Source organism: Scleropages formosus, chromosome 3 (genome assembly GCF_900964775.1).
Source record: "Scleropages formosus chromosome 3, fSclFor1.1, whole genome shotgun sequence".
NCBI classification, from domain to species: Eukaryota; Metazoa; Chordata; class Actinopteri; order Osteoglossiformes; family Osteoglossidae; genus Scleropages; species Scleropages formosus.
The window spans coordinates 15,048,929-15,193,107 of NC_041808.1; the positions used below are offsets into that span (position 1 = coordinate 15,048,929).

The 144,179-nt window shown below is 43.4% G+C and overlaps 6 protein-coding genes across 10 annotated transcripts in view; 1 reads left to right on the forward strand and 5 right to left on the reverse strand.

Moving 5' to 3' along the window:
- Positions 1-3,865: 3,865 nt before the first annotated feature.
- On the reverse strand, positions 3,866-23,262 carry syde2 (synapse defective 1, Rho GTPase, homolog 2 (C. elegans)). The gene is made up of 7 exons (XM_018753171.2): positions 23,040-23,262; positions 17,828-18,418; positions 12,303-13,384; positions 10,785-10,911; positions 7,341-7,522; positions 6,533-6,764; positions 3,866-5,522 (listed from the first exon to the last, which is right to left on the reverse strand). Exons 1-7 carry the CDS (start codon positions 23,119-23,121, stop codon positions 4,948-4,950), a joined length of 2,871 nt encoding a protein of 956 aa, XP_018608687.2. The 5' UTR covers positions 23,122-23,262; the 3' UTR covers positions 3,866-4,947.
- Positions 20,073-34,415, reverse strand: bcl10 (BCL10 immune signaling adaptor). Of its 2 annotated transcripts, XR_003797534.1 has the most exons (4): positions 34,156-34,224; positions 29,269-29,557; positions 28,524-29,130; positions 20,073-20,100 (listed from the first exon to the last, which is right to left on the reverse strand). XR_003797534.1 is itself a non-coding variant. In XM_029249987.1 (3 exons), the coding sequence occupies exons 1-3, from the start codon at positions 34,204-34,206 to the stop codon at positions 28,718-28,720; spliced, it is 753 nt and encodes a 250-aa protein (XP_029105820.1). In that variant the 5' UTR covers positions 34,207-34,415; the 3' UTR covers positions 28,382-28,717. The 2 variants fall into 2 exon arrangements, 1 of the variants encoding a protein (XP_029105820.1); XM_029249987.1 differs by lacking the exon at positions 20,073-20,100 and having other exon boundaries at positions 28,382-29,130; positions 34,156-34,415.
- Positions 34,416-36,336: 1,921 nt separating this feature from the next.
- LOC108935167 (N(G),N(G)-dimethylarginine dimethylaminohydrolase 1-like) lies at positions 36,337-83,409 on the reverse strand. Of its 3 annotated transcripts, XM_029250195.1 has the most exons (6): positions 82,807-83,409; positions 47,803-47,902; positions 46,299-46,372; positions 45,555-45,674; positions 40,875-41,018; positions 36,337-37,587 (listed from the first exon to the last, which is right to left on the reverse strand). In XM_029250195.1, exons 1-6 carry the CDS (start codon positions 83,098-83,100, stop codon positions 37,471-37,473), a joined length of 849 nt encoding a protein of 282 aa, XP_029106028.1. In that variant the 5' UTR covers positions 83,101-83,409; the 3' UTR covers positions 36,337-37,470. The 3 variants fall into 3 exon arrangements, with proteins under 3 accessions (XP_029106028.1, XP_029106027.1, XP_029106029.1); XM_029250194.1 differs by lacking the exon at positions 36,337-37,587 and having other exon boundaries at positions 40,008-41,018; XM_029250196.1 differs by lacking the exons at positions 36,337-37,587; positions 82,807-83,409 and adding an exon at positions 48,916-49,860 and having other exon boundaries at positions 40,008-41,018.
- Positions 83,410-89,605: 6,196 nt separating this feature from the next.
- Positions 89,606-92,112, forward strand: ccn1 (cellular communication network factor 1). The gene is made up of 5 exons (XM_018753157.2): positions 89,606-89,785; positions 90,003-90,216; positions 90,550-90,882; positions 90,998-91,200; positions 91,327-92,112. Exons 1-5 carry the CDS (start codon positions 89,738-89,740, stop codon positions 91,624-91,626), a joined length of 1,098 nt encoding a protein of 365 aa, XP_018608673.1. The 5' UTR covers positions 89,606-89,737; the 3' UTR covers positions 91,627-92,112.
- Positions 92,113-98,296: 6,184 nt separating this feature from the next.
- On the reverse strand, positions 98,297-114,237 carry znhit6 (zinc finger HIT-type containing 6). The gene is made up of 10 exons (XM_018753139.2): positions 114,035-114,237; positions 113,076-113,141; positions 112,769-112,875; positions 112,607-112,692; positions 110,882-110,985; positions 105,514-105,582; positions 105,168-105,248; positions 103,574-103,654; positions 99,291-99,412; positions 98,297-98,502 (listed from the first exon to the last, which is right to left on the reverse strand). The coding sequence occupies exons 1-10, from the start codon at positions 114,136-114,138 to the stop codon at positions 98,297-98,299; spliced, it is 1,026 nt and encodes a 341-aa protein (XP_018608655.2). The 5' UTR covers positions 114,139-114,237.
- A 24,577-nt stretch (positions 114,238-138,814) lies between these two features.
- LOC108934961 (outer dense fiber protein 2-like) overlaps positions 138,815-144,179 on the reverse strand; it is an 11,247-nt gene continuing 5,882 nt past the window's right edge. For both annotated transcript variants that reach the window (XM_029250019.1, XM_018753200.2), the window contains exons 13-21: positions 143,743-143,878; positions 143,555-143,665; positions 143,289-143,393; positions 142,464-142,622; positions 141,592-141,692; positions 141,344-141,506; positions 141,071-141,196; positions 140,256-140,422; positions 138,815-139,053 (exon numbers count right to left, since the gene is read on the reverse strand). In XM_029250019.1, the coding sequence (XP_029105852.1) occupies positions 138,981-139,053; positions 140,256-140,422; positions 141,071-141,196; positions 141,344-141,506; positions 141,592-141,692; positions 142,464-142,622; positions 143,289-143,393; positions 143,555-143,665; positions 143,743-143,878 (1,141 nt within the window). In that variant the 3' untranslated portion in view covers positions 138,815-138,980. The remainder of the gene's footprint in view (positions 139,054-140,255; positions 140,423-141,070; positions 141,197-141,343; positions 141,507-141,591; positions 141,693-142,463; positions 142,623-143,288; positions 143,394-143,554; positions 143,666-143,742; positions 143,879-144,179) is intronic.

The window sequence follows — 144,179 nt, forward strand, 5'->3', positions numbered from 1 at the left end:
GGCCCCGTGGCCCGGAGAGCGCTGCGATCGGCCGGGCGCGTCACTCCGCCTCGCAACTCGGAGTCCGACACAAGGCGGTCATGGTCAACATCTGCAGTGAACTTATTAGATAAGATACATGGTAAAAACAGTGGGACAATAAGCCTATTAATCTGAACTACTTAGAGTGTGGAAACATATGCTTGTTTTCACTGACTTGTACACGGCTTTGGAGAAAAGCATTTGCTGAATGAATAAATATATACGTATTCTGTTCTGTTAAAAGAAATATTGCACGGATATTTAGCTCAAGCACGTGGTTGAATAGTATAGTGTCAAAAAATCTGCTTTTCGAAGTTTTGTAATGTTAAGTAAAAACCATTGTCAAATATTATTTCCAGTACTTGACAGTTTACAGATTGTGTGCATTAATAATTGTTATGCATCATTTATGTGCTGTAAAAAACATCCACGTAGTTGGCCGGTTTGCCTAAAGTGTTTGGCTAAGCAACGAAATAATGTCGGAAGTCCTGTTGTTCAGCTCATTTAAAAATACTCGTAGCGGTACGGTTTCAACCGGAAGTTTCACTTCCCCCCGCGGTCATGTGCAATGGCATCGCCTGGATGTTCTGTGCCCAAGATGGCTTTGTTAAGTTGCAGGGAGCTGTGTAGGACAGTAACCTCACTTATCGCCCACCTTTTCTTGTCGCAGAGCAAAGACCTGGAGTGTCACGGCCACCCATAGGCAGGTTTCGTTCAACGGATCACGTGCCTTGTGTGCACTCTTACTGGATGCGGTATACAGCCAGAACAGATGAAAAGCTTATCGAATTTTAACCTTTCACTTCCACCACTGGCAGTGCCTGGAGACACTAAATTGCCTGCGGTGTGTGTGTGTGTGTGTGTGGGCCCTGCAATGGACTGGTGTTCTCCATCACTGAGCCTTGCACCCAGTGATTCCAGGATAGGCTCCAGACCACTGTGACTCTGAGCAGGATGGCTAGGGGAAAGGGAATGAAGAAATGTACAGAATAATGCACAAGATGGAAATAAATATAAATACACATGAACCCGTTACTCAATTTTCAGAACAGGTCTGACCAGTCCCACCAATCTAAGCCTATGGCTTTACTTATTTTATTATTAATGTCACTTAGCGATCTTCAAGTCTAGAAAGAAAGTTTTCAAATATGGGAGAAAGCCTAACTTGTGTTAACCCAACCCTGAGGGAAGGTGACGATTATGGGAGAAAAACTGAAGTATGGAGGTGAGCCACTGAGGAAAGAGGTTATAAAGTTAAAGAAAGGATTTGAGACATAAGATATAATGCAGAAACAAAGAATAAAGTAATTAAGAGAAAAAAACCATTATTCAGTCATAATGTAGGCCCAACATAAGGCCCAATTACAGTTAATATTGTGCTTCCAGAAAGTGAAGGTATTCCGTGTGTTCTCGAGAGATGCCGCAGCATTCCCTCCTTGAGAAACCCCCACTTGGGCAGCACAATGCAAGCAGGTGTTGGGCAGCGGGCTGTAAATCAGTCCGCTGAATGGGTCTGGGGGCGGGGGTTGTCCATTGTGCTGCCGTGCGAGTGTTCGGGGGGCCGGGCCGTTTGCGTGCGAATCGGCCCGGAAGATGGGGCTCGCCGAGTTTCACACGTGTTCTTCTCGCCCTCGTCGGCCCCGCAGTTGGCTGTCGCTGAACGGGCAAGCTTTTCCAAAACTGTAAGGCAAGGTGTCAAACTGCGTAACTGCAGACAAAACAGAAGTCGTCATTAGAGGACGAGTTTTTTTTTTATTTGTTTTTTTTTAAAGTCAGGTTAAAAAAAAAAAAAAAAAAAAAGCAGAAGACTATCAGGAATAAGTAATATAAATGCTTCCTTTAATATCATTTTCCGTGTTTGAAAGAAATGCTTCGGAAAAGGTCATTAGAAACGGTTTAGGACTTTGCTTGCCTTTCACAGTCCTGGGAGTTGACTTAATGAACAGGATGGGAAAGTAAAATGGTAATGATACGCTGACGAATAACCTTACTCATTATTTTAAAGATGACAGTTGCTATAGCTACACTGCTCCACTTCAACCACACAACAGCAAATCATTTTCACAATTCGCTGCCTGCTGACGTCCTGGGTAAGTAACAAGTAAACACATTTAGCTTGCATATATATATTCTCTCCAAAACCAATTTTGATTTCTGGAATGGTTTTGTAGCTAAGCAAATTACTGTAATTCATCCATGTAGCCCAGCCCAGAGCTGAGACCACTGGTCGTGGTGTATAAGTTTCAGCCACATCTCTTGTGGGTAACCTGAGAAATCTCACAAAAGGAGCAGCTCCAGGTCAGATTCTGAGTGGATCAATGTAAATCAATAAGTTTTATGACCTCTGAAGTCCTTCAAAATGCATACAAACATATAAAAAAAAAAAATCTAAAACCAAGTAATTTGAACATTTGCATATTTAATACTCAAGTTGAAATAACATCCAATCAAAGATACTTCTTGTTGTCAAAGTACATAAGGGGATGAGCTGTCCATTTAAAGTTAAAAATGGAGGAAAAGGTGTCGGGATACCAATAAAGACCAGATTCTAAAGGGTGAAAGGAACGAGATCACACTGTGCCACAGAGCAGTTTTCCTCTGTCCTGTCAATACATGAAACAATCTGCTTCTAAGTTGGCTGAATTTACAAATGAGGGCAGCTGATACATAGCAGTTAGAGTTGCTGCCTTCGGATTCTAAGCTTGTGGGTTCAAAGCCCATTTCTAGTGGTATTACCCTTGAGCGATGTACTTACCCGCAATTGTGCCACTGACATTACCCAGTTGTATAAATGGGTAAATAATTGCAAGTAGCTTAACATTATAAGTTGCTTTGGAGGAAAGCATCAGCTAAATGAATAAAAGTGAACAGTACAGTTTCAACCATTACAGAAAAAAAAAAAAAAAGAGAACCTATCGACCTTTTATTTTTACATTCTCTTTCCTGACACAGTGGAGTCAGTCAGTCTTGCAGTATTTTTGGGAAAATGCTGGGGTGGAGTAAGTGTGGCATATTCTCCTGGTCTGGGAATAAACACAGCGCAGGCAATCTATCTAAAAAAACTACACCTACAGATCTAAGAGTGTCTCAGATTTTTTTACCTATTTAAATCAGGAGTGCTGTTTTTCTTTCATCATATTTACAAAATCAGACTTGGCCAGTCTCCTCTGAAGCCTCAGCAATATTTAGCACGGTCATCAACATCAGATGACTGAAATTGATGCACTTCTGGGCATTTTCAGACAGACTAAGTTCGTAGTTATAATTAGACATCTTTAAAAAAATGTAGTGTATAAAAAATTCACAAATTTAACAGGAGTTTCAACATACATGGAAAAAACGTAACAGGCAAAATAACAGGTACAGAATCGACGTAGAAAATAATTTTGGACAACATGACAATGCGTTACTCCACACCGGTCTTATAAAATATCAGAATATTCAGAGACAGCTGTGCTACAATTCATTATTGTACAGGAAATAGCTTTATTGCTTATTATATAAAAATATTCAATTACTCTAACACAAGTAACAAAATGCATGACACCGAACAAGAAAAACACCGTTAAAACTGTAAAAACGTAAAAGAGCATAAGGTAACTAAAAGACAACCTTCTAACACTGTTCCAGCGCATGGGCTGAGTTACACCAAATAAACCGCCCAAAAAAGCCTGTAGACAAGCAGGCAAGTAACAAGCGAATCACACTGACACCCATGACAGTCTACATCCTTCTTCACAGGGTGCCATCTATTTCAGTCCTCATGCGACACTGACACACCACAAGGACTCTGGCATCCCTCCACGATGCTGCCCAGTGCCTTGGGAGGAGAACCACAAGCATCTGGCATGTTTAGGACATTTTTTGGATTGGCTTAGAAACAGCACAGCCCTTACAGTAAGGCATGGACTCAGATTTTGAATTTTTGTACTTCAGTTATGTGCTTCTGAAAGGGATAGTAATTCAGCAGCTGACAGAAAAACACACACACAACCTTCAGTATGTGCATAGGGCAGGACGAAAAATGTTTTGGGGTTTTAAACTGTCAACTGTCAGGTTACAAGCCTTTGCCCTTTACACCTATGCTCCCTCCTAAACATGTTGAATTTGTGTCGCCAATGATTTAAGTACTGTATGTGTGCAGAAAATATTCAACAATTCTTGAGTAATGGGATAATATATGAAGTATAAGATCTTTGACGTTAAAGATATACACAGGTAAATAAAAATTAAACCAAATCACTTTTAAGAGATTACTATAATTTAAGCAAGCGACACTGCATGCATATAGGGTACATAAATATATGGGAAGAGATGATTATGTTTTAAATATTTATATATTAAGAAGTAATTATTTTAATTTCAGTGACACTTATCTTACTACTACACAGGGAAGAGGAAAACTGCAATGGAACTCTTCACATCAGGATATTTTTCTACCAAACACAAGTAGTTTTTCCTCATGGCGGCATGTGTCACGATCACATAGTGCTTGTGCCCAAGTTATAGCAAGAATTCCTCTAATTTGAAAACTAGAGCATAACACCTTCACATCTGAATAAAAATACATGTCAAACTAGCTTACAAAAACAAACATGTATCCTCTTTCACATAACATGCACCATTTGGAAGTAGTAACACACAGTATCCCAGCACCTACCGAGTATCAGTTAGACCGCTCTTTGCTGACAATGCATTCAAAATGACATGTGGCTGATAACTTCTGTTGGCCAAAACTATGGAACTCAAATGCACTGTTGGTCCTACCAATCTTTCAAGTGACCCTGGGAGCAGCAAAGCACAGAAAAATGGTCATTGCATCCAAAAATGTAATCTAGAAACCAGTAATGCCAGCGAAGGCATGGCAGCCCCAGGCTTCATGTCTGGTGTTTCATTTCTAAGTGAGTGAATGTTTTGTTGTACTGGTCAGTAACCAACATTAAGTTTGTTTTTGTTCAGCTCTCGTTCTAAGTTGCCAATCAAGTTGTCAATACTCTGCTGTAGTTCATTCAGGTTGAGCCTGTTGCTCAAGACAGGACTAATCTCCTTAATTGTCATGTAGCCTCTGTACGTATTCTCTTTGACTAGACGGTTCTGAGTTAAAACGCGCCCAGGATGGTCATCTGGCAGGTTGGCTTTCTCTTCTACCTCCATTGCATCCCCTTCTTCCTCTTCTCCATACTTGAGCTGAGGCTCCAAGTGACCTTTCATGTTTGGCTCCCGTTGGCATTCTGTGCCGTCCATGTCCTCCCAGGGCACGTCATCGTAGTCAGCCTCCTCTCTGGGACTTTTGTTTGTTGGCTGGAGGTAGTTCTCCCTGCAAAGGCTCCAATCACCAGCATAACGATTGCTGGGGCTATCCAGTCTTCCAGGGCTAGAGCGAAGCACACCGGCAAGTTCCGGATATCTCAGGTTTAGTGCCTGTGGTCTCCCCCTCCTCCTACGCAGTTGGGCGGGTTCAGAATGAAGCTCCTTCACAGCACTTTTATGTCGGTAAACCACTGAGGGGCAGAAAAACAAGATGATTTGTGTTTGCTTCCTCTGTTTCGCACCCTTGCATTTCAGTATTCTAATTATTAATTTATTTAAATGTCACATATAGTCTTCATCTTCCTCAGGCACACAACCAAAGTGAGAGTACTAATTTCTTTTTCATAATTCATTTTATACACACTTGACCCTTCACTGTCCACCATTCAGGAAATTGAAATTTCCATAAAAAGCTTGCCATTATCCTATACACCCAGTAAACCCTAAAAATAGCAATAAAATAAGTGACCATATATTTAACTCAAAGTGGAAGAAAAAAAATTTAAGAATACAGTGAAGTAAAACTAAAACTCGCGCCTTTTGCTGTTCCAAATGTAGACTTGAAAAGAATCTCAGATGTAGAATGGTGAGGAAGCTTTTTAAATACAGGTGCACGCTTACTACTGCAAACACACACAAAATTGGAAAAAGCTTTGTGGACACACGAGCCCCAAAAAAAAAAGATGTATTCGAATAAAAAAGTTTTTATTTTCTGGGAGCAAACTGTAAAAAATATAACCATGTTATTGCTATTTCTCTAATGTGTTACAATACTTTTTCCCCCAATGGTATTAGGCATCATCTAGGATGATTTTAGGATGAACTTGGGACAGGCTTGGAATGAATTGGAATTTTTCCTGAAATAATAGTTTCACTACCCAGTTCTTTCACTTCATTCCCATAAATAAATTAGAACTGGATAACAAGGCTTCTCTGGAAATAGAGGAATATGGTTAGTTTTGGCTTGCATTCATGTCATTCCCCTGATAAATTGCTGATGAAGAAACAAGTTAACCGATATTCATTGCGCAACAGTAAACTGCATGGAAATATTAATAGCATTAAAACAAAATTAAAGACGACAAACCATGGCTTTAAAATGAACACATTCAAAACAATTATAACCTAATACATTCATAGCTAATCCCAAACAAAGCAGCAGAGTGAACAAACAATCAGACCCAATCTTCACATGGGGTACCTGGCCACAGCTGTAGCAAGTAGTGAAGCACTTCAATATGCTTTTTGAAGTGCAGGGCGCTGGCCAACTCTTTGGAGCTGGAGAAGACCCGGTTGGCATGGCGGGACGCTTCCTGACGGCGGCCTAGCAGTACTGGACCAAAGCACACTGCCAGATTCTGGCATGTCATTCTGTTGCTCTCCTGGTGGGATGCAACCAACTTCAGGTGGTCCAGGAGAACTTGCAAGGTTGCCTAAAGGCATTGGAAAACAGAAACAAAATAGATTCAATTAGAAGAAACTCGCCTAGTTAATAATAATACATTGTACTGTTTATTTCATAGCTTAGCTGGCACATTCACGGTCTACAATATTATCAATTTACAATTTTCAGGTTACAAGGTTGAATACTTAACCACACCTGCTACTTGCTGCTAGTTACATTTAAATGCAAGTTCTCTGGGAAATAATTTATAAAAAGAGATGACATATTTGAAAGCCAAAATATAGCAGTTCACCAAATTTATTTTTATTGTTTAAAGCTGGCAACAGAAACAGGGTGGTACCATGTATGTATAAAGGCACTGTTGTAAGACAAGTCCCATTTCAAAGGTCTGTCGGTTCACCTCCACCATCTTTCCAACTCTCTGAAAGCTATTAAACAGAGCCTGGAGGCATCTTCGCTATCAGACAGAGGCAAGTAACGTGTCTGCTAGCAGTGGGAGGGTCTCAATCATCATCACTCGGGAGTTTCCGCAAGAGGAAAGTTGGGAAAGCTGTTTGTGAGCTCAGTGGATGCAGACTAAGAGCTCCCTCCGGACTGCGCTCACCCTCTCCACCTGCGGCAGGATGGTGAGCAGGCTCACAGCATGCTGGGAATCTGCTGGATCATTCTCGCAGCCTTTGGGACTGATTCTCAGAGGCCTCCTGGTCATGGAGTCAAGGACGGCTCCGTAAAGCTGCTCAGATATCAGGGGACTTGGCAACTCTCGCAAGTAGTCTTTGAGGACACCTGGTGAAGAAGGAAGACACAAGAGTATCTCATGTCTACTTGTTACTGAACATATCATAATACAGCTACATTTATTTATTTAGCACATTATTTACCAAATGGTGCTCTGTGCTGTAACTTTCACTTAGTATTTTTTCCCCTCGTATTGGTTATTTACATTCATTTATCAGACACTTTTCTCCAAAGTGACTTCTAATGAACTCTATGTAGCGTTATCAGCTCACACACACCTTATTCACCAAGGTGACTTACAGTGTTAGATACACTACTTACAATGGGTCCCTCATCCATACATCAGTGGAACACACACTCTCCTTCTCTGTCACTCACACACTATGGGTGAACCTGAACAGCATCTCTTTGGATTGTGGGAGGAAACCAGAGCACCCCCACACAGACACGGGGAGAACATACAAAGTCCACACACACAGAGGATCGAACCCATGTCCTCTCACACCACCCAGGCACTGTGAGGCAGCAGCGCTACTCACTGTGCATCATGCCAGCCAATACAAATCATAATAACAGCAGTAATTAAAGAAAAAAGGTCAGATCTGCATCAATACCATCTACAGGTAAAGACAAAGAAGCTATTAAGAATGCACTAAAAATACGTGGTAGTACAAAAAAGATCAAGCAATAAAAATGAATCTTTAAGGCGTTTAATTTTTAAGTGAATTTGTACAAAAAACAAACCCTTTGCATTTACACTGGCATTTTGCACAGATTTTGCAAATGCTACTCTGTGTTTTTCTCCCAAAAGAGTCTGGTTCGCCTTCTGTTGTTGTTCACTGTTACAAAGTGTTTTGTTATCTAGTTTTCGCTTACAGCTTCATGTGGGTTTAGGGAACAAATAAAGACTGGCAGAAGTAGTGGGGAGCACACTCTTACCAGTTATTCTGCAACATACATGCCAAAGAGCAGCAGTATTCCTCTGACAAAAAGGAAGAGGATTTTTTTTTATTAAAAAAAAAAAAAAAAAAAAAAACTTCAGTTAAGTATGTCAAGGAGTGATGCTCTTCAAAGTGCCTAATAAATCAGGAGGAATCTAAAAGAAAGCTAACTAATGGTTTGCCAAATTTATTCAATATTTGAAATCTACTTCAAGTGTTTACAACCCACTCATTTGGATTACACAGTGGGACTGTTTGAGATTATCTCATTGAAAATTATTCCATAATTATTCCAGTTATGGCCACTAAAGTCAGTTGGCAAAGAGAAAATATTATAAAAGCATTTTAAAACATCAACATTACGAAAATCCAAGGCAGATACAGCATACAATGCGCATCCACAGTCCTACGTAGTTTTTATTCAATGTTTTTCAGATGTTAAAAACACAAACTCATTTTTCTGAAATACTGTAACACAAAACTCCCATTATTACTGTTATTTACTCTCACCATAAACATAAATGCAGCACAGATGAGAGCTACTTCTAGATAATTACCCAGTGTTCTGCCAAACATTCTTAAGGAAACTCAACTGCAGTGCAGTTACTGCCAGGTGGACCATAAACAATTTTCAAAAAACTGAAAATATCTTTTCTGGAAGTCAGTAGGGAAAACAAAATCTCACCTCACTTTCAAAACAGAAAAAGAACACAAAAGTACATCTGAAAATCTGACAGACAATATTACCGTATCCATAATTTTCATAATATCAGCAAGGTTTATCCAATGTCAGAAAGTCTAAGGTTTCTACAACTGGTTATTTTTCAGACAACTGTCTCCCCGGGGAAAACGACTCATGCTAAAGCAATCTACGTATACTGTATAGCTATCTTGATCTAGGGTTACAGAAGGTGAATCTAATGGACTTCATCCAATCTAGTAGGAAGCTAGAGGGGAACTTTGAGCTACTGTTAGGAAGGGGCAGCACCCAGCTCTTCAACCTTCCTAAGCAGTCCTCGCCGATGCAAATCGGCACTATATTTAGACTCTTCTTTCAGTTCATTTTCTGTGTGGACTGTAACTAGGAGTCTGATAAGGTTTTCTGCTGTCTGCTTTTTAGTCCTACCCCACGTTCTCCCCTAGGCTCACCTTTCTACAGCCACCTCCAACAGTCAAATTCAGAAACCTGAATGACTAGACTCTTAACTGAGCCTTTTGAGCTGAAATGTATCTGTGTGCATTAGACTGAACAGTTCACAACATAAAGAGTAGATCCAATCATAACATCAAGAATTTGTGAAAATCCATTTAAAAAATTATCTATATACACACACACACACACACACACAATTTGGTTAATTTTACCTACATTTCTTTCATTTAGCAGATGCTTTTCTGCAAAACTACATACAATTAACTAGTATGTACCTACTGTTTTTGTCTAAAGCAACTTACTATGCTAGATATACTGTAATATCCTATATTACCTACAATTATTCACCTCTTTACACAGCAGAGCAATAATACTCATGCATTCACTCACGTACAGACCATAGGCAATTTAAAGTTAAATATTCACATGTCTTGAGACATTCACATGAGATATGTATTTAGACTGTTGCAGAAAACCCACATGACCAGAGGGAAAACATGTAAACTCCCCACAGACAGACAGCTGGATTTTAACTGACATCTAACGAAGCAGCGCAGAAGGTGCGAGACACCGAGCGCTACATGCTGTGCCATGATGGCAGATTTTTGAGCAGGCTGCCTTACTGCATACGTCTGTTAAGTGATATGCCTTCAGAGGGTAAATTCATCATGTGCCTTTGAAGCAGGATGGATTAAATTCCTTCAGTGTACAGTGCACACAGAACTGAAATTACATGACATGAATTTCATTTGCGAGTTTACTCTAATGAAGTCCATTTATAACAATGAACTGAAATGGAACTTTTTTGGATTATATTAATAAAAATCTGAGTGTAATTTTCTTTCTTTTGTTCAGTTATGGAGAAATACGTGATGATACATTATATTTTACACTCCCACTTTGTTGAATTGTTTTCATTTTCTGAGTAGTCAGCATGTCTGGCTCTCAGTCTCTGCAGTGAACAGAAGTTACAGTATATCAGAATACATTTATGGCTGAGACCCTGACTGCTTGTTAGCCGGACACTGATAGCTCTTTTGTTCATTTCACCATAAATCCCCCAATCCAGCATCTGGGTGAGTGGATTCTTTCAATCCTGGTTACACCTTCAAACAGTAAAGAGCAGTGAGACAATACATAGTGTTCACCTTTCATAACACCCTGTAAGGACAGCCATCTTTAGGAGTGCAACTGTCTGGAGGGTCAGGTACATTACCGGTGATGACATTGATGTCAGGGTAATGCTCCTCTGAGAGCACCACTGTGTGGCTGTCCCTTTCAAAGGCCTCCCGCAGGTCCTTCTTGGCTGCCGCTGAGCCACAGAGACGGTACAGGCCCACCACCTACACACAAGTACACCAGCTTCGTCTTTCACGCCCCGTACTCATGGCATTTCACTTATTTCACAACTTCTGCAGCACTTTCATTTTTTCTCAGCATACACAGCATGATTGATTGTTATGTACATTTATTCATTTAGCAGACGCTTTTCTCCAAAGTGACATTCATTGCACTTTTTAGTCATTTTCTAAAGTGAAATAGTTTGCTTCATTTATACAGCTGAATACAGGGGAACTTAAGATTCTGAACATTGCTAAAGAGTACTACAGCAAGGTCTTTAAAGTAACTTGAATCAAAAGCCTCCGAATGACAAGTCTGCTATGCTACACCTACTATCTAACAAATTCATAACCAACCTGTTTTAAAGTTAACTGTAAATGATGGAGAAATGCCTAGAGGATCAGAAAGTCAATGAATCTGCATTTCCACTAATGACACTGACCTTAGTAATGACCACATTAATGCTGTCAATAGTCTAGTTACAGGAAATGAAAGCTAAAGCTTCTCGCCATTGTAGAAAGAAGCAATTTGGCATGTTTACCCTTGGTAACCTGCAATTTGGGCACAAAGTAGTTCTCTTGCAGAAATCTCCTCAAAATTTACTAATGAACCTGTTATGGCAGAATTAACTATACAAGTGGTCCCCAATTTATGATGGGGTTACATCCCATGAAACCCATCGAAAGTCAAAAATATCGTAAGTCGAAAATGCATTTAATACACCTAACACACATCTCTGCGTGACAGACTGGGAGATGCGGATCGCTGCTACTGCCCAACATTGTGAGAAAGTATCGCTCTGCATATCGCTTACCCGGGGGAAGGAGAGGAGGGGGGAAAAAAAAAGAAAAAAAAAAATCAAAATTTGCAGTACAGTTTCTATTGAATGTCTCTTTTCAGCTCACCATCGTAAAGTCGAAAAAATCATAAGTCGAACCATCGTAAATTGGGGACCACCTGCAATTACTAACTTTGTGCTAGAGTGCTGGTCTCCATAAAGCAACAATTCCTATTTTGTTGAAGTTTGTTTTCCCATCATACGACAGACTACATTAATGTTTATGCCTGTATCAAGCCTTGCCAGCTACTTTTTATTATTATTATTAAGTTGAGAATTTCCCTGCATTTTGTTCTCACTAGCAACTGATGCTTTGAAGTAACTAAAGAAAATATGCCAACATTACAACTGGACATTTACTGTAGGAACTGAAGGTAAAGCACCTGGGTCCAGGGTCATGAGTTCATATCACTGACTTGTATGATACCTACAGCATACCACAAAAAAAGTTCATGTCATCATATTTTACTTCTCCCTAATAAAAGTTAAACAGCATGATATATAAATCTTTTTTTTCCCCAAACAGAGGATGTAGCTGCTATACACTCTGGTTACCTGGCATCCCCTTCTTTCAATCTCTGAGATACACTTCTTGATGATTAATGGTACCAGAGATCCAGTGTTTTCTTGCTCCACCACATGGCTAGCATCCACCCCAAACAAGTGCGAATCATACTCCCGTTCAGGTCCATCCAGCAAGCTCTGCTGCTGTTCCATCAGGCTCAGTTTCACATAGATGATGCCACGTGGCTCTAGGTGTACAGCCAGCCGGTGGGGTCCAGTGACCTGAAAGAGCTCTGGCAGAGCCACGGTGCCATGGCAGCAGACACGATGCCGCTGCTGGTCAGACTCCCAGCTAAACACCACCAGAGTGAGCCGCTGGGCTTCCTCCAGCTGGATGTGAAAAGTGTGGTCCATGTCCAAGAAGGTGGTTCTGCAGGTGAGTACTGCTGTGCGTGCCTTGTTGACCAAGTCCACCTGGATGGCACAGTAGATGCTGTGGGAGTCAGCATACGAGGGCTTCAGGTCTTTCGCTCCACAGAGATGGAGGCTCATCAATCCTGAAATGAACTGGTTGCACTTTGATTGTTCAATAAAGTTGTAGTGGTGGAAGGTGTCAAAATCCATCTCAACACCGTGTCGTCTAGGGCTGTTACTTGCTCTGGATTCCTTTCTCCTTCCAGGTTTCCACTGCAACCGTCGCTTTCCAGACTTGGTCACTAATTCCGGGGAGTCACCATCGCTGAGGTAGCCACCTTTGTTGGCTGACTTGGAGCAATTGTCTGTCTCTTGGCTGTAATCATGCTGTGTGGATACACTGCTGTCCAGGTGATACCGGGAGATGACATTTCTACTGGCAGCTATCTGGCCATGCACAGTAAGGGGGCTATGTCCCACCTCTACCTTGGGATTGGCCTTGGGAGAAGATTGCTGAGGCTCTGACTGGCTGTTGTCACTACTATATGTCCCTTTCACACTGAGTTTCCTGCCCAGCTCTGGAAGCCTCCTCATTTTCATAGAGAGTTTCCTCATTGTGCGGGGAGACTTGATTTTATCCGGAAAGGACCAGCTGATTGAACCTGCCTTCTTAGAGGAGCTGGGGCTAGACGGAAGTGAGAAAGCTACCTCAGTAGCATCTGCAGGAGACCAAAGAGTTAGGTTAATAACGGTGAAACAGCATCCCTCATGCTTTAAGACCTGACAAATGTCTAACATCCTTGTGTTCTACTTAATGCAATAATCATAATTGCTATAAACAATCTAAGAATAATAGAAGGAATTTGCTCTCATTACATGTTGTGCATTAAAATTCTAACAGTTCGCTAGCCAAACCAGAAATAATTCAGTTACTGGCCATGTTGCCATTTGTGGCTCTATCAAACCCATACTTATGTATCACCTTATGTTGCATAAAGGTTTCATACAAGTTAGATGATCCCTCTGATCTTCATTCTTTCACTTTTCACCTGAAATGGTACATTTTCACAGATAATTTTAAAAGTACAAATTATTCCTTTTTTGCAATCTGCATTCGTTTGCCCGGACGATAGTGTTTTCTCACAGAATTTTCACTTGATCAGTTTCAAGTTTAATTTCTGAGCTTGTCTCCTTTACAGCAGAGCCCTGGCATGCAGTATCTCTGTTAAAAGAGGGAGAGCTGTGCTTTTCTTGGACTTAGGTGGAAAGGGGAATAACAATGTTCTTTGCTGTTATGTGGTGCTATACTTATGTAGGTAAGTTGAGCCCTTTTCTTTTGTCAATGGCTAAATGGGAGTAGCATCTTTTCATCAATTTAAAACCTCTACAGATACTTTAAAGGGAACCACTTTCCCAGAGTTACTAGTAAATCTTCTCTCTCATGTGTTTTAATGATGAAAATATAGGATGGCTAAAACATAAACATAGAATGGCTGAAATATTTACATTTTATTTTGCAGAAACTTTTTCCTCCAGAGTGATAAGGAGGAGCATAGTTTTATCATTATAAAACCACATCTGAAGTGGTATCTGACACCTCCCCTTTCTGCAAAAAATGATAGGAAGAGAAGCATGTTACAGCCATCCTAGGTCTTTCAAAGCTCAGAAAACAGTGAGCAATGTATTCAGACTTTACTGGCAGTAATCACACCTGGTTTGGACAGTATTCTTATACAATATCTTACTCAAGACAGCGAAAATGGAAGCTGATCCGCTGTCCTCAAGATGCCCTTGATCACAACATACTAAACCAACATATAAGATAAACCAAACATTTACATACAAAGGCAATCAGAAGCTTGAAGTTGAAAGCACTGTGTACTGCCAGCTGGCTATTACAAATGGGTCATCTAGTATTACTCATTCTTTCTAAGACTGAGATCCTCCATCTCACAGAAGGTCCATCCTCCTGTTAGGAACCTTCTTTCAAACAGGACTACTCACTCCTTTCTTCTAATTCATAACTTAACAGTTTGGGAGTAACAGCTGAATCCACTCTCTGCTACTTCCAGTACACTAAATCCATATCCCAATCCTGCAGATACCTCCTGTATACTATTCACAAGATCTAGCCATATCTCACATCACACTCTACGCAGACATTGGTGATATTTGCCTGAATTCTTGCAACGCCCTTCTGCATGGTCTTCTGGCCGTTGCCATTGAGCCTCTTCAACTACCCAGAATGCTGCAGCATGAGTTGCATCTGACTTGCCAGAGTGTTTCCATGTGTCTCCCCTTCTTGATTCTCTACACTGACTTCCTGAAGCTGCCCATTTCATGAATTGTAAAAATGTCGGTGGATGAGATGACAAACCATGTTTCTGTAATCTCATGTCTGTATCTAAAGCTCCTCATCTGTTGTGGAATACATGATATACATATAATTTTTTTTTTACTCACTTTGGGTTCTACAAACACATTTTACAGCCTAAATGTGTTTTTCTACTCACATTTAGGATGTCAATAGATTCTAATTATCCACTTTCTTTGCACTTAAGGTATAGGTTCACTTGCATTTGATTTCTGTATCTCCATCTCATATGCTGCTTATCTATGAAAGAAAGTCACTATTTCTATGCATGGGCCGCAATAGCCAATTTCTTTGTTTCGTTGCTACTTATTTTAAGCATTTAACAACACTTTTTTTTTTTATTGGTACCAACTTTAACAACCATTCAGTCATTCTTCCAGTACATTTTGCATGGGATGCTGTCCAGCCAGTTTAGGGCTTCTTTATCCGTTGTACATTTTCCAATCTCTTAAAATTATTTGCCTCTACCTGTGTAAACCTGTTGCTATATTGATCACTTTTTGGCAGTATTGCTGTTTTAGATCTTACTCATAATTAATTTTCTCAAATAAAGGTATGCTTATACTACTTTATTATTGATATAATAATGGTATACCTTAAATCTGGCTAGAGATTTTGGCATAAAAAAAATTTCCAGCCATCAGTCTAATCTGATCCATCTTTTGATATCAGATATTGCTCCCAGTAATATTCATTCCTCATGGCTTCATGTGAACTACAACAGCACATGGGTACAAAAACCAGGTGTAACACCAAAAAATCATTTAGCTTTGATAATGTCAAGTATGGAACTACTGGAAACTTCATCACTTTTGGTTACTAAAGTTTGCCGTTGGAACTGCTATGTGACTATTCATTAAATGTTTAATTAAATTTCTCACCAGCTGACAAGTAAGATCTCCTAAACAGGAATATTACATAGCAAAGAGAACCTTATTTGTGGACAGGTTACAAAGTCTGAGAAGAAAGAAAGGATTTGGGAACAATGGCTCCTGACAGCTAATATATACTGGGTAAACAGGATTCCTGGCTGACAGCAGATGGCTTTTTGCCAAAGCATTTATTGCATTACAAGTTGCTTACATTTCAGCAAACATCTCACTGCACCTATACCTCCGGGATATGCTCCAGACCACTGCGATCTTACATTAGACAAACAGCTGTTCATAATGGATAGATCGATCTCTCTGCACTTTGAGATAACCTGAATGCTTCTATATTCCTGCAGTCTGCATAAACCAATCCATGTAGAATCCCAAGACATGCTATAAGAGGGAAAAACTAAAAAGGGTTTATTTACCCATCTTTGTACTGTCTGAATTGGTCTTAAAAATATCACTCATGTCTTCAGATAACAGGCTGTCTTCACCTCATTACGACTGATAGCACTGCATCAGTTTAAATACTTCATTTGTAACACTACAGATGGTACAAATCACTACAAATTATCCGTGACCATTTTACGATGTTAATTTTGTTAGGAACCGACAAAATATGTAGGTTTATATTAGCTTCTTGCTAAGCGCTCCCATTTTTTAGTTTGACTGCTCTTCAATGCACTACATGAAATAATGCTGCAAAATTTTGAAGTAATCGGGGGGATTTTCGGCACCAGTTTCCTGTTGCAAAAATGTTTCAGTGTTCATTCAGCCAGTTTGCCAAAAGCTACACACATTGCCTTGCATGACAGTAACATTAAGATCAGATGTCAGTTCAGATTACATGCCAAAAGACCCTGGATTTTTAACGGCTTCTGAGAGCAGAAGAGTGTCATTCAAGACAGCATGTGACAGCAAAACTAATTACTTTAAAACCGCACTGCCTGTGCCTGGCCTTCTTCCTTTGATGTCACAGGACAGGAGGAGCTGGGTAAAATAGTGAATGACAAGACACCGGGGAATATATGGACTAACCACAAAAAGATCATCCAGAGGGCTTCTATTTACTCTTTTCATAATGGTTCTAAAATAACAGCAACACAGTATCTTACTCCTGCAATGTTCATGCCTTATCACTGTAAAAGAGTTATGGATGCAGATAATATCGACATTATTAGTTAGCTCCAAAAAAGACAAAATTATTCTATGAACAGACAATGACAGTGATTTTAAATTGGTTATTCAAAATTAATGAAACCTTATAATCAAATCAAAGCTCTCTCTTTCACCAAGTCCACAACTGCTCCTCATTTTAGTATGTAGTACAAAAAGGAAAGGAATAATGGTATTTCACATTTCTCTGATCTGGGCTAATGAATCAACCTCTGAAAGAAGTTCAAAGTGTTGTAAATATCAGAAGAGACTGAAAGCTCTAATAACTTGTATTTTTAAAAATGGTCATCCATTTGCTCTTATCATCTAGCTTGTTCATGGCTGGAACACCATATTGTATCCTTTCAATATAATAAACTAACTTGGCCAGCAAATAAAGAAGCTAAAAAGTCGCAAGGCAAAATGTCATAGTTGGCAGTACTTGCTGTTTGCTTGTCATTTACAGGTCTGCCTTGGACACATATTTCAAAAGTAACATCTATCCTTTACTAGGTTTATGTGTTTCTGTTTTCCCAATTTAACCGCACAACCAATAGTAGCGACACAAGTCTTACTGCAATCTGTGTCAATCAAGTCGTCAGCAACCTAAAGATGTAACAGCAAATGCAGCAGATTTTCTGCCATTGTTGTGGAAATAAGAGTATAAACAGGGCTGTGGAAAAAACAAAAGGTAAATCAATCAATCAACCAACTTGTAAGCGTGAAGAGGAACGACAGTAAGGTAGAGAATAATGCACCTGGTGTTGTGGTTCTGGGTAGTGGGGTCTGTCGACACTTCTTGACAGGCTCCATGGAATATGTGCTGTTCTCACTGCTCACATCATGACCTCGGCCATCCAGGTAGTCTTGCAGGTTGCTCATACATGGCCTACAGACCTCTCTGGTATCACTACCACTAGGGACCAGTGTCACTGGTGATTCAGGAGCCTGAGCTGGCTCAGGATCGTCATCTTCCGGGATTGGATTGTACCAGATCTCCCCTTCACCGTCCACATCATTGTGCCTGTCTGAAGAGTCGACCCTCAGCTGTTGGAGGTGGGGCTGAAGAGTCAGTGTGTCAAGGTAGGGATGTTGAGCTTCAGGGCTACTAGATATTAGAGGGGATGGGAGCAGCCCATCAGTTTTGGATGTATGGCTTGCATGGCCCTCTTTCAACCTGAAGCAAACTAGGTCTTCCTCCACTGCATGGTCTTTCCTAGGAGTCTGCTGAAGCCAATGGCTTCTTTCTGAAACTGCAGCAGCATTAAGGAGATCACTGGTTTTGGCAAACCCACTGACCCCAGCATCTTCAGTCTCCGTGATAGAGTTGTGGACATTCTTAATCAAGACTGCAAAAAAAGAAAAAGAATACACGCAATAACTATAAATTTGATATCTGAACACGTTTGACTTTTCTACACAACATATGACAACATATAAGCAATGATTAGCACAATTAATGTGTAGACACAAAAGTCAGTGGGGGGGTAACTTTGAAATAAACATAACACATATTTCATTCTCTAGAGTAAAGTTACTTCAGTATAATACTGAACAAATAAATATTAATGATGAATGACCAAAGGCATCAGTTAGGAAAGAAGAAGAAATCTGTTATACCCTGATTAAAAATGAAAAGTGCATATTCTAAATGATGCAATTCTCAGAGGATTCTTTGTAGAGCAAAGAAGCACATTAAAAAATTAGGCAGTTTTGTGAAACAACGTTTATTGAACATATAAAGTATAATTTCTTTTAAAAGATTTAATAGCTGATTTAAAAAAGTTACCTTTATATTTTACAGACCAATTTAAAAACAACTAGAATAAGAACAGGAGATTGACACAAAAAGCACATTTCCAGTGTACGGCTTATATAGACTGCATAGCAGATGTACAGGATACACTGCTGAAAAAGGCATCTTTGGCATGACCCCATGCCCCACAATGACAACCTCAATCCTCTAAAGGCATTTGGAAGTAAATCAGACTGAACCGAAAACCCACAGCCAAAGTGAGGATGGAGGTCCGGGGAAAAAGGTTCCCTAAAAACCCAGGAGTTCAGCCTTACAATGACAGATGGATGGATAGAAGCACAACAGGAGGGCCTCTGAAGTTGTGCTGTACCATCGAGAGACAAAGTGATGGTGTCCATGAATGATTTGCATGGAAATGAACTCAAAGAGTTTATACCAGTCTCATTCATGCAGGCCAAATCATCCTGGTCTTAATACCAAGTGAAGAAAAAACACACTCAATATTTATATTCAGACAAGATAAGAGATTTCCAGACAGATACTAAATATACCAATAAGACAACAACAAAATCTTACCAAAAATGCATTTGAACCCTAGACAGAAAACTAATGAACTTTTTAATATCTTTTCAATGGAAAAAAAGACAGCAGCAAATTTCATATAGTATTGAATCATTAACGAGTTATAAGCACAGAGCCGTTTTCAGTGACATTATTTATTAACTTTTATTTTGCAACTTACAATATTTATTTGGACAACAATCTAAAATTATGTAATCATTTATACAAAACACTATTTTACTTGAGCAATTTAGAGTAAGCACCTTGCTGATATGTAATTCAGCAGGTGCAAGGATTCAAACTGGGGACCTTCAGCTTGTGAGGCAACATGGTACCCATTGGCCTTATTTTACATTATAATACTCACTGCCAGCATGCTACCTTGCATCAGTTTTCCCCTACATGCCTTCACCCACTTTGCTTACAAAAATCAGCCAACATTCCACTGTCAAAAAAATGACACTTCACTCTCACATATTCCACTTGAGCTTGGATTTTTCAATTCAACATTTCAGCAAATTAAGGTCAACTGTAATCTGTACAGGGGGTGCGGTGGCGCAGTGGGTTGGACCACAGTCCTGCTCTCCGGTGGGTCTGGGGTTCGAGTCCCGCTTGGGGTGCCTTGCGATGGACTGGCGTCCCGTCCTGGGTGTGTCCCCTCCCCCTCCGGCCTTACGCCCTGTGTTGCCGGGTAGGCTCCGGTTCCCCGTGACCCTGTATGGGACAAGCGGTTCTGAAAATGTGTGTGTGTGTGTGTGTGTAATCTGTACATGAATGAAAAAAAGCCACTGAACATGGCTTGACTGAACCCTGAAGACAGTGTCTGCAAGGAAAAACTCAGTCACTTACTCAGCACACTGACCTGATAGGTATGGCAAAAAAAAAAAAAAAAAAAACACTCCTTCCACTATCCTGCCAGATGCTGCTTAGCCCAGTGTCCCCACCCACAGCAGCAAACCCGCTGCAAACATCACAGTTTTACTTCACCTTTGTTGCAAGACACTTTGTATCTTCAGTTATGATTTCTGAACACGAAGAACAAACCTTTAAGGGCCATGGGTGGGATATCTGCCTTTGAAAACACAGCAGCAAGAGAAAAAAAACTTAAAGTTTAATCATTTAGCTACAACAATTGATTACCCGTTACTCAAATGAGACAACTAATTAATTACTTTATTCCAATAGGTAATTAGTACAGCTATTACAGGTATATATTAACTTAATCTTCATTATGACAAAGTAAAAGTTTTCATTTTCAACTCTGACATACTAAAACAGTTTTGAATAACTTAAAAAAAACAAGATTTTATCTGTTAAAGAACATGTAATTTACATTAAACTATAGATGGACTGTAAATGTATCTAATGTTTTATCATAAAAAAGGAATATCTTAAGATGAGATGTTCTTATTACCCCCATCAATATAACGTAGTTAAAATATTTTATGAATATATTTGTATGTAGCGTTAATAAACATAACTAATATAAATACACACACGCACATTTTCTGAACCGCTCGCCCCATACAGGGTCGCGGGGAAGCGGAGCCTACCCGGCAACACAGGGCAGAAGGCCGGAGGGGGAGGGGACACACCCAGGACGGGACGCCAGTCCGTCGCAAGGCACCCCAAGCGGGACTCGAATCCCAGACCCACTGGAGAGCAGGACCTGGTGCAAGCCGCTGCACCACCGTGCCCCCCCAATATAAATATATATAACTAAATATAAAAAAATGTCCATATAGCCTCTTAAGCTGTAATACTTAAGAACTTTGGTTTAGACTGACACAGCATAAAAATGTTTAACCTGTAAATTAAAAATGTAAGACATGTTATTGACATTCTCTCCAATTTTCTATGTTCCTCCATTGCAATGTGTTTGCAAGGTATATATACAAAAAGGCAAAGTATGTTATTTAATTTCCAAACATTGTCGGGGGGGGGAACCCTGCTTGTGTGAAAAGGACCACTACTCCTGCTTCAGAGAACCCAGCAGAAGCCCAGAACTGAGGCACTCAATCCCTTTAGCTATATCTTTAATGGAAGAGAAGAGCTTTAGAGTGCCGGCAGACAGGGAGCCTTAGGCCACATGTGGAAATGCGTCTACTTAATTGCTCAAATCCCTGGCCAAGGGCTGTGCTTTCATTTTTCTGAGCTTTGGTGATTGGGGTCACTGCTTTTGTCCCGTACAAGAAGCCCTGGCGAGACTGCAAGGAAGGTGAGCCATGGTGCCGCGAAGAGTAATTTGGTGTTTCATTTCAGAGGACAGCAGGCATCCTTTATGCATCCAAGCTTAGATCTTGTTGACCGTCTGCCCTTTAGTTGTAGATTTGCAATACTGGGCAGCCCCGAAGCATTTCCTCTTGCCCCAGATTTCTGCACCAACCAAAAGACAGGTGAAGTCTAAGACTGGCCCAAAAATTTAACTGAACTGTCAAGTTATGCCCCTTTGATGGAAAAAAGATTGTCATAAATTTTGCACACAGTCTTTATTTGTGAATCTATGCTGTAAAAACAACACTGCTTTCACACAGATAGGTTTGAGGAGGATCTTTATCGAAGAGACTGGGATTCACCATATTTGATCACCCCATCACTTTTAGACATCGACCGCTGCTTCTCAGCAGCTAAGTTTTCAAATATTTCGCTCAGCGTTTGGACCACGAGTTACATTTCGTTCTGCTATCAGATGGTACCGAATCTGTGCAAAACGTGTGCTGAAGCTGGTTGTAACGGGGTTGGACTTTAGTCTCCAGTGTCTTGAGAATGACAGCTGAAAGGGCTCGCTTGCCCTCCAAACCAGCTAACCTCAACTTGACTGAAAAAGCCCAAATCCTGCACTGTACCAATATGGGCTTTTTCACTTCTAATTAGGTCCACAGTCCATGGGTTTCATCTGTCACCTCCTCGGGCAGATACCGCATAAAACTTATTTTGACACCCTCTTTTTTTGCAACTGCTAGCATCATTGACAAGAAAGAGAAGATATCCGTTATCTTAGTATTCTTGTGTTGACCAGATCTCACCGCTGCATCCTCAAGACCCGTCTTCATCACTAACAGCACACAACGCAATAGGTTTACACTATCAAACTTCTTGCTCTGCATTTACACAAACGCAAACATTCCGAAAGAAGCCGAATTATCGTTTGCATGGGATTTGATGTCAAGATTATTGACCCATGGCATGGAGAGCCATAAGAGTTGGAAATGCCATGATGGTGGTGCCCCATTCAATCATGATTTCAGATCATGTCATGATGACGTGAGGAACGGATGATTTCCTCTCCATCGACGAGCATTCCACGTTACCACGACTTGTTGTTGTTTCACACTTCGGGATGAATATCTTACATCGTTTTGCCTATTTTTTCTTGCCTTGTCCTCTCGTCTACACACAGCTGCTGGAGGTAATTCTCCACAGACTGAAACCTGACTTCTGAAATTCTCCCTCCTTCGGCTTCAGCTCAAGTTCCAGAGTGAGTCTCCTGTGTCTAGACTAACCACTCTGTGCTCACAAGACAAACTCAACGCATAACCTGCTTTTATGAATAATGTTTATAAGAAACTCTATAATAATGCTCGTTAATGCAGTTCTCGTCCGTTTGCTCACGAAGCTCTGAGTCTGAGGCACTTGAAGTTGAAGCCTCTTACCTCTGTGATCTCCAAACGCCGTTGCTTTCGGCTTCTTCCCCCGAAGTTTTGCCAATAAAGTCCTCCGCAGGGGATCAGCCATGCTTAAAACTACTTAACATCCAAAGTTTTAGGGACTGTTAGTTAAAAGCAGCTCCGCTGTGGTCCATTTTAACCCCGACCGCCTCTCCATGCCGCTGTCCCGTTCCGCAGCGCTCCGCTCTGCTCTGCTCTGCGCTGCAAAACCGCATCAACTCGAAGCCTCCGCGGAACTGCGCCGGCAGCGCGAGCTCAGCGTGTCACGACTGCGCAGAGCTGCGAGGCGTCTGCGCATGAGGCGCCTGCGCAGCACAGAGATCAACAGGAGGGTGAATCAGCAGCAGCAGCAGCAGCGGTAGCGGCAGCAGCCTGCGCTGTTATTTATTATTCATTCATTCACTCTGAAGTCCGGCTAATACACTCTGCGTCTGCGTGCCTTCGTCATAATAATCCATTGGACAAAACGACACTTAAAATGAGTTCACATTTATTAGTTTGGCTTAAAGCAGCCTTTTTGGAGCAGTCATGTTCCCAACAGGAGTAAGTGGTAACAGGACTAGAGTAAAACTGATGGGCAATTTGTTTTTGAAATGTAAATAAGCCTAGGCTGACTGTGCCCAAGATACATAACTTACCTTTACATTTATTTATTTAGCAGATGATTTTCTCCAAAACAACTTCCAATGAGCTCTGTGTAGTGTAGAACTCCGCTCTCTCATGTCTCATTGGCATTAGCCAATAACAAGCATAGTGTGTGAATGATGGAAAGAGTGTGTGTGTTCCACTGGTGTATGGACGAGTGACCCAGTGTAAGTAGTGTATCTAGCAGTGTAAGTCACCACGGTAAATAAGGCGTGTGGGCTCATAACACTACATAGAGTTCATTGGAAGTCGCTTTGGAGAAAAGCACCTGCTAAATAAATAATGTAAGCATAAGTTAGTAAAAATTAATAATTTGCAAAATATCTAATTGTAGTGGGGATAAATCAGTTGCAGATGTTAGGCATTGACACCACAGAGGCACATAACACAATAAAAAATTACTTTGGTTCTCCAAGACCAGAGACTAAGTACTGTAATCAAACAATCTCTGCAGGTGGGAATTCAGATTTAAATCCATTTATATGCCAGAGGCAAGAAGGCCATGTTTACTTCACAGTGATCACGGTACCTTTGACAGTTTCCAAACTTGCATAATGGAACCATTTTTTCCACACCATTCCCCATTTGGTTCTGTCTTTGTGACGGTAAGGACAGAACATCTGTTTGCCGGGCTCCTATTCAAAGGGGCCTGGTCACTCAGCGTACGCTCAGGACGCGACAGCTGTTTCCATTCGCTTCCCATTCAGCTTTCGACTTAATGGAATCCACCCTCATTAGCAATGTCTTCTCATGACTTAATTTCTCCCGATACCTCACAGTTAGACAGGAGGAAAAAAAGGCTCTCGTTTAAGAACTCAGTTACTGATGAATCTGACATATACAGACACTTTTTTTTTTGGCATTTTGAAAAATCTGCAGCAGAAAATTCAGTGTTAACAGTGTTAGTTTCCATTATGATTAAGATTTATTTCCTAATTTCAGTTTCTCTCTCTTTAGAGCACACAATTCTTAGACTTTAGGAACAGCGAAGCGGGAAAGATATTGACCATTATTTAAGCGCAGACAGACAAATGTGTTTTTTTTGTGTGTCAGACGTTGTATAATTTTGAGCTCATACTTCCCTCGAGCCCATCACACCCATCCCTCACAAATTAACCTCATTAGGCCAATTCCTACTGGAAGGAGACCAAGTTACCATTATTTCTTACAGAAGAGATAATCAGTTCCTGAACAAAAATATGTCCCCTAAAATTAATTAAAATACCAAAATATAAGGCATGTAAATTTATGTCCGAGAATGGTCACAAACATGTTTGGCTACATTTCCATCTTGTTTTTAATGCTACATTTTCAATCATTCATGATCAACAACTGCTTGTCCTAATGTATGGTAGCAGTGGTCCAGCATCTATGATGGAATCCAAAGACACAATGCAGGGTACAGAAAGGACAGACATATTCTGATAAATTGTAATCTGACACCCAAAAAACTGATTAGACTGACAAATACTTGAGTGAACCACAGAGTTTTATTTTTCTTTAGCAAATAATTACTCACAACATTAAATTATACAGATTCCAAAGAAGAGAGAAATAATTCAATAGTTTGCCCATCAAGCCTGGGAACAGTTTGAGAGTGATCGACAAACAGAGAGAGACCCAGCATTCCTGGAAATCCACAAACGCAACCCCGCACATCAGCACATCAGTACGTGCAGAGATAAACAGAAAAAAGAAGTATTCTTTATGCTTTCCTTGATGGGAGCAACTTCCTGTTTTCTGAATTTTCAGTATTTAGAATACTCTGAACATTTTACAAATTTAAGTCATTTAATGAGATGCTAAATATGGAAATTATTTTCTTGCCTAGGCAATGCCCCTCATCTATTTCTGTAACTACAGAATTCACAGTCAGTGTCATTTACAAAAGAAGAGCAGTGATATGTGACCATATCAGCACCTTTACAACTCAAGCCAGTGAAACAACTGAAATTACCTGCTCCTTGTCTTAAATGGCAAGTATGTTACTCCAAAATGGTTGAATTGGGCTCGAGGGGACAATTAACCACACTTTAAATACCGTTTATCCAGTTTCAATGACAAAAATACATGGGTGGGGACATTTTTAAGTTTCAGCTCAAGTTCACAAGTTCAAGTTAAGCCACACTCATTTTGGTAAAAAACACAGATGGCTGTACAGATCAAAGGGCATAACTGGCTACTTGTGCTTTGAGTTTCTTGCATTGCAGAAAGTACTTTAAATAACACAGGTGTTAAAGTAAACACTGCTGTATTTTCTCTATATTTATGTATTCTGCAGCTATAGATACAAGTAACAAACAAAACAACTGAGTCAGAAATACAACGAAAATTCTCTTAAACATAAGTTACAGCACTGCAGGACAGTTTGCTCTTGAAGCAGGATAAAACTAGGGCCACTTGTTAGTGCCAACTGTCATTTTAAACAAAATATAAATGTAAAGCCAATGGGTCACATTCCAGATTAGTAATTTAGTAACAACCCAAATGCTTTGCTGTTCCAGCCTCCTAATTTTAAGGTTGTACTAACTTTCAAAACCCAAAATATGTGCTTATTTTTGTTTTCATTCAATGTACAAAGGTCTGTCTGCATGTAAAACACACATAGTGATGATGCTGATCAAGATCAGTAGCAGTACATCTACAATACACACACACACACACACACACACACACACACACACACACCATCTGAAGCCACTTGTCCCATACAGGGTCGCGGGGAGCCGGAGCCCAACCCGGCAACACAAGGCATAAGGCTGGAAGGGGAGGGGACACACCCAGGACGGGACACCAGGCACCCCAAGCGGGACTTGAACCCCAGACCTACTAGAAAGCAGGACCCGGTCCAACTTATTGCGCCACCATGCCCCCCTCACATCTACAATAACAAGATGCTATTACAATAAGAACCAAAAAAATCCCTTCTACATTCATTCACATTCAACATACACAGAACAAGATGTTATACACACACACACACACACACACACACACATTTTCAGAACCGCTTGTCCCATACGGGGTCACGGGGAACCAGAGCCTAACCCGGCAACTCAGGGCGCAAGGCTGGAGGGGGAGGGGACACACCCAGGACGGGACGCCAGTCCGTCGCAAGGCACCCCAAGCGGGACTCGAACCCCAGACCCACCGGAGAGCAGGACTGTGGGCCAACCCACTGCACCACCGCACCCCCTCACAAGAGGTTATATTCCTTGCATATATTATGAGGGTACACAAGGACCCAGTCCAACCGACTTCACTGTGAAGTCGCAGAGAAAAACATCCAGCACTGCCATCACATATCTCTGAGGCTCAAGACCAAACGTCTTAAATTTCTCCGCCAACCATCACACGAAGAACAGGGTGCCAACACGGGTATTTCATTGAGATTGTCACGTGGGCGCCAACCTTCATCGGTGTTTTGTTGAATTAGGTCCATGACACCTCAGGAAGGCTTAACTGTACAGTCTGGCATTCCAGACCCACCCTCCTCCACACACGTTAGATGCCCTAATATTTCAATCCCTGAGAAATCTGCAGAAATGTAAGGAATTCACCACATGAAGCAGCATAGCAAACTTACCCTGAAGGTAAGCTACCCAAACAGGACCACCTTGTTCTGAGACAGCTCACTCCACAATCCAGAGCAGAGAGTGTTATAAATGGCTTAGTCAATCATTGTTGGTCACACCCTTTTGTCTTCCAGTTATGTTCCCAAAGCAAAATACTTGTGCTGAATTGGTACTGACTGAACAGCATACCAAGGACCGTCACACCAATCAACAGCTTGAGCATACGCCGTACTAGAAAACGCCCATTTACAGCTTTCTATCAGCTGGGTACTGTCATCATACAGAAAAGAGATGCAGGATGAAGAGTTTTACCTAAAGTTCAGAGGGGGAGTTCTCTGTGCTTGTCGCCTATTGTGCTAAAGTGACAACTGAAACTGATGATGTCCATGAAACGTTAGTAAAAAAAAGTGTAAAAAATTAATTGGTTAAAACATACTATAAGTGTGTTATGTTTTCATACGTGTATATTTGGTTGGTTTGCAGAGACTTTAATTCAAAGTGACATCTTACAATTCTACACTTCTACGCATTTATCGAGCTGGATTCTTTACCAAAGCCATTCTGGATAAGCACCTTGTTCCAGGGTAACAATTTCATCTGGAACTTCAAACTAAGATTCTGGTCACAAGTACAGTTCCTTAACCTCAGTTTTAATGATATCTGAATGTTATATGCTAAAGAGGTTTAAGTGGAAATGCACATGTATGACCTGCCTTGCTAAAAAGATTTTGCCAAAGACACCTAAAGGAATATCAAATAAAGAATAGTAATCAAATTATACTTGGAATAAAAAAAAAAAAAAAAAAATTTACATTAGTAATGAGGTTTAACAGTAAAACATTACTGTCACTGGTAATTCACTAGAAATAAACATTAGTTATAAAATACTAGACATCAACTGCTCTGCTGTGTCAACTGAATCTTTTTCCCTTTTATACAGATTTAAACAAGAAAACAAGAAGAAATATGATAGGTACAAACGATTTTTAGACAGGACTGCAACTAAAGTTAACATTTTTCATTAATATTAGTAAGGAAAAGGTTATCCATAGAGAAATCAGAAATTTCAGACTGGTGTAGGTCATATCTACTATGTCTTATCTGAAGTGAAACAAAAATCAGGCCCTCAAAAATAATAGCAAAAAAAATTAAAAAACCACTTTGCACAAATAACCCTTAATCAAAGAACTTTGAGATACGAAATATTACACTCAGTGCCATAGTAAAATGCCATACAGTAAATGCCTACCTTATGTACAATCTTTAAAATTAGTCTTTTTCACAGGCCCAGTGAAATCCAAACTGTGGCACCACTTGTGATGCAAGACAGATTAGCTCTGACGACAAAACCGGTAACAAACCAGTACAGCTAGCGAATATCAAACGTACTGCAGTGATCCAAATCTCCAGTAGGTCTCTGAGGACCCATGATCTGCTGCAGCCTCACCGCGAGCCCAGTGAGGGTAAGTTCTGGCATGCTGGTGAAATGGAGCGCGAGCGGAGTGGTTGGAAGTTTGAGTCGGTGCTCCCTTCACTCCCGCAGGCACCCTCAGACTCGGCCTGCAGCTCCTCTGGCAGAGGAGGTGCCCCAGGATCACCGGGCCTGGGCAGGACCGATGCCGAGGAGACGGTTACACTGCAGTTTCCTGGAAACTCCCTGTCCTGGCCCTGGCCATGAGGCACATTTAGAGAACCCATCGTAGTGGACGAAGACGGACTCCACTCCCCTTCAGGGTGGTACAGGATAGTAGAACTGCAACTCTTGTCGTAGTTGGACTCATTGGAGAATGTCCTAGAGAGGTCATTCGTGGCTCCAGTGCATTTCATTAAAGAGCATCCGCTGCAGGATGCCCCAGCTGTGGAGTGGAAAGTAAAGAGGTACAAAGAGCAGTGAACTGAGGAAGACTCCTCTATATGACACATTCACATATGCTGCCATGATTCAACATGTATAGCTGACCTGTAACAGTACATTTTAAATTTAGTCATTTTACCTTTTAATGCTTCAATTCTCTCGTTTTTCAGCTTCTGCACCTCGTCTGTGATTTTGGTGATGATGAAGTCAGAACACTTGCTGTACTGAATAGACTCGATGAAAACGTCTAGGCCCTTGGGGTTCTCCGCGAGGTAGTCCAACAGCTTTCCGGCACGCTGTCGGGTGGTGACTTTACTGCTGATGTCCTCTGTGTCCTCTCGAGTGAGAATCTTCTTTGAGCGTAAGTAGTCGAAGTGGCGGTCTGCTGTGATTTTGTCACAGAGGTATGGTCGCAGTCGTTCCAACACCTACAAGATCAGAACAACAAGTGTGGCTCAACATCAGAATCTAGGAATAAAATACATTTGTTTAAATAAATTTATAAGCCATAACTGTATTTTCATTATTTGCTCAGTTAGCTGTGTCTTGTCCAGAATAGTTCTATGGCATTTCTAATGAGAATGACAGGTAAACAAAGTGCCTTTAAAACACCTTGCGAGAAGTTCCTACTTAATTTAAACCCTCACTTTCTCTAGAGACAGGAATACACACAGATACAACAGGTATATGGTCAACATGGTATTAAAAATAAAGAGATAAAGCAGGAGAGGGATGAAAATACAGAGAGGAAGAAATGAATGCCAAAAAGTATACACATGAAACAAAGTTTTTCCACAAAAAAAGAATAATAAATGCGCTGCAGATTAATCTTGTGAGTTAAAGGGAATGATGCAGATTCAAAGGTGACTGCAAAGTCAGCTGTCTCCCTCTGGTGTACATCTAATTCCAGTGTGGTTGTGTCTCTACATGACACACACAGCATACTGTACTTTGTACTTGTAAAAGACGTTGTGGAACAGACACACATTTGGTGTTTCAAAAGGTTTTTGTCCCTTGGTGGTGTCAAGCTGGTTATTTTTCTTCAATTAATTACCAGTCACACTTACAAAAAATCCAACTACATGCTTCTCACTTCCCCTCTATCACAGTGACAACTTCAACCAATCACAACAATCAACTGATGTAAATACAGGCATGTCTCAATTTACGAAAGTAATCTGTTCCTGAAGATAGTGTGGATATCAAAATGTTGGATCCCAAAAGCTTATTTTGAATTATTTTAAATGGTCCAAATAACAATGCACTCCCAGGAAATGCAAATTCCGCAAACCAATTTTCCCAAATATCACTAGAACAGTGTAAAACACCTATATAACCATCATCCCATGATTTCAACACATTACATTTATTTATTTAGCAGATACTTTTCTCCAAAGCGACTTCCAACAAATTCTATGTACTGTTATCAGCCCATGCACTTTATTCACCAAGGTGACTTACACTGCTGGATACACTACTTACACTGGGTCACTCATCCATACATCAGTGGAACATACCTGAACAGCATGTCTTTGGACTGTGGGAGGAAACTGGAGCAACTAAAGGAAACAATCTCTCTGTCACTCACACACTATGGGGGAATCTAAATGGCATGTTTTGGGACTGTGGGAGAAAATGCAAACTCTACACAGACTGAGCGGGGATCAAACCCATGTCGTCTCACACCCCCCAAGCACTGGGAGGCAACAGCGCTACTCGCTGTGCTACCGTGCCCTATGTCTGCATGGGTTTCCTCTGGGTGCTCCAGACACAATATAAAGTACTACAATTTATTTACATTTCTTTATTGACCAGATGTTTTCTTCAAAGCAATGTACATCTCAGAAGACATTACAAAAGTGAACTACACCCGTTACATTTGCTGTCATGCTGGCAGACTATGCTCGGAAAACTTTGGGCAGTTCTCTGTCTCCACTGAAAACTCCAGGGGCAAAGTTACTGCTCCAGGGTCATTCCCAATTTTATTTTTAATTGATCAGTTCTCCGCAGGATGAGCAATAAACTAAGAAGTGATTCACTGAACACATTGTGTTTATTGTGAACAACTTTGTGAAACTGCATACTGTTGCAAAAATGTGTGCACACACCCTAAAAACCATAAACCTTTTCTAATTGCGCCACTATGTCCACAATCATTCAATTAAATAACACACCTAATACAGGTGACAGACACACCCATGTAATTTCTTACACTTCCCATAATGATCTCTTAAAGCAGTACTCTCGCATTCCTAGCACGTCAACAGACAGAGCAATCTGGACGCAGACATGCCAAGCACAGTACATTAGCACACTTCCACTTCTTTCAAATTTTTTTCGTATATGCTTCATTACACTAATTTTTTTATTAACTGAATCAAAAGCCAAGAGCTCCTATACCCCAATTTTGGATAGAGTTTCTACATCAAGGCACACCTGCATAAATCATAACAAATGAATTCAATAGCATTACTACTACTGACTTGTTTATCTGATCATCTTCTTTCTCACAGAATTAAGCTTCTTACAATGATTTACCCATTTATGCAGCTAGGTAATTTCTACTGTATCAATAATACAATGTGAGAGTGGTGATTCAAACCTAGGACCCTTGAATCCTTATAGAAATGAAGTAAAATTTAAATCACAGAATCAGTTTGTATACCCTGAATACTTTTACACTAACAATCTTAGGCTACAGGTTTGTTAACAGCATTACAAAGGACCCCTGACAGTGCGAGTTGTTTACATAGTGAAAGGCACAGGCAGTGATCTTGTGAACTCCATTTCTTAATATTGCCAACATCTGTGAGCCAAATGATCAATGTACAGGGTATGTGTGTTTTTACACTCTTTTGCATGCTGTGCTTCAATGACAGGCTCCAAACCAACACACCCTTAAATCAAGACAAGCGGTTACAGCTAATGAGTGACTGAATGAAAATTTCCCATTTAAAAAATAAGCAGATTTTTTTTTTTAAACAAATATTATAAAATATATTAGTGATATTGTCAGTCCAAAAAAACAAATATCAAAATAAAAGGTACTTAGTCCCATATTTTTCATGGAGAAATTATTTTTTCCCTATAAGAAATAATGGTAATTTCAACCCTTGCAACCGGAAATGGCAATTTGACTCCTCTGTGTTAGAAATTAGACCTATCAAAAGATTAACATGTAAGTGGAATTTACTGATAACCTTTACCTTGCTCTTGCCCACTTTTGAGTCCCCACTCATATAGTACATCAGTTCAAGGTAAGTACTACAGCAGAAGTGGGATTTGAACCCAGGAAGTTCAGATTTTAAGGGAAAAAGAAACCCTAAAAAATTACAGTACCTGCTTGCGCTAAATAGTGAAAGTTTTAAAACTTTCATTGCCTATGTACGTACTAAGACTTTTTTGCCTTAAGTAGCAGCATGAAGGTGACATATGGGAACCGTAACAAAGTCCTAGTACTACATTTTATTTACATGTATTCATTCAGCAAACGCTTTTCTCCAAAGAGAGGCACATCTCACAGAAAATACAATCTGTGCATTACTTTAGGAGAAAGAGACGTAGTTGCAGACGTGTGATTCTTGAGTAAACCTACTTTGTTTCTTTCCACTTTATGCACCGATATTTAGCTGAAAGCTTTCTCCAAGTTTTAACCCCCTGTTCATGTATGGTGTAAATGTTCATGCACCGTAACCTTATGATCATCCCCAGATAAACCTTTACACAGCTGCTACTCCGGTATGGTATGTAGATATGGGACAGCCTCTAGCGTAGTGGTTAGAACAACTGCCTTTGGGCCCAAAGGTTGCAGGTTTGAGCCTCACCTCGGGCTGTAATACCCTTGAGCAAGGTACTTACCCAATTGCTCTGGTAAAATTACCCAGCTGTATGAATGAATGTAACCTTAACATTCATGTAAGTTGCTTTGGAGAAAGGTGTTGAATAAATGTCTGCGTACCCCTTGTTTTAAATAAATAATGTAGGAAGGTGATGAGGATTAGTCTACTATCCTGCGTTTTGTGCACCTCATCATGTGTGAACATCGGTGCATAAAGTGGAAAGAAACAAACGAGGTTTACTTAATCACGCATGTCTGGAACTACCCCTCTTTCCTAATGTAATGTACAAATTGTATTTTCTCTCAGATCTACGTCGCTTTGGAGAAAAAGCTCAATGAATAAATGTAAAGCTGACAGGGATTTGCCCATTTAAACGGCGGGGCGTCCAACTCGGCTCGGGAAACTACTCTTCGATCAAAAGCCTGGCGACTGCGGCAGGAGCGCGATTTTGCACCTGCAGCCAAACACTTGGTGAGGAGCGGAATGCGGGGAGGATGTGTGTGAGGCGTCATGTGCAGCACTTGCAAGAGCAGCAGAAGCTGCTGAAGCTGCAGCAGAAACCTCAGGCTTCGGGAGCTCCTGAAACCGAGCGAGTCACTGTGAGGTCGGAATCCAAACCACCCACAGGCCGCCCGCCTCCTTCTGTTTGACTGACGGGGGAAAAACGAGTCCGAGTTGAATGTTTCCTCGTCAGAAAGCGAACAGAATTAACGCGAAATGTTAATGTAGACGGGGCGAGACATGACATGAATGATGATGTCTTTTCGGCCAACTGTTGAGTCAAAAATGTTTCTTTCCGACGAGAGAAGCGGAGGGAAAAGAAGAGCCAGAGGCCGCTTTACAGCAACAACTTCAACTTGGCTGCACTAAACTAGAGTCGATGAACTTCATGATGATGAAGCTCAGACATCGCGCTCAGTGGTCAAACAAACCCGAGTGAGAAACGTTAAATATAATGACACTTAAGTTTCACCGCTGACACACAGACTTAGCGAACACGATGATTTCAGACAGCGCATGGAAAAAAGTAATTTCTGTTCACAAACAGGTCGCTTCGCTAAACTAACAAGCACGTGCGCCGCAGCATTTTAAACTTCTCTTCTCTCTCTCTTTTTTTTTTTTTTTTTGCCTGAAATGTGACGCGAACGTTCTCGAGTCGCCCGGTCGATGCTGTGCTCGGTACTCACTTCCTTCTTTATCTCGGCCATTTCATCCTCGGTGAGCTGCGGGACGTCCATTGTGTGCGTGCGTGTGTGTGTGTGGGCGCGCGCGCGCCCGCGCTTCACCCCGCAGCTCGCGCCTTCTGGGGCCCCTCGCGCACGATCCACGCGGCTGCCGAGTGCGAGGCGCCAAAGTTGCCCACCGACTGAGTGGCTTCGAAGCAGCAGAGTCCCAAAATGGCGCAGTTTGAAGTGTAGGTAAGAGTGGACTGGATGCCTGTGTAGTGTTCATGCACGGCCCCTCCGGCGTGCTAAAGCGAAAGGAGCTGGAGCGCCACTTCCTGATTTCTCGTGACGACAGGCTGGCCACGCGAGCGCTGGAGAAACGCCACGTACAGTAGAGTAAGGCGCGCACGTGCAACTCCCCGGGCTGCGCCGGGCGCGCGCGGGTCCCCGGGCCGGGGGCCACCAATCAGCTCGCCGTGTGCGAGCGCGAGCTCCAGCGCTTCAGTTCATCCACCATCTTTTCAATCTTAACCCACAATACGCCGTACGCACCCTAAACGCTGAGGAAATTTAATCGCGCGCGCACACGCATCACCAGCCTTTCGAAATTAATTTCCAGGGCGTTTGCCTAAAAACCCGCGTTTAGTGTCTCAAGCAAAGAACAGTTTATACGTGAAAAGAAATTACCCCCCCTCACTGCTCAGGTCAGGGTCCCGGCGATCCGGAGTCTATCCCGGAAGCACAGGGCGCAAGGCTGAGGAGGAGAGGAGCGCGCTGCACTCATTCATAAAATACGGACAATTACGTCGCCGATTAACTCGAAACGCACGTCTTTTGGGCTTTTCTCCTTGCATTTTTGTGTTCAGTATTTCAGCTGATATTGACTTTAAGTGTAAATGATCTATTTTAGCTGAATAACATTAAAGCCCACCAAGCTAGTTCGGATTTTCAGAATTTGAAGAGTGCAGAAGCAGAAAAGCAGCAATGTTTACAACCTTGTATTAGCAGCTGTGAAATAAAATATGAAATTACAGTACTTTACTAGTCTAGTCATCTCAAACACTAGAGCTTCCTGTTTCCAGATGCACAGAAGATACCTACATTGATTTATTCACTTAGCAGACACTTTTCTCCAAAGCAACTTCCAGTGAACTCTATGTAGTGTTATGAGCCCACACACCTTATTGACCAAGGTAACTTACACTGCTACATACACTGCTTACACTGGGTCACTCATCAATACGTCAGTGGAACACACTCTTTCTGTCACTCGCACAGTGTGGGGAACCTGAACAGCATGTCTTTCGACTATGGGTGGAAACCAGAGCACTCGGACCAAACCCACTCAGACACGGGGAAAACATGCAAACTCCACGCAGACTGAGTGGGGATCAAACCCATGTCCTCTCGCACCACCCACGCACTGTGAGACAGTGCGGAGACAGCGCGCTACTCGCTGTGCCACCCCATACCTAATAGGGCTATTTTACCTTCGCAGGGAACACAACTGCTCTGCAGCTCTTAACTGGTGGAAATGGCATTTTTTTATGCATCATGTATCGATCCTCTATGAAAGCAGAAATGAAATGCTGTTTGCAAAGGGCGCACTAGGAGGGGCGGTGGTTAGGGGTTGTCTCCTTGCGCAGTGATGCTCTGCGCTCGGAATCCCACTTCTGTTTCAGTACCCTTGATCAAGGGATTTACCTTGAGTTGCTACAGAAAAATACGCTGCTGTTTAAATGGGCAAATGATTGTAAAACTGGATTACCTAACACTGTTACGTCGCCTTGGACAAAGACATGAGCGGAGTAATGATTGGTAATAATTCAGGGCCGGGCTAAAATGTCTGGTGTTCACCGTGTTGGAAAGAGTGAGCCTCTCACATCAATGTCACACGCTGCGCTGCTCCCATCTCTGGTGAGAAAGCAGGTTTTACATCTCCTCGCGGTATTAGGTCATGCATGTGTTCTACTGGAATTTTCCCCCCTAATGCTGTAATGGGAAAGTGTTGTGTGATGGTCATTCCTGCTTCATCCTGGAACACATGGTGTGCGAAGTGGAAGGAGGAACAGCGACGATTGACGTGCGGCCACTAGATGGCGCCACACACCACGTATAGGAGCCGCAGTGCGATACACTGATTGCGTACGCATTCCTTATACTGTCTAAAATAAAAATGCAAAACAACAAATGTAACCTGCGCAAAACATTTTATTCAGTTCTAATAAAACATTTTAAATTAAAACATTAACACATGTATATATTAGTATGTCTTTGGCACAAAAAAGTAAGTAAATAAGAATCAAACTGCTAAACGTAAACAATGTCACATCACATTGCAGGGATATATGTGCATGTCACTCTCATCACATCGACAAGGTCAAATCTGAAATCTCAATCTTGTACTGGTAACTAACAAAATGAAAGTACCTTTTTTGAACAGAAACGATGGTCTAGACAGGATGCTCATAATAAGGCAGTCAGTTTCAAAAGGAGAGGTATAGTGTTATTGTGTAAAAATGCATGTTAATCTTTTTTTTTTTTTAAATAAACATATCTGTCATAGTTATCCTTGCTTGCCTGAATCACCTCAACCAAAAGGACAGAAAACCAGATTAGTTACCTCATCCTTGTGACTGAAAGCCCAACATCTGTGTGTCCTGTGTGAGGCTTTTTTCCTGCAGAAAACCTTCAATATATGGTCACAGTGGTATCGCTGATATCCTTGCCAAAGGACTCTCGTAAATAGGTTCTGCCCCAAATAATTTAACGGTTCTGCAATGAACATCAAAGCTCGTGCAGCTGTTCGTTTTACTTGCAGGATCACTTAGTTAGATAAATACATATATGGTCGACTGTCAAAAGGCATACGGAATAATCAAGAACTTCTTAAGCTTTTTGGAATTTTGTCAGGGAGACGCTTGTAGGGGTGAGAAGGTACACTGGCAGATACAATCACTAGCACCAAGTTAACTGAGGAAAGTAAAATCTACCCTAATAAATAGAGCAGCGACTCCTGGTTTTTGATGGAAATTTTGAATCGAGTCAAAATCTCTATGCTCTGTACTCAGAAAGAGACTTTTCCAAAAACTGCTTGGTCTCTTTCTGTTCCTAACATGTGCTGCCTAAAAATGACATACACCTAGTCTACAACACGAAGCTTTAAGCAGCTACCCTTTGTGTGCACAGAACGATCAGGTGGCTGCTGCAAGGGCTGTAAACGTCCACAGGGACTGACGCGCGTGGGTGAATGCTCGCTCCCGGCAGGACTAATGAGAGCGCCGTCCAGCGTCCGGACCACCCAGCTCCCAGCCCCTCCGCCCCGAGGGAGCGCGCTCAAATCTCCGTCCTTTTGTGGATGAGCACTGAGCAGCGGGTTAGAGCACCGCTGGCTTTCAGCTTCTCAGCATTGGAGATGGGAATAAGCAAATGATCCTTCAGCTTCTCGAAAACCTGAAAGAACAACAGCAGGATACTTCACTGGCATGAACGCAGAAATCGAAATTGCACGTATTCATTTAGCTGACACTTTTCTCCAAAGCAAATTTACAACTATTTATCCATCCGAGTGATTTCAGGTAAGTACCTTGCTCAAGGGTACTACAGCTGGAGGTGAGACTTGAATCTGCAACCTTTGCATCCAAAGGTAACAGCTGTAACCCCTACGCTACCAGACGGCCCTACTTATATAGCTGATGCTTTTCTCCAAAGTGACTTTCAGTCTTGATACCTAGAGTCTTGTGGTCAACTCATTTATACAGCGTGGTAATTTTTACTGTATCAATTCAGAGTGAGTTCCTGGATCAAGTACTGCAGCAGGAGGTAGAATTTGAACCTGGGTTTTCTGGGTCCAAAAGCAGCAGCTCTAAACCACAGTACTACCAGCTGCCCACGCAGGTATGATATACGTGATATACCACAAACCACATATGGGGCCAGATTGAACAGGGCAGGCATGCCAAATATGTGATGAAGATGTATTCGCTGGGTTTTCGACTGTCAGCCCTTCACATATGTTACCAAAGCTTAACGTGCAATCCTTAACCCCTTAGCAAGAAAAAAAAACTAATGCGTCATTTTTGGCAGTTTTCATAAAGCGCGCTAAAAGCCTTTCGAAAAGAATCCCTTCCTGCACGGCCTTCGCATTCATAAGCAATATGGCATCATAACTCAACGGAGTGCCTGTGTATGATGTGAGAAATGCTGTTTTGCCTAGAACTGCACACTGGTTATAAGGAGAGGCTGGATGCAACTACCGTCAACTGTCGGAGACGCCGCGAAATTCGTCCCACGCTACTCGCCGTGAAAGAATTCATGGCTCCGTGTATCCAGCCGAGATCTCTCGTTACAACAGCTCAAACGTAAACGTTTCTTTGGACTTCTTGGTCCCCTTATGAACTTACTGACTTCCCCTGAGCGTTTATACCAACCTTCGCAAGCGAACAAAAAGTCTGATTGTGAGAGGGCGCCACAATACGACATGCACGAAGCAAGGATGACGTGCGGACCCTCAAACTGGCATATTTGTGCTGATTGTTTTCTTCTAAATAACTACTTAAACTGCATCCTCTCTCGCCGTTCCTTCTGAATTTTAAGCATTTATGCAATTATGACATGAATGTTTTCTTTCAGTTGGGGTGCGGTGGCGCGGTGGGTTGGACCACGGTCCTGCTCTCTGGTGGGTCTGGGGTTCAAGTCCCGCTTGGGGTGCCTTGCGATGGACTGGCGTCCCGTCCTGGGTTCGTCCCCTCCCCCTCCATCCCTGTGCTACCGGGTTAGGCTCCGGCTCCCCACAACCCCGCATGGGACACGCGGTTTCGGATGATGTGTGTGTCTTCTATTCGGAACCTAAGATGTGGATTAAGAATATTAATATCATTAAAATAGTATTAAACCAATCAGTTTTATACATATATGCTGCCTACCGTTTACATTTATTCCTTTAGCAGATGCTTTTCTTCAAAGCAACATCTCAAAGAGAAATTCAATGAGTGCGTTACATCTACCTTATCGACAGCCCTGGATGCCTGTATGGAGAGCATTTGCTGGATCGCTGCCCCACATACACACCCACGGCAGTGGATTTGACGAACATCGACGATACAGATGTTAAAGTTTGGCTACACGAAGCCAATTTTACAGCTTAAAGCTTGCCCTTTGTTGATAAAGATCTGTTTCTGAGCATATGACAAATCTACCGTATCCATAGTTCCACCCAATGACAGGGCAAATTATATTTCTCTGAACGTGAACAGTTACAGGTGAATCCAGCTGCGGAATGATTTATTATTTTAATATTCTCACAGTAAGAATGGAACAGACAGTTGGTGTGAAATATAAAAATGCGAAATAGTTTTAGGAAAGGGTGACATGAAATGAATGTACAGTACGAGATGAAAAGCTCTTAGAAATTAACCCTCTCGCTCTTCCTTTCAGCTACTATGGAATTAAGACTTCAACGCAAGAGTAATTACATGGCTCAGGAGTAATGTACCATTAACGCTACAGTGAGACAATACGTTTCACACGCACTGTGTGGCCATCTGTCCTAACGTACCGCTCGGTGCGGCGACAGACAATAGCTCTTATGTAACCGGAACGTGGTTTTTATCCACCGGAAGGTATCCGCAGTGCCGTAACAGTACGGCTCCGACAGCGAACCAGAAGGGCAGAGTGCTACGCCGTCGCGGGGAGCCGGAGCCTAACCCAACAACACAGGGCACAAGGCTGGAGGGGGGGAGGGGACGCACCGAGGACGGGACGCCAGTCCATCGCAAGGCACCCCAAGCGGGACTCGAACCCCAGACCCACCGGAGAGCAGGTACAGGCCAAACCCACTGCACCACCGTACCCCCCATGCTACGCCGCCACGTCTACGTCAAAAGACACACGGCGTGTAACTCGAGGCCCGTACATAGAGCGACAGGAACCAAATCGATGGGTGACACTGCGTTGCGCACATGTAAGAGCGCAGCTTGGGGCTACGGGCGCTTGGCTGACGTGACCCACTCAGCCCAGCAGGAGCTCCAAGCCCTTTGACACATGCCACGTTCTTATGATGCTTGCAGAGAGGTTGTTACAGCAGGAAGCGATAAAAACCTTTTATCGTGGTTTTTACAAGAGATTATCAAATATCTTTTAATGAAGCCAACCAGGATTCAAGTTTTGACCCCAAGGCCTGTGCCTGGAGCCAAAACAACCATTGAGGGACACTGGGATTCAGCCCTGTAACCGCTGGCCCCCAGTCACAACCGGCATGGCCTTGTCCTCATCTCCTGCTAGCTCCAGAGACTGGAAAGGAGCGGTTCTGATTCCCAGCTGCCAATGAGAGATAATAGCAGGCGGGGAACACAACGTATTAAACTGTTTTGCAACAACACGTCTCTTCGCAGTAACACAGGGCGGCAACTTTTTTTTGCCCAAGTGCTCGCAAGCGCCGTGCGTGGTAATGACGCATCGTGGTCTTGCAATTACATTTTGCTGCTTTCTCCCGCTTGATACCACGTGCGTGACGATGCCAAGATTTGTAGGATGGAAAAAAACAATGACAAATAAAAAGGCATCAAAACAGATGGGGAAACAGTGGACTGATTTCATTGCATAATTCAGGAGGGGAAAGGGGTTGCGTTGAGATGGAGGGGGACGCGGCGCTGGGGTAATCTGAGGTTCCGTAACAGGTCGGTAAGTCCGCCGGGCGAGGGAAACGGAGATGTGCCGTGTTGGGTCGAGTTTAGGCTCACTTTGGCGCTCTCGGGGTACTCCTCCTGCGCGCAGTGCAGCAGCACGTGGCCCTTGCCGGGGAGGTTCATGTAGACGCAGTTGGCGGCCGCATCATCTGGGACCGTCAGCTTGTCGTAGCGATGGTCGCTCATCTGCTGCACGACCTGCAACGGCCAACCACAAGTTCTCCGCTGTTAGGGCCGGGTATGGAAAAATTCATACATTTATTCACATTTCGGGTTAGGGTTATTCGTTTAGCAGAAACTTTTCTTCAAAGTGATGGACAGTGCTTATTAACTAGTGTTTAGCTGACATCTTGCATCCAAGGTATCTCGCAGAGTTAGACACACTGCACCGAACTCCCTAAAAATCATTCACTGATTGATACAAGAGAGCAAATTAACACACACGCACACACACACATTTGCTGAAGCTGCTTGGCTCAAGCGGGGTCATGGCAAACCAGAGCCTAGCCCGGCAACACAGGGCACAAGACTAGAGGGGGAGGGGAGACACCCAGGACGGGACGCCAGTCCGTCGCAAGGCACCCCACATGGGACTCGAACCCCAGACCCACCAGAAAGCAGGACCTGGCCAAGCCCCCTGGCACAAATACGCCCCCCTGGCACAAATACGCCCCGAAAGCTATTTAAATTCACCAGTTCGCCTGAAACGCGTGTTTTTCGACTGCGCAGGGAGAACATCCGAACTCCACACAGACTCAGTGGGACTCAAACCTACATCTAATCGTACAGGCCGAGCAGTCTGCGTGTACAGCAAGCGGAAGTAAGCACACGTGATCTAATGCTGGTCCCCGGCTTCGAAATGCTGCTCCGTGTTCACGTTTCCAGCTGACCCGAGCACTCCAACCATCTAATTACATCCATAATTGAAGCAAAGTAGCCTAGTATGTTAGGGGTTTCAAGAGCACCGGAAAAGCTGTTCAGAGATCATCCTGCCAGCCCTGAGCCGAGAGTCGTGCACACACACGCACGCACGCACTTTCCGAGCCACCGGCAACACAGGGCGTAAGGCTGGAGGGGGAGGGGATACACCCAGGACAGCACGCCAGTCCATCACAAGGCACCCCAAGCGGGACTCGAGCCCCAGACCCACCGGAGAGCAGAATCCGGTCCAACCCACTGCGCCACCACGCCCCCGCCGCGCGCTCTCCGAGGAAACAAAGCAAGGGAATGATTAAACTAAGTGCTCTACGGTTGCGTCCTCAAAATTCAAATGTGATCCCTGGCAGCCAGTGTGTGCAGAGATTTTCATTCCAGCCCATTTCCCGGTTTAATCGGCCCAATTAGTCATCAATTACCTGTACTACTTTTTCCGATGAATCCGTCGCCCCCAAAAATTCGGAAAGCACAGGAAAAGAGTGGCAAAAACGCACTCGCGATACGCACGCTAAGGGAACGCAACCTGGCTCTGTGGGCTGCCCGCGCCGGAAAGCGTGATTATACGGTATCCCTCGAAGGAACGGCGCCGTCACTGCGGGATCTGCTCGTGAACGAGCGAGCGAGCCGCCTTTCAGCAGCCGCCTACAAAACATTTTCCGCAGAGACACCCTATCGGCTTAGTGCAACCGCTCACTCCACGCTGACCTCAACATGTGAAAAGGTTGAGTCAAGCGCAGTCTTGGCTGAAACCTCATGTAGAAGGAGGAGTTGGTTTGGATCAGATGGCACAACGTGTCGGCAATAGAGCGATTCGGACCAGCGCTTCAGTGGTTAAACGGAAAGGCGGGACCCTCAACCTTCGAACCCGCGATGTCGCAATTTTCGGGCTGCACTCATTTTCCAAGAGTACGCTCAGTGCGCTGCCCATTCTTCGTCATTCATCTTTCGGACACCTCGTCTCCCGGCGGTTCCCATCGCCGCGGCTCTTCCGCATACAGTTGGCCGCAAAGAGCAACAGAGGTCGCGGAGCGAAACCCCACGCAGAATCCTGGAGCTTGAGTCACAGTTGACCTCTTGAGTTTTTTTTTAGGACAGTATGACCTCATGGCTGAAGATCTGCAGTCGTGTCCCATTGTTATTAATGTGGCTTTGACACGAGTCCGAAGCATCTCCTCTGCTTCATGGCACGGCTAAGGGAGGCAGCCGTAGCGGCGGCATCGAGGGCGGGCTCTTCGCACTCTCCGACCTTTGCCTGCTGTTAGTCACTGCGTGGGAAAGGGGGTGAGGGAAATCCCTTGTGAGGAAGAACATGCTGAGTCTAAAAGTACAACTTGGCTTCCCTGCGCAGAATAGACCATGAGTCTAAACTTTGGCACTTAGGACTATTACATTATTTGTTTGTATACATTTCTCTCCGCAGACGTGTCATCTGCAGCTCTTCCGCTAAGGACCAACGACTTTGTCAGTGTACAGATCAGAGCAATTCTGCTTAATGTGCAGGGGGCATGGTGGCGCAGCGGGTTCGGCCGGGTCCCGCTCTCCGGTGGGTCTGGGGTTCGAGTCCCCCCTGGGGTGCCTTGCGATGGACTGGCGTCCCGTCCTGGGTGCGTCCCCTCCCCCTCCAGCCTCGTGTTGCCGGGTTAGGCTCCGGTTCACCGCGACCCCCCCTTGGGGCAAGTGGCTTTAGCCAACGTGTGCGTGTAAAACTAAGGTACAAGTATAAGGGCTGCATCTAATTTGATGGTTGGGTCTTATAATTGAGGGAAAAGTGCTGTGCTGCCAGGTCACTCCCTATCAGCACTCAGTTCAATTATACTGAGCTGTCAGGATTCAGAGCCAGACTGAACCTGCATCAGCACTAAAGAAACCCATGTGAACTTTGGCAGAACACACAGTATACAAGTTTCTGTACTTAGATTCCAGCGAGGCTGAAAGCCTGAATACCTGTAAAAACAAAAACAGCATTCCAAACATGACAGGCCGTGCGTGCCGATCCCATCCGGGGCCATCCGTAGCGGGAAAGGAACCTAAAATGATCCGTTCGTCAGCTCGTTTCTAAAATGATCTTAAATTATAGCATTACTCGGTCTGAAGGACGACACAAAGGTACCTTTCGTCCTTGTCGCGATAAAGAGGACGAAGCTGCGTCGACGCTCTATCAGACCCGGTTACATAACCACAAGCTGCAAAGTCAGGACAGTCTAATTTCGCGGATATACACGGGAAAGGGCACGCGAGCAGAAAGCGCACACGTCCATCTTTAACATGCTGTCGTCTTCAAAAATAGCTCCCGTGACCGCAAAACTACCTTTCAAGCGCCACCGTGCGCTGGAATTTGGCACCGCCTCCAGCCTAACGCACTCGCCTCTTCCCCTCGGGGAGTCATCCTAAAGGGATTATATCATGAAAAGACTTCACACATCTCACATCCCGCAGTGTGGCTAAAAGGAAAATGCAACACTTTTAGCCGGGATGAGAGAACAAAGGAACAAGAAACACTTGCCGTCCAATTCGGTTTTAAGCGCCTTTCACTTTCCAAACCTGTGCGTGAACTCTCAGCATGTCAGACGAAAAAATATTTTAAGAAGCAACACCCCAGCGCAAAGGCCACCTGTATTAGTGGGAAGGAGGATTTCGGATAGCTCCTCGCCCTTTCTTGTTCACGCAGCCGTACGGGGTAGCGGGCGCCGCTCAGACTGCATCCCAGACCCTTATATTTGTTCATTTAGCTCATGCTTTTCTCCAAAGCAACTTGCAGTATTAAGGTTACAATTATGTGCCCATTTATAGAGCTGGGTAATTTTTTTTGAGTGGAGCAATTTAGGGTAAGTACCTTGCTCAAGGGTACTACAGCCAGAGGCGGGGAGTGAACCTGCGACCTTTGGAGCCAAAGAAGTAGGTTTATCCACTACGGTACCGGCCGTCCCTTGCGGACGCATCTCTGAATTGGGGTCCTATCAGGCACCAGTGTGTGTTTTTACCATCCGCAAAGCGGACACAGATTATACCGAGTTCACACACGCAGTGAAATCACTAATCCTAAGGGGGGGTAGCAGTGAACCGGAGCCTAACCCAGCAACACAGGATGCAAGACTGGAGGGGACACACCCAGGAAGGGATGCCAGTCCATCACAAGGCACCCAAAGCAGGACTCGAACCACAGACCCACCACAGAGCAGAACCCGGCCAAACCTGCCGCGCCACCGCGCCCCCCGTATGGAGTCCATTTCTATTTTATTCTCTCGCTGTTCTGAAGATGCCACAAAAATGTCTGTTTTCCATCAAAGTACATTTACATATTTAGCAGACACTTTTCTCCAAAGCGTCTTCCAATGAACTCTATGTAGTGTTATCAGCCCACGCACCTTATTCACCAAGGTGACTTACACTGGGTCTCTCCATCAGTGGAACACACTCTCTCTGTCACTCACACACTACGGGGGAACCTGAACAGCATGTCTTTGGATTGTGGGAGGAAACCAGAGCACCCAGAAGAAATCCACGCAGACACGGGGAGAACATGAAAATTCCACACACGCTGAGCAGGGATCGAACCCATGGCCTCTCGCACCCCCCAGGTGCTGCGAGACAGCAGCACTACTTGCTGTGCCACCGCACCGCCCCGAAGCAAATGTGAAGACAAGCCATACGCAGATGCGAAAGGAACTGGGGTTAAACGTCCTGCACGCAAAGTAGCATCATTCCAGCCTTCTAATCCTTTCCCTCCAACAGCAGGACCAGCCTGTAATGATACATCAGCGAATGTGTGGGAAACCCAGTGCCCCTCCAGCGCTGTACCTTCAGGCATTTCTGCGCGTGTTCACTGGAGCCGATGGCGACGAGGCCCGGGCCGGCCATGCTGCAGAAGCTTTTCAGGCGCTGTCCGTTCTGCACGGGAACCATGGACACGGCGTAGTCCTGCAAAAAAGCCCGTAAGTGTGCCCCGTGGGAAATGGACACGATCTCCGCGGACTGACGTCACGGAGCTCCGCGGTCGCAACAGCGCCGCGATAACACCGTCTGCGCCCCGCTGCTCTGACACCACGTGCAAATACGAGCAGCATCTCCGCAGCTACGACTCGGGGTCCCGCATCTAGAAATCAAGAAATGATCCATATACTATATATTACATTTTATACGGTCTGTACAAAACGCGAAAGGCCGAAGCGAAGACTTTCTAACACGAGGTTACTCCTCTTTAATATTCTCTGTTCTGAAAAAAAAAAATTAATGGTGTCGACTCTAAGGGTTCAGACCCCTGAAGCACCGGCAGCCACTGAAACTGGACGACGGCGGAACGGACGGTGTGAATGCACTGGTAACGCACAGCCTGGTTTGGACTCTTCTCTGCCAGCTGGCTCCACATCTTCCGGCCTTCAACACCGAATTAGTCCTAATGAAATTACCCTGAATTAAAAATGCTACCCCGTTTCGCATCACTGTCAGTCAGGTGTTAGGAAATGTCTGGGACCAACGGTTCGACGTCCGATTTCTGCCTTTTCGGTCGAACGCGTTTTGCACAGTCGCCGAATTTCAACTAACCTTGAACGTGTCTGCAAGAATTTCTGCCCCTCGCTGGTTCGTCCTTGTTGATATACCCACAAAGAATTCTCTGCCTGAGTGGAATGAGAGAGAAAATACGGGGCTTTACACATTTTCTGGAACTGAAGTGTCAGCACACAGAAAGTAGAAAGCTTACAGTTTTAATAAAGCCAAAGAATTATGTTGTAACAGCACTGGGGGTGGGGGGGGGTTTGCGGGCTTGGCCGGGTCCCACTCTCTGGCAGGTCTAGGGTTCGAGTCCCGCTTAGGGTGCCTTGCGATGGACTGGCATCCCGTCCGGGGTGCGTCCCCTCCCACTCCGGCTTTGCGCCCTGTGCTGCCAGAATAGGCTCCGGTTTGCCGCGACCCCGCTCGGGACAAGCGCCTTCAGCCGGTGCGTGTGTGGCGCCGAGGGGGGCTGCTGGGTATTCGTGTACATAGCTGTTACTGCCTATTCCTGTACATAGTCCTGTGTTCCTTTCTCGCTGGCTCTTATATTGCTGACACTTAGTCTGCCACAGGAATTCTGGGGGTGACCCCATAACCACTGTGTGGAGCAGGGGGGTTAGAGTGACCCAGGGGAACTCTCGAGTGTTGAGCTGACTGTCTCGTACTGTCTCTGGCGTCTTTGTCAAGGCTGCCATCGAGCAGACCTGTACGCATTCAAGAAAGAGCAACTTCCTATAACCCCATCTCCAGTAGCTCCTTGGGGCGGCGCTACAATACACACAGTTTATCTTTACATAATAGAAGAGTAAGTGATTTTTTTTTTTTTTTTTAAATAGTTGGGGTTCAATTTCTCTCATGAACATTTATTCATGTAACTGACACTTTTCTCCAAAGTAACTTCCAATGTTACTCTACTACAATTACTTCTGTATTTATACAGCTGGTTTTTTTTTTTTTCTTTTTTTTTTTTACTGGAACAATTTAGGGTAAGTACCCTCCTCGAGGGTGTTACAGTTGGAGGTGAGGCTCAAACCTGCAACCTTTAGATCCGAAAGCAGTGGCTGCAACCACTACGCTACCAGCTGTCCCACAACAAACTACAATATAAAAATCACCAATGATGCCATATTAAAAGTACTTTTCATATTATTTTTACTATGGTATATGGTATTTTTCATGGTATTATTAGTATAGTTAGTATGCAAATAAATCATTTGAAATATTGAAATAAATTGATGTTTCGAAACAATTTGTGTTCCACTGTGCCAACCCCCCCCCCCCCCCCCCAATTTTTAAAATAATGCTGTACAACATAATTTAAAAAAATCTGAGTAATATTGTGATGCACTCAGCTGTCCAGGAAGCGGAGGTTCAGTCATGCGCAGATGAACTGTATCTAAAAATCATTAACAGCCTATGGGAACAATGAGCAGTTGGAAAAACAAGAACAGACCGTAAATAAAATGAGAAGCATTAAAAGACCTCCGCTGGAAAAGAAGGGATCGTCCAGCGGTACGTCCCTAAACATGCGGACAGGACAGGGTCAGTCGCTAACCGGTGAACAACACATCTTCCCCATCCAGCGTGGCTGATTCGTCTTCCATGTCCACGATGTTCAAGTTCAGCTCTTTCAAGGCATTCCTCATGGCTTCGGTCTGAAAAACAGCAACAGCGCACGCATTTCAGTCTCACAAGCCAAGGAGGGAAGAGGAGTGTAAATACCATTTAGGGGTCAGGTGGGTTCTCTTAGTGGAAACAAACTGCAACACATGTTAGTGATCACCCACGAATCAAGGAGAGAAACAAAGCGCTGCAGAGCGATGCACGGGCTGCAGCGGATACTATCGAAATATCGAGCACTTTGGACCAAGAACTAGAAACCTTTACGGACTGCTACGGTACATTTATTCATTAAACAGTACTTTTCTCCGAAGGGACTTACACCGTTAAGCTACTTACGGTTATTTACCCATTTATACAGCTGGGTGAGTTCGCTAGAGCAATTTTTAAGGATGAGTACTTTGCTCAAGGGTACTACGGCTGGAGATCGAACCCGCAACCTTCGGGTCAAAGGCAGCCGCCCCGGCGGCAGGTGGCATTGCCATCTCATCTCATAATAAGAGCATGTGACACTGCGAGAGGCGCGAGTCCTTTTTTGATGGTTTCATCAAGAGGATCGGGAAAAAGAGGCAGCTTGGAACGGCGATGAGATCAGACTGGAGAACAGAGGTCTCATCTGACAGCTGTATCGCACGGTGAGGTCAGGCAGACCGAAATTCGAAGGCCTGCGTCCAGTCGGCGGACAGACGGAGCCAAGGCATGAAGTCATGCCGATAGGCCGTCTTCCAGGCAAGAAAACCTGCGTGTTTCCATCAGGTAGCTCCGAATACTCAATCCCCGAAATATTCTGTACCGTTTCCCAGTATTCGTCAAGGGTGACGGGGATCTGGAAGAGTCCGTCGTGACTCGAACAGACCTTGGGCCTCCTGGCAAAGACACGGCCGCACCTGCGTGAACATTATAATTGGCCGCTCGCTCAAATTCTTCGCTGAAGGCATTTGGCTCCGCGCTTTGCCTTTTACCGCCACCTTTCCATCACCGCGAAACTATGAGGACGGGGTAGGTGTACGAAAGGGCGGCTTCACCTGCAGCTTCCACTCCGTCTTACCTCGAGCATTTTGCAAGGCACGTGAGCCGAAACCGAAATAATTAACGTGCGGGAGATTGAAATAAGAGTTGGAAATTTTGATTTTAAGTATCTTTTTTTTAAGACGGCAAGCATAGTTCCCGCCGGTTTCCAAGAGACCGTGACTTTCTGCTCACGACAGAAACGATTGAGGAAAAAGCAAAAGCCTCGATAATCAACTCTCTCCTGAAACAGCGTGCGGGTCTCTGCGACAGAATCAAAAAAGCGAAAGTCGAGACGAAGGCAGACTCCGATGACGCTGCGCTATCATACTTCACTGTGGCACCTCTAATTACCATGTAATATAGTTTATTTTTACGCAGATACGTTAAACGTTCCCCTACTGAATCAACATCAGTACAATCTTTCCTGAAGCCTAAACCTGAAAGGATTCAAACGTAAAATACGCCGGTGCCGTTCCCCTGCCCCGCTTTGTAATTTTACAGCTGAGGCGGTGAGGTGGCTCTCCGGACGGCGCGGAATAACATATTAGCCGGGCCATTTCGGCTGTCTGAAAAGAGGAGCGGCAGATATTCTCCGTCATCAATCTCTAGGCTCTTTTATCTTCTTCTGCCGCGACAGATTTGCTCCCGAGTAATAAAGCTGGAATTCGCATTTAATGACTTTGGAAGAGATCGGAATCGGTCGCTGTTCAAAGGGGCCCGGCTGCTCGGAACACGCGGGACGGGGGGGGGGACCTCGGTCGGTGAAAAATAATCTCTGTGCCGAAAAGCGCGCCGCCTGTCCTCGGCTGGGGAATGTTTTCTGTCCCGCTATCAGAACTTCCTCATCGGTCAGCCTGCAAAGTAAACAGGCAGGTCGCCCCATGCGGCACACGGGAGCTCGCGCCGAGCACAGCTGCGCGCGCCGCAGGGAGTCGCGAGTTGCATCACCCGCAAGGCATTTCCTGCGGCATCACGTGAAGCCGCCGGGGTCCGGAAGTCAAGCGATCCGACCCCTCGAAATAGGCACCGATGCGCTCGCGACAGTCACGCGGCAAGCCCTCTCCATCGCGACTAAATTGCTGTATTGTGCGTTTTACAATTCTCTCAGTAATTTACCGCAGATGCTAAGTAAAGGCGTTCCTCAAGAGCCTAAATGGGTCTCCTTACAGTTTACACGAGAGAAATAAACAAGGCCTGAAATTTTCACGACGGAACACACACATTTTCTGAACCGCTTGTCCCAAACGGGGTCGCGGGGAGCCGGAGCCTAACCCGGCAACTCAGGGCGCAAGGCTGGAGAGGGAGGGGACACACCCAGGACGGGATGCCAGTCTGTCGCAAGGCACCCCAAGGGGGACTCGAACCCCAGACTCACCAGAGAGCAGGACTGTGGTCCAACCCACTGTGCCACCGCACCCCCGTCACGCCAGAACAATTCACCGAAATCATCTCATGGGTCTGAAGCGCTTGCAAACTAGCCCTGGGTTTCCGTTTTATCGTGACGTTTATTCCATCAGACCCCTTCGCTCGTCTGCTTCTGCTCGCTTGGTGGTCCCGCGCACGAACGGTAAAGCTTGGAGGTTCTCGGTTCTGGCTCCGTTGTGGTGGCATGACCTTCCCCCGTCGCTCAGAAGTGCGGAAACGTTCAAGGAGGGTCTGAAAACTCACCTTTTCCGGATCCGCTTCGCCCAAGATCTCTCCAGCTCATGTAGGGCGTAATTGTTCGCGCATCGTAACTTCATGAGCATCCCCCGATACAACCTTTATTCAGCCATTACTCTGGTATTGTACTGCTCATTTGTATATCTTATAATATTTAATAAAAAAAAAAAAAATTGGTGTGGGTATCAGGACTTGTCTATCCTGTGTTTTATGCACCTACTTGAACGATGAACTTCGGTGCAGCAAGCGGTAAGTAACGAACTAGGTTTACTTGAGTCACATGTCTGCAGCTCTGTCTCTTTCTCTTAATGTAATGCATAAATTGTACTTTTGCTGAGATGTACGTCGTTTTGGACAAACGCATCTGCTAAATGATTAAATGTAAATGTAAATAAATGAAGGGGGTGTGGTGGCGCAGTGGGTTGGACTGGGTCCTGCTCTCCGGTGGGTCTGGGGTTCGAGTCCCGCTTGGGGTGCCTTGCGGCGGACTGGCATCCCGTCCTGGGTGTGTCCCCTCCCCCTCCGGCCTTACGCCCTGTGTTGCCGGGTAGGCTCCGGTTCTCCGTGACCCCGTATGGGACAAGTGGTTCTGAAAATCTGTGTGTGTGTGTAAATAAATGGTAATGCTGATGCAGTGTGACAGACAGAGTAACCCTGACGCTAAGTGTGAAGTTGCTGCTTAGCAGCAGCCAAAGCCTACAGCCTTTAGGATCCTAAAGTTTTAATCCCGTGTTTCCCCTATGTGAAAATCAGCAGGAGACGAGGCAGGAGCTGCATGACGACGACTCCGGTACGTGGAGTAAATGTAAGTCATAAGGCAAAGGGCCCTCGCACGCCGAGAGACAGCTGTCGGACAGATTGCGTTTCGTGCCCGAGCGATCCGAGAGGATGGTCGCGGTCAGCGCTGGGTCGAGTGACCCTGCTTCTGGCGAGCAGTGTAAAAAAACAGTTTTCTCCTTGAGGTAGAAAGCATTGGCTCTGCCAGTTTACTAATGCATGGTAACTACAGCGCTGCATCCCGATGCCACGGCAACCGGGGTACACCGCAGGTGTAAAATCTAATCTTTCCAAACACCTTTTCACCTTTCCCACTAGCAGACGTCCGATGTTCTTAGCATCACCCCGGCATTCGAAGAGGACGATTCCATCCTCCAGGAGGATGTTTCACTCTAAGTTTTGTCTCATGATCATTTGTCATTTTTTTTCAGGAATGAAAAAAATCTCTTCATTTATGCACACAAGATATATGAATTACAGGCTAAATAATACCGAAACCTGAATCCGGTTGACAGAAGAACGGTTCCTTAATCCGTCTCCCAGCCTTGACACGGTTCACCCTGCCGCACCGCCGCTGCCACCACCATGCTTGGAGCGAAAGATGCGCATCCAAAACGTTTCAAAAAGCGCCGGGTCAACGACATGTGACAAAATCAGCAAACGCTTCCAGCACATCGTATCAGGTTTAATCTGAAAATCCCTCAAGTGTATTTACAGCCATGGAGAACTAAGCACTTAGAAATTAAAAACAGCTTCGTTTTAATGTGGATCTGGCACCAGGGTTTTAAATTCTAGAACTGGAATCCTAGAGTGCCACCCGTGTTCGGATATTTTCTGTGCCTCCCTTTAGGAATTCACTAGTAATTAAAGGCATTGGAAAAACTTCAGTTTCAACTTGAATATTCCAGTAATTTTGTTGCTTGTTGTGCTGTTTTTAAATAGCGCAACGTTGGCCATATAACTAATTTCACACGATCTGTGATGAATGGAGTGCGAGACCACCTTTTTTTTTTTTTTTTTTTTTTTACAGTGACTTCAATAACAGCGACATAGAAGGAATTTACAGGTCTCACACACACACACACACCCGTTTTCAATCTGTGACATTACACATGGCTCATACCCTGCTTTGGATGTTATTTTACCATTATAGAAACTGGCATTTATCGCGTACTGTTATTTGCAAACACTTAGGACATTATCATAAAAGGCACTTCATGAAGGAAAGCCAAATAGAAGTGAAACCCCAGCAGATCTGATGTCCACTATTATACCTTTTCCAGAAAAAGGAAATAAAATACAAGCAGAGATTTGCGCAGATAAACCTCAATTGACACGAAAAGCCAGTCTTGCACAAGCCTGCTGAGAAAGTATGCTGCTCTCTTGTTCGGTCACAAAATGAACAATTGTTATGTGCTGGACGGAAGAACACTTTCTGTTCTGTCTGGACACGCACCGCGGGCCAAGAATGCACCTGAATGAGCCGACCGGTCATTATCTACGACACCCAATATCCCATAATGCCTGCAACGGGTGCCAGCTCTCCGTCCACTCCTCGGCGCAAAGCAGAATGGCCTGTTTTTCACTCAAACAAACGTACAAAGCATCGGGCCTTGGCGTGTCACATTCCACTCATTTCTTAACAAAATGGGACAGCAAGCAGAAAGCAGAGCCTCGCTGAAGCTATTATACAACCAGAGTGGCTGAGTGCATCAGACCGATGAGGTCCCGTCTCTGACGGCAACACGCTTGGCCAAGGATTCCTGAATGATCGCAGAAAGCATGGCATCAAGGACATGCACACAAGCAGAGCCACAAATCAGTTCACGTGGCTTATTTAAACACAGGCACTCGGTGTGTGAGTCAATGACAAGCCGATTCGTCCATCCGTTATCAATAAGTGCTGGGCCCACGCAGGGTCGTGGAGGTCCGGAGCCTATTCCAGAAGGATAAGGTGTGAAGGAGGATACACTCTGGAAGGGATGCTAGTCAGGGAGCGCAAACACACACCCCTGTACAGGCAGAACTAACGTATCTCAGGCTGTCCAAACCACTCGCCCCATACGGGGTGGCGGGGAGCCAGAGCCTAACCCAGCACACAGGGCATAAGGCTGGAGGGGACACACCCAGGACGGGACGCCAGTCCATCGCAAGGCACCCCAAGGGGGACTCGAACCCAAACCCACCGATGAGCAGGACCAGGACCAACCCACCATGCCATCGCACCCCGTACAGCGTATCTCCGTAGGTTCACTAAATTGCTTGGTAGAAGGAAGCAAGCACTGATAGTTTATGCTTCCACATTTATTTTCTAAAGCACAATTAAAGTGATGATGAGATTCAGCGCAAGAATGCAAGTTGTTTTCAAGTTCTTCGGGTCTTAATGATGAGTTCCGCCGAGAAGACGCGAGTTCTGCTTAGGTAGTTTTTCCGATACGAGCGAGACTGGGATGCCATCCTGGAGAAAACCCATAGCCTTGACACAACTTCTTGGATTCAGCGAAGCAAAGATGCCTCTAAAGGAAGAGAACAAGGAAGAGTCGGATGAAAAGAACACATGAATTTTGAATCTGACGGCTGACGTTAATCGCGGACAGAAGAAAGAACGGTAAAGCTCAAAATGCTTCTCGGGACAATTACACGCAAATCTTAACCCCTCCGAGCTGCGATAAGACCTGGATGAAAGACGCTGTTCCGACACAAACTCCGACACCCCGGACGATTTCACTTTATCTTCAGGCCGTTGTGCAACACATGTTCAGACACAAGTATGTAAAAAGCTGCCCAGATCACCTTCTGGGGAACCTGACATATGTGAGCCTTGGGAGGCTGATAAGAGACTCAGAACCCCAAGTATTTAAACGGGCGTGTACGCGTCAGTGTGGCCCTACCTGGTAATGTAAAACACTGTACCGGGAATGGAAGGAATATATTAAAGGCTCACGATGGGTGCACATTAAAGGCTCACGACGGCTCAACTTTAAAAGCTCACAACAGTTTTAAAAATAAAGACCGGGTTAGTGGTGTGTGTATAAAACATTGCAGATGGGTTAGAAGCACTTCCTTGGAACACATGCTGAACTGCTCTGCGCAAACTAACTTAACGCATGTTTATGCGTCTCAGAAAAATATGTTAAACAAATATGCGAAGGATAAAATTGATCTCTCCCCGTGGAATTCAGTGGAAAACGAGCGGTTATCTGCCATCCTGCCTTCAAAGCGTTTGGCATTCCATTTAAACCCTGACGTCAATTCCTCAGGTTGGAAAATGACTCCATATGGTTTCAATGACGTATGGCAGGGAAAATTCCCATCTCAGCTATGCAGAGTCCCTTTATTCACAACGGATTATACGATAAGCACCAGGAAGGAATTACCAAAATTGCTTACATAGCCACTCCCTTTCAGCACTCTTGTAATACGCGGCTATATTTTACGTTCTGGTGGCAAAATTCAAAAAAGTACAACATTTCTGCTCTCTCAACGAACAGAAAAAGCAGAGCAATGAGCGAACGCGGGAGAAATTAAACAGAAAGCCACGGAAACGCCACGTCCGTCTCATCCACTTTAGATTTTTGCCACGTTCGCTTTTTTTTTTATTTTTAAACTTAGCTATGTCATTTTACGGGGCAATTCCGAAGGCAGAACATTTAATTTGCTCGGTTATATTCGTTAGCGAGGTTTCTTTATCGCAGGTTGATTTGTTTCTGAGTTATACTTGGAAAAAGAAGAGTTATGAAGCACGTTTTAAAACTGTATTTCAGCACAGTCATCAGAAAGCTGACCTGCAATAAAAAACGCCCAAAGGCACCAACCCAAGCGCTACAGAGAACAACACAAAACACAAAAGGACCATGTTGGTGCCAGCGAGCTTTAATTAAACTCCTAGGAAATTGTAAGTTTCGGCAGAAAAATCCCAGACGGTGGCAAAACGTGACACATTTATTGCCCGGCCAGAAAGGGGGCTCGGCGACAGCCGGCCAGGGGCCTCGGCCGAATGCTGACCGCTACAGGGAGAGGAGGCCCCGGTTCTCAAAGGTCCTCCAGTTAAGAGGGGAGCGCTGAAAAGGGGAGGCTAACAAAAGGCATTTGGCAGCGGCAGGTCCTTTCGCCGTTACAGTTCGTTCCAACGCTGGAAGCGGTAGCCGTCTTCCCGAGCCGCTCCGTCCGGAGCCCGTTCCATTCAGCCTCGTGTATCCATTTGCTCGGATTTCTGGGAAGGCCCATCAAAGCTTGTTTGTCAAACGGTGCTCTTCAGCTCACAGTAGGTTGACCTCATTTCACTTTTTTTTTTTTACACTCGTCTCATAAAGCATGCTGCAAATTAAGCGCTGTGGGCTTCTGTGGGAACAAATAACTATTTTTGCGTTTCCCTCCAAAATGCTGTCCAGCTTCCCTCCGATTCTTCGAGCCAGTAGGCCGCAGATCTTAAATTAAACGTAGTTATGATTGTAACTTTTCTGTAGTATTAGTATATGCCCAAGATCCACTTAAGACCCTCTGACTATAATCAGAAGGTTTTAGAAAATATATTTCAGATAAACATTTCCGTAAAATGTAGAAAGCTATTAGAAAAACAAGCATTATAACAAGCAATGAAATTTTTGAAAAACATTCTATCAGCAGCTCTTCACTACTGGCAAAACAAATTAACGAACGGTATCTCTATATTCGTGACTTGTGCATATGCCTTTAGAACACAAAAACCACTGTAGGAGATGCTCTGTCATCAACTTGTTTTTCTAAGACAATTAATGTGAAACCGTTTACATTTCTTGCCCGAGAATAAAAACTGATGGTCCCGACACCATGTTCTGAGGGATTAAGGCTGCTGAGGCCCCGAACCTGCAGAAGGAGATTAGAGTTTGTAACGTCCGCGGAGGAAACGGCTTCCGTACCCACAACGCTTCAGTGTCTATAATGCTGCAGCTTCTTAGAACTCCAGACCAGAAATCTCTCAAAAACAAGCTGATAACACACACACACACACACACACACACACACACACACACACACACACACACACACACACACACACACACACACACACAATGTCTACAACAGCTTGTCCTAAGCTGGGTCGCAGAGAACCGAAGCCTAACCCGGAAACACAGGGCGCAAGGCTGGAGGGGGGAGGGGACGCACCCAGGGCGGGACGCCAGTCCACCGTAAGGCTCCCCAAACAGGATTGAAACCCCAGACCTGCCACACAGTGGGTCCCAGCCACTGCACCTCCCCCCCCCCCAAAGCTGATAATATTCTTATTAATTTTTTGTTATTCTTATGACAAAAATGCTATCTATGCATTAGGAAAGCAGTTAATGAAATCTCCAACTATTCTGAATTACAAGAAAATCATAAGCCCTTTAAAGTGTTTGTTGCAGGACAGGTAAAATACATTTATTTATCTGCAGATGCTTTTCTCCAAAGTGACTTCCAATGAACTCTGCGTAGTGTTATGAGCCCATACAGCTTATTCACCGCAGTGACTTACACTGCTAGATACACTACTTACACTGGGTCGCTCATCCATACATCAGTGGAACACAGTATGGGTGAACCTGAACAGCATGTCTTTGGACTGTGGGAGGAAACCAGAGCACCCAGAAGAAACCCACACAGACACAAGGAGAACACGCCACACAGGCTGAGTGGGGATCGAACCCACGTCCTCCTGCACCACCCAAGTGCTGCGAGACAGCAGCGCTACTCGCTGTGCCACCCGATAAAAATAAGTCCGAATTATTCTCCATGAAAAAACAGAACATATTCTATGATGTGTTATGAAAAACATTCAAAATAAAATTTGAAACTCTAGTATACCTTATAACTTATTTCAAAATTATTTTTATTTTTAAAAGCAACGGAACCCACTCATGCATCCCTCAAGTAAAATGGACAGTTTTGTACAGAAACAAACAATTATTAAACATAAAAAGGAAACAATCGAAGGAAAGATTACTAAAAGGGAAATTTTTTTATGACATCCAATCAATGGGAAACTACTGCACCGAGGGGCAGTAATGCGGAAACAAACACACATAATGGATTGAGTCACCAAGGATGCAGGGGAGAGAAATTACTTTGTCCAGTTTACATTCATAACATCAGAGGAGTGGAATCACGGTGGTGAAGCATGAGAGTTGGTCCTCCTGCATGTCTGGCCAGCCTTATAAACACACACACACACACACACACACACACACACACACACAAAGGAAGTGCATAAATACACACCACTGAACAGCGAATGAGCAAAACAAAGTCTTTAACCATCTGCTGCTGCAGAAACACTCATTTACTCTTTTTTTTTTAAAATTTCTACAACCACTTATCCCAATGGGGGGGGGGGGGGGGTCACAGCAAGCTGGAACCTATGCCAGCAACACGGGGCGCAAGGCTGGAGAGGACACACCCGGTACAGGACACCGGCCCCTTGCAAAGCACCCCAAGCGGGACTTGAACCCCAGACCTCCCACATAGCCGGCACAGGCCAAACCTGCTGTACCACTGCATCCTCCCTCTTTTCAACATATCATGTCTTATTTAGACACAAAGGTCAACAACTGCTAGCAGAAAAATATTGTGCAGACACTGTTAGAAGTGAGAGCTATGTGGTATGTAACAATGAACCTTCTCCTTCATAAACATACCATGTTGTTTACCAGGTACTTAAAGTCTGAACTCTACACCATCAATAAAAAGTGTGTAGAGACCCTAACAAACAGCACACCGGTATCAGATGGTACTAGGAAACACTGTGGAAAAAGTTTCATTATTTCAATGTTTTGTTTCTCAACGAGGGAGGGTGCGGTGGCGCAGCGGGTTTGGCCGGGTCCTGGTCTCCGGTAGGTCTGGGGGTCGAGTCCCGCTTGGGGTGCCTTGCGATGGACTGGCGTCCCATCCTGGGTGCGTCCCCTCTCCCTCCGGCCTCACGCCCCGGGTTGCCGCGTTCGGCTCCGGTTCGCCGCGACCCCGGTCAAGGACAAGCAGTTTCAGACAGCGCGTGTATTTCAACATAAACATGATTTCAGCCCATCTTGCAATGAGCCACCACTCCTCCTTCGAGAACGTATCACGCCCCGGAGATTTCCGCCACTAATCTTTGCCTGAGACCATGACCTACCTGTGCAATAAAGCAGACCACCCACATGTCCCACACGTCCGGGTCCACAGCAACCGAACATCTCCGTGTAAGCAAGACGACCAGGTGGGGTCCCTGCCGCAGTCTTCTGTCAGTCGAGGTTGACCGAAGGCTCCCAAACATGCGTCTCGTGGCCATAAGGCCGCTTGTGGTCAAACCGTGTTATTCCAGAACGTCTTCTGGCAAAAGTTTATCACGTGAATGACGTAGAAGATAAGATCATGACATCGCACGGAACTGTACCGTCAGTCACGGTACTGACGAAAAAAGTTTTTAAAACCAAATACTGGATGTTCTGCTTTATTTTCTTGATTACATGATCATTTCATTGCAGTTTTTTTGGGTTTTTTTTTTGACTGGAGGATCAATTAGTTTGCTGGGCCCCTACTATCTGTCAGTGCAAAAACCCTGTAAGTTACAGGAGAAGATCGGAAGGGAAACTCAGGGCCACGATGAGTGCAGCTCTATGATGTCTCTGCAGCTGTAAATCTCACAGACTGAGCCTGGCTCTCTCTGAACCCTAACCCTACATCACCCAAGGGGGAGGAGTAGTCACTGGACAACTTGCAGAGGTAAACTGCCCAAACACACCACACTTTATACAGGGCAGAGAGAACTATTTGAGACATCGTTTTAAACATCATGGATTCTCACACACACGCTGTCTGAAACCACTTCCCGAGCGGGGTCACGGCGAACCGGAGCCTAACCCGGTAACACAGGGCGTAAGGCCGGAGGGGGAGGGGACACACCCAGGACGGGACGCCGGTCCATCGCAAGGCACCCCAAGCGGGACTCGAACCCCAGGCCCACCGGAGAGCGGGACCCAGCCAAGCCTGCCACTCGTCAAGCAGCAAATGCAAGCGCCACACCGAGAAAACGTCAAAACGACAGTTCCCGCAGGGAATGGAAATCTTCACCCAAAGGGTCTGCCGTCTCTGCAAATTAACATTAAGCCTCCCCTGCGATAACGGCTTTGTTGAGCCACGTAAAGCAGAAAGCGAAATCAGAGGTTCGCTTTATGCCTTTTAACACGTTCACAGTCGCAACATTTGAGAAGAGCTCATGACATTACACCTACTCCCTGAAGCATCACCGCATCCTCGTTACGTTTTGCCGTCTCGTAACGGGTCACGACGGAATGGAGAGCGCATACTAATAATGAAAAACGTAGAAAACTACGTTAAAAAGAAAAAGTATCAGTGCTGCGCTAGTGACTGAGAGTCACCGTGTGGTGCAAGTCATGGTTTGCAGCTGAAAGATTTTTGAACCAATTTATTGTTATAAACAGTCTCGCTGTTTCATTGACCTCAATGACATCACCGGTGAAGTCACATTAAATTGCAGGGTGAACAGCAGATTCGGTTTTTTTTCTGACCTCTGATTGCTTTTGGTTTGTGGTCTGTTTTTTTTTTTTTTTTTTTTTTTTATTATTATTTATTTGGTAAACCATGAATTGAGAGATTGTGTTAGTAAATTTGTAGCCAGATGTCCACCTCCGCAGTATGATGCTAGACTTACTGGAACACAAATTACAGGATACCCTTTTTGTCATTTTTATTGATGGTTGTCTCATATACGCCGCCAAATTTCAGTAATTTATAAGAACGGTTGAAAAAACACGGGAAAAAAAAACGATCAAACGGTTCAATATCAATTACATTCTTGTCAACCAACGTTAATCTCAGAAAACACTTCTAATTTAGTTACACATCACACAATGACCACAAGCTTAGAATGTGTAACATACCCTGCATTTACTGTGCTACGCCCTCCGTGCATAATGTAATGTTTACACCGTTCGCTACATTAATGTACAGTATATCATATGGCCGCACGCTGTCGTGACCCGAAAGAGCACCGAGCCGCACTTGGACGATTCCCAAGGGTCTGGGTTTATTAAGGCGCTAATCAACAAGACGGGCCGCAGCATCATCCGTAACCAGGGAAACGAACACTTTTAAGAACCAGCCTAACAGACCGCGAGCGCACTTCCAACTTCCACACAGCTCCTGTCGCATCTTCCCACTCGCTCTCCCACACCTCTCACGTCACGCATTCTCTCAACCGCGCCCTACGATGAAGAACAGAATAAAACTCAACCGTAACAACAACTTATTGACAATTGAATAGCAAATAATACTGCAAGGTATTACAGTATAATAGCATGACACATTGTGTATATTCAATTTGTAACGTCAATTATAATGTAATATTATAGTGTTCTATAGGTAAAACTATGCTTATGAAGGAAGTGTCACTGTTCATCTTCTTGATGTGCCCTCTTGGCAAAACTAGCTGAAATGAAGGATTGTCATACTGGAACAACTTTAAAAACTGTGTTGCATACATAATACTAAAAATATTACAGTTTTTCCATTTTCATATGGGGGGGGTATGGTGGGTTTGGCCAGTGCCTGCTGTATGGTGGGTCTGGGGTTCGAGTCCTGCTTGGGGTGCCCTGTGATGCACTGGCGTCCCGTCCTGGGTTGTTGATGATTGATGGATGGATGGGTGCATTTTTACATTAAGAATTACACACACACACACACACACACACACACACACACACACACACACACATTTTCAGAACCGCTTGTCCCATTTGGGGTTGCGGGGAGCCGGAGCCTAACCTGGCAACACAGGGCGTAGGGCCCGAGGGGGAGGGGACACACCCAGGACGGGACGCCAGTCCGCCGCAAGGCACCCCAAGCGGGACTCGAACCCCAGACCCAGAGGAGAGCAGGACCCGGTCCAACCCGCTGCGCCACCGCGTCCCCCATATTAAGAATTATGACTTAGAAAACATTTAATGTTGTTCACTGTTGCACTAGTCATAAAAGCAAGTACTTTCAGGTTCATAGCTCTGCTTTAATAGGATGACTATAAAAACTGTCTCCATCGAGGAACGGAATACTCCAAACACCGCCACGGCATTTCACAGCCTACTGCCCTCGTGACAAAGATCTAACTCCGTTTTTTGCACCTTCCCTTAAAAACGACAACATTCGACTAATAAGCGGTAATTCCGAAAGCCGGACAATTTGTGCAATGCAGAAATGTGAGACGGTTCTAACAGAAGCGATGGAGCTTCCTTTCTCCCCAGTACAAAAATTGTGCCACGGGAGTACAAAACAAGGCCCCTGGCAGTAAACACAAGTGAGCTTTGGCCCAAAAATCCAAAGCCTGATTTATCTCGCTTTTCCCCCCGCAGAAATTTCCACATAAAATTCTTTTGAAGGAACGCATTTCTTCGAGGAGACCCAGCGGTCAAGCATCTCCCCGATTCCGTCGAGTTACAGCTTTGCTGTAATCGGGGCCGACGTACAGAAATAACCCGAAGCGGATCCGGTTGCGCCAAAACCAGACGGAGCGGGGCGGAAACGAACACCGTCCGGGCCCTCGTGGGAATCCCAGGCATTTTGGGTTGAACTTCTTCCAGAAACCAAAATTCAGCCGAAATTCATTCCTCTTCGTTCAGGAAATAACCGCGCAGGCGTTATTGCGATTAGCGTGCGCGCCGGAGGTGCCGTGTCGCACGCCGCCGGCGGATGCGCGGACGAGAGCGCCGCCCGTCTGGAACGGAAACACCCGGAAGCTCCCGAAAAGGAAGAAATTCTGTCCTCCTTTAAACAATTCCGTGTTCGGTAAACAATGAACTTAACGCCCACTTTATCTTCACGAGGACACAGACTGCAATGGAGAGTTGGCGCGTCAAACACTTCTAGGGCACTCGGGTCTCAGCTTTGTAGGTCAGCTTTGTGGAAGTCGGTTTTAGGCCAAGCTTTTAACGTAATACCGAAAGTGGGACCTTTTAGAAGAACATGAAACATGGAAATAAGTTTTTGAAGAAATGATCGTCATGTAAATGGCATTTACTGCTTATGAGATTCACTATCTGTGGTATACACTGAATATAATAAATAGAGCAACACACACACACACACACACACACACACACACACACACACACACACAGTCTGAAACCGCTTGTCCCGAGTGGGGTCGCGGTGAGCCGGAGCCTAACCCGGCAACGCAGGGCGCGAGGCTGGAGGGGGAGGGGACACACCCAGGACGGGACACCAGTCCATTGCAAGGCACCCCAAGCGGGACTCGAACCCCGGACCCGCCAGAGCGCAGGACCCGGCGAAGCCTGCTGCGCTACCGCACCCCCCTAGATAGAGTAACTAATAATCAAAATGTTAGTATCAAATAAAAATAAATTATAAGCAAATAATAAATATAGGTATTTTTTTCTCTACAAAAATGAGAAAGTCTTTAAACATTAACATTTTTCCCCACCCTTATTAGTTCTGGTACATAATGTTGCTTGGGGACGAATCATGCTGTTTTCAATCCCTTTCCTTTTGGATTCTATGCAAATGAATATTTTTTTTTTCACTGGCGTCCTGCTTGATAGCCCTCAGTTGTCAAGGAGCTCTTTAAGGTACTCATTCTTAGGATTCCTCCCTGAATTCTGAAAGGTGTAACCTCACTGGGCAAGAGCGGCGAATCGGAAAACACCCCAAGGGCAGCATTCAGATATGGAAACTTTCTAACAGGCATGGGCGGAAAAGGAAAGGAAAGAAAAGAAAAGAAAAGAAAAGAGGGGGGAGGGAAAGCCCTTGACAGCTGCCAAGACGCTAGGGCTCAGAGCCTCATCAGCCTTCGGCTGTGATCGGCAGAGCTGGGGTCACAAAATGAGGACAAAGTGGCAGCCGTGAGTCATGTTAGACTTCAGCTACGATCATCGACTCTTAGGTCACGGATGCAGTATCTGCTGGATGATGTCGTCGTTGCAAGTGGCCAAAGCCATCAAGTGCGATTTTGAGACCTGGGGGGGGGGGGGGGGGGTGCTCACAGAATGAAGACTCTAGTTGTTGCTACCCATGATAAAATGAAATTATTGATGCTGAACTGATTATTTATATTGAACTGCATGATATGCCATAAACATGTGTTGCCTTCTAGTCTAGGACGAAGTATTCTCACCGCATTTGAGGATGGTATTGCCTAAATGGCATTGAGCTATATTTATTTAGCTCACCCACGTCTCCAAAGCTGCTTATAATTATTTACTCATTCCTACAGCTGGGTAATTTTTACCGGAGCAGTTTAGGCTAAATCCTTTGCTCAGGGGTACTGCAGCAGAAGCTGGGAGTCAAGCCTGGGTCCTTTGAGTCCAAAGGTGGCAGCTCTGATCACTACGCCACCCTTGTTGGTGCTCTGGAGAGCTCTGGCCCACCCCGTATGGCAAAGAGCCGAGTCGCACTCCCTTCCATCTCGTGACACCCTTTACTACACCGCACCATTAACCCTCCGCACACAGATAACCGAGTCATTTTGGAAGTGGAAACTACTTCTTCGACACTTTCAGCTTGAGCAACATCGTTCGGTATGCAGCAGATTATGAAAATATACTCGATCAATAATGGTTTTCCATTTTCTAAAATGAGTTCCTTATTAACTGGGGGGTGTGGGGAGTGGTGGTGGTGCAGTGGATTTGGCCGGGTCCCGCTCTCTGGAGGACCTGGGGTTCGATTCTTGATTGGGGTGCCTTGTGATGGACTAGCGTCCTGTCCAGGGTGTGTCCCCTTGCGCCCCGTGTTGCTGGGTTAGGCTCCGGCTCACCGCGACCCCGCCTGGGACAAGCAGTGTGTGCGAGTTCCTTATTAATGCACTTAACACATTTTACAGCTCCGGGTCTGTTGAGCTCATTACAATAACTGTTCACACACATCAGTAAGAAACATCACGATGCAGTTACCGAAAAAAAGCAAGTCATACTGTTATTCACAGTTGCAGGGAAATGGAATAACACTTTAAGTTTGAGTTCTGCCGTTTTGATTTTTGCCATTTCAAATCTCAGCTAAATTCCATCGCTGTAATTGCCGATCCTCCACGGTCTGAAAAAGACATCAGTGTAATGTTAGCAAATGGAGCATAATTGCAGTGCATCTGCATTATGGAAGGGCCCCAGAAACGGGACAATAGGAATCATTCCAGTTGTAGTGTGCAACATAATGCCTTCATTGACTGAAGGATGGGTTTGTACTTTTACTGGAGCGCATAATTACCTGCTGCTGAAAAGCAGCGAAAGCGATGAGGTAACTCTGGGTCAGAGAGGCCGTTTCCTTGGAATCCAATTTCACGACCCCCATGGATGTAATTAACAATGCAGCAGTGGAATGCAGGAATTCACATTGTTCGAGACTACAAAAAAATGACATGTGACCGAGCGCTCGGATGCTGCCTTACAGCGCGCGCGAGTCGCTCCGCAGCGCTGCGAGCAAACTGGATCTCGTAAACGGGATTTAACGAGCTCTTTAGGAGCGTAGGAACACCGAACCGTACACAATGTGCGCATTCGCGCGCCGTCGTTTTCCTCTTTTTTACCGAACTGCAGCGCTGCGGTGCTCAGATGTTCGGCTGCAAGCGGACATCCGTCCGCCGTGGAGCGGGGCTATCAAAAGCTAAACGGCCGTGTGTCTTCGCTCCACCCGTTCTCCCTCTCGCCGCAACTGGGGGCATTTGGGCTTCGGCAATACACCTCTACACGTTTGATGTGCTTACATCCAGAAGGTCTTACCTTCGCTTGTAAAGCTGCTTACATAACGCGTACAGTTCGGTTTTCATCAGCACGCTCAATAACGCCCTCAGTGTGTAATCCAACGAGCCACCAGTCTATTTTCTTAATCGTCGCACTACTAGGAGTCCATTGTCATCCGCATCATCCCTGGCCCTGTACACGCTCGCTCTGCCTTAACCATCGGCCGACCTTCAACAGCCCCCCGCGGCGCCATTAGTCTCCTTTAGTTCCGCCGGGGTACCTACACGTCTCCTAAATTGATTCCAGCGCACTCAACCGTGAAGCAGAGCATTCTGCGAGACCGCTCCACTGGGTACCGCTTTCTCTTAGCTGGCATGTCATTGTAGGTGACAGACACGATGCTTTTACTACCGGGGAACACTCTTCGATGGATAAGGCAAAGCACAGAAATATTGATGTCACCATGGCAACAAAACCAAACTGTAGGACGGCAAATCCTTTTCTGAGCCTAACAGTACGCTACCCTCCGGAAGCAACACTTACTGGAAATGCGTGGCGTGGGCCAAAGGATATAGGCATATAATTCATCACCTGTTGCATCGGGATGTAACCCCTCGGGCAGAAAAGCCTGTCGAAGAACCCGGTTTTCCTCCTGCTGAAAATCCGTTCGCCGCTCCTTTCTGGTTTCCTGCACCTCTATTTTTATCCGGTCACATCAGCGAGTCTCTGGTACCTTTCTCATCGTGTTATGACAACAAGGAGTTTTACTGCGCTGTGAACTCAACCTTCTTTAAACACCTTTTTATTTGGCCTGTGCCAATCATTGGCACTTTGAGAAAGTCCCTTATGAAAACTACTCAAATACACACATGTGCTGAAAATGGAAAAACAATATTCTATAATTATATAACTCAAATAAGAAGCTTACGAAGACCAAGTTCTTGAAAGATGCCGCGTGACAAAAGGCACCGGAACAGTATCGGCTTGGTCCTGTTGAGATAAGAAACCCGAGAAGAGAGAGCCTGCCGACGCTGCTTTTCAACATATAATTCAATAATCCATAGCTGCAATTATGACTAATGCTCTCTTAACATTCTGCGGCCAGCGATGCCATCAAGTGATGTCATCAAAGCGCAACCCAAAAATATCGGTTTGAGAGCTCGACCCGGATGCCTCCGGCCGCGTACGCAGGCTCGCGGGCGGACAGCTGGGGCCGCCTTGGATCGATCGGCGGAACGCAAGTCCTCGGCCTCGACCAACTTCGAGCCGGAGAGCGGCGCTCCGGGCCGACGGGTACCGCCCGCGGACGGCGACGACTCCGTTGTCCCCGCGGTCACGGGTTAACAAAAAAGACTCGGAAGGAATCGAGTCCGTCCGAAAACTCTAAACTGCTGGCAGAAGGGTCCGCATAGCTGTCCGTTTACATCACGGCCCGCGGCCAAAACCCGGTCGAGGCCTGGCCAAACTACGAGCGGGAGGAGCCAGGAGAGCGCATTGCCTCAGCTGTTATTTTTAGCCCGTAGAGTCCGGATACGCGGAAGATGCTGAGAAACTGAGCCGTTTTTTCAAATGCATTTATTTCCTAATTTTTGTTGAGATTTACCAAATTTACACCGCCTCATGAAACAAACCGCAGAAATTTATACATAACTACAAGCGTTAAGTGAAATACATTTTTTTTTTAAGCAAAAGGACCAAAGCACGGGCTTAATATACAGTATAAATGTATATATTCCTCGTCCGTCTCTAAAGAGACAAGTGGGTTTAAAGGGTTAGATCTGAAAATATCATTCAGTAATTAACTCATATCTCACTGGGATGTAAGGAAAACACCCCAACCTTCCAACCTTAAACATTATTTTGTACCTCTTTTGCGTCCGTCATAATTCACATCGCACCGCATGCTGTATTAGAAAAGCTCTATGAGATTCAGAGCGGAGTTTTGGAGGAAATTCCTTCGCGTGTTGAATTTGGAAGGCTTTCTGGATAATCTTCATCATGCTGCGAGTTTATTGGAATAATTATGATACATATCCTCGTTCAGCGAGAACAAAGGTAAAGGAATGTGTTATGCTGTCCTGGGAAGAATGACCAGAAGTGAGCCTGAAGGGCCTTTCAGGAAATAGCACGGCCCTACGCAGTTTTTACTCTTCTGTTTATTTATGGAACATCCAGGTCACTAACAGCTTTCCAGGTAAGCCAAATATTGTTGTAACTAGTCATAACTACATTATGGAAATATTGATTTTCATTACAGAACACTCACATGTTTGGCTCGAAAGCTTTATTCAAAATTTTTCTTACGGAATGACGGATATCGGGTACCGAACAATTAAAAAGCGATAACAGAGAACTAGTGAAATTCCACGTAAAAGTCGAACAACCTGCTCGTAAAAAGCAAACGACTGGGAAATACACAAATGTGAGTTAGATTTGTGGGACATGAAAAAGTATACCATATATACAGTACATCACAGGCACACACAGTCTGAAGCCAATTGGCCCAAGCAGGTTTGCAGCAAGCCGGAGCCTAACCCGGCAACACGGGGCGCGAGGCCGGAGGGGGAGGGGACGCACCCAGGACGGGGCGCCAGTCCGTCACAAGGCACCCCGAGCGGGACTCGAACCCCAGACCTGCTAGAGAGCAGGACCTGCTCAAACCCGCTGCACCACTGTGCCCCCCATATATACATATTATATATATATACGCACTATACGGTACATATAGTTCAGTAAATAGGAAAATGAGACATTGTGGAACGAATTAAATAACAATAATTCTACTGGAGGCACAATACATGAATACCTTGCTCAGTAACACCAGTGCGGTAACAATTGAGCTCGACAGCTAGTTAAATTGTAGCTACCAACAGATGTTCCAGGTCACGCTATAAAGAGCCCTGTTTAAGCTCCAGCGGTAGCTGCCGGAGGTTTGTTTTCCATTCCTGTTCAACATACAGACGTGGGCTACATCATTTTCCAGTATAATCACGTGGAGGATGACTAGACGAAATGCACATATGTGAAGTCATAGTCTGATACCTAAAGTTAATAAAACTCCACGTTATCTTTCTTTGGACACATAAAGAGATCCCAAACACAGACACACACAGCCATATATAATCTTTCTTTTTATACTTTATATTTGGACAGATAACTATTTCAAATGATTTTGAAATTAAAAAAAAATCATACATGCCGTGATCACTAAAAGAGCCTTTTAATGGAAAACACAGTAATTAGTCAATTACTTTTCGAAAGGTATTCGTCAGTCATGTTATTTTAAGAACGACATAATATCGTGAAACCCTGATATTTTTGGACACTGTTACGCCACGAGAACCTCAAGCTGTCACAGCCCCGGAAGGCGGAGAGATCCCCGGACGCGCGATTGCTCTGCTGGGAATTAGCCGAGTCTCCGCCGCGGGCCTTGCCGGATGATGTATAACCTCTGGCATTCCATCCTTCTAGCATTGCTCATGCTGTTTCGGGCAAACGCTGCGTTTAGCATATGACTACGCCGAACGCAACACGACGAGACTTTCAGGTACAATAAAGATGCTGCAAATCCTTGAATTAGGTTCGGTGCGACGAATGCGTCATTTGAAGGCAACGATAACTAAACGACAGCGATTTCCCATACGCGTCAAAATCCTTCTGCTGGGTTCAAAAGTCTTTAAATATGAATCAGCTCCTCAGCTGGGTCGCCTGGTTAAATATTCACCGAACGCAAGCTGTATTTCCATATAAAAGCAGACGCTGTGTCACAGGAAAGGTATGCGAGAGCCGCACAATACGGGAGCTGCTGGCAAGGTCTCAACATGTATGAGCCGGTCCCCGGCATCAGCAGACAGGTGCGTATGGAGACCTTTCCTTTCCTGCCAACCATGAAATAGTGTAGATCCAAAACACACGAGGGAGACTAAATATGGTCGAAAAAAACAGACGACGACACATTTTAAGCAGAGCTGAAAAACAACATAGAGGAGTAGCGCTGCGAGGGAGGAAAGTGGTCCAGGCATGGTTCTGTCATTATCATTCTTGAAGCTGTGTGTGTTTGAGATCAGCGGGCTGCTCAGCAAAAAGGCAGCGAAAAGCACTCGCGGCTCGGCGCTGATTCAGAAAGCAGACCCTCCGCGAGGCTGGGGCTCTGGCACAATGGGCCAGCAGACGTCCTCTGGTGTTCTGACCTTCTTCTCCCACCTGCAGCAGGAGAGGAGCTTTGGAGGGGGGGGTGGGGGGGGTTGATGGGTAGCTGCGTCTGGGGTTTATTTATGTCTGGCAGAACAGGGATAGAGGGATGGAGGCTGGGGTCCAGCAGCCTCGCTGATTCACTAAGCCGGAGGGTGTTCTAGTTCTTCCGCTCATCACAACTGGCGACAACACCCCCTTCGTTGAACCCCTACCCGAGCGTGAGCAAGATGGGGGAGATCGGGGACCGGGGTCAAAGGGGGATTTCTGACGTCAGTCGATCCTGTGGGACGGCACGAGTCGTCTGATCTGTCCAGGAGGGCTGTCCTGCTCTACACGCTCTCCTTCGATGAGGTAATGCAGGGCGCGATTCTAAAGCCAGAGACATTCAACTCGGCGTTGCAAGATGTTGAGTAATCCAAACAGCATGACTTATGCCGTATTCCCAAATTAACCTCTTTTTCCCTCGTTACTGCAGGTTACATTAGCAGATCATTCCTAATTAAACTTAATACGGGGCTCAGAAATGTAAGACGGGTACCGATTCATCCTGTGTGTCCGAATGAGATGTCTTGTATTCACGTGATTAACAGACTCCGTTAACTAAACGACCGAGTTCAAAATTCTAAGTGATGGAAAGGGGATGGAAACACATACATCCCTATAATAATCCATGGCATCATATGCTCTTCTGGCTCTGTTTCAAAAACACACTGAAAGATTCAAACACTACTTGTTTCCACATCGCGGCACCGGCTGTTTACAGACCGCCTTAGTGTTCCTTTGCCTTCAGAAGACATTTCCAGACATTTATGTCCTACATGAATAATTACTGAATGGTGGAGTTGTTTTATGACACATCAGTAACTACTGTCATGAATCTGTTAGTTTCACGTCCACTCCTATAAAAAGTGTACAACGCTGACAACTCAATACTAATTTGGTCTTGCATTACCAGATACACAGCAAAATAAATCTGTGCAGCCTAAATGAATCATTCTATGACACCCACTTATTCACCTGCTAAATAAATCACGATTTAGGAAACTAAACCTGCAAGCTGTGTTAACCGGTCACGACAGCGTCCGCAACGGTCCGTCCATAACAAAAGAGGAGCGTTGACGAGGAGGAGTTAACACAAGAAGGGTGCAGCAATGAGCATCCGCAGGACCTCATACCTTGGTTCTACAAAGCCTTTCCAACAATAAGACCAAAAGAGAAGGACCGCAACAACGGGAACATTATGCTGTGTGTAGACAAAAATAACCCAAAAAGCTTCAAAAGCAGTTCTATCCATTTGCATCACCTCCGAATCCCGGGAAACTCCTCAAGTCTTCAGTTGGTCTTTACGCTTTATCAGCATGTGTTTAACAAATAAATGTCGAAAGGATTCGTTGCCGGGTGCGATCTGACCGCATGAGGACCGTAACTTAATCTAGTGCTTCTTTGCTCAGAGAGTGAGAATGGTGGTGGTAGAGCGAGAAATATGAAGTCAAATGGCATCATCACTGTGCAGAATAAATACTGTATGACTCAGTTCTAATCTCCTGCCAGAGCCCTCAGCTGGGATAGGTAATTAAGAGGATTATGGGAATAGATCTGGACTCTTGCCCAAAGAGCTCCCAACAGCTCAAAGACATTAACGATGGTGACGGCGCTCTGGGCAGCATTACGGCTCGCCGCAGCGGATGGTGCCACTGCCGACAAGAAGCAAGTGCTAACTGTGTCTCACCGCTGTACATGAGGGGAAAATCCAAGCCAGGAATGCCAGCGTAGTCCTACAGTGGTGAGAAAAAGGAAAATTGTGATCCTTGGAATGACCTGCAAAGCTTGGTCCACAATGCTTTAATCGCAAGAACAGTCGTACCCTGAAAGAGTTTTAATTGACCCAACATTCAATTCCTGGTCGCACTCTTTGTCTGGTGAGGAAGTGTTTAACGTCACCTGGTCCTCCCCCTCGCAAGGAGGTAGCAGATCGCACAGCAGTTAGACTCACTGCCCAGGTTCGAATCTCGCCTCCTGCTGTAGTACCCTTGAGCAAGGCTCATCATACCCTGAACTGTAGTAAAAATTACCTAACCCGGCAACACAGGGCACAAGGCTGGAGGGGGAGGGGACACAACCAGGACGGGACACCAGTCCATTGCAAGGCATCCCAAGCGAGACTCGAGCCCCAGACCTGCCAGAGAGCGGGACCCGGCCAAACTTGCTGCGCCGCCGTGTCCCCCTTGTAACAATTACCTTTCTGTGTAAATCAATGAATAATTCTAAGTTACTTAACATTCCAAGTTACTTTGAAAGAAAGCATAAGTTACACGAAAAAATGCGTATGACTGAAATCAGCTGTTCGCTCATCAATCCATCAGGAACTAAGAGCTTGGGCACAACTAGAACTGGCACACCCTTTGACCCTGCAGTTGCTCTGAATGATACGCATCACTAGACGAATATTCGTCATTCGTTTCCCAGCATGCAAATCCCCATCTAAAAAATACTGTGGCATCAAAGTTTGCGAGATGAAACATCGTTAGCGTTAATCACTGCTTTTTAAAGTAAGCGAATTACACTTTAAGTCCATCTCTTCCACTCTGATACAGGCAAATGGGTGCTCTCTAGTGACCAATTTTACTTTTCCTGCTGTTTCTATTTGTTGATTGAACTTGTTGCCCCACGACAAGGAAACTCAAATAAACAGTTTCTAGGGGGATGTAACCGTGGAGTATAATTTTCAGTCATCTCTGCAACAGCCCTGCGAGTTTATTCCAAGTTTTTATCCCAAGCTTGTTCCCTGGAAGAAGGGACAAAATGACGGGCTGTGGCGGGAATTAATGTGATAATACTTCTCAAAAGCACTCTTCCACATAGCAGCTGAAGGGCATCAGAGAGATTATGCATAAGCAAAATCATCAAGACTCTTCTGTTCACCAGCCAAGGCTCCCCTTTAATGGGATTTGGATATAAGGCCTACAATTTCCAGTGGAGCTGATTGCTTAGTGTAATGACTGAAGGGGACATGACATTCAGCTGCGCTATCTCGCACCAGCTGCAAGCGTTTTCGTCATGCTCGCGCTGACAAGTCTCCAGAAATTCGCAGTTTTCCCCACTACGTGCACCCAGCGGATCATTTAATGGTACGTTCATCCTGCCCAAGAATTAGAAAAGTTTATGTAAAGCAGTGGGTATGAAAGAACTGCCATCATGTCAAAGGCTTGCCCTTGTTTCCACGGAGGGAATGTTACTTAAATGACAAGGACCTGAGATGGTTAGGGTTAAACAGGGTTACGTGATTTCCACTGACATCATACCATGTGTATAACAACACAATATCATATCATTGATGAATCTCACGCTCCATCCTCATCAGCATTTACACATCAGCCCGAGACTGAACTACAAACTCCCGGGTCACCTCAAGCTCCCAAGATAATGCATAACATCTTATTCACATAAACATCCTTTGACCAGCCTTGGAATGCAAGGAACAGATTTATGAGGTGAGCAGTGGGATGTGCTACTTTCTTCTTTGGCAGTATACTTCAGTAAGCGCTATGATACTTTTCCATGATACTATGATACTGGCTTTCAGCTCTGCAGACATATGTTTGAGGCTTCCTCTAAGCGGGACAAAATTTTAAATGGAGTTAAACAAGCATATCGTTTCCGGAAGAAAAACCCACAAAGTTGATCTCGTTTTTCCAAGCACCGTGCCAACGAAATACTTCACCCAAAGACTCCCTGAGACTTTTATTCCCTGTACATTTTTCCCCTGCGATTCACCTCTGTACAGAACTATTTGGTGAAAAACCTAATAAATACTGTTACACAACAGAAACAGGGTTATGTCACGGAGCTCCGCCAAGCTGTCCCCCTTGTACACCATTTACACCCTTGCTCTCAGAGTTTTAACTCCTTACATCTAAACCAACACACTGGGATAACAACCTACATTTCAGCTCCAACGCAAAGTTCAGACTGACAGTTGAGTTACTGCAAAAAACATTTAAATGAATAATTCTCGAGATTTGATTAGAAGAAAATAAAATAGAGGCGTACGATTTGAAAAAGTCCGACAGATTAAGGATGACATGTCGCTATACTGACTGCCTTGGAGACATGATGCTCCTCCAAGGATGCTGCCTTCAATGCTCCAGACTCCAATTGCTCCAGGTTTCATCCACTCACTAACAATTTGACCAAAGTGGATTTCCACCAGATATCTGACAAACAGTGCTAGAAGAAGTATCAGACTGGGAGGCACCATACTGCCTTGGCCTCACAAAACAGGGTTGTTACACAAGGCCAGCAGGCATAGTGTTTAGAGCTGCCAGCTTTGGCCTCTGAGGTCACAGGTTTGAATCACACCTACTGCTGGAGTAGAACCCTTGAGCAAGTGACTAACCCTAAAATTGTTCCAGTAAAAATTACCCAGCTGCATAAATAGGTAAATAATTACAGGCAGCTTAACACTGTAAGCTGCTTTGGAGAAACATGTAAGTTCAATGAATGAATGTAAATGTTAATCCAAGTCAAATAAATACAAAAACTGCACAGCGGCACTTCCTTGAAAGCTGAAAATTTACATTCAAACGAGACTGCTGTTATGTATTTAGGCTGGTGATAAACAAGATTTTGATGACAGTGAGAAACCTTGGACAAAGAACCCGCAATAAAAAACTAAACCGGACACATTGCACCAGCTATGCTTTATTGAACGAAACTGAATTTCCACCCCGGGGGTGCGGTGGCGCAGTGGGTTGGACCTCAGTCCTGCTCTCCGGTGGGTCTGGGGTTCGAGTCCCGCTTGGGGTGCCTTGCGACGGACTGGCGTCCCGTCCTGGGTGTGTCTCCTCCCCCTCCGGCCTTACGCCCTGTGTTACCGGGTAGGCTCCGGTTCCCCGTGACCCCGTATGGGACAAGCGGTTCTGAAAATGTGTGTGTGTGTGTGTGTGTGTGTGTGTGTGTGTGTGTGTGTGTGAATTTCCACCACTCCAGCCAAAAAAAAGGAATGATGCGCGAAATGCAACCTATAACTCTGGCATTTGATTTTCAAGTTCTTCCTGTCTTTTGCTAACAGGGATATCCTACAGAATTCCATCTTTTCCCCCTGTTCCTCTACACAACTTACAAATAACCCTCGGTGACTGCACATCTTATTGACCAATGCTGACGCACTGGGAGACACACGTCAAAATGATGACACTCGACACCATGATGAGCTGGGGGGGGGGGGGACTCTGTCCACATGAACACTTGGAGCTTTTAGTCCCTTTAATACAGCTGTCAATAACATGGACTGCAGGACACCATCTAGATGAACCAGTATTGTGTGCTTGCTCGTAACTGACTTGGAGCAACGTGGACATTCAGTGTCAGAACAAATAAAATGGTACCATTACTGTCAGCTCTACGTTTATGCAAGAGTTACAAAACGATTGCAGAAAAATTTATTTAAATCTTGGTGGCAAACACAATCTGGCTCTCAAACAGAAGAAAAAAAAAAAAAAAAACAAAACCACCAAGAAACTGAAAACCCCTCAGGAATCAAAGAACATTCTATATAAAATTCTAAATAGAAAGAAAGGTTCATTCCAATTGGCAATTCCATTAAAAACTGCACTGGCCTATGATGACTGTAGCTCACTGACTTCTTCGGAAACAGTGTATGACAGTAATTTGGTGATGGGATGGCACAGCAGGTTCCTGGACTATTGTTTCAGGCATGGGACCGCATCCAGCATTGTCAGTATTAAATTTGTATGTTCTCCCCATGTCCACAAGGCTTTCCTTGTTGCTCCAGTTTCCTCTCAAAGTCCAAATGTGTTTCAGATGAAATGGTGTTTCTAAATCGCCCATACTGTGTTTCTGTGTGAATGAAGGAGCTTGTGCATGACATCCATGCAATGGCTATAATCCCCACCAGGATGTACCCCATCTCATGTCTTATGCTTCCAAAACAGGCTCCAGGAAACTATGACCCTGTAGTGTCAAAGGATGGACAGACAGAAGGAATGAAGAATAATGCTGGTGACTAAACACAGCAAAGTTGTTAAAGACAACAATTGTCTTTAAAATTCCATAAGTAGCTTGACAGGGACACCCTTGAGCTCAACCTGAATTGCACAAATAAAATACCCATGGGCTATGCAAAGACATAAAAGCAATCTCTTCTATTATCGAATTTCATCACAAACCTGTATTGAAGGCCTCTGCTTCACTCTATGCTGTTCAAATCCACATACTCCATCCACTTGGTTTGACAGGACAGGTTGAGCTTCGAGCACCACCTACACTTAAGATCTACAAGACAAATATACATGTCTTACACAAGTACAAGGTTTTATTGAAAGGAGGTCTCCCAATCCGGGAAAAGGTCACACTAAAGTACAGTCAAGGGATTAACATGTAATAAATAAATAAATAAATAAATAAATCTGTGAAATCACTGCAAAACCTTTCCATTGTTAAAGCTTTGCCAGCGAGAGAACGGCAAGTTCGTTTGAAAGAGTAAAAATGCAAATGTACCCTGGATAAAGAGCAGAAGGTCTTTGTTGCCAGCTTTTGTTAGTGTTACCTGGGGCAGGCCAATAAAGTCTGGAAGTTCACAGGAAGGCATGGTCAGAAAGAAAAACATAAAAGAACACAAGCCACACGACTGTGAAGATTCTCAGTTATCCAGGTCATAGTATATCTAAAAACAAAGCTAAAACAAAGGCAACTGGACTTGCTTGAGTTTTCATGAAAACTCAAACAAGTCCACTTGCCTTTGTTTTAAGACAAGCCACATGAGATAGGTGAGAAATGAATCGGATATCCTGTAGCTTTGGAAACAGTTGAGAAAAGTAGGGAATTCACACTGCAAGTCCTCAGACAGCTTCAGTCTGATCCTGTGGAGGCCTTCCGCTGTGTTCCTCACACTGTCAAGTTATGCTGCAAATTCACCATTGTACTCATGGCAAAGGGCAGCTGAAGGATGCAACGTGACTCTTTTACCACAGTAAAGTGCGGCAGCCTTGCAGCGACAGCTGACATGGGAGATGCCTGCAGGCCTCACGCCAGAAGTATTGTTTTCCAGTCACCTTGCCTTAGTCATCTCACAATCAGGCTTTTAAATTAGAATTTTACCCGTGGCCCCGTCACATGTCTACCATCACTATAAGAGCTTGTTAAAATAAAAGCATCTTGATGTTCCATAAGTAATGTACATGTTTTACACACCCATATTTTAGTCATTCAAAAACCTCAAGGAAAGTACTTACTCTTCATATTAATCTACATAATACAGTTGGATAGTGGATGCTTTTATCCAAAAGAACTTGCATAGCTTACAATTTTACACCTTGCTCATCTCTTCAGACGGGTGTTTCAGTGAACCAATTCATGCTAAACACTTCTCTCCAGGGTATAACAGCAAGACCTTGGCAAGCACTTGAAGTACTCTACAGACTTTTTGCCACAGGTATCCACTGGAGAATTATTAAGCTTCTGGAATAGTAACTTTGTATTTTGAGGCTATTTCTGTGGAGTAATACTATTGCTTTACAGGATCTACCTGTAATTGGGAATATTTGTATTGAGAACAAAATGTCCGTTACAAATCAAAGCTAAGGGATATTTGGTGGGATAACATTTTACAATGAGCAGATATGGTGAAAAGAGGTAGCTAAATGAGATATGAGAGTGTGACTTTCTGCTTGGTCCTCGGATACCGCTGAACATCTTTCTCATCCTCATTTGTTTCCGATGCAACAACGGAAGTCATTTTCTTTGAAACTTCCTTTGCAAAAAACAAGCGGTGGCAACTGACACAATATCCATTGCGGTCTTGTTCCATTTCATAACAAATAAAACAAATCCCTCATTCTTTTACTCTCCTAGAAGGAAAAAAGGTTCACAAGATGGGGTGAAGAAAACGAAAATGTCTAGCAGAATAAATCATCTGGCCAATTCACACTACGCTTTCACCCCAGGAAGATACTGCCAGTGTGCTTCTTAAGCAGATGTGAGACCTACAGTAGATTGATAGTCTGTGCAGTCTGTGTATTCGTCCTGTTCCTTCTGCACCATCCCAGCAGGACAGTAAACACACCAGGCTCCGAGTTACGTTCCTCTCCCTGTAAGACACACTTTCCATGCGAACTCTTGTTCCTTGTACATGCTGGGAAGGATAAAATCCATTTAAATTCTTTTTTTTTACTCACTGTTGTGCCTTGCGTCCCACTTCCTCTCTCCCAAGATGCTGAAGTTAATAAAAGTTTGTCCTAAACTTAATGAAAACCTGGCAGACAGATAATGAATTGTGCAGTTCCAGTTACACTAGGGCAGTGAGAGGATATCAATGCATCATTGTAGTAGGTAATGTTCACCTTCATACCAGCCAAACTACAATAACATCTCGCTGACAAGAATACATGACAATATCATTTAATATCAAGTGTGTGCGCAAAAGCACTTTTTAGAATCAGTCAAATATAAAGAAAAACTCTACAAAAGCATTCAAACTCAAAAATGCATATTACTGCTTATCTCGTGGACACACTGAATTCAACTTTTGAAATACAATTAATTGCAGACATCACTGAGAAATACTACACATTTGCAGACAGACACCTAGATCCACATATGCAGTATTTTAATAATTAATTTGATGAGGGCTGGGCAGCCACCTATACCGAGAACCAGAGAGGTTTATTTTTCTCCCCTTGTTCACCGTGGGAGTTTTTTCTTTTTCCTCTCCTCAGCTGCCAGCCACTTTATGCTACCAGTTAGATTTAACTGCTGGCACTCTGTATTGCATCTTCGTGATGTATTCTGTATTGTATCATGACCTTTGTGCAGTGCTCTATAAAAATAATCTGAATTGAATTTTGCCGACATTAGGTATTCATGAGAACAGGAACAGACGAAAACGCACGGCTGTGTTTCTCAGTTCAGGCTCAGTTCAACAATGTCACGATAACGTGTCACTAGGTGAACACCCTCCTTTGGTCCTAACAGTCATTTCAAGGCAACACCCATATCTGAGCTTTGAAACATTTAACAGCCATACAAAATATGGGCAGCTGGTAAGCCCAAAGGTCGCAGGTTCGAGCCACACCTCCAGCTGTAGTACCCTTGAGCAAGGTACTTACATTAAATTGCTCCAGTAAAAATAACCCAGCTCTATAAATGGGTAAATAATTGTAAGTACCTTAACACTGTAAGTCACTAGAAAAAAGCATCAGCTAAATGAATAAATGTAAAACCATTCAAATATCACACATGATAAAGCTGCCCGTGAACAAATGAGGCTGATGCAGCATGAGTTTTAAAAAATTGACATTTTAGTTTGTCATTTTATTTTACAGTTTAAATTCTTAATTTATTCTTTTAAAATACTGCAGTTTAAATTCTTTAACTACAATCGTTATTATTATTACTCACCGATAATAAGTATGCTTTTAAAACTGAAGCAAATAGAGTTCCAGAGCTCCAGCTGTGGCTGCACTAAGGTACAGTTGTGAATGTTTGCAGCTCTTGAGAGTCTGCCATTCACTGCGAATTCCACGCTGTTCTCACTGGCGCTCCATGTCATACACGGCAAAGGTTAACAGTGGCTGCCCGTCCAACAAACTGAGAGCACAGTGCAACAATAAATGGCACTAATTACTTCACGGTCTAATAAGTAACTGATCAGCTTACAGCGGTGTGGAAAAAGTCTGGACATTGCGGACAAAAGGAGATTTGATTGTCATTTCAAGAATCCTGAGATAAACCTGTTCTAATTTAAAAAAAAATAGCACAGAAAAATATCACACTTTGCACTTATTTGTGCAATCAACCTCAATGTAATTTCCTTGCACAGAAAAGTTAGTAGATCCCTAACTTTATCACTGCATCAAATGCCTGAAATCACAATCAGATGCACCAAAATGGGTACAAATTATTAGAGCATTGTTAGAAAGTAACCTGGAGGGCACCGCCTAATATAAACATCAGAACCCTGTGGTCGAGTCGGGTCTTAGCAATTGACGTGTGTGGCTACATCATGCCAAGACCAAGCTCTCTCAGGTGCTCAGTGGAAAGACTGTTGACGCCTTTGAGTGTGAAAGCAACTAGCAGTCAGTTGCACCACTGTCTGAAAAACCATCTACAAGTATGGGGACAGCTGGTAGTATAGCGGTTAGAGCTGCTGCCTTTGGACCCAAAGGCTGCATGTTCACATCCCACCTCCCCCGTAACACCCTTGAGCAAGGTACTTACCCTGAATTGCTCCAGTAAAATTATCCAGCTGAATAAATGGGTAAATAATTGTAAGTTGCACTGGACAAAAGCATCGATGTAAATGGAGAAAATTTCAAACCACTGGAAACCATCCAGGTCAAATCATCCCTCTGAGCTGACTGAAAGATGTTGCAGGAAGTCTCAGGATAACACCAAGGGATTTACAGGCAAGCCTTTTTCAAAGTGCATGAGTCAGCCATCTAAAAGAGACTTGCAAGTTTGCCCTTACATGCGAGTCCAAGGAAAAGATGGCTGTTCTTTCAAAAAAGAACAGAGATACATGACCGAAGTTTGCCAGAGAACACCTAGGCGGACATTACGACTACTGAACAGTGGACTCTGGATGGATGAGACACTGTCACAATGCCAGATGTCATGTTTGACAAAAACCAAGAGCTGCCCTTGACCAAAAGAACCTTGCATCAACCGTAAAACACGGTGGTGGAAGCATTATGGTTTAATGCTGCTTTTCTGCCTCAAGGCCTGGCCAGCCTGCCATCATAAAAATCATCCATGAATTCCACACTTTACCAGAAAGTACTTGAGGAGAATGTGAAGCCATCTGTCATAAAGCTGAAGCTGAACTGTAAGTGAACCTTGCAACAACAGCTCAAAGACATGTGTTTCAGGTGAAGTGATGACTCTAAATTGCTCATAGTGTGTAACTGCTCTGTGATGGATTGGGGTCCCACAACAGACAGGCTGTGGACCATGGCGACCCTATATTGGACAAGTGGTTATTGATTACTGATTGTTGAATAATGCATAGATTGATGAAGGGGGAAGTGTCCCATCCAAAGCTCAAGCAAGCCTAATGTACCCCCAGTATTAGTAACAACTTGTTAAATCCTGAAACACAAAAAAAAAAAAAAACCATTACAATTTTAAATGATTTAACCTAAACTGCCTAAAGACACTTATAAGACACTTCATTTGCAAAGATCATTTTATGAACCACACCGGCGGTTTCAGGGAATGGAGCCAGAGACCACTGTACGACACTACAGTGAATCAAACTCCATAAAAACATAACCTGGAATCAGTTATCATTCCTAATAAAAGTGGAGGACTTGCAGAGATTGTATTGAATAATATTTCCTTGGAAAGGTGATGTGAAAAACTGGCCTATCTTGTACTCTATAAAATATTGAGTGCTGCCTCTCTACCACCTCCTGATATAGCACTCGGCTGTAATTTTTATGCTGCCGGGAAAAGGTTACAAGATAAGATAAGAAACCTTCACAGGAGTCCCATTTACTTTCTCAGAATAACAATCATCTCCTCTGCTTTTCGCTGTCATTCAAATGAAGCAAACATGCTTAATTTCATCTGAAATGAGAATCAGATTATTCATCACAAATAAGTAATTTAAAAATAGGAGGACAGCGTGTCTACTGCAAAAGAAAAAAAAAAAAGAGAGAAACGAGTCTTTTATACTCTGTGCTTCATAAGGAAGCAGAGCCCCTTTTTTTATATGAAACAGGTTTGTCGGACGCAGCCCAGTTTGATGCTGTTGATGCACAGATTTCTTGAGAAACCGCAAATGCTGCCTCGTCACATTTCTGAGAAACATGTACATATTTAAGAATATCACTCTCCGGTCTTCTCGCCGTTTTCAAGTTCTGATCTATGTTGAAGGTGTGGATACACAGCTTGGCGCAGTGTACTAAATAAATGTTTCCCACCCTTTCATATAGAGGGAAGAGTCAGACAGACATTAGCTGATATCCTAGGAAATGTCTTACATCCTGTACTTGTACGCTATGTCTCTTCATATAAGGATCTGGAAAAGTTCAAGCTTGTACTCAGATTCAATTACTAAATTGTTTGACATCAAAGTCATCGTGAAGGAAACTCCCTTGATATCAATATCACTGGGGCAGGAGCCTCTGAACTCTGCACCTACTCACTAGAGGTTTCACTCATCTGCTGCTGGAGGGCTTCATTTTTTACATATTAAATTTACTTTTCTTAATGCCAACAAAATGCTCTTAGATCTGAAATGGAGCGAGTAGAAAAAATCCAATAATAAACTCACGAGATGAAAGGAAAAAGCCAGTAAGGTTGTCTCAACACGCTGAGAACGTTTGCCGCCCTCGTAGATGTTCACCGACAGCGCTATTCCTCGGAAGAAATTTGGGTTTTTGCGTCATCAGATTTCATGCTCTTAGGGATCAAAAATGTTAAGGAATGTTCACCTGCTAAAGCAAAGACATTAATATCATAAGGTATGGAAAGCAAGATAAAGGTACAATTATTTCACAGCATGACCCCATAATCAGTGAGACCCATATTAGCTCTTTCGGAAACAACACCTTAAGACATACTAAAAATTTTCCAACAAGGTATTGTTAAACTAACGTCATCGCGACAGGCAAAAGGTAAAAATATGGGATTCTGATCCTCTCCTCAAATGTTCACAGCGAGCAAAGTGCAGAAAGACATCTGCCATCCAGTAGCACGTTATAAATTCTGGGTCCTGACACAGACCTTTGACTAAACATTTATCCATTTTTAATTGTTTACCTTTATTTAGGCAAAACATTTGTCCAGAATGACTGGGATTGTTGCCCGATCAGCACCGAGCACAGTGTTACTCACTTACTGTATGATCGATTCAGGGTGAGCGAGTACAGCACAGTACAGCACAGTTACAGCACAATACAGCACCTACATCAAGGACACGAGCTGCACAGCACAGCAGGAGGGGGGACTCGAACCCAGAAACTCCACAGTGTGAGGCTGGAGGCCAAACACTAGGCTACCTGGCGTCCATTTATTTACTAAGTTGATAACGGTCTGGAATCTTCGCTCATCATTTCCATGCTGAAAAGACTAGTGGGAGAACACACACACACACACACACACACACACACACACACACACACACACAGAGAGAGTTCAAAACATGCTTCAACTAGTTGTTGTACGCAATTACCTACGCTTTTATTATTTATTATTATTATTACAGCGACGTACATCTTGAGCCGTGGCAGCTAAAAGTGAACGCGAACCTAAACTGCTCATCAACTACAGCCAGTGGATTTAAGTCTGTGCACGAACCGAGCATCGCTTTTTCCTTCCTTATAAACATGGTCTCACACACACACACACTTTTCTTTTCATCACTTCACGTTGCTCACACACAGGTTGTACGGGTCCTGCTAATTACCGCCACACGACGAGACATCGCGACGAACTATCGCGTGATGAGACACCCCAGCGAGCGGGCTACGCGTGTCGCTCTGAGCCTGCGGGAGAAGAGGAAGAGTCAGGAAGAGTGAGGGAGAGCAAAGCATCGCCGCGGCTCACGGGTCATTTCCATGGAGACGGCACGGCGATACCTCTTTGCGCCTGGCGGCAGCTCCCGGCCTCGCGATGAGCGCCGTGTCCCCGCACACCACGGCGGCGTCCCCCACGAGCGCGCAATCCGGGAGACTCTCGTCGGCCGGCAGCTCGAGCACGCGCAGCCCGAGCTCGTGCTTCAGCACGCCGATGTAGAGCTCGTGCTCGCGCTGCGCCTTGCTCACGTCCAGTTCGCCGCCGCTTCTCCTCTGGGCGCTTTTGGCGAAGGAGTCGGGAATCGCCCGCACGACCGCATGAGTGAAGTTCCCGAAATCTGTCATCAACCCAGCCATCTTTATGAATCTAAGCCTTCTACTACTAGTCTACTAATCAATCAATGTGTCGACAAATCTGCTGCCTGCAACACGCTTAAAACTTCCCCTAATTTGCAATGGACTGATTGAATTTGGTTGTCTTTTTAATAGTGCACGCTCACACTCTTCGCACATACAGGCTGGATGGGGACAGCGCTCGAGCGACGCGCGCCAACAAACAATCGCTTGCGCGCGCAGCAACAAACAGTCACGTGCGCGCGCGGCGGCGACCTGTCACGAGCTTCGCTTCCCGCGCTTCATTCACGGGCTCGGGCGTCGCTGCCTTTGCGGCGCAAGCAATGGCGACGCGGCCGTTTTAGCTTGTTCGCGAGCGCGTTGTTTCGGTCCCACGAGCTCAGCGGACGATGTAGGGAGTCCAGCGCACTTCGTAACAGTTAAAGGAGTTCGCAAACCCTGTCAAATTATAGTGCCTTATACTGATAATGTGACGAGTTCCATCACTGAAATGTGCAAAATAACTAAGCTAAGGCACGTCGTCTTCTGTTCAAGTTTTATTGTCATAAGTACAAGTGCTTCTCCACAGACTGTGAACAAAAAACAATAGATACTACTTAACAATAACAATAAACAATGCCACTAACAGTAACAATATTTGAGACTGATGGTAGCTTGAGAAGTATTTTGGGGGGTGTAAAAATATTACGACTAGTACGCAGTGGAGTTGTATGTGGCACATTCAATAAGTTCTGGCTGCCTTGTGGCCCTGCTGTGTTTGCAGGCCATGAGTAAGAAGAGCTCAGAATCTCATCACACAGCAGGCTGCACAAGCAGCGGGGCACGTGTCCTCTCGTCTCCCCTTGTTACAGCCGTGGATTGCAAAGTCAAATTTGTAAAAGAAGATAATGGCGTGTAACCGATGGCACGCGCTAAACAATGCCGCATCGATACAGCACAACTAACACATTGGATCATATCCCCTTCATAGAAATTCCCCCAGTGATGGTTCATCCCTTTTCTCAGAAACAAATGTACAAAAACATTATGTGATAATTTGCATAATCCACCTGAAAATGGTTCTGTAAAACAGCACTGTTCTAGAAAAATGACCCAGCATATGGGTGAAATGCATATTGATAAGACTGGATGGAAGAAAGCTGGGCTGAAACAGGCCTGTGTGAATTCTGTCCTGCACTGACCCAGCATAGTGTAACTTTTAACCCATTTCAGTTTTACTCCATTTTACTCCACCCCAAGGCTACCAGCTTGCCGCTTGTACTTTTTCCAATGTTTTACAATGTTTTGTAAGAGCCTGGGAAAAGCCATACTTACTACCTTTGGATGAAACGCAGCAGGGAAACCCGTGTATTTATTTTTAAAAAAAGTTAGGTTATCATGGTCATATGATAATTCAAATTAGGTACGTTGCTAAACAAGAATACGGCAAATTCAATAAAGACTATGTCTGGGGTTTCTCATACTTGCAAACCGCAGACTGATCTGCCTTGTCCTGGTTCAAGGTCAAAGCTGTAAATGCGAACGCATATTTACACTGTTTGCTTTACACTGCTGTGGACAACTCTTAACACTTGGCACTGCGCATTAGAACTTCTCCTGCTACAGTCTCCTGTATTCTTCGTGAACGGATTTCATGACTTCTCTGTAGGCTGGGGAAGATGCAAGGATTTGTGACTAATTTATTTCCAAAAACTTGCCAGGGCATATGTGATCTGCTCAATCTCAGTGTGATATTCTAGCAAAGGGCTTCAGATCTTCCACACCATGCTGTGTTCATACATCCCTGGCTGTATGGGGAGGCTCAGCAGCCTCACAGAATGCTCTGGTGTTGTCTACTTTAACACACTTCTAAGTTTATGCTTCAGAAATGAACTTCCTAATGTTTTATGTGCTTTTTCTGTGAGATCTGTTGCCATGTTTTGCATAAATGCATGGCACATGCCACCCAAGTCCATTTTAAAGGTGGTTGTATCAAGGAAGTGAACCTGACCTTACTCTGAAAAATTCGAAAGCTCAACAGTATTGATATAGTAAAGACGATACCGACATATAGTAAAGATGATAATGACAACGATATAGTAAAGTTGTGAATTTGAGTTTTGGAGCAATGAGCTTTATGATTTATTTCTTTTGTTTTTTTAATTATCTCATTTTGAACTGGAAACTACTCTGAAACAAAAAAAAATATGTATTAACTGCCATTTTCACGCAGTATACATGTTTTGGTCAGATACTCAGTAAGGATTTCTGAGAAATACGGAACTGAGATGATGTAGATTTACACAGATGTATTTACATAGTTACAAGTTCTTTCAGATGGCTGACTGCTGGAATGTGTGCACTTTATAAATTACGCTGAACCTTATGTGTCGAGTAAAGGCATTTTCCATGGTGCCATGTACGGAAGACTCAGTCAACCCTGAATGGAATTTTCCTTCAGGCATCCCTGAGCACATTCTTCCACACCCCAGGACTGCTGTTTGTCTTTTCTTGTTCCAGATCCACTCAATTATTCTGACTGGCTCAAGCATTCCAAGATCCCAAACAGTCCATCCACCCCCCGATCCCAACACTTCTGTAAACATTTTTACACAGTTTTCGTTTTATAAACATATCTGGGATATTTTGGTTTAAATAATCAAGTGTCATCATAGTTCAACGGAAGACCACCAGGTGTTGAGGAAAAAAAAGTGCAGAAAAGGAGTCCAGCGCTCAACACCTGCTATAGACTTTCCAAAGAACACTTACTTCAAGTTTCTGTCATACAGGAAAAAATGTAAACATAATTGTGCTCCACACGGCAAATTTCAAAAGCACCAGCTCTATTCAGTTTCCCTGTCACTATTTTACAACTTTTATAAATTAGACTTAGCTTTAATTTAAAATACAATCTGCCAAAACTATTCAATGGGGATAATGTGTGTTTCCAAACTTTGTTATATCAGTCACACAGTTACCAAGGAATCCCAGGGAAGTATACATTCAATACTAACATCCAGTTAAACATAAACCATGACACTATTCTTAGCAATATCCTTCCTCTGCTCTAAACATTACGAATAAACTTTAAGTTTCGCAGAGCATAAAACAAAGTAGGAAGGCCCAGCTGCCATCGAACATTAGAAAACACATTAATATCCGGTACAGGAAGATTAAAGTCTTTTGAGTCTGTTCATCGCTGCACTATTACCCTCCCACCTCCTTTAAAAAGGTTCATTGTCAAAAATTTCCACTGGAGAATAATGCACGTATCTTATATCATATAAATATCGGAATAAATTGGATAGGAAAGACAAGAAACCTCTATTTGCTTCAAAATGAATCCACATTGTATGTGAAGTCAAAGAAAGGTCTTTCCTGGGACACAGGACAGTCCATTGCTGGGGAAAACATCCCTTTTAGGTGGACGACCATGCACATAGCACGGCCACATGCGACAATCCAAAGGACACCTGCCGCACGGTCATTTCATATAGCTGTGAGTCAGATGAGGCACCGGATATGAGAGGTCAAATCACGGTTAACATGTAGGACAGAGCGTGGTAACTGGCTACGTACCATAGCACCTGAACCGCTTTAGAATTCCACTTACTCAAGGCCAAAAAAGCTGCATAATTCTGCTGAAACAAAGAAGTAAACAAGGGGATTACGCTCAGTTCTGTTCAGTTTACTTCTGCCTGATGCCTTTTGCAACAGGTTCCCTCGTTTAACATGAAGGAGATTTTTAAAAAAAAAAAAAAAAAAAAAAACAAGTGACATTACTGGTAATTACAGGACATTTTCTAAAACTGTACGGACAAATCCAGAAGGCAAGTAATGTAGCTCCATGAAGGTCTGCTGAGGTAGAAAAAAAGGAAGGTAAGTGCCAAAACAATAAGTCAAGAAGTCTAAACAAGTAGAAGTGACACTGGATGCCATTGCAGTAAATATGACTTCACTGGTGTGTAGCAAAGGAGAGTTATTTTCGGAAAGTTAATCATCATTATCCAAGCCGGCATTGCCAAGCGGACTCTGCTGCTGGTGTTTCGATTTCATCTGACAGTGACCCAGATAAACTATAGACTACTTATTGGAACACCAACATGTCCGATGGAGTTACACACAAGTAGTGTAAGCGCACGGTAGACGCGCGGCTTTTACACTGGCTGGACACGCCCCCTTTTGTGGCCACGAGCCCGGGGTTGAAGATCCGTGAGGGGGGGGGGGGAAGCCATCAGTAAACTGATACCTCAAAATAATCATGACAGAAGTGGGGCAGATTCTGAACGAAGTGTCTGGAAACACACCTCACTGTACATCGAGGGGAGTGTCGAGCAAACCACACACACAACTGTCTGTGAGACAATTCACAGAGACTGATGCAGACCTCGACTTCATAGCTTTATTTTAAAAAATTAATAATAATAATAATAAAAGTCCCGCGCGAAGCCGTAGCACAGGCAGGGAAGTAGCGGAGCGCCACAACGCGTACACTGTTTTTTTACAGTACCGTAACGGGCCGAAAGCAGCCCCTCCGTCACTTACTCTCAGGGTCTTTACACCACGTGGCTCCCGTCACTAGACTAATGAATTTGAAAAGCATAAAAGTGTTCCGTAAAAAATGATGAATACATAATTAATTTGACAGTTTGATACGTGTAAGAACGTGACGTGTTCGGGAAGCTTAGAGTTACAGAGAGGTAAATTACAGTGTGCTGTATGTGTATATATGAAATGGTGCTTTCGGTCACTCACTGCATACCACCATCTAGTGTTTTGATATGGAAACAAGGTCTAAATAACTAGACCCGTGAAAGAGACCCTTCGTCCGCCCCTGGGTTCCACTGACACCGCGCTGCAGTCGCGTCGTGTCGGACCCTCGGCAGCCAACGCTCGGGGCTCAGTGAGGGTCTTCGCTCAAAACGTGGTTGCCACATGACATGCATATGTCATAGATGAGCTGCTAAGTGTCAGCACGGCACAGTGACAGTGGCGTCCGATCGATCCGAGCAGTAAACGGACGCAAGAAAGAACAGGAGGAGAATAAAAGCGATCATCAACGGAGTTCGAACTCACCTGAACTGCTCATCATCATCCCTCCCCTCCACCTGGAGGCACCGTAACCGGCCGAGTCCCGGAGAGTCAGCGTGTTCTTTTTAAGTTCATTCATGGCCAGTCCTCTGTTTTCGCCACAACAAACACGAACTATAATGATGTGAAAACCGAACGGATCCTCACTAAGTCACTCATTCACTAAGTCAGTCGCTCCGCCAGCGCGCGCCCGCTCTGCACCGCGAGCGCGGCACGAAATTTCAGTCAGTCGCCGCTTCTCCTGCTCAAGTCCGGCTTCAAACTTTTTTATCTTAAGAATTTCACAGGAATGTCACTTATTTGAGCCCCGGTGAAAAGGAGACCCGACCACTTTGCAATTTTTTTCCTCCCCAAAGCAACATCTTATATGTGGAAAATTGGATCAGTGCTGTGTGCGAGTGTGTGTGTGTGTGTGTGTGTGAGTGTGTGTTCTTTCCGAACTGTGATGGACAGACTGCGTGAAAAGTAAATTAACCCAAGAAAAGCGAAGGAATTTCCTGTATGTGGAACATATTTAACAAGCCTTTAAGCTGTCAGGAATGCTTTGTGGTTGTCTAAGTGAACTGGAAATATGTTAATAATGTAGGCTACTGCCATACCTAATATGGTAATATTGTTACGTCTAGAGTCTGCTCCCCATCTGGAATTGCTTAGTACAATGGAATAAAGAGGATATCGGGCCAAAAATAGAAGCTGTAAACTCTATATTCCCATCGTCTTCTCTGGAAAACATTTAAAGAACTTCACCTAAGGCGAACACTACCTTTCCAGCCTGAAACATGCCGCATTTTTAACAATGGGCCAATCTCATATTTTTACTCAGATAAATAAGCAAGCGAGGGATTCCTGTTCTGAACGTTTCAACACATAAAGCCAAAGGCTTCAGTACAATTCAGCTACACGAGCCAACACGACCTCTGATAAAATATCACTAAAATGTTATTGTAAAGCATTCATTGCTTAGAAAATGGTTTTTTTTCGTTAAAAAAATGCACAACTTTGCCGATAACGGAAAATATAAAACAAAGCAGAGATGAACACACGATAAAAGAAAAGTATTCTCCCGTCTCGTTAAGGATGTTGTGTGCATCAAAGAACTGTGACAGTTCGGCGTAATAAAATTGGGAGATTTGTCGTGAACTTTTGACCTGAAGAAAAAAAAAATGCACAGTAAGAAATACGTGTTTGTGTAAACGGGTGTTATTTCAAACTTAGAATGAAGAAGAGCGGGATGTGAAAAGAGCTTAAGACTTCGCTCGGCACGGGGGGGGGGGGGGGGGGGAGACTCATTTAAGATGAAAAAAAAGCCAGAGCAGTGAGACAGGGTGGTGCTCCGCTTGGAAAACGCGCCAAGACACATTCCTCGCATAGTTTGGGAGCAGCGGAACGGAGCGGTGCGCTACGTCAGCCCCCGGCGCGCGCTATAAAAGGAGCGTCGCGAGCAGCTCCTCTACAGTCCGCAACGGGAAGGTGGTCTTCTGTCAGAGGCACCGCGAAGCAGAGCAGAGGACTAGCAGTGCTACTCGTTTCTCCTCACCGCTGCGCAAAAGAGAAGAAAAAAAGAGCGAACATGTCCGCTTTCATGTTTGCCGTCGTCGTCTTTGGAAGTTTCATCTTGGTAAGTTCTTTTCAAGTTTATCATTACTTTTCTACTGAAATTCTGTCGTAACAATGCTGCTGTCCCCGTAGTTCCCACACTACTAGTCTAGTGTAGTGGAAGCGTTGCTCGTCGTATTGTCCACTCTTACTGCGAGCGGAAACTCGTTTACAGTCGCTTCTTCTTCCCGCCTGAGGTGGTAGCAATACTAATAATCACTTGCTGTCGCTTTCCTCAGGCGTCCTCCTCGTGCCCCGCCGAATGCTCGTGTCCGCGAGACGTGCCGAAGTGCGCGCCGGGGGTGAGCCTCGTGCTGGACGGCTGCGGCTGCTGCAGGGTGTGCGCGCGGCAGCTGAACGAAGACTGCAGTAGGACGGAGCCGTGCGACCACACCAAGGGGCTCGAGTGCAACTTCGGCGCCAGCTTCGGAGCCGCCAAAGGCATTTGTCGAGGTACGGCAAGTCGGCTATTGGCTAGTGCAGAGCATGACGGGAAAACCCGTCATGGCCAGGCATAGCAGTGCTGGATGTGGGTAGCGCACGGGCACAGTCCTGAAATGCGGCGCTCTGTCTATATTCATCTGAGCTCCGTCTGTCAAATATGCACCACGTGATTGCACGCGTGTGCCACCTGATTCCGAACTCAGGGCACCAAGACAAGTGATCAGTCTAACTTATTGTTTGAGGGCTTGAACACTGAAATATTATCGTCAAAGTGCACAGGTGAGAGGAGGAAGGGCAGCAGAACACGCAGGTTCACCATTTATCCTCACCTGTCTTCCACAGCCAAGTCGGAAGGAAGACCGTGCGAATACAACAGCAAGATCTACCAAAACGGCGAGAGCTTCCAGCCCAACTGCAAGCACCAGTGCACGTGCATCGACGGGGCTGTGGGTTGCATCCCCCTCTGCCCCCAGGAGCTGTCCCTGCCGAACCTGGGCTGTGCCAACCCGCGCCTGGTGAAGGTAGCCGGACAGTGCTGCGAAGAGTGGGTGTGTGACGAAGGCAAGGGGGTGGACATCTTCAGCAAGGAAAGCGGCACGGATGAGTCAGAGAATGACCTCACCAACAGAAATGAGCTCATTGCCCTCGTGAAAGGGGGACTCAAGTCTCTACCTGGTGAGTAGCCTTCCAAGCACAACTTGCATGTTCACCCTTTTTCCACCAGCTCTGCTGTAACACTTCATCAGGAAGCAAGAGCGCTTAGTTAATGACTGCTGTTATTGTCGGGTAGCTTTCAGAATCCAGCCCGAGGGTTACATGTTCGAGACTGAAAAGTGCATCATCCAGACCACAGCGTGGTCTCAGTGCTCCAAGACCTGTGGCACCGGCATTTCCACCAGGGTCACCAACAACAACAGTGAATGCAAACTGGTGAAGGAGACGCGCATCTGCGAGATCAGGCCTTGCAGCCAGTTATCGTACTCCACTTTTAAGGTACGCAGAATGTCCACGTCTGGGTAAAACAGCCCAAATGCACTTAAATGGTAAGTCTCCAGTAGCAGAAAGTATTGGCTAACATATTTGCTTTTTTTTTTTTTTTTTTTTTTTTCTTCTCCCCAGAAGGGAAAGAAGTGTAGCAGAACCAACAAATCCAGCAAGCCCGTAAGGTTCACATACGCCGGCTGTTCCAGCCTGAAGAAGTACCGTCCAAAGTACTGTGGGTCCTGTGTGGACGGCCGGTGCTGCAGCCCTCTGCAGACCAGAACGGTCCGTGTCAAGTTCCGCTGCGAAGACGGTGACACCTTCAACAAGAACGTCATGATGATCCAGTCATGCAAGTGCAACTTCAACTGCCCCAACACCGAGGCCCCCTACCCCTTTTACAGACTCTTCAATGACATCCACAAGTTTAGGGACTGAGTTGTCCCGAGTCCCTGGGAAACATCATTGCTGACTGCAGAGTCTGAGATCCAGGGACCTGCTCCATATTCAAAACTGATTTCAATCGCCTTTATGTCCAAATTCCTAAGGAATAGTGGATATCATGAAGGCTATAATACGAAGTGCACTGTTAAGCTGGATACACTTTCAGCATTATTTCCTTCTAAAGACTTGCTTCGTAATACTGGAGCATTATTTCGGTAGCTTCATTATGGAGCAGTATGTAATTATGTCTGTAAAATTGAGTTGGTAATACTTAAGACTTGCTGTGTATATTGTTTTGCAAATACATCAAAGGACCCAACATTGTAATGTCTTTGTATTTATGCATATGTGTATAAATACACATAACATGTAATCTGACTTTTTGAAGATGCAACATTTAAATTGTTCGTGCTCACATTCCTTTTTTGATGTGGACTAATCTGTTCATATTTTGTGGCAGCTATAAAATTACTTTTCCATTAGAACATTGAAAGTGGTGATGATGTGTTTAAGAATTAATGAATGTTGTTCTATTTATCAAAGTGTAGCTACTTTATTTGAATACTAAATGCCATACTGGAATAAATTGTAAAAGAATTTAATTTTATATGTTATAAATAAAAGATTTATTTATGAAAAGTCATCCAAGTAAAACCCTTCTGCATCACTTCAGCTTATTCTGAGTATAACATTACACCGGTCCTTTAGAAAACACAAGGGGGTTTTTATGTACAAATACTTCTTCAAATCTTGACTTTGAGAAATACTGCATTCACATGAGCCTGAACTCAAAAGTTCGTAAGTCACCCCATGCTAAGATGAGGGTTAGGAAAGGAAAAGCTCTAGTTTCTGAATGAGCTTTCATGCATTTAAATAAGTGAAAATGCTCAAAGGTAAAGATGAGTTGCACACCTGAGATTAAAGTTACAATGGATTATTGGTCAGTCCAGGTAAAAGTGCACAGGTGAGTGTGACGGCTGCTCCGTGGACCACAGATGTGCCTGAGGGCACATCTTCAGGTTGGTCACCTACTGAAAACATACTGAAACCTCAAGGTTCCTTCTTGGGATGTAGGAGAGGAGAAGGGCAAATGAACAGCATTGTCCAGACAAAAGAGCTGCTCCAAACTCACCAGTAAATAGAGGGGCATGGGCTGCGCACCTCTCATTTACATTCTTGCCATGTCCACCAAACAAATGGGTGGAATGAAAAAAAATCCAGCTCAACACTGACACTTTCCTGGTATAAACCCGATGCATGGAGAAAAGGAGCCGAGAAACACGTAATATCCCTCCAACACCGATGTGCCCGAAAATGTACCTCCGCTAATTACATCACTCTTTAACAAAACACTGTTTATATGACAAAGTCATTAACATTTAAGGTTCATTAAATGTACCTAACAGGGTATAAATGAGCATTACAGCATGCTGGAAGCTACGGCAACCTTATGTCATGTGTTTTACTGTTTTCCTGTCTATTACTCAAAAGTTGAAATTCAGTGTTAGTGAGAACCTCAGCAAAAAGGAATTTTTACAGCTCTCCATAGGAGCGGAACACAGCCCGGCAGAGCGCCACCTGGTGCTGGTCTCAGTAATCAAATACCTTCCTCAACTCCATCACTACAGTCAACATAAGGCATCCAAGTCTTGAAACATCTCTTTCCCAGTAGAATCAGTAAACTACTGCTAAGGGATGTAGTAATACTTAACATAAAATTATCATTATTATTATGTCAAGGATATAATACTGGCCCGCTGTGTGGTGGGTCTGGGGTTTGAGTCCTGCTTGAGGTACCTTGTGATGGACGCCGGGGTTAGGCGCCGACTTGCTGAGACCCCTCTCTGGACAAGCGATTGTAAACATTGTGTGTGTATAATAATACTTTATATCACACCTTTAAAAGCTACTTCTTACAGGCCTTACCAGGAAAGAAATAAAGAGTTTTTTTTTTTTTAAAAAAATAAATAATTTCTAAAGAAAATCAAGAAACTAAGGGCTTGGGCGGGTCCTGCTCTCTGGTCGGTCTGGGGTTCGAGTCCCGCTTGCAGTCCAGCCTTATGCCCAAGAAGGGTCTGAAAACTCACCTCCTCCAGACCCATTTTGCCCAAGATCTCTCCAGCTCATGTATGGCGTAAAAGTTCATGCACGGTAACCTCATGATCTTCCCCAGATAACCCTTTACACAGCCGCTACTCCGGCATTGTATGTGATTTTTTGTTTGTGTACCTTATTCTTTAAAAAAATCTTTTTTTTTGGTAGTAGGTGATTAGGAGGAGGACTGATCTATCCTGTGTTTTATGCACCTACTCGAGCGATGAACATTGGTGCATCAAGGTAACAAACTAGGTTTACTTGAGAGTCACATGTCTGCAGCTGTGTGTCTTTCTCTTCATGTAATGTACAAAGTGTTTTTGCTGAGATGTACATCACTTTGGAGAAAAGCGCCTGCTAAATGAATAAATGTAAATGTAATATGTAAATGTCTTGCCAGATTAGGCTCCGGTTCGCTGCGACCCGGCTTGGGACAAGTGGTCTTAATCTGTGTGTGTGTGTGTGAAATTAAAATATGACATCCACAAAAGACAACAAAACAATGTAAAAGGATCATAACAGTTAAACTAATGATGGTAGAAATTCACAACAGCTGATAGTATAGTGGCTTTAAAGGAAACCAGCACCCACAGAGGTACATCTGCACCACCTCTTCCTCCTTTTCTCTTGCTTGTGAGCTTCATACAAAACAGGATTGAGAGGTGCAGTAAAAGACGTCTGCTGTTTTCCATTTGAACAGGAAGCAAACCTGCTTTTACATGTAAATAACTCACTGTTTGGGCCACATCTGAGTCAACAGCTGTTTGTAAGTCAAAACCCGATGTTTTCTATCAGGACGACAACTTGAGTCCACTGAATACTGGGAAACGCCAAAAGTCCCAGAAACCCTGCAGCCCTCAATAGACACAGCATATAGGTACATCAGTCCTTCAGGACAAATTTATTTCTATCCTATGAGCTGAACTTCCCGTCAGATTCCACATGAGTTGCCTAAACCTGTTGCAGACTGTGTGTTGACTCCAAAACTTTGAGGAGGACCATTCATTCCATGTATTTCACTACACACACACGCAGCACAACGCTTCAGTAAGCAGAGGAGTATATCTACACATCTGTAATGATCTCCTGTCCCATCACTGAAGTTCATTGTCATGGAAACTAAGTAAGCAAATGCTTCCTTACTGCACATTATGGACTACTTACACACACACGGCATAGTTCTCCATCAGACGAGGCCAAGTGCACTTCTTCACAAAGCTTAATAGGCAGCGTAAAGCTTAAAAATAGCAAAACCACGGTAACCATTGGGAATAAATAACTCTTAAGAACGAATGTGACCGGTTGCCTCCTTTGTTTACAAAAGGTTGACTGGAACTTTCTCTGAACTGAGCCCATCAAAACCCCTGCAATGTAAGATTACCACAGCAGAGAGAAGAATTGGAACAACATATGGTGCTCTTCAGCATACAGTCCTTTAACATGAGAAGCTCTTGGCGCAGTGCTGGAACTTCTGAACAGCCGTTTTCATAAAACGAAGTTACTCAAACCATAAATCAAGTGAAACTGGAAGAGCAATCCTAAAATTATAAAAAGTCTCTAAAAATAGTAATTTTTACAAAAGTACTAAATATATGAAAATATAGGTTTTGATGTGTGAAATATAGCAGGTGAACAGTAAAGCCACATTCCAGACAGAGCTCAAGTCACAGCCAGGACACACTAGCCTGAAAGCATTTGCTGAGTAAAAAGATGTTGCATAATTCAAAATTAAAGGACACCTGGATGACTAAAAAGAGCAAGATGACTTCTATCCAAACTCCAGCATTTTTTTAACGCAAAGTAAAACCAACTCTCGGAAAATCATATAAACGCTAATATTTTTCTGGCTTGTCTTTGTAGGTTTGTTATATAAGAGTTCATTTTTAGAGTTCTAGTATTCTGCAGATGTGGTTTTGCTGAATATTTACAGCAAAATGGAAATCTAAACACAGACGGAAAGCATGTGCTGTGTGCTCCCCTCTGTTGACAATTTTCATGTTGGCCTTTTTTGTTTTTCTTTTTTTTTTTTTTTTTGCCCTTTGTAATGTTATCCAGTGCCCTGTGAACCAGAACGTGCCTGGGTGCAGGGTGGACATATTCCAGCAAATTCCTATGGCTCGTTTCTGCGTTTGTAATGCCACCACCCTCATTAGGACTCCAAACTATCTTCAGTGATGAAAAGCCCCCCCCAGTGCTAGTCCAATTATATTTCATTCCAAAGGTAATCATGCATCACATATGATTTGAAAAGCTGGTAATGGGGTCAATAGATGAGTATGGTGAGGTTTTTTTTTTTCTTTTTTCTTTCAAATAAGGGGGAAGGGGGGAGTAAGTAGCATGAACACAGACGTTTCAATAACAAACCCAAGCTTGGGGCGAATACCGCAGTTGCCAGCCTACTGCATGAGCGGCTTTGGCAATTCAAACTTTGGCAAGTCTTGTTTAGGAAGCTGCGGGTACCGTAGCAACCACAAAGAAGAGCATATCTGGCAGAAGAGCAATAAAACCACCTCACAGAAGAAAAAAAAAGCTGCACTCTAAAACTCCCAACTGTTCTCCTGGTGCAATTATATAATTGCAGTCGTGTCGCTGATTCTAATATGCTTTAACTTAAGCACTGCGCTCACATTCCCTTTCTACCACATGTAAGTTGTTTTTGGCGTATCATCATCCATGACTAAAAATACCTCCTATTAAAGTAAGTCCCAGAGGCCGTTGTTCCATAGAGGTGTTGGGTAATCAGTAATTTGGACAGTTTTTACAGGGGAAGATTAAACGGCAGAGAATGGGTTTAAAAAGGCGAAAGCTGTACTGCATGTGAACTGGGTATTGGCGTGTCTGTTTAATGTTGCTTTTTAAGAGATGCACCCTTAAAGCTCTGCTTCTTCTGTTTTTCAAAGCTGCTAATGGAAAGTCATGGTAGGTTGCATTTCCCTGTATTAGTTGCACGTTGTAAACGCAGCATGGCTTGTCCTCTAAGCAGGGAAAGTCAAAGTGTGTTTACGGCCACAGCATTCTTCTGATCTTAGCGCATGTTCTCCTGTTTGCTGCTGTGCCCAGGACTGGGATGGCGGTCTTATTTACAGCGCAAGGGTACTAATATTGAAAATATCAAAGCATGGACTGCATGACTCCCAGTGAACCATTATGTTCGGATCACAGGACTGTTTAGAACTCATGGGCATGCCACAGTCCCGCAGAAAAGTACATCATCCCATGTGACCCCTGCAAAAAAATGCTGCTCAGGCACATTTTCATTACTAAATATTACCTCACAACACAATTTTAAGCTTTCTGAACTCCCAAACGTACTCTATTTTGTTAAAGAAACAGCCCTTGGAATAACAATGATGTGAAAAACTCAGCTTTTTAATGTCTCATCTGGACAAACACAATTTAATGTACTGGCTATGAAAGTACAAACAATGTCCTTACTCTATGAAACATATCAACGTCACCCGGATTTAATGTTGTTTGTTAAGTTCAATTAACCAGTGTAAACAGGTTGCTAGAAAAAAAAGAATGATGGCATTTCAAAAATCAGACAGTGTTTTTAATACACAACAAAACATGGGCTCAGAAGCGATCACTGACCTTTAATTTCATACAGGCACACGCAGAGAAATATCCATATACACGAATGTATATGTACCAACACTGGCACACATGTATTTATAGGGTCTAAAACAAGAAGTGACAGGTTTAGCACACAATTTAAAAAAGTAAATGTAGCATATACTCCAAATCTCGAGATGAATTAAGGCTGTGGGGCTGATAAAGGAAGAACACAACACTAACAAAGCGCTCCCCTTCCCAGCATGAGGCTGGAAAATAAGACCGTAACCGGCATCAAAGACATCACATCACCACCAAAAAGTGGAAAGAAAAACAGTGAGGCCCAGGATCAGCCTCATGGACATCACACCCAGCACTGGCACGAAACACTGAAACTTCAGAAGAAAAATAAATATTCTCCCAGTATTTATTTTTTCCTGGTAATGCAATTACGAAATACTTCCTTCAGGTGTAACGCAAAGGGGCTACTGTTGGAAGGACACACGTTTCGGAACTAAGAAGCCAGATTATAGAAACAAAAATCGCAGTGTTCAATATAAATCACACCAAGGGCACAAATGTAACCATGTGGAAGAAGAAAGTTTGAGTATTTATGCAATAAATTTCCAGTTCAGCAGTAATAACAATGGCAGTGCCTTTCTAAACACAACAATTTCTCACTCCTGAACATATTAAGTCCACTGTGTACAAAATGTCACTTCCCTTCCTGACTAAAGTTAACAAGGCTCCAGCGAGCCAAATCTCTCACAGTTGCTTCACTCTGCTCTCCCACAAGGTCATTCATACCGAGGCTAAATCTGAAGACTCATGCATGCTGCAACGATTCATTTCTCACAACTTCACATATAAAAATACATAGCTAAATGCAAATATTAAACTTATTTAAAAACCACAAACGGTTCAAGGGAAATTACTGGTACATGTCAGTTTTTTTTTTTCTAAAAAAAAAAAAAAAAGAAAGAAAAAAAAAGGGGGGGGGGGGGGGGTGGTGGTATCAGTCTTTACCATTACTACTATTATCTGCCAGGTCACCTCTGTGATCGCTGTGCTCATCGTCATCGTCACGGATTTCTCCTTCCTCAATATCATCATCATCATCATCATCGTCGTCTTTTGTTGGCACTGTCTTTGATTCTTCAGTCCTGGTTTCCACAAAAACCTCCCTCACCTCAACTACCCCAGGGCCTCGATCTGCTGCCTCTGTTGAAACAAGGAGGGCATTTACTGGGACAGAGATTGACAGCCAAGTGTAGGAGTGCCACTGCCATGCCAGAGATTTATTCCAATTTGTAATGACCTGTTGTATGACTGCTGACTGATACGTCCCTGGCAGCCTAGCAAGGATATTGTGTAACAGTGATTACATAAACTGGTCTCTCAAAAATGGGTAGGAAAAGTACCTTGAAAAAAGAAAAAAAAAAAAAAAAAAAAAGAAAAAACAAAATATTAAAATTCTACTGAAATTGCATTCTCAGTGCTGGTTTCGTTTGACATCATAATTACTGTGTTTTTTGCATTCATATAGACAGAATGAAAACAACTGAGTAAATGAGGCAAAAGGTAGTGTTTACATCATCTCTAGTCTTTGATCCCAATTCTGGCAGAGCTGAGAAAGCCAGTGGGAGAAACTGGCTGAACAAAAAGTATTCTTTTCTTTGAAGCAGTCTAGCATTTTCACTACAATCATTTACACTTTTCGAGACACGATTTAATGTTTTCATGTATATGAAATGCACGGCTGAGCACAAGAACTACGATCTTGCGTAACATCTCAGGCTTACTTCTCCATGAGCTGAGAGAGCCCTGTCAGTGCCAGGGAGGGCAAGGATGTTAGTGACAGGAGCAGCCTTTGGGATGTGTCCCTGCAGCATTTACAGGCGCCTATCACTGCAGTAAAAGCAAAGCTCCCTCCCCCATAAACCGGACACCTGCCTCTAGACAAGGAATGTTGACTCAAAATAAGCTGAAGTGAATGTATGGCATTTTACCTTGCTCAAGAACATAGTTTTGGGCGTGATCGCTCAGTACGACATGCAGCACTGGATACTCAATGATCGTCTTGTTCCTCAGGTTGTCTTGAAGCGTTTCCAGGAGACTAAGCTCATGGTACCTGGAGTTTACAAAAAAACGACTACATTTTGACATTTTAAAACAGAAACTCATGCAAACTGGCTGCATTCTGAATTCCTGACTTGAAAGCTTGTCATGACATTAATACTACCTGAGAGGAGATATGCACGGAAAAAGAAGATATGTTTAGCACGGCAGCATCTCGTGCTTTCACCACAGGATTTTCACTTGAGTGCCCTAATATTACTCCAAACATAGCACAGGGACCAGATGTGATGCTGAAGAATCCTAAATAGGTTAGAATGTTCTCTGGAGCTAAGAAGCATCATATTTTCACCCACAACTTTGCAGCGGTTATCCTGGCATTTCCTCAGACGGCGATCTGAGAGGGGGTGCTGGACAGGCACAGCGATGGCTTCTTCTTGCCTGCGATTTCCCTGGTGTGAGGTCTCATGTCATAAAGACAAATAACCTTGTTGGCAGACGCCAGTTCCAACTAAAACTCTCTGCTAAGAAAAGGCCCCTGCAGTCTCTTTGTGCTCCGTCTTGCACGCAGGCCAATGCGAAGCAGAGAAGCCTAGCCGAGCGAGACCATTCATCTTGTATTTGCAAGCTGGCCATGAAATGCGCTGGCAGCGCTCCCTCTTCCTGCATCTGTTATGTGTATGGTGTCCTACTGCAGGGTCAACACGACAGATGTCTCCTGGGCTTTCCGTTTTGTTTTCCTTGACAATTATCTATTGTGTTTGTGGTATCTTCAGGGACCTTGGGAATTGTGTCGTAGCTATGGTGATGTTGTACCACGGTTTGTTTCTCTGCAACAACAGCGCCCTGTAGATGACGACTGCTAAGGATACTGCGCAATGCATACAGGCCAAAGTTTTTTTTCCGCAGAAGGTCATAAACGCTGATACTTGTGATATCCGGCCTACATAAGTGAGAAAATAAAATTTAAAAAAAAATTACCAAAAAAACATATTTAAACAACTTTTAATGCACATGAATTTCAACCCACTGCTTTCATGCTGCAGAACTGCAGGAAGACCAACATTTTCAGGTTTTTTAAATAAATTAAAAAAAAAAAAAAAAAAAAAAAAAAAAAAAAAAAAACTACAGAACAAATAATACTGAATGAAAAGACGAAGACGTCAAGCCGGCCCTCTTCCTGGGTTCTGATACGTGCCTGTTAACTAGCTGACGCAGCTCTGGTCAGAACAGTGCGTCTCACATTCACGTACGTTCACCAGACGTTTGTCAGAAAGTCAACACCGGGTGAGCTCTGCGACTCTGGAACCTTGGACCGCGAGAGCAACAAGCTCTCCCTTGTCTGGAGCCTTTCAAAGGGCACGGCGGCTGAGCGCTGGCTGCATGGGACCTGAACGTAACCTGGCAGACCATAACCACACCGCCCGAGAGCCTGATCTTGTGAGGCTGGTGGCTGTAATAGCCGGCTGTGGTGCTGGGAAGGGAGCAGAGGGGCTTTGTAACCAGCTTGCCGTTTATTTCTGTTGGAATAAAAGACACAGCAAGCTTGTTTTCTTTATTAATAAATACTCTTCTCTGGACCTTCCCCTTTCCTCTTTGAACACATCGGGTCTTGATCGCTCTGTGACAGTTAACTAGCACAAGCAGGAATACAGACAAGAACATTACTCTGAGTGTTGGTTCTGTATAACCTACAAAAAGCCACAGCTCCATTTCCAGTAGAAGGCAGAACAGGGTAAAAGACTTACAGCTGCTTTCCTGACAGACGTGCGGCACTGAAAGGCAAGAGGTTGCTTGCTGCTCTTTTTTGGGGTTCCGGCACAGGAGTGTTATGCAACTGTACCTATTTGATATGAGGTAATCCCTCCTTGGGCCAGGTTGCCCATGCTTGAGGTCCACATCGCAAACATACACAACAAACGCCATCAAATCTGGCAAGTCTCTACCCACTTTTTGCGTGGGCACAGACAAGAACATACACACGATTTCTCAGTCTTGTGAAGCAACAGCCTTTATCTTTTACTACATTTTCAGACACTGCCCTCGTTCCGTCTTTCCAGTGCTATACGTGCTCATGAGGACACTTATTTAATCAGATAGCACAGTGGTTAAAGCTGCTGTCTTGCATTCAAAGGACACAGGTTCAAATCCCGCCTCCTGCTGGAATACCCTTGATCAAGGCACCTACCTACTGAATTGCTTCAAATCAAAATTACCCAGCAGTGTAAACTGATTTTGAGAAGAACATTAGGTAAATGAATGTAGATCATTCTGAAAGGTCATTATCTCTTGTTTAGGAACAGAAAGTAGTAATCTAAACAGCTAGCTGCCTGTCTGAAGGTGAACAGTATGAGATGTAAAAACAGTTGGTTAAAGTTTATGTAAGGTTTGATGAACAATAGATAAGTGAAGTGAACTAAAAGCCTTCTCTTTCATATGACTTGCATCCTACAGGATTGCATATGCTGTTTTATATGACCATACCAGAGAGAACAGTCAAACCATCCTACAGATCCACTGTCTAAAACAATAGTCACCAGTGTCAAAATAAACCACGTTTAACTTATGACCTCGTTCTTTCTCCGCCCAAAGAGGAGGAAAAAAAAAAATTCTAAAGTGATTGCTCAATTTCTGTCAGCATCCTCGCTACTGTATCTGTTGGTTGTAATTTTCCAAGGCTAAAACTCTGCCCTCTATAAAAAGTAGGTAAAAGAGAGAGAGCTTCAGGTTAAGTGTCCCTCTGACTGCTAGTTACACTTTAGGGGCTCGTATGTACTAAATATATCTTTTGATTTCGAAAGGTCACGGGTCAGCAAGATGTCACCACCTTGAAAACAACAAATAGCTGGCATGCAGGGGAGCTACTCCCAGCATCAGATGACAGCAAAGACAGAATCATGCAAACTACGATGGGTTTGAGTTCATGGGGTGACTAATTTTGATAGATTGGGTGTGGCCAGCTTCCCTGGGTGAGACCTGTTCAGACAGCTGTGTCAGGCTGCGGCCTTGTTATTGACCACATTCCCAGGCCAACAATTACAGTAGAAGCCTCACTCGCTTCCTCCTCATCGCAAACCTATGAAGGCTTTCTCACTGATGTGAAGTCACTGCAGTAACACTGTTTTCAGGTACAAATTCACTGGATACAATGTTACATGGCATTTTTATTGCTGATCATTTGTATATTACTGAAATACTTCCCACCACTATGATACAGGGGAACATATGCCAAATAAAACAATATGTATGCATGATTATGAACAACTGAATTCCAGTCTTATTTCAAATTTCATGATGCTACATTCATATACCATCATTTGAATCAGAACTGATAAACGTTGGGTTGTCATTATGCCATCAAACCAACAATAGGCGCTTTATTTAAAACGTATGTAGAACTGTTCCTGTAAACACCACCTTATGTTACTACAGATGTACAGTGGTGCTTGACAGTTAACTAGATAAAGAACCTTGTTGGCAGACACCAATTGCAACTAAAACTAACTAGAAACGAAATAAAGAGAACAGATAATTTTCCTCAATAAATAAATGAACAATTATAATGTTTTTGTCTCATTTGTTTAATTGTTTTCTTTATCTAGTTTTAGGACCTGTGTGAAAATCTGATCATGTTTTAGGTCATATTCATGTAGAAATAGAGAAAATTCTGAAGGGTTCACAGACTGTCAAGCACCACTGTACACAAATAGAGCTCCTCAGTGGCATAGTAGGTAGCACTTGTGCCTCATGGCTACTGAGTCGTATGTTCAGACCTAGATTTGAATCCAGCTCAGTCTATGTGGAGTTTTCTCCCAAAGTTATGGTGGTTTCCTCACACACTCCAAAGACATGTTTCTGCCAGCAGCATGTGTGTATGTATGTGATTGTACCTTGTACCCTGCTTTACAACCTATGTTTTCAAGACAGGCTTTGGACCACTGCAACCCTAAAGTGAACAAACGCTTACGGATAGCGGATGAACGTAAATAATATTACACTATACCAAGATCGTATAAATACAATTACTGATAATTCTTTAAAAAAGTTGCACTGTTTTTGATGTTTATACTTCTCCCTTCACATTGCATATACAATACCTAGTACCCAAATGTTTGTTTACAAAAAAAGAACGTTCACATCAAAATTCAGTTATTTGGCATTAAGGTAAAGATTTTCATAAAGTATGTTACACAGGGAGCGGACATGGACCTCTTACCTGAGGGAATTAGACCTTCTGTTCTCCACTTTCATGAAAACACAGACATTCTCAAAAGTGGCATGCACATACATCTTCAACCTGAAAGGCAGGACAGCATGTCAGTACACACACACACACACACACACACACACACACACACACACACACACACACACACATTATCATGGATATCACGTGGCAGATGGCGTTATACTAAAGAAGTATACTGATAGAAAACCTCTGACACGAGTACAGAAGACACTAAGCGACTGCAGACTTTTTGTGACAAACCAAAAAGCTACCTGCTTCTTCAGATTGAAAACTGTGGTGTTTCAAGTAACTGGACCAGTTCTGTGATGATTATCCCTCTTTGCAATGAAAGTAAGAGACTATTGTTCTTCACCAGTAAAAACATATGTGAGCTTACATTAAGCAATGCCGTTCGTGCATGACTGAAAAGGTATGTTATCAACATGCAGCGGGCAGAGGATAAGACGACAGGGAAACCAAACTATCATACACAACGTGCACCACAGCCGAAACAAGACAGCCACTGGCAGAGTATAAGACATGGCCAATGAAACCTGCGCTTGTTGGGGTCTGTTAACTCTGGCATATTCACCATATTTAAATGGTCGTGTAATGATCAAAAACATTCATTAAAGATGCCAGATATTTTTTACTTTAGTTTGTCATTCTTCTTTCTTGCTGCAACAAAAATACGACCTTTACACAGGATAAAAGAGAAAAAAAATGTTGTTTAAGACAAGTCTTCAGTCTGTATAAAAGAAATGACAAAAAAATATTAAAAAAACAAGGCCAGCCAGAAAACATTTAAACGACAGGTTGTGTGACTAATCACGGCCTCTCTATCTTCATTCCTTCAGAATTCCTCATGCACACCTACTACCACATATAAACAAGCCTGATAAGACCCTTCCAGCCTTGAACAGAAACATCTTTATGAGGTTTAAATGAATAGCCATTTTACTTTATTATCCAAAGCAACTTAAATGCTTTTGCAAACAATTCTGCTAACGGAAAACAGATAATGGAGTGGTTAAGTCAATGGGTTGATGGTTGCTGGATCATGACCCATAAGGCATCTTACTCCATTATCCAAGAATAAAGCATCCAACTTAAAATAGCTACAGTAAAATGACCTAATCGAATCTAAATCACCTCCATCTCTGGGGATTAGGTGCACAAAGGTCTGATATCCATTAATGACAGTGAAGAACAAGGGGTAGTGTTATTGTGAAAGTCCCACTGTCTGGCTCAGGCAGGTCTGAATCCCGCCCCAGCTCCACTTTCCCCCCTCTGCCTCTCCGCGTGATTAGGTTAAGTCATTTTTCAAAAGCAACACCTGCTGCCCAGCAAGAGGCGGGACTCGGCAAGCCCTCCTGGGGGGAACTGGCAGGGCACACAGAGCCTGCTGGGGCTTGGGACCTGTTGGCTTAACATTTTCCAATAGCTACTCTGGAGTGAGGTGGCAGAAGAAAGTAAAGAACTCTAAAAAATGAAGCAGGATTCACAAATGGTGGCAATTATAGAAGCAGGAACATCAGCTGAGGCCAAGTGAGAGCTGAATTTCCCTTAAGAGGCATCTTACTTCTGTCGTTTCACTGGCTCTGACTCAGTAGGGTGGATGTAAGGAGTGAGGATTTCCTTGAGAGTTCGATTGTCCGGCACCCTGGAAGAGTGAGGGAGAGAAGCGAACCTAGCGCGTTAGTCATCCACACTCCTGATTAATGAAGCTGAGCAGCTCCAAAGCCACAAATAACTAAATGCATGTGTATTTCAGTGATTGACTCTTCACCGCTGTAAATTAATCATACCTAAAGAAACCCAACTGCCTACAGCTTCTAAAAAGCAGAGGCTTACCAACATTAGGGCTGTTTGGATTGTGTTCCTAGGTTACATATTGGTAAAAAGAAATGGTGAAGACCACCGCCTACCTTCTCTCCGTGTACTCAGAGCTGCTCTGTGGAAACAGAAGCTTCACATGCCAAAAAAACTGCTGCAATCTGTAACCAAAAGAAAAGACAGCCTGTTAGAAATGAACAAATGCTTAAGAAAAAACAACCACAGTATTTACAATGAACTATGGCAAACAAACATAAGCCCATGATTAAAGTGCATTTATTCTCAACACACTGTTGCACAGTTCAGCTATGAACCTTATTTGTTTAGACTATGACACACTGTTTTCATTCCTTCACAAGCACATCGATTGCAAAAATCTTACAAGGGCCAGATTTAAACCTAGTCATGACAAAGATGGGACAGGAAGGTCAGAGACAGATAACAAGAGAGTGTTGGGGACAAGGACTTTGAGGTTGAACCGTGATAAGTGGAGCAAATCCTTTCACCCCACCCCCCGAAAGAAACCCAGCACTAAATACAAATTAATGTTCTAAATGATAGAAACATCCCTTTTTTATTCAACAAAAAATTTCAACTTTGAATTTTTGTTCTTTATGAGAACAGATAAAAAAAAAAAAAAAAAATCTTTAGGTCAAAAAGTTAACTGTCATTTTTTTTATTGCAGTAATTCCATTCCTCAATATTTTACATTTTTATTTCCTTAATTTGCCCCATATGTGCTGAGTATGTATGTATGTATGTATGTATCCAAAGGAGACAGTCAATACACCTGTTCTTAGGGGAAAAAAAAAAAAATGCTTGATGAGGACACAGCAACAGCAACATTTCTCACTCTTTTTAAAGCAAGCTTAACCCTTTAAAACACATTTCAGATCATTCTAACTGCGCACTTTTTTGAAGAAATGGGTGCTCAGTATTGCTGCTGTCATGGTAGATGTGTTGTTGCTGGTTTGCTGCGGAGCTTTGGACATCTCCAGGACTAATGAGGAACAAATGGTACACTGTCTTGTAATTATTTAAACACAATTTGGGCTTCACTGACACTCAAGGACATTAATGCATACATGATCCTGTGTCACATAGTCCAGACGGGGCCACACTGTAAAGATTGTCTCAGATGCTCTCGTTACAACTGCAGGTGGACATAAATCAAGCACATGGCTGGGAACTGTTGCGTAGTGTTGCTTGGAGATGATACTCTTGTCCAGACGCATAGATGACACATGGTGATAGACAGAAGGAAGCTTTGTGAAGGAAATCCTTGTTGGATTCACATCCCTCAGGAATTTAGGAGCTGGTTTCTAAAGCTTGGCCAAGTCTCCAGACAGGAAGTGGTGAGTGGGAGGCTGAGAGGCACACAGAATCAAGGAGGAGCACCAGGTGTGAACACATTGGTCATCACTTTGGCAGTTTCCTATGGAAAAAGGGACTGTACCCCTCAGGGGAAAAGATGGCTGGGACACTTGGGAAATCGCTGATGAGGTCAGAGTTCGCTGGACATGGGTTTTACACAACATCATTCAACATCAAAACAAGCCTGTGAGATGAAAGGGAAAATATTTACAAGACAAATGCTAATGATTTATGACTAACTTCTGTTCTGTTTAATGTGAATGGATTCACTTTCATAAGCTTTGGCTTAACAGGAAAGAGAACTGTAGTATGCAGCTTCTCTTCTGCTGAAGTAACAACACCAACCCTTGTGGTATCTCAGAGCACAACAACCCTGCATTCTCCAAAAGCAAGCACGCAGAAAAACAAAAACTGGGATCAGAGAAGACCATTGATGAACACACAGTATGCCTTAGTGATACACTTTAGTATTCTCTTATGTCAAACCACAACACATCATAACCATATAGAGAGAGAATACTGCAATTCACAACTTTTTCAATGTGTATTAGCTACCTGTAAGCAACCTTCCCTACAATTACAGAGTGCAGCAACTGACACCAAGCCAGTAGCGGTCTAATTCAACCACCAAGTCATTACCCTGGAAGTCTTTTGACGCAAATCAGCTTCAGTTTCTGAGAACCGTGTCACAAATCGAGACGTTGTACGTCAAAATATTCGCAAAGGGATTCCAAACAGCTGACCTCAATTACAGAGGAATAATAAAGGTGTGACTGTTGTTCCAAGCAGATATATAAGGCAGCAGACAGCATGGTGATGAATGACTTGCAATCTCAAGTCTGTAATTAACCCTACTGCATTAGTTGGAAAGCTAACCACTTTCTGGGTATTGAGCAAAGCTTTCCTAACTGACATTCAAATGTTTCTGTCAAAAGCATGATGTGTGCTTGTATTTGTTTATTTTGCACAGGGAATTAAAAGGCCTGCCCTTTGCAGGGTACATGTTGAGGAAGCCAAGTTAACTGAACCGGAACTGCTTCAGCATAAAACGCAACTTCTCCCCTTCCCATGTGTGCTGGACAATGTTACTTTCACAAGGTGTGTACAAAGACTCTACAGAAAATGAGGCCAACACAAGGGAAAGAAGGAGGAACATGGAGATTGACAGGAAAGACTTGAGACAGTACTTCTAAGTTTTGGTCCATTATCCCAGATGCACTTCAACAGCTCTACTGGGAGACAGGTGGAACATTGGCTTTCCCATCTTAGCGATTGCTAGCTACACAGAGATGGATCTGGCAAAAGCACGTAACCCGGAGTTCATTTTACAGTGAGACTCAAAGCATTTATTAGCATTAAGACTATTACAATAGAGATGTTAGTAAGATATTAAAGAAAACATGCAAATTCACTGCCTGTAAATACAGTACCAATAAAAAAAAAGTGTGAGTAAATGTGGGTAACCTGGGCAATACTTGCACTGGATTATCTGGACAGAATTGTAAAAGCTAAAGCAACCTTCAAGTATCCTAAATCTCTGGGAACTGATGCAGAAGAGCTAAAAAGATGTCAGTTTTATTCCTGCTGAAAATGGTTCACCGAATGCAAGGTGGGGGGGGGGGGGGGACTAGGCAAATATATTCATCCATGGTACTGTAAAGGTAAGGCTGTACCTGGTGTTTAATTGACAGCTGTTACTTGGAGGCAAAGCCCTATTGTGTATGTGTCCTATTCCCAACTTGGAATCAAGAGGAAAATATGCTAGGATTCATTCAAAACACCCGTGCCCCAGCCCGCTGAGCCAAGCATAAAAACTTCAGAACCCAGCCGCCAACAATTATCTCTTTCTTTGGCAGCGCCAATACGTGTCATGAATATGTTGCTAACCATCTGCAGACACTGGAGCCAAAACATCTGCTTTTTATATATTGTACTTTGTACATTCTGATACATTTTCCCTCGCTAATCTCTTATATGCTTTCGGTGCAAGATGCCATCAAAAACTTTAACCAACCCCCGCAATCATTTATGAGGCATAACATTAGAAAAGGCATGCAACAAGCTACAAGCTTTGCCCAGTGTCTTGAGTGCAAGATGTCTGATTTATCAGGGCAGGTGAGGAATTTTATGGAAGCAAACCAACACGATCGGACTGCTGATATCGTGTCATCTTTAAACATGGCCACTTATCTCCCTTCATCTTACATTCTGGAGAAAATCACATTTTTGTCCATAGAAGGAGCATCACTCTGGAAAGGACTGGACAGGGAAGAAAGTCTCCATTAGACAGGAATTCTTTAAATGCAGAAAAAGAAGCCACCAGTATAATGGCAAAGATTAAGCCAGTTGAAGTATTCTACAATGTTTACTCCATGACGCTTGAACTACGAGTTGATATCGTAACACTGACGATAACGCAAGGGCCAGCCAGGCCTCTGAGAAGTGGAAAATACAGAAACATGTATGGCTGAGCTGCAGATGGATCACTTGAACACTGAAGCCACTTCCATTACGTGCACTTTAGTGGTCACTTCAGTCAGAGAGCATTTCAGATGTCTTACAGCTGCTGGAATATCGGCGGGCCGTCTGTGTTCGATATAGTACTTTACAAGATGACAATAAGTCTGAAGTTCATGCTCTGCTACCTTTCCTTTTCTGTAACCTATTCAGTGAACACACAATTTTAGACTTTGACAAAAAAAATGTAATACGACTACTTTATCATTCAGAGGAGATACAAAATGCCAATCAAACAGCTAAATTATCAACTTGAACTTTTAATTGACCAAAAACTTTTATTGGTATATAAAATATATATTTAGGAGAAACATTTTGCTGCAAGTGCTGAATGTACACACTATACACAAATAAGCAATGGGGACTCGGTAATAATATAAGCAACAGATAATTAAGATAACTCTAACTAAAAAAAAACGCACAGATGCAGACCAGTGATCAGTTTGAGGATGAGCCAATTGCTTGTTAGTATTTATGGAAAGAACACCTGCGTTGCTCACATGTCTACAACTAATTTCTTTTTTAAAGTAAGCCATACAACTAAAACGGGTGCCAACATTTTCGATATTTAAACCATATGTTAAGACCCACGAGACACTGGATGAGCATGAGTTTTACACGGACAGATGTCCCAAGCAGAAGACACAAGTGTCTCAAAATACACTTGGCAAGAGTGACACCCTGTGGCAAACCCAGGATACCAGTCACCATCAATAAATCTCAACACACCAGTCACAAAATAGAAGTAACAGGGTGAAACAAGGGACATTTCTACTACCATGTTCAAACAAGTATAATATTCCCCCAGTAACTGTATAACGCCACTGAGAATACTCTTTGCGACCCCCAATATCTGACAAGGTTTCATGCCCCCTGGCTCACGCAATATGATGAGGAACTATGAACATGCTGATGCTCAAGATTCTTTTAGACAAAAATTGCACATTGAAATATAAGACACACATGCTGCTCTACACATAAAATGGGGTCAATTTAGCATTTGTATCTGAAATTACATGCTATGCATGATTCTGTTCATTCCTTTTCAGTAAAAAAATAACTTTTGCTGGCTATCATTCCGGAGAGCTCTGGGACAAATTCTGAGCAAACTGTTTTTCTATAAGAATTACAAAATGCTTTGCCCTAAGAAAAAGACCCTGAATGTTGTCACTTTACTACCACTTATTGTCCAAGAAGACTTATAATTCACCTCACTTATAAAGGTGGATATTTTCACTGGAACAAATTTAGTGAAAGAAGCCTGAATACTGAACTTAACATTGGCAAACCCTTCCCAACATTTCAACCAGCAACTTTCCAGCTGCAGCCATGTGTATTTAACCACCATTCAATCCATGGAAGGATTACATTACAAAAATTAAAAACTGCTGAGATGAACAGGCCACAGCCCAGACAAAAACCCCAAAACACCACACACACTCTGCACTCTATGAGTAAGAAGCTGGCTGCCCCTAAGAAGAATGGATCTATCTAATACAAAAATCTAAATTTCAAAAAGTTCAAATGAATATAATGTACCATTCCCAGTGTAAGGAATAAAACCAGTACCCTTTCTGGAAGAATGTGGAGTTCTCTCGTCTCTTTGTAAACCCATTTGGGAGAAACTTCAGCTCCATGCTGAATTTGTAGGCAGCTCGTTTCATTATCCTGACCTATTAAATAAAGACCAAGCAGAAACCAATTAAAACTTTAGGATAACAACTGTTATAGTGAGTGACATAGCATTGATGTTTTAATTATTTTTAATTAGAGGCAGTCCCCGAGTTAAGAATGTCCGACTTACGTACAGCCCGCACTTACGAACCACGCCCTGGTTGACCGGAAGTTGATTTGTCACCCTTAAGTAACAATCAAATGAAAACTTCATAATTAAGCCTATTTTATTAAAAATTTGAGTCACTGTATATAAAATAGTTTGTAATAATAAACGGGCACTACTTTGCGAAGCGCATCAAAACATTGCGCGTCTACAGTGGTTTGTCGGCTCGTGCGGGGGGCGTGTGATCCTGAGGTAGGACAGACTTCCTTCTTTTCCTGTTAACAGTGTCTGTGTGTTACAGTGTGTTACTGTATTTGGCTTTAATTCTTTTGTTTTTATCCTCCTAAGCATGGCACCAAAGTCTAAATGTGATGCATGCGATGGTGATGCATCCAAGAAAAAGGAAACTATCACGACTGAAACTAAAGAGTATATAATAAAGCAAAAGTGAATGGAAAAAGGAAACAAAGTTTCTTCTATGTTTTGCATGTGTGCGCGCACACACACAAACACTGTCTCTCTCTGTCTTGCTGAGAGAGCACTCAGCTACAAAAGACACTTCTTCCCAGTCGCAGAATCTCACTCCAGACATCCCCCACGTTCTCAAACCTTTGCTCTTCCAAGTCCTGTCCCTTATCGTTCCCCAGTCCTGTTCCACATCTCTTTGATAAGGACTGCCTGCCTTGTCCCCCGACCCCAATTTCGGATCCTCGCCTCTGACCGACCATTCGCCCATCCCCGACCATGAGAACATGACTAGTCCTTTGATTCTGAAAATGATCCTTCACTTGGGTCCAGTCTCCTCCGTGTCCTCTATTCATCATCTCAGTAGTAGCATTAATTATTTTCTCTTTGTCTATCATAAATACTGTAGTTACATTTATTATTATTACTACCACTACTACATTTATTCATTTAGCAGACACTTATCTCCAAAGCGACGTACATGTCATTATGTCGTCATTACATCATTACACTATTATTATTATTACTGTATTGTTATATTCAGGATGTTTTAGTGTATCTGGAAGTGTTTCTGTAATTTTTTTATGCATAGAAAGGTACACGACATACTTTATACTAAGACAAACATTCGACAAACTGACATTAGATACCCACCGTACCTAACCGCTCCGACTTACGTTAAAATCCGGCTTAAAGACGGACTGAGGACACGGAACTTGTTCATAATTCGGGGACTGCCTGTATATTCAAATTAAAAAAACATAAACAACACGATTACATAGCTAGACCAATCATTACAAGCAGAGTGACTATAATAGTAAAGCAAACACTGCTTAACAAGAGTTCACAGTGTGCAATTTAGAAACATCACCATGTTTTTTGCCATATTATTTATCACATTCAGCGATTGTTTCAAAAGTCAGTTCTCATGGTTCACTGTTCCCACAAAGCCCACTTCAGACCGGCTGTTTTGAACTATCACTCCATTATAAATGAAGGAGACACCTCAGACAGCACCAGACAGAAACAAGTTACAAGGAAATACCCACTTTCTGGCTCCTGTGGTGTGGCAGATGGCCAAAATCCCTGCTAACACTGTCTGCTACTCTTGCAGTATCCTCCAGAAACCTATAATCTGAATAGAAGAAGTTTAGTGTAAAATGCCACGAAGTCACACAGAGGTAAGAGCATAAAAATTAACAGGGTCTTACCACTGAGCATATTCATTTCATCGAACTTGGATATGGGCGCGAAGGCAGTCTTATCCCGAGCTCCTGTACATCCAGATTCTGATTTATGTTTCTTGACACAGAACAGGCTTGGAAATAGAAACACAGGATATTTCATAAAACGCTGTATTTGGTACAAATGTACAGTCAAAAACAGACACAAAAATATCTCCCCTGGTTTAAACAGTCTATGGCTTCCTACTATGAAATTTATGCAGCAGATCTTTAATTTACAGTGCATGTCCTTTGCTGTGTACTGAATTGCAGGAATGTTTCTGCAGCGTTTTACCTGCAGGAGTGTTTCAAGCAAGCTGGACACCTGTATTTTGCTTCTTCGGTACCGCAGGCTTCACAGCTGTGCGGAAGCAAAAAAAAAAAGTGCAAACTATTACACAATCAGTTCAAACAAGTATAACAATTTTTCCACTGATTTCTGCAGAACAATGAACTAATAGCTCTTAACACAGAAAGGACAAAAAGTAAAAATCATGGCTAAGCCATGTATACAATCTACAATAAATAATTAATACAATATTACACGATAATTAACAGAAATCAAACGTGACGTGCTGAGTTTCGTACTGCCTGACATTATCTTTCAGTCCACACCAACTATTTCTGCATCATGTCACCTTGGATTTAAACACATATTGGGTTCTAGCCAATTCCAGTGCCTTCAAATCTACACATTAGATCATGCAGCCTGTCATGATGTAAAGACACATATATTTATTATTTTTTTCCAAAGTGACTTACAATTGAATGTCAAGGCTCAAGCTACTTTTTACAACTATATTTACCAGGCATTCAGCTGGGTAATTGTACTGGAACAATTTTGGTAAGTAAGTACCTTGCTGAAGCCAAGCCAAGGCAGGTACTGGAGGAGGTGGGAACAGACGGTGTGTGACCTTGGCCTCCAAGCAGCAGCTGCCCACGCTAGCTAATAGGCTAATGCACATTTTTTAGTCCCTTTTAAATAACTTTTTCTGTATTATAACTCATGCCACCAACACGTTCACCGTCACATTTCCGTGCTGAGCGTAGATTTACATTTCAGATATGATAATATCGGCCTGAATTAACAAAAATGACACCAGTTTTACTGTGGCTACCGTCCGTAGAGTCAATACTATTACTTCACGAGACACATCGTCGTAAGCAGCGGAACGCAGCACGAGACGAGACGTCTCGTCTCGTGCTGCGTTTCGCTGCTTACGTAAGTTACGACGGACGTGTCTCGTAACTTACCTCTGCAGTGATATTTTCCTTTTCTTTCCGCGTGTTTCTTCTACGCCGGGGCTGCCGGTGTGCTTCACCTCACTGGCGTCCGTCGCACTTTCCACCGCCAACATGTTCGTACGAAATAAACAATACACAATTTTACTAAAGAACAGGACCACAAACACCAAACTCCAGCGAGGGAAACACCACCAGCGGCTCACGTGCAACGACTGCCGTGTTCCAGTTTAGCGCTCAAATTACGACACACGACAGTCGCTCACCGTCGTTGCCAAGCAACGGTTTGTCTACAATCCGGGACGCGCTACGGGGACTTGGGTAGAATAGAGTAGAATAGAGTAGAGTAGAGTAGAGTAGAGTAGAAGGATGTGGTACACAGTAAATTAGCAGTTTAAATTATTTTGTTGTCACGACAATGTACTGTAATTCTGTAACAGTCCCCCAGTTTACATGTTTTCTTAAATTAAATTAATGTCACGTATTTTTTGCTAATATTTTTTTATTTACAAGATTTTTTCTCCCTGAACTTCCAGTTGGGAGTTTTTGTTCCTTTCCCCGGTGGCCAGTAGGTATACTTATACTTATAGCCCTATAATAAGTTCTTCATTGTGGTAGCCATTAGTTGACTGTCTTCTTTGTATCAATTTTTCTTGCTGTATGCCTGTGTTAAAGCGCTCTGTGTCACTGCGTGAGAAGAGCGCTCTATAAAAAATAAAAATAATAATAATAGCAACGGTAAAACTTCACTTACTAGTACAGGAAGCACGACCAGGTAGCACTGCCTTTACTTTCCTAGGCTCTGCGTTCAAACACGGGTTCGATTCCCGCTCAGAGTCGGTGTGGTATTGAGTGTTCGCTCCAGATTATGTGGGTTTCCTCCCAAAGACAGGGAGGGACAGCTGGGAGTTGGGGTTAGAACTGCTGCCTGCAGACCCAAAGGTCACACAGGTGCAGTCCTGGCCTTTGGCTGTTATACCCTTGAGCAAGGTACTTATCCTGAAAAAATCACTCCAGTAAAATTACCCATCTGTGTAAATGAGTAAATAATTGTCAGGTACCTTACCACTGTCACTTGCTTTGGAGAAAAGCATCAGCTAAATGAATGAATGTAAAGACCTGTTTCAGGTGAATTGGTGACTTTGAATCGCCAGCTGCGCGTGGATTATATTGCTCTGCTCTATCGACGGGAGTATGATTTTTAAGGAGATTAGTGTAATGTATGTAGCACAGCAAATCAACTTGGATAAAGGTGTCAAACAAATTCTAGTTAATCACTGTATGTGACTGGAGAAAAGCGTTTGCTCAATGAGTGGCCGAATTTTTCAGAAGACCATTAGATCATCCGAAGACAGCTGTACGTAAAAGGACTTTCACACATAGAAGGGCTGACAAGCTGCCGTGCAACTGACGGGCACTACAGCAGAGTCAGCGCTTGCGGGAAGGTCAGAAGCGGACTGGGAAAAATAGTAACTTCTTTTTCCATTGTTTCCATGGCAGGAGTTCAGGAGCTTCAGCCAACACACAGACGCTTCCCGGAGTAAGATCAGGGAAATGTCTGAAAAAGGAGGGCCCAACATTATCTTAAATCTTGCTATAGAATAACTGCGATGGATACGTGTCATGTGTCGGCCCATTTCCTTATTGCACAGTATCACCACGGTCAGTATTTTGGTTTCGGGACAGGATGAAACAATGTCCATCAGGCAAACTGAGACCATCTGGTCATACCTGGTCATTTCAGCAACTCTTTCCAGGAAGCACGATGGTTCCTGGAGACGCCTCTAATTCATTTATTGGTCAGATGTAATAAGGAACACATTATCTGTGTGAACACAAAGAAGCATTTAGTTGGTGCATTCATACTGGGTTATTTTTTGTTTAGCTGGACATCAGAACAAGAGATCTGAAGTGAACGTAACTTTTTAGGACCATGAAAAACATATCTATGCACAGAGCATCGCGATTATTATTTCGAGTTTAACGTCAAGAAATATCATAATCTGCAAGCATAAATTTGATTTCATTTGTAATCGTGTCATAATCAGATCTTTTCCATAGCTTTAACAAAGTTATTCCAAGTGAGAGTGATGAAGAATATTAAAAATTCACTTACTCGGCTATGCAAAATTAGTGGACGTGGACAAAACCGTACCTGGAACGTTAACATTGTTGTAAAGAGCAACCTAAAAATTTAGAAAACATAATTCTCAATGTTCCAGCCACAAAGTAACTGGAATAACTTGAAATAAAGTTTTCAAGTACATTCTAAAACAATGAGTATTTATACAATGAAGAGTATTCTCTTTTTTTATTAAGCTTATGGCAGCATCTGTTTCTTATGAAGCCTGTACTCATTTCCAGAAATATTCTGTCAGCAGAATCATTCATCAAGTACAGATGGGTTTATTCCAAAATGCATAGATGCATTTAGGATTTTCTTAAGTTAAAACTTAAGCATTGTATCAGTGCATATCATATTTAAAGCCTTAATGCTTCTTTGATGTCATTCCAAAGTACAGAATATTTACAAAAGTTGCTGATTTAAAATGTTCTCTAAAAATGTGCAGCACATAATGATAGATGTATAAGTAAAACTATAATAAAACTTGTGTTTTTTCATTTCTGTGAAGATAAATGACTACAAAAAGTGACTATATGCGCTCTGCATAGAAAGAATGTATGTGAACATGGCCTGTATATCCTTTTTTTCAGCGTTCCCAATACCGGAGGAGGTAGACTTTTTCAATCACAATGAAATTCTTTACTAGGACACATGAATATATTTTAAAACATCGTAATCATGTAAATCGTTTAAATAGTTTCATCCTTTTTTTTTTTTTTTTTTTTTACATAACCATGACTTCCTACAACTAAATCTATTATAATAGAAAACCATGAGTAGTATTTTTCTCTTTATCACTTCACTGCATTTTTTTTTTAATCCAAAGCAATTGACGGTTTTTAACCCATATGTACAGTGGGGAGCAGTTCTAGTTGAGTACCGTGCTGAAGGATACTACCGCAGTTGCGGGCAGCAGGGCTGAAGTGGCTGTACCCCACTGCTCATTCCTCAAGTTGCTGTCTTCTGGAGATATGTTCTCTGTTTATTCTTTATTTATAAAGGTTGGGAATAGCAATTACTCACCCTTGTCCCACATATTACCGTAATATCTCTGTGGCACAGCAAGTAGCGCTACTGTCTCACAGCTCCTGAGTGGTGCGAGAGAATGTGGGTTTGATCGATGCTCAGTCTGTGTGGAGTTTGCATGTTCTGTCTGTGTGGGGGGTGCTCTGGTTTCCTCCCACAGTCCAAAGACATGCTGTTCAGGTTCACCCATAGTGTGCTCCACTGATGTATCTGGATGAGTGACCCATTGCAAGTAGTGCATCTAGCAGTGTAAGTCACCTTGGTGAATGAGGTGGGTGGCCTGATAACACTACATAGTATCCATTGTAAGTTGCTTTGGAGAAAAGCATCTGCTAAGTGAATAAATGTAAAATGTAGGACCAACACAACTCAACCATTCAATCTAGAAAGCCACGCTGAGGTGTAGAGCATTTGGCCTGTTCACTGCCACTGTTTTCTACTGTTATAAAGCATCCCCATGTTTTTCCAGGAAATTTGCCCCATCCTCATCTGTTTTTCTTCCAGAGGAATCCATAGCTGTCCTCTGAAGGCACTACTCGCACGCGTTTCTGCAAATGCTACTTCGCGAGTAAAGGGAAGAATTAAAAACATAAAAAGAATAGACCTCCAGCAATGCATTTTTGTATTGTTTGTTTTTAAAGCTGCATGCAGCGTGGTGACTCAGTGGGTTCTGCCTCCTCGCAGCGTCGGGGTTTGAAGGCCGAGTCAGGTCTCTGGTGTATAGTGCAGTTTGCGGGTTCTCCCTGCGTTTGCGTGCGTGTTCTCTGGGCACAGCAGACTTCTGCCACAATCAAACGCACGATGATCAGGAGGCTCTGTTGTCCGTAAAGTGTGATTTTGTGGGGCTTTCTGGGGTCGGTCTCCAACGAACCATTCTGGGCGCCTCTAGGCCCGGTGTAACGATCCGGCTAAGCTAATGAGTTAGCCCAGATCCTCACGTGGATTCCAGAAAGGCGTAAAATTATATAAATCCAGATGGACACGGACAAAAGGACGCTCTTCTTTTTAATATCTTGTAGGCAACTATGGATAACATATTTCCCACAGCTGTCCTTACAATAAAATAACCAACATTAAAGCAATCTCCAAAACGTGCGAGGCACAAAAGGTGTACACGGCCAAGTAAATCAGCCTGCGCGCCCGGGAGCCAGCATCGAGGGGGCGGAGCAACCCCTTAGTCTCCACCATGATACGTCATCATTACACCGGACAGGCAGCTACTGAACGTGGTTGGATGGACACATGCATGAGTGTTTAAAGCATGGTGCAGACTGAAGGGTTTTCATGCGAAGCGCACTGTTCCCTAGTTCAAGGCATTCCTGCCGGCATCTGCGAAGGACCTGCAGAACATACAGCTAAAGTGCCTCGACCATGGAGAGTTGTTGCTTTACCAGAATTTCAAAAGCAGCCCTAGTATGTCTTCCAAAGAAATCGGTGAGTGGACAGTAACCAAGGATACCGAAACAATACACCGGAACGTGCTGAGAAAATGGCCTTGCCGCCACCTTGCAGTCATGCGGCAAACTCTTCCGATCAAACTCGGAGACAAGCGTACGCGTCATTCCCAAGAGATGTGACCCAGTTTGTGGAAGAAATGAAGAGGTGTAGAAATGCGTCCGTAAGCTGTGCACTTTCAAACGATTATGACAACACTCCCTGTAAGAAAAGGGATGCTGAAAATAGTCACTGCAACCAGAGACATCCAGGAGATTTATTGTTCCCTCTATAGAGGAACATCAAGTTATATCGAAACCCTGAAGGCCTGATCCGGCAGCGATGAGGATTCAACCCTGAATGGAGTTCACACGACAATTTTAATATCCTTTCCCCCTTCATTCCTCAGTGCAAATACTTATGAATACGACAATATTAATTAGCTTCATTTATCCATCTGTTTCATTGTTAGCTATCTGTTCTTTGTAAGAAAGACCAGAGCAACAGTTTTGTCTCCACTCACTCAAAGCTGAGAATTTGGCGCTGGCACTCTGTGGTCTTTCAGATAGAAGCTGCACCACAGAAAAAAAAAAAAAAAAAAAACTGCATTTCGATTAGTGGAGTAACAATTTGACAGGTATCTGAAGGGCTGAAAGTATAGCAATACTAATCAAAGAAGTTACTGTATACAGTAAAAAAAAAAAAAAAAAAAAAACCACTGGGGGGCTTAAGGCTTTCTTGGTCGCTTTGGGGGGACACAACTCCTTTGTTGTGGCTTTAAAGGTAACTGAGCAATGAAGTCTTCGCACTGAAACATAAGTGCAGTGTTTCATTCATTTTTTTCTTCCAAATGCATCGCATGATGAAAAAAAAGAGAATTGCAGTCTCGCCGTGTTCCACATTTTATTACGTCACATTTAAATACTGAGTTTTGAAAGCATATTAAATCAATGTACGACCCAACACAGGTTTCCACGCTGTTGACAAGAAATGCGGAGAACCTTATTTATTTGAACCCTTGCTTTCTAGGAATACTTAATAACAACACATTTTACTCCATCCACGTGCTCTCCGTTGCCAGCAGTTTGTTCGGTTTTCTTTTGCATGTATGTAAACAGAAGCGCATTAATGTAGGTGTCGAGCTGTACCGGAGAGTTTCTGGCAGAAGTTCACTTTGCTGCTTGTGGGCCAGTTTTTCGACTTGGCGAAGACTCTGAGGACACACACACACACACACACTTTGAGCTTTCCTGTACGCTGGCTCAGTGCGGTCTCAATCAATCAAGAACGCGCACACATGGACGCACGCACAAAAGCAGCACACGCGCTCTGGCCCTCCAGAACATTTCCCAAAACACACCGCTCCGGTCTTCCCGGACACCCTTGACGACGTGGCCAGCTGGGTCCACCGGCTCCCGCTTCTGAGAAAGGAACACGGGCATCTTTTTTCATTTGCTCAAAGCAATAATTTACAGCGTTTGCCGAAAGGCCTGGATCCCGCAGAGGTCACTCGAACACGAGTAAAGCGATTGAATATTGGCACAAATCGAACTATGTCATGCAATTTGCAGACAACTCTGCGCAACATGCACCCAACACGTGAGCGGTGTGGAGAAGGCAAGAAAACCCTTAGTTATGGTGCAGCTACATTAGAACCTTGTGACCCGAAGGATCCAGTATAGTATCGTTGACTGAGAAAATAAAAATAAAAATTTGCCTCTATACAACCAACGTCAAGCAGTACTGATACATGTAGTGTGTGAGTGACAGAAAAAATTGTAAGGTAACTTGATGATTATTAGTCAGTTAACATTAAAATATGTTCTTGTTTCTCTCTCTCTAGAGACTTCCTTGCTTTATTTATTCTCCTTATATCCCAAGGCAAATAAAGCACAAAAAAACTAAGCTGTTAAGATGTAACTTCACAGTTGTGTAAATAACTATGAAGTAGGGGTGGCACAGCGATTAGTGCTGCTCTCACAGCACCTAGGTGTGATGCAGGAGTCTTCCTATTTTCCATACTTTCTCCCTACTGGGTTTTTGCTCATTTCCCTTAACAATTGTCCAGCTGGTGCTGAAACAACCCTCGTGACGAGTCTTGATTGCTCCAAAAGACATAATATCTAAAACAAGAGCGATGTCCAAATTGCAAATAGGATAAGCTAGCTGAAAGAAGCAGCCAGATGAGCGTTTAAGAGGGATAGAATTTCGTGGAGGGAATCTTGTCTGAGCCGTTTATTTAGAAACAAAAAAAAAAAAAAAAAAACTAACTGAACACTCAGCTGCAGAAAGCCCACAGCAAGGAGAAGCCAAAAAAGCATCACTCCGTGTGTGATTTTGCCAGGCCCTCGAGGACCATTGACTCGAGACACATTCTTGCCTTGGTCAGGCTTCTAACATTATGCAGCCATTCTGTTAAATAACCGCTGCATCTTATCTGCAAACATGTGTAAAATGAATGCACATAAGAAAATTAACACTACTTTCCTTTATGATGCCGAGGAATACGCAGAATGTCTGGACAGGTCAAAGTCGTCACACGAGCCTCTTCCTTTAATTTCGCTTCTCGTGTACCCATGTGACACCAGGTAAATCTGACTTAAATGAGAGGTGCATGGGGTATAGTTTAATTTTTAACGAAAAATAGAACAGCTGTGGTTTTTTCAACGCTTGCATATAGTGTTTTCTTGCAGAGTCGCCAGTTAGGAGCTGTTGAAGGCACTGATACTAAGAGAATTGACTTGTTAGGCCTACAGTATATAGTGAATAGTGCTGTGATGGACAAGTCAAACATAATGCAAAACTGACCCCTGTGCCTCTGACCGTAGCTAAGTCTTGTGCTCCCTGAGAATTCAAAACCCAGAGAAATGTGCAAGATCCAGACCGTACAGCGGTTTTAGCCCCTTTCAGAATCTACAACACATCTGGAAAACTTTTATAACATCAGTCATATGCTGTCCCAAAAATGCATTGAGTGGAATAAAAATTAAAGCTGTTATTGCATTACCAGAGAAATGGATTCAATGAACACATACATCACATGTTGATACAAACAAGGTAAATTCCCTTTGCTCTGCCGACATTACATCATGTCATTGCTTGTAGTAAATCAGAAATAACAAAGGGATGCAAGATAATGCATCTCCATTCAGGTTCCAAAGTTATTTTTATTTTGAACAAGAGAATTTCTTATTAGCCGGTCACGTCTTTGTCAGTATACTCTGTTTGGCACTTGGCTGCTTTTATGTCCCGTTTGTCCTTGGAAAACACGAACATGTCCCAAAGCAAAAACAGAAGGACGCAGACCAGCACTTGCTGAAAATGTTCATTCTAAAAACATTAATTATTTGTACGAGAATCGGAGGGCTTCAGAATGAGAATTATGCCAAGGTTCACTGAGGCCTGCATGTCATGTGAACTCTCTCATCTCTAAATTTATATTCTGTAAGACATGGCTTGAAATGCTGGAATCATTTTTACATTCGTTTGAAACAACCAGTGTATTTAAATAGAAGAGTAACTCAACCTTTATGCATGGTCTCCTAAAGAAGCGGTAAACTCATTAGAAATAAACCCATTAAACCATTCCATTTCATGCCTAGAAATACAAAGTAGAGAAGAAGTATTCTTACAAAGGCAAGTCCAAGGTAATATTTTCATCCTGCTAAACTCAGGGTGTTGCTACTGTTGAACATGCTGGTACAATTAAATCTCTGCACCCAGATCTCAGTAAAGCTCTGTGCCAAAACAAACATCCAAACTGCCTCATCATCAGCTCTTAGATCGAACCAACAGGTCTCCACAAGAGACAAAGGTATGCATAAAATGGGAACTTTTGTCGAGAAGCTAAACGGTGGAAAAGCTGTAGCATATCTGTTGAACGTACCGAAAAGCTTTACTGCGATACACCCTTCGTGCGTACCGCTTCATGTTTGGACAGAGTCTCAGATTTGAAACCGTCTCTAGCTGTCTCTCTTGTCCATCGTGCCAGATCCCTTCCTTTCCCGTAGACGTACAGGAATGAGGCCGTCTCGATATCGGAATTTCTTCGGTGGACGTCGGCACGGGGACAATGCTCGCTTTAGAAAATAATCTCAGCCTCGAACTGGGTGGCCTGCTAAAACCGGCATCCCTCTCAACGCCATCAAAGAGGTCGGTGTAGCAGCTTTTCTACTCTGCTGCGACTGTGTGCGTGTGGCTTTGTGCCAATGCTGCTTTGCTGCGATGAGGAAAGGGCTTCAAACCGACAAAATAACTCAAAGCTACGAAAATTTCATCTGACGGAAAATAAAAATGTGGTAAACGTATTTCCCTGGATGACCGGATGGACACAGGTTTGTGTTTCTGGTGACAATCCTGCGAAAAAAATCTCCAAAAATCCAATATATCAGTAATATTTCACATACATCACAACATTCGTGCGATAGTCATCAAGAGCACAAGTCTGTTCCCTTACCTGCTGTCCCCGCTCTGCTCTGGGATACCGCTGGCATACTTGTGTCTCCTTTGGGATGCTTCTGTCTAGGTTCTCCTGGTTACCTCTGCAACAAAAAGAGCAGGAGAGGAACAATTCCCGGGACTGGGGACTTTATGATACAGCCCTTTAAAAATCATTCTTTAAATACCGGCACATACATTTTCAGAAAACATATGCACACATTTGAGGTCTTTCATTGACTAAAACAATCCGATGTCTAAGAATTGCAAAAAAAAAAAAAGCCTTCTTTTCCAGGAGACGTCGATTTAGGGACGTTAAGTCCTTAAGATATAATTAACTCTCCAAATCAACGTGTTAAGGAAAAATATTTACGTGAACGATGCGACAGAGTTCCCCAAATTCAGCCTTCCTGAGTGATTGGTTTTCCAGTTAACGTTCATCTTTTTTAATATCTCACTTTTGTATGTTAGTTCCATCCAACTTTAGCGCTAACTCCAGGCTCTTAAGACTCTGTAAACCGCAGACCCGCCGATGGCCGAACAGGCGGCGATACAAATTCGGTTTGCGGGAATGTTGCACATTACATACGGTACTAATTCCCATCGTTTTTCTCAAAGCTCTGCTGTTTTCGAAGGGCAAATCAGCATCTACCGGTCTACCAACAGATCCTTGTAGCAGCTCACGAAGACTACCGATCGTGCGTTCAAGCCTTCACGAAACCTTCGGTGCTCTTTCCTTTCTGCATTTGCAATATCGTAACATTTCACTACACTTCGAAAGTTTTGCTTACGCAGAGGAAAAGACGAGAGCTCAGTTTTTTTTTGAGGAGGCCTAAAAAATACACACTGTTCTCCCTGTCATTCTTACTACAAGTCCTGCAGATGACTTGCATAAATGTTCTCTCCCAGCGGGTTTCTTTTGTTTAATGTCCAAGACAGGATCATAACTGGATTCATATTCCAACAGTTTTGCACAGTTCAGAACATTAGCAGCCAAAGAAAAAAGTGTCTTTGTCCTCCTTTTGAGAATGAACTGTTCTATCCCACTTCGACCATATGCTGATATTACTCACAATCTGAATATTTATGTGGCATAAAAGGGCGATATTTTATTATCGAAAAGAATTACAGCATCTCATAATGTACTTGCACTCTATGTTCAATTTTAAAGCTCTTTAAACATTTCTAGTTTTGAGTCTTGATTGTGCAAGCCGTCCGAGAAAGGAATTTATTGCAGACCGAAAGAAGGCCTCCGGTTGAATTTCTTGTGAGCCGTAAACCTGAAGTCATTTTCTGGACACCCGAAACACGCGATGGCTTTTGCTAACGTACAGCCTCCGATGCCTTGAGGAAGCTTTTGTTCTTCTAGAAAGGTAGCCACTTCCCACGCGTTAAGTGCTGCGATGGGAGCACGTCTCCCACACTTCGGTTTGCATGGAACAGAAAATAGTGGTGCGGAGGAAAGAACGACTCGCTCGTTCACATGAGGCTCCTGGAGATTTGCTCTCTGCTTGCTAACGTGGTAATATCCTAGTACCGATTCTGAAAATCTCAGTGTGTTGCCCAGAATATAAGAAATTGCAAGAAAGGACATTTTGCTGTGAATCAACCTAAACTGATGTTTTATCTGAAAGGTCTGAGCACAGTATTCAGTGTCTGGGGGTAGGGCAGCGTTTGCGCAGTTGCCTTGCTGTGAAATTATAAGACACACACACACACACACACACACACACACACACACACACACACACACACACACACACACATTTGCTGAAACTGATTGTCCCAAATGGGGTCTCAGCAAACCAGAGCCTAACCCAGCAACACAAGGCACGAGGCTGGAGGGGGAGGGGACGCACCCAGGACGGGACGCACCCAGGACGGGATGCCAGTCCATCACAAGGTACCCCAAGCGGGGCTCGAACCCCAGACCCACCAGGGAGCGGGACCCGGCCAAACCTGCTGTTCCACCGTGCGCCCTTTGAAATTATAAGTCTCCGCTAAGAAAAACGCACACAAATAATAGCAGGATGAAGAACGATATGATGTAAGAACGCCGGTCGATCTTATGTTATTCCGGCCAGTGAGGGGTTTTTAAAGGAATAACTCAATCACAGCGCAATGCGGCTGCTGGGAGAATTTCAGGCTGCCTGGAACACTAGCGCAGAACAGTGTCATGAAGGGAGCAATCATAAAAACGGAGGGAAACAAATTTTTTTTACAAAACAAAGCCAGCTGTCTGAATTGCAGTATTTCCGCCAGCAGTTTAGAAGAATCCTGCAAGCTGGCATGAGGACGGCACAATAACAACAAAGTTAAGCCGTGACAAGTGCAATTTTTTAGGCTTTCTGTCAGCGACCCGTGTGTTTCTTCTCCTGTGTGTTTGAGTACTCTTGTTCAGTTTACAAACACCACACTCAGCTGCTCTAACGGTGCTAAAAAATGAGTAATAGGGAGCGTCTAAAAAAATTAGATAAAACCAGTCGATGCGCCGAAAGGTAGCAATTTTTGAAGCGGTGCGTTGTTAACTGGAAGAAAACGGATGAAGCACTCTGTTCAAATGAGGAGCGCACAATGTGAAACACAAACTATTTACAAACAGGTTAAAATGACACACGCACGCAGTCTGAAACCGCTTGTCCGGAGTGGGGTTGCGGCGAACCAGCGCCTAACCTGGCAACACAGGGCGCAAGGCTGGAGGGGGGAGGGGACGCACCCGGGACGCACTCGGGACGCACCCGGTCCTCACCCAGGACGGGACGCCAGTCCACCGCAAGGCACCCCAAGCAGGACTCAAACCCCAGATCCACCAGAGAGCAGGCCCAGGCCAAATCCACCGTGCCACCGTGCCCCCTATAGGGTTAAAATAACATCTTCTTTAAAAAATGAAATAAAATATAAAGGAGAAAAAACTGAGTTTAAAAAGGCCATTGTCAGAACAGGAATTACCCCAATAAAGAAAAGCTTTACAGACATTTCTCCAACTGGACTTCAATTCATGTTTAAAGTATCATAGAAAACCATGAGCCAAATAACAAAAATACCTCCACCCAGTGTGTATCCCTAACCCCCACCCTATAAACACTGGAGAGACTGTAGGAAAATATAATATGAAAGCAGAACCTAGAAATCCTTTTTCTTTGAAATATTTTAAAACATGTCACTGTTTACACTTATTTATTAGACACTTTTCTCCAAAGCGACTTCCAGTGAACTCTATGTAGTGTTACCAGCCCACACACCTTATTCACCATGGTGACTTACACTGCTAGATACACTACTTACACTGGGTCACTCATCCATCCACCAGTGGAACACACACTCTCTGGGGGAACCTGAATAGCATGCCTCTGGACTGTGGGAGGAAACCAGAGCACTCGCACAAAACCCACACAGAGAACATGCGAACGCCACACAGGCTGAGTGGGAATCAAACCCACATCCCCTCGTACCACCCAGGCGCTGTGAGACAGCAGCGCTACTTGCTGTGCCGCTGTGCCATGTGCTTATTTGAAGGTGAGGAAATAAATAAAAGATTATTTTCATTCCAGATTTTGTCTCTTCCACCTCGGATTGACACGTGTTTTGGAAAACCGAGCCCACAGCTGTAGCGAAATTAGTGTTTATGTACTGGTTACTGCCAATTTCCTGAAGTATGTGGTATTAAGAGGCTTACTACGGTTTGGTCTGTGTTTGGAAATAAAGAAAACAACCTAATGCAAAAGATTTAGCATGTTAATTCTCACTGTAACATCATAAAGCATCCAAATGTGTTCAGTTCTCCGGTCTGGCAAGGAAAGCGCGAGGTCTTCGGAAGAGCTTTCCAAGCCACAGATAGGAAATGATTCCAGCCACAGAAAGAGGACTTGATTTAAGAAATGTCTCCAAGGTACGGGCCATGGCGCTCTAGTACGGGATGAAAACCACAGTCGAAGCTGAGGAACCAATAACGTACTTCCATCCAATTGTTACATCCTGTTCGAACATCTGCTGCTGATGTCCACCGATAACCGCGAGCACTTCATCCCTGGAATGTGTGTGGGTTCCTACAGACGCTGACCGGTTGGTTGTTCATGGTAGGAAGCAGATGGACTTACCGTGTGCCCTGCCATCCCATGTTCCCCCGCGGACCCGGCGGCCCGAAGGGGGATTCAAAACGCATTCAGTTATGCGCCGTAACTCAAGCGATATGTCCTCTGTCGGTTGCGTACGACACGCACAGCTCTTCCACGTTCCCAAGTCAACCTTGGACAACAGCTGCATCACCTAGAGGATACGAAACAATTTTAAGTGAAGAAGAGCTCATTCCCACCAAAACGGGACTTCTATGTTGTCCTTCGCGGGTAACTGCTCAGGTGAAGAGGTTATCCGAGGTACCGTCTCGAAATCAGATCTAGGATCAGCGCCGCGGTCTCGTTCTCTTCGTAACCGTGGCTTAGGACTCATAGCTAAGCGCGGCAAAAGGGCTTTAGCTTTATACTTTCAATCAGACTTAATGGATTTACAGAAAAAGTTGCATTTAATCAAAGCGCTTGACCGGACTCAGACCAGTCAAGGCTGAAATGGTCAGGGTCATTCTGTCAATTGTTCAGCTTCCAGGAAATGTTAGAAGGTCCATAACGCCGAATTATTTAATATCACATGACTGCTATGGAAGTGAAGGGGATAAAGTGGAAAAGCAGGCTCTTAACCATGCAATGCATTGCACAAACACGACTAGCTTTGTAAAACTGAGGATTTGGTTCACCCTCCCGAGGATTTTATGCTGCGCACGACAGATTTGGACAAACTACCTCCCAACTTGATTCCGGAATTTAAAAAAAAAAAATAAAAAAATAGAAGCTTTCATCGCCGTGACCTTAAAATCCGCATTACCTTATTTTAATGTATTATATGATTACGGACTGTCAGAAATTGAGAGATCAAAGAAAATTCACTAATGATATGATTTAGCATGTAAATAGACCTACCACTGAGCCTTTGCTTCTTCTCTTGCCTTTGGGTTCTGCTATTGTTCATGTTCACCAGGTGACCCGGTATATGACCACTGCCAGAAATACACAGGGTCCTAATGTTGCCCTTTCTGCTTTCCAAAATTTGTCAGAGAGGAGAGTCATTTGGCTGCCTTACAGAGTGGTTACAACTTGCGCCTGTTGCTTCCGAATGTCAGTGATGACGAACAAGATGAGAAATGTTCTACGTGTTTACGGGACGAACGGCTTGGCACCGAAGAGTCGGCACTGAACAAAAGGTGCAATAAATATTTTTGCTGTTAATTCATTTTAATGAAGAATAAATAACAACTATAAGCCTCTAAACTAAAATTTTCGGTTGTCGCGCCCAGCGATCTGCATCTGAATTTCACTGCTACCACACTTTCCAGCAGAACCAGGAGAACCAGGATGTTTTGTCCCTTATTTCTGCCATAGGTCAAAAGCCTTTGTTACACTGTTTTACATCCAATTGAATAAGCTAAAATAATAACATTTCTGAAATCTAATATAAATTTAATAATGTGCACTATATAGATTATATATTTGTTTTATATGAAAATTCATAAAAACATTCAGTTGAACAAATACAAATATCTTTACACAGTTACTGAAATGCGACAGAATTTGATGTAAAAATATACTATCTGAAATTTTTACAAGTAATATTTCCTCCCCATGACCCAAAATAAAGGTCTACAAAACGAGAAAAGAAAAATACTTTTCCTGGTCCAACTGTCTGTTAATAACCAAATGAATGCACATATTCATGAAACGTGAAAAGAAAAATGGATAAAACAGATCACATTCCTCAAAACACAGACAGGTAGGATTAGTCTCTCCGTGAACTACTGACTATCGTTCCTTGTTTGCCAGGCGTCCCTTCAATTCCAGGGAATCCAGTGTCTCCCTGAAGGAAATCAGACACGGTCACAGCTCACAGTTCACATAAACCATTGAGCTGTATCTGAACCTCCTGTCCAGAGGTTTAAATTTCTCCAGCTTCTGGCTGGACTTGACTTCTGTGCAATTCATTTTAAGAAGCGAGACACTAAATTCCTCTATTGGATGCTCTAATACAGACTGCCATTGACAGCAGAGGAGAAGATCAGCAATAACTTGTCAATACATTGACACCGACTGTACCGCGATATGAAGGTAATAGTGGATGGGTGGCATGGTGGCGCAGCAGGTAGCGCTTCTGCCTCACCTGGGCCTTTTGGGTGCAGGTTCCAGTTCAGCCCAGCCTTTGTGGAGTTTGCATGTTCTCCCAGTGTCTGCATTTCCAGGTGCACCGGTTTCCTCCCACGGTCCAAAGATATGTAGTTCAGGCGAGTCAGCGATGCTAGATTGTCTATAGTGCGTGAATGGGTGAGTGAATGTGTGTGCATGTGTGACTACACTGCAATGGACTGGCATCCTGCCCAGGGTGTACCCCTGCCTTGTGATTCTGGATAGGCTCCAGATTGCCACAGCTCTGGCCATTTACATTTATTCATTTAGCAGGTACTTTTTTCCAGAGAGACGTACATCTCAGAGAACAATAGAAAGAATGCATTACGCCAACATAAGGAGAGATTTGGATGCAGGCACATCATTCTAGAGCACAGTCAGTTTGTCACATTCCATCATGTGACCCACTATGCATCGCACGAGTAGCCGAATAAAGGATTTTCCGTTATGAAACAAATTGTTATTTAAAAAATGATTAAACATAAGAACTTACACGTTTATCAGGCACATATGAGATTGGGGAGAACCAGAACCGAAAACCTTTGTGCTTCTGATTTTTCACCTCTTTTGCAGACCATGCAGGGAGAGGTGGAGGAGTCTCGTAGCAGTCTGGGGTATAAAGAGTGATCAGGTCTTGGGGAGCAGACCCACTGATGGTTTTGTAGGCTGTAACCAGAGTCTTGCATTTGACCCGGGCATGTATAGGAAGCCAATGCAGAGAGACAAGGAGGGGTGATACACGGGAATGGTTTGGCGGATCAAACACGACTCGTGCAGCAGCGTTCTGTATCAACTGTAGAGGTTTGATGGAACAGGCCGTAAGGCCAAACAGGAGAGAGTTTCAGTAGTCCAGGCAGGATATCACCACGGTCTGGAACAGGAGTTGCGAACAGTTTGTTGTGAGATAGGGGCAGACCTTGTGGATGCTTTGCAGGATGTATCTGCAGGTCCAGGTTGTGGCTTTGATATGTTGGGAGAAAGACAGACTTGAGTCAGTCATCACTCCCAGACTCTTTGCCGATGAGGTGGAAAAAATGAGTTATCCAGATTGATAGAGAGTTCTCAACAGGAAGACAGACCAGCTGAGAGGTGAAGGATCTCTGTTTTGGAGAGGCTGAGTAGTAGGTGGTGATCAGACATCCAGAGATGTCTGAGAGGTAGGCATTGATGTGTGGGGAAATGTCTGTAGCTCTGGGCTGAAAGGAGAGGAAGAGCTGGGTATCATCAGTGTAGCAGTAGTAGGAGAATCTGTGGGAGGTGATGACAGGGCCAAGGGAAGAGGTGTAGCTTGAGAAGAGTAGGGGGCTCAGTACCGAGCCCTGTGGGACGCCAGCTGAGTGAAGCTGAGGGGATGATCGGAAGTCCTGCCAGATCACTTGGTAGGATCTACCTGACAGAATTGAGTCTGGAACCAGAGTGGGTTTCTTCAACAGCAGTGATATGAGGGCAGTTCTGAAGGTGGATGGGAAGCAGCCAGACAAGAGCGAGGAGTTGATGATCTTGGAGAAAAAAGAAGTTGCAGGGAAATGGTGTGCAGGAGTGGCAAAGGGATCGAATCAAAGGAGCAGGTGGTGGGTCTTTGTGACGGAGATTTCAGTTCCTGACAGGAGATTAAATGCAGTGACCGTGACTTCACACGGAGGTCCAGCATGATCAGGGCAGGTGGTAGCCAGATCAAGCAGTTAGTAAAAGTAAGCGAGTGATTGATAAAAATGAGTGAGTGAGTGAGTGATAATGCTGGATAAAAAATATACAGTACAGCTGAGGGAATGGAAAATTAAAAAAAAAATAAAAAAAAAACAGTTCAACATTACAAAAGGCATGAGAAGCCGAAAGATTTCAGTAGTGTAACTTGTCATACTTCATGTTGTCTGTAGTTCACAGAATGCTTTGGACTCCATTAATACACCTGGAAACCAGGTACTTCCGTACAGCCCAGTTCCCCATGCGGACCAGCCTGGCCCTGCAAGCGAGAGGAAGGAACGCGAACCCAGGCTCCGTACTGGCTTGAAAACTGTCTTTCAAGGACAGCTGGAAGAGAGCTGAGAGGTTACCTCGGGGTTGATCGCATCTTCAGGGTCCGTCTCCCCTGGTGGTCCACTGAGACCTGCGCAGCAGTCACACCACAGGACCCTGAAGGTCTGCAAAAACATCTGCAGAAGAAATTAAATCTTTTCAAAGGAAATTTACTCCTTATTAACAAGACCAGGTTTGTCATTCACTGCTTGTGTCTATATAACTACTGTTGAAATACCATCAAAACTTAAGTACGTTGAGTTTCTATGAAAAATAATACTGAAATATTATTTTCACAAACATCTCCTCCACAGGCAAGTGAAATTCTTGTCCCTTCAGAAGAGGCCTTAACATGTTCATTTCCTTGCCCTACTTCCAGATTTCAAAATTCATTTGGGAAATAATGTATTGAATTTTCATTCATTCCATCACCAAGCCGTTGCGCAATGTCAGCTAAAAGCAGATCTAAAAATTGGCTATGACAACATGTTCGTATTTGAGGGAAAACGGCATGAATGTACAGTCTGGGATTGACAGGCTCCAGAAAACCACAAATCTATACAACTCAACTGTAATATCTGGAATAGAGGAGAGCAATGAAGTATTATCCACACACTAATTTCTTTTGCTAAGGAAAAAGTGAAGAGGCAAAGGCAAAACAGCAAAAGAGACACGAAGCTGCAGAGATACTTCATCAGTTTGACGCATTAATCAAATGATCCTCTGTCAGGAGAGGTGGGTTTGCCCAAACTGATTCTTGCTGAAGACCTCTGGCCTGTACAGAGAGCCAGTTCCTCGCAGAAGTTGCTGAGTTTCCTCTAAATCAAGACAGCCTCCTGGACTCCGTTCATTAAAACAGACTTCGGAATTGTTCTTTGAAGAACTAAAATATTGCGTTTCATGTAAAACGTAGTAATGGTTACCAGAGACTGCTTAATGAATCTCTGGCCGTTTTTTCTCCAGCTCAATTACGGCCCAAATCTGTAAACGTTATTAATGTAATTCTAAATGACAGGATTTTTTACATTGTATGGAAATCTAGGTTTGGAGTTTTCACTGGCTTGTGCAAGTTTTGCCTAAAGAGAGTCAACAGCTGAATATAAAATGTTCCAGACTCGTGTCTTGAGATAGATGATGAGTCTCTTGAGGCCTTGCTGAATGTTTAATTGCAACATTAGGAACTGATTTTTTTGGAAAAATCTGCAGTTTTATTTTGTGTAAAAAAAAAAAAAAAAAGTGTGTTTTTATATTGCACACATTTTATAACTGCATGACATTCAACGATCACAGTGAAAGAAATGAACAAATAAATATTTTTGTTTTAACAAATGCACACACAAGCTGTACAAGGGAAGAACCAGCAGGGTCATTTGGACCAAACCTCCCCTCACAGGGGGTCTCACCTCAGGCAAGGGTGCATTATAGTAAAATGTACAAACAAGTTGGGCCAAATTGGCTGAAACTGAACGTAAATAACATTTTTTCACATGCTGATCTTCATTAAAATATCCCAAACAATCAGAAGGGTAATCGTCTGAGCTCTCAGAGACCCTGGCCAGACTTATGTTCTGGAGTGCTTAAGAGCTTGTGCTTATTCATGGTCTTACAGTACTGTTGTCAGAAACTGATACATACAATACAAATAATGGTGTGAAATGTCAATGATAATATAAATGACTGACAAATTTCACGTTCTGTTATTCTGTCGGTCATCACTTCATGCCAACTGATTTAGAAATTTTAAATTTAAGCAGGACATTCTCTGCTCCCAACACTACACTAGACCCCTTGCATTCATTCATTCAAGATACACAGGAAAAGATGTTATACCCCGTGCGTAATTTTCAACAGCTGTACGCAAGGACCCAGTCCAACCACCAACCCGAAGCCACAGAGAACAACACCCAGCATAGCCAACAAACATCTTCATGACCTGAGAACAAGAAGCTTAAACTGACTTCTCCAACCCACCCACCAAACCAAAACTGATGCCACCAACAAATAACCAAACCATGCCTAACCCAACACAAAAAAAACCCATCAAACCACACCTACCAACAAAACACCTAAACCAAGCCTTACCCAACACAAAAAAAAAAAAAAATCGTCAAGCTATCCCACTAACAAAAAACCAACCATCAAACCATACCCACCAAAGCCAAACCAACAGACCAAGTCTCAACCACCAACAGAACCCAACCAAGCCTACTTCCAACACCACAAAAAACCAACAAATCAAGTCTAACACACCAACATAAGAGATAACAGATTATACTGGTATCAAGTCACCACACAAAAGCAGCAAACAGTCTGTGAGTCTTTACATTAACATCTCTGTAACACTGCTATTTCAAGCAGCAAGGAACAACAGGATTAAAGAAATGATTTTCCTGGTGCTACTTATGAATTTCCTTACATTGATCCAAAATGATGACAAGTTAGTTGGGCTCCTGTACCACGGACAGTAGATCAAGGTTGATCGGTGAACATCATTGAATAGCCACTTAAAAAAACAAGAAGAAAAATTGCATCTATGGGAAAATAAATTTATAAAAGCTTAATTTATGTTATCGTATATACACACACACACACACTTTTTCTTTCTTTCAGGGTTGTTGTGGTCCACAATCACTGGGTGCTACAGACCAGGAGAGAACACCATAGACAGGACACCAGTCCATTGTGGTAAAAAAACACTGAGAAGAAATTAAAAAATTAAAGGGAATCAAAACACAACTTGTCACAACCATGGTAATAGAATGCAACTTGAAAGCATTTTGAAAATCATTTTATAGGTTGGTGACTCAACAGAAAGGCTGGGATCCTACTTTGATCTGACAAGCAACATCAGCTGCCATCCCACGGGGTAGACACATTTATTAAAAATCACCACGGTTCCAGATTAGACACCACTTCTGCCCACAGTATTTTTATTCATGTTGGGAATTTATGATCTGACAAGGTTTGATAATTTGCAGTGAGAGATTGCAAAATCGGGGAGAATGAACACCTGCAGCTTTTTCTTAGTGTCCAAGTCCAACGTGTGTGTTGCAAAACACCAAGGTAAAACAACTCAGTAAAATGGAACAGAATAATCACTGAGATTATAATTAAACCAAACGACCCTGGCTAAAAAGAGCACAAATGCGCTAAAATTTATCTCCAGCGCTTTTTCCGGAACCATCTTTCCTCCCAACCTCCGACAGTAGAAAATATTTCATTAACTGTTGCATTGACTTTTATGTATTAATTACTTCATTAATGAAAGCACATTACAAAGACTCTTGTCATTTTGTAACAATTGGCTACAGCCATCACAGCTGGTCAGGTAGTGGTTAGATTGGCTGCCTTTAGCCCCAAGGGTTGCAGGTTCAAATCCCACCTCCAGCTGTAGTACCCTTTAGTAACACACTAACCTCAAACCGCTCCACTGAAATTCCCCAGCTGTACAAATGTGTAAATAATTGTAAGTTGTTTCAGAGCAAAAGCATCAGCTACATGAGTAGAAGTAAAGAGTAGCTGCCTGGTAAATACTAAATTCCTTTAGCATACCTACTAAAAGCATCTCTTAGAGTTACGGGGTCTCATTTGCACAACAGCATCTCTCAGTTGACCATCAGCGTGTCAAGAACAGCTGCTAATTGCGTACCGTTTGACGTGCGGGTGTGTTTTGCGCCGTGTAGGCTGGCCACGCGCAACTGGGTAGACAAACAAAAGGATAAACGCACAACTACAATCTTGTTCAACAAACCTGCTAAAACCTCTCTTCTAATTGCTACAAGCAGTGGATTAAAATGGTGTGAAACGTTGCGCCGGCCCCCATTTCCCATGTGCCGGTTCTCGCTTTCGGTAAATCACAAGTAGCACAGCTGGAGCGAAACGCACAACGGAAGAGCAGCGAGGCTGGAGGGTAAGAGGAACGCACAACAGTAAATACGACAGCTACGGTTCTTCTGACACTCCAAACGCCGCTGAAGCAATTTTCTATAATTACTCCGCGTCGCCAAAACACTTCCGCTCAGATGTTGTGCTCTAAATATGAACATTTGAGGCACTTTAAAAGAGCGGATGGATTTTTTTTTCTTTAAAGAAAAATACCTACACCGCGGTACAACTTCTTGACCTTGACACGACAGCAACCTGATGGTGTCCGTATCTCCACGTGAACGAAAAGCCCTGACGAGCAGTAAGAAAAACCACATGTGCTGACAGCTGTGTGTGGTTGCGATACACGACGAAACTGTAATCAAACATTACACGTTTAAGACTTCCTAAGAAGAGGCTGTGAAAGATTTACCTTCAGTCCATCTGTTCCCGGTGCTGCTTGGCCTGCCGGGCCCTCTGTAATCTACCCTGAAACATAAGAGCAGCGAGAAATAAATGGAGAAACAAATACTCACACAGACACACGCGAGTGAGAGATGTTCAGTGGTAACTATGTTATCTGTGTGTGAGTGAGAGAGAGAGAGTGTGTGTGTGTTCCACTAATGTATGGATGAGTGACCCAGTGTAAGTAGTGTATCTAGCAGTGTAAGTCACCGCAGTGAATAAGGTGTGTGGGCTCATAACACTACGTAGAGTTCACTGGAAGTCGCTTTGGAGAAAAGTGTCTGCTAAATAAATAAACATAAATGTAAATGTAAGTACCCCGAGCAGTGAAAACACCGCAAACACCACCTAGCCAAATATTCCGTCTGCGCAACGTCAAGCACACATCTCACTTGGTGGAGCTGCAGCGGAACCCGGGCTCCCGAGGTGGTCCAAGGGGCCCTTCCTTCGTCTCAGCGGAAACGAAACAAAAGCAGGAACGACGTCCTCCAAACAAGCCTTCCATCAGCAGCCTTCGACAAAGTGTGTCAAGTGCTGTGATTTCTAAACACTAGTCCAAAGCAAGCCTGATTATCAGTCATTTTTATTATCAAGAGAAATCTTGAACTACCACAATACAAGCTAACGCTGAAGCTGGAGAATCAAATCAACACCACTTGTGTCTAGCGAAAGCTATAAACATACACTACAAAATGGAGCAAAAATAAGTCCGCATTAAAACAAACACTGCGGTAAAAGAAATATGCTTGTTTATCAGCTGAGTCCGTGCCATTAACTCGTCTTGAAAAGTGCTACTATTACCAAAAGCTGTGTTTTTCCTTGAATTTGAAGCGTCTTCAGTGCTGCCAAGCTTTTTAAATCTGGTGCACGAATATTTCCTGGAAATGCCTAAAAAGAATAAAGAATACAGATTTCACAGAGGTCTTAAACTCATGAACAGACCGAATACAATGCCCATCTTTGCACTAAATGGTGACCCCATAACGTACCAAAAAACAAAACGATGCCACTTAGGACAATTCACAGACATCCTAAAAGTATCATTTGCTCTGAATGGATATTATTTGTATTAATAATTGCAGTAAAATTACAAGAAATTATTGAGGTATTCATACATAAATAGTAAGAGAAAACATTTGATTGGTTAAAAAGCAAACATTTTACTGAATGCAATGCTGATTTTTCAACATCCTGGAAAAATCACACTTGCTGGATTTGCCGTTCTTAGGCTCCTGTTCTCCTTTTTCTCTGAGGTCCCAACATCCGTCTGAAATGCTAATCACGTGCAACCATTTCTTGGTTTGAACAACCCAAGTAAGGTGCTCATGTTCATTTGACTGCAATCAGTATCACCTGAGAAAACAGAATGACATACCTAGCAGATGAATTTCACTGAGCTCCAGGCAAAGAGCTGAGTGAACTTGTAGACTTCCAAACCCGTTTTACTCTTGTAGACAGTTTCTGAACACAGCACAAATGGTCATCGTGCCAAATTATGAACAAACTAAAAATGTAACCAGAAAAACTAAAGAAATAAAAAAAAAAAAAAAATAAGCTTTGGAAATTTTTGAAGTATTTCTTCCAGGATAGGCTCCGGAGCACCACGACCCTATACAGGACAACTGCTTTTGGTAATGGATAGATGGAGAGAGATTGATGGACGACTTGGGGAAGTTCCCCGAATGGACATCAATCCCTCTGGAAGTACTGCACTCAAACTCCGCAGAAACAAAAGTTACCTGCCACACCGATCAATACGTAGCTCAGAAAAAATCTAGAACTCAGGCAGTGTAAATTGTGCCACTTTTTTTTTTTTAAATCTTGATGAACCACGACTGATGGTCAAGTCCAGCAGAATTCATCTATCCATGTGACAAGACAGACAGACACACACACACTCACACACACAGCTTTTGGTTCTGATCCTGGTCCAGATCCAGGAATATCCATGGTTGTAAAATGAGATTCCAGAGTGCAGGGAACCGCAAGAAAATATGTGGCAGCGAGACCAGGGTCCAGAAGGGCCACGAGAGGGGAAAACACACACAAGGGCTTTTAACCACCTTGAATCTTAGGGTATAAGGGCGATGAGGAGCACCATCCCTCCTATTTGTATTTCCTGTCACATTCCTTGATAAGAGTCACTGTTCCAGGCAGCTGCATCCATGAAGTTAACAAAAAACTAGCAATAAAAGCATTCCGTATCAATGAGCACTTACCAAGCAAAGCCACTGCAAACACACGAGAGCCTAATGCACACGAACATTCAGCATGACGCCGTTTACGGATAACTGGCTACAAAGTGGGAAATGCTGATGACTAAAAGCGGAGACATAACAGCTTGTGCTCATCCTGGACGTCATCAGGGTGCACGAATACATATCCATTTCCATCAAGAAACCTCCCCAGCAGTGCTTCCGTGTTCCGGATCCCATCATACAAGCTTTAAAGCATGCCCGATGTTATACATGTCTACAAGGGTATCGACAGATGAGCACTATAAAGGTACGCTCCATGTGCTCGCATTACACTAGTTAGTCTACCTTCGCACTTGGTTGAAGGGAAGACAATCATTGGAGTAACATTCATGGGGGGGGGAGGAAAAAAGTTTCATATAAAATTATGAAGTTTTTAATGTTGTGCTTAGCAAACCAGGCAACTGGTTTGTCTGCATATATATGTATAAAATGCATACGTAAATGTGTACAGAAAATGCTTAAGAAATCTTTCTTTTTTTAAATACTCTTATCTAGAAAAAGTTTATTAATTCAACAACTTGTCAGTATACATGCCATAATTGAGGAATATTTTATTTTTAATAACTAATAATTTCTAATAACTACAAGTTACAGTTAGTTGTAAATGGACAGATGTTCGACGACAACATATTATAATGTGTCCAAGTATCATGTAAAGAGAAACACCACATCAGCAAAATTCCTAATGCATCACAAAAAATGAGTGTTGTACATACGCATACATTCAACACTCGTTTGAAACTTTTAGAGGGTTCTGCCAACACCTTTTCACAAAAGAAGAAAAATCGTTACCTTGGCAAAAACCTGAAAGAACCGGCCATTCAGGGGTACGTCAAACGAGACAACAAAGAATGCATCTGCACCTTTCAAGCAACAAGTAAACATAGTTGTGTAGTTAAGAGTAGGGACAGAAATCAATAAATAAGTGTGCATTATTATTATTATTATTATTAATAATCAGAATGAAAATGTTACATCTTTTTGAGAGTGTGGCACATTTTTAATAGCATGTGGGGGAAAAACACTGGGGGGGAGATTGTTCAGCTGTATGGATGCGGCTCCTGCACACACCTATGTGAATCACTCTTTGAAACACTGCTGTCCAGTTTTCATTCCAGCTCGCTCTCACATGTCTTTTCCCACATCTGAGTAATGAAGCAACAATCAGCTAAAGTACAGCACCTTGTAAGACATCAAGAAAAAAAAAAAAAAAAGTGTGTCCATTAAAGGCTCAGAGAAATTTTCAACACATTCTCAGGGATTAATTACCTGTGAGAAAACAGTTGGGAGTCAGGTTATCATGTACAGTAAGTCTCCGACGTCCTGACTGTACCGGAATAAAGTACTCATCTTAAATGACTTGAACCGCATAATTAGAAAAATCTATTTTGCAAGTGGTGGGGGGTTTGGCCGGGTCCCGCCCTCTGGTGGGTCTGGGGTTCAAGCCCTGCTTGGGGTCCCTTGCGACGAACTGGCGTCCTGTCCTGAGTGTGTCCCCTCCCCTTCCAGCCCTGCGCCCTGTGTTGCCATCACAATCCCACTTGGAACAAGCGGTTTCAGACAGCGTGTGTGTACTTTACAAGTCACTTTGTATTTTTTGGGTGAATACTGATCCTCCGACACTTTCTACTGCAAAGACTAAAACGTTCCCCACACGTTCAGAAGCCATCTAATTCCCACAGTACTATTCTGGATTCCGGACACAGCTTTTCACTAAACAAGGAAAACTACATTCGCATACAGTCAACATTTACCACGGTACTATAATCTGTTTCCGTAGTGCCTCAGTCTGGCTGTGATGTACAAGAACCACGGAGACGGCTGCCAACTGATCTACCTTCTTTATATCACGTGATCCAACCTGTGTGTAGCAACAGTGGTCATTTACTCTACATGTACCTCATCACGCTGTACACAATGAGCCATTCGGTGTGTAAATTACTCCTGGACAGCTGAAGTGTATAAGACCTCAGTGCGTCGCTAAGTGACTTCCAATAAGGAAACAACAGTTCTGTGTTGAAATGGCCAAATACCATAAACACCTAAACACAGTGTAGCTCTTCAGAACCAGGAGTTAAGACCTGGAATGTACTTCACAAAATATATAATCAATATTCATTTTTACAAACATTCAGTGCTTAGAATAACATTTTTTGAGCAGCCTAAAGTCATTTTTCTTTTGTTATGCGGTGAAACTTACTTCATATAACTAGGTCCTGGGAACTTCTCGTTCAAAAAGACAAAATAAAAGCTAATCATCTTAGGAAAACCAATCTTTCTTCTAGTGATCATTTACAGTATATATACACACTCTACATCTTAAAGCCTGTTACTTCAAATAGGTATTCTTTCAGAATGGACAAATACATAGAAATACACACTACTTCAGATAAGAAGTCCTTTCGAAATTTGTTGGAAATCCATCTTCAAACATGGTCGCATAGGAATTCTTGAGAAAATCCACATAGTTCTGAATGCTCTGCTTATGACTCTCGGATTGATTCAAACTTAGTTGCAAATCTTTCAAGCGAATTTCATAATGCTTCTCAGCCTACAAAACACAAACAAAACAATGTCATATTTTCATTGCGGTGACATTACATGTTTCACAACTGCTTCATTTTCTGGGAGGTATTTCTAAGAACACAATAAAACATCAATTACAAGGAAATGATACAACAGACACTCATTTATTCAGCAAACGCCATCATTTGTCATGTTCATGTAATCCTTCTTTTACAGAACACCATTTACCAGAATTGTATTATATTATTACTCATGGATTTAATTGATGATTTTCTCCAAAGCAGTGTACATTGTTTGGTTTGTGCACTGAGCTAAATACAGTGATTTACTCATTTGTACAGCTGGGGACATTGTACTGCATCAGCTGAAGATGAGGACCTTGATTAAGAATATTACAGCAGGAGGTAAGGCAACAGCCCTAACCATGACATCGCCCAGTGGCCCTTGTTATTGCACTAAACGATGGGGAATATTCACTGGCTGCTTCTTTACAAAGGAAGATCTGCAGAGCCACAGATGAAACACCACATGATCAGTGTGGACCACAGAACTGAGGCCTGAGGTGGTGAAATCCACACAACAGAGCAACGTTGAGCAGCTGGGGTCAGAACCAAAGCTCTTCGGCCACCGTAGTGGCACGGGGAGGTCGGATCACGAGCCACGATGCACTCACCGCTTGTTTATTTTGCTTGAGCTGCTTCAGCTCATTCTCCAGTCTACTCCGCTCAGTCTCCAGCTCCAGGATTTTAGTCTGAAAGGACCTCTCTTTGGTGCTCGCCTTCTCTTTCACCTTGGACACCTTCAATCCAAGACAAGCCAAACAAATGTTCAACAACAACGATACCAGTAAGGTGAGCTTATGTATCCTAAAGTCCCCGTCACTAACTGAAGACGGCTGTGCGCTATCTTGCGATTTCGATGAGAGCGGTGTGGCTCTCGGCGCCACCTGCTGTCTGACGTCTGCCAGGGCGGCCTCCAACTGCCGGGTCAGGGAGAGGCACTCTGCTGAGCGCTGCTCTAGTTGGCTGCTGCTGTACTGGAGCGCCTCCTCCTGGCTGGCCAGCTTGTGAACCAGCTCCTTGTTTTCCAACTGAATCTCCTCCATTTTCCTGAAGGGGTTTGTTTACAAGGGCACGTTCATCAGTCTGACGGCAGCAGAACTCACAAACGCTCCCATTGCTACAGTGCAGTCACCTCTGAAGGGATTCCACTTTGAGCTGCAGCTGCACATTCGCCTCATCGATCGAGCCCTTCATGTCCAGAGAAGACGTCAGCTGGTCAGCATGCTTGTCAACCTGAAACACAGTGGATCCTCCTGAGAACACAGTGTGCTACGTGCACATGGGAGGACTGTGGATTCGTTGTTTATGCAAGAAAATGTGCAATATGTATTTTCCCAAATTAGTGTAAAATGTCTTTTACAATGAATAAATTCAAAATAAGAAGTGTAATTTATGTTTTCATGCAAACCTTGTAGAAATGTGGAAATTTAATGCACAGGAAAACTGAAGTACAAATCCTGAATGTGTCAATTAGTCTGTAATTTCATTTAAAAAAAAAACACCAAGATACTGTTACAAAAAGAGATGAGATGGAAAAAAATAGAAAATACTGAAAACACAGATATTGTCAAAGGCTGTGATCTCGTGAGGGTTAGGGTATAGGAATGAAGGCACAGAAAGTGACAGAAGGTAAAATTTACTAATACACTGAACCACAAAGACAGCTTTGACAGGCACAGGGTGAACGTAAGGGCAACCATGTGCAGTTATGGGTCGCCATCTGGTGCAGAGACATTGTAAATTGCCATTCACATTGGCAAGGTGTGCTGTTTTCATTTACATTTACTCATTTGGTTGACATTTTTCTCCAAAGTGACTTACAATTTTAAGCCACTTACAATTAATCACCCATTTACACTGGAGAAATGCTGGGTAAGTACTTTGCGCAATGATACTAACGCTAGAGGGGAATTCGAACTTGTGACCTTTGGGTCAAAAGGCAGCAGCTCTAACCACTACACTACCAGCTGTCCCACGCAGGTTCCCGGAGTTTCCATCACACACCTTAAGCTGTAGCTGCCGGAGGGACTCAGACTTGCTTGAGATGCTCCTCTCGGAGCGCAGCAGGTTCTCCTGGCAGTCCTGCAGCTTCTGCTCGGCCGCACTCAGTAGATCAGGGTACATCTCCAGCTCCTTCACGCGAGCCTCCAGCTCCTCTTTCACCTGTTTCACACGTAGCCGAACATCTGTCAGTTTACACCTCTGCTTTTCTTCCGCATCCAGAACCACAGAGCCGGTGAACTAGATGACTACGTAAGATGAACCCCACGGATTAACATTCCCCCCTCAGGCTGTTCCACTTCATACAACAACACAGGAAAGAAAGGACAATAATAAATTCTACTCAAAATAGAATTCAAAATAAAATTTGTGGGACTCCACAAGCGCTTGAGCACAAATCATCATCATAACAAACAAAGGTAGAAAAAGCACCAGAGAGCAGACAAGTTACATTCAGCTGACACTTTTCTCCAAAGCATCCTACAATTATTTCCCCATTTATACAGGTGGATAATTTAAGTGGAGCAATTCAGAGTAAGTACCTTGCTCAACGGTACTACAGCGGAAGGTGGGAATCGAACCCGCGACCTGTTGAGCCAAAGGCAGCAGTTCTAACCACCACACTAACACCTGTCCCACTGTACCACCATATTATAATTACTTAGAAAAGTAAAATACTCTGTGTAATATCAAAATACATAAAAGATAGGACATAGATTTAAGTTTCTTCCAAGTAACCGGAAGTTTAATTATCAATGTAAAAATTTTTTTAAAATGTCACTCCACTTCCTTTTTACCACGTTTCTGGATGAGCCACTGAAATCATACCTTTTCCAGCTCTGCCTCCTTTCCTTCTCGGAAAAGCTCATTTTCTTTCTGCAGGCTCTCGAACCTTGATCTCAGTTCCTCAACCTCTTTCTGAAGACCAGTGATCTAGGGAGTGAACGCAAAACCAAAAAATAAATCTTTTACAGAGTGAAAGCATTAACTGTTCAAGAGGGACGGTGAATTGATAGATATTCAAGTATAACGGATGCCGAAAAGTCTCCTCTCACTCTCTCACACACACACACACACACACAAATGTTACGTACCTCGTTCTGGTACTGCTCAGCTAGCTCTTTCTGTTTCTGGGAGTTCGTAGACTCCTTTTCCAGGTCAACCTGAGACTGGGTCACTTTCTCCTCCAGGTCAGCTATGGTGGCCTGCGGTTCACAAACAGACAGTGTGAAGCATCAGTGCGTGCGTGCGTGCGTCTAAGCGCCCATCATAATCTCCTCACCTTCAGAGCTGCATTTTCAAGGCTCATCTCGCCTCTGTCAGCGTTGAGCTTCTCCACTCTCTCCAAAAGGTCCTCACATGATGCCCTGGCAGCGTCTCTTTCTCTCTGCAGCTGCAAAGTCATATCTGCAACTTGGCTATAATGGAGAGATGTTCAAAACCTGTCAATTGATTTTCACAAACAAACTGTTTGCCTCACAGACACCTTACAGGGTGACCGAGATCTTCTTGTTCATTATTTCACCCTCATTGTTTTGCTGCAGTGTCTCTCCCGTTTGAACAACAGTCCCAGTGACTTCACTAATTTTGGCGTCAGACTGCTTGTCCAAGATTCTTTGAAATACAAAATTTCGGGTATATTATGACTTGTGTGGAGGAAAGTGCCCACAGAAGTTCTGTTGGTGAAATATTCGCAATACTCTACAGGGCTTTTTCGGT

Bases quoted from the DNA above. Each gene is read 5' to 3' on its own strand.
- syde2 (XM_018753171.2), bottom strand. From the start codon at position 23,121: ATGGCTGATCCCCTGCGGAGGACTTTATTGGCAAAACTTCGGGGGAAG. The intron at 6,765-7,340 runs GTGAGCGCAGTC...CAATGCCTTTAG, and splicing joins TCCTGCCGCAGGTGGAGAGG to GCAACCTTGCAAGTTCTCCT. The intron at 5,523-6,532 runs GTACCCCATGTG...TCTGCCCCTCAG, and splicing joins CTTGCTACAGCTGTGGCCAG to TGGTTTACCGACATAAAAGT.
- bcl10 (XM_029249987.1), bottom strand. From the start codon at position 34,206: ATGGACGTCCCGCAGCTCACCGAGGATGAAATGGCCGAGATAAAGAAG. The intron at 29,558-34,155 runs GTGAGTACCGAG...CTGATCTTGTAG, and splicing joins TGGCCGAGATAAAGAAGGAA to GTGTTGGAACGACTGCGACC. The intron at 29,131-29,268 runs GTAAAATGACTA...TCCACTCCACAG, and splicing joins GAGAATTGAAGCATTAAAAG to CTGGGGCATCCTGCAGCGGA.
- LOC108935167 (XM_029250194.1), bottom strand. From the start codon at position 83,100: ATGGCTGGGTTGATGACAGATTTCGGGAACTTCACTCATGCGGTCGTG. The intron at 47,903-82,806 runs GTATCGCCGTGC...GCTGTTTTTCAG, and splicing joins CTGCCGCCAGGCGCAAAGAG to ACCGAAGCCATGAGGAATGC. The intron at 45,675-46,298 runs GTTAGTTGAAAT...GCTTTTTTGCAG, and splicing joins TTCTTGCAGACACGTTCAAG to GACTACGCCGTGTCCATGGT.
- ccn1 (XM_018753157.2), top strand. From the start codon at position 89,738: ATGTCCGCTTTCATGTTTGCCGTCGTCGTCTTTGGAAGTTTCATCTTG. The intron at 89,786-90,002 runs GTAAGTTCTTTT...CGCTTTCCTCAG, and splicing joins TCTTTGGAAGTTTCATCTTG to GCGTCCTCCTCGTGCCCCGC. The intron at 90,883-90,997 runs GTGAGTAGCCTT...ATTGTCGGGTAG, and splicing joins GGGACTCAAGTCTCTACCTG to CTTTCAGAATCCAGCCCGAG.
- znhit6 (XM_018753139.2), bottom strand. From the start codon at position 114,138: ATGTTGGCGGTGGAAAGTGCGACGGACGCCAGTGAGGTGAAGCACACC. The intron at 113,142-114,034 runs GTAAGTTACGAG...GCTTCCGCACAG, and splicing joins AGGAAAATATCACTGCAGAG to CTGTGAAGCCTGCGGTACCG. The intron at 110,986-112,606 runs GTGGGTATTTCC...TTTATTTAATAG, and splicing joins CACACCACAGGAGCCAGAAA to GTCAGGATAATGAAACGAGC.